At 38.6% G+C, this 132,459-nt stretch overlaps 1 protein-coding gene across 8 annotated transcripts; it reads left to right on the top strand.

Moving 5' to 3' along the window:
- The first annotated feature begins 13,523 nt into the window (after positions 1–13,523).
- On the top strand, positions 13,524–97,395 carry CSNK1G3 (casein kinase 1 gamma 3). 8 transcript variants are annotated; one of them, XM_019286899.2, is made up of 17 exons: positions 13,699–14,143; positions 17,550–17,646; positions 28,987–29,044; positions 31,243–31,655; positions 35,503–35,543; positions 52,537–52,606; positions 66,263–66,411; positions 67,681–67,915; positions 76,363–76,448; positions 76,579–76,663; positions 78,610–78,758; positions 79,746–79,841; positions 80,489–80,584; positions 90,217–90,323; positions 90,703–90,726; positions 95,459–95,550; positions 96,852–97,395. In XM_019286899.2, exons 4-16 carry the CDS (start codon positions 31,478–31,480, stop codon positions 95,514–95,516), a joined length of 1,374 nt encoding a protein of 457 aa, XP_019142444.1. In that variant the 5' UTR covers positions 13,699–14,143; positions 17,550–17,646; positions 28,987–29,044; positions 31,243–31,477; the 3' UTR covers positions 95,517–95,550; positions 96,852–97,395. The 8 variants fall into 8 exon arrangements, with proteins under 8 accessions (XP_039422974.1, XP_039422975.1, XP_039422977.1 ...); XM_039567040.1 differs by lacking the exons at positions 13,699–14,143; positions 17,550–17,646 and adding an exon at positions 13,524–13,692; XM_010401291.3 differs by lacking the exon at positions 17,550–17,646.
- Positions 97,396–132,459: the final 35,064 nt, after the last annotated feature.

Raw genomic sequence — 132,459 nt, 5'->3', positions numbered from 1 at the left:
GCCTAGTCTAAACCAACAGAATGTTTCTGTAGGCATAATAAAATTTATTCAAAGTTTGCAATCTCTGCCTGTGTATACAGAGATGCTGACTCAATTACGTTTTGTGTGAGGTCTCCTTTTTTCTCCTTTGTTAAAAAGCATATAACCATTACTGGAAATACATGAGATATGGAAGCGTAAAGTGTGGCCATTGTCATTATTACTTATAATAAAATGGCCATGAATATTACCTATTTAGATTTTCACAGTGTTGAATGCATCTAGTGTGGCAGGAGAATGCACAGATTCAGAGTATGTAAGACCATTGTAAATCAATCATAGTTGGTTGGGTTTTTTTTCCTTAGTACTAATTACTAGATGCTTCAAAGAAGGATCAGCATTCCTTTGTACAAAATATTGACATATATTAAAGGAAAACAGTGTTTCTTGCTCTCTTCTTCACTACTAATATATACTAAGATATGTCAATTATCAACTATCTGTCAGGCATAGCACTCTTCCAAATCCTCACTTGACTACAAGCCTAGGATAAGTGTTGGAGACTAATTACTGCAAATGACAGTGTTTAATTTTATTATAGAATATTGCATTACTGAATATTCTGCATGTTAAATACTTTTTCCCAGTCCAATTAACTGATTCTTGAAAACCTAAGAACTTTGTCTTGCTAGTGCAGTCTAATACTTTTAAAGTATTCTAGCCTGGATCCTTCCCTTCTGCTCTTGCTTTCATAGCAGAATCAGAGAAACATTTTAAAGTCTTAAATTCTGTGTTTAAAGTGGGCAATGCCCAAAGACTAAACAAGATATAATTTATTTTTTTAATATTTTACTTTTCTTCCATACCTCTTTACTGGTAGTGAGGATTTTAGTTTTGCCTTCAATCTAAATTCTATAAGGTTATAAAAGCGGTGTGTAAAAATCAATAGTACTCACAGTCCTGGATAAGCAAAATTTAGCAGTGCCTGTATTTTTTCTTTTGCAACCTGTAAATAACCTTGAAAAAATTAGAATGAGGCAATTTGGATCATAGTGAAATGCAATCAGAACAACTAGATTGCAAAGGACACTGGTCTCAAGACATACATTTTTAGTAATAGACAGAATTGTACGCAGATGATTTCCATATCATTCCACCTCCAGGGAGAATACATACACTGCATTAATTTGCAAGTTAATACATTCTGCTGTATGCTAATACGTCAAGCCCCAAAAATCTTTCCACGGGAAATCAATAAGGCCTCTAAAAAAAGTTCCAAGAATTTAATATATTTATTTAAAATTCTAGACTCTTTCATTAGTTGCTGATTCAGAAATTATTTCTAGTATGTTCTGGTGCTTGTCTTTTCCTTGGATAAGATTTTAATAGCAAAATGGTAAGTGAATGATATAGCAGTGTAAATTAAAATAACATCTAAAAGTATGTTCTAAAGGAATTGAAAACTTTACTCGTATTGCTAAAATTAATGATCATTACACCACAGAAGCACATCCCTTTCCAGGTATTCTCTCACTTTTTTTTTAACTGCAGTTTTACATTCAGAGCAACTTACTGAAAAGACAGGAATGGTACTAGAAATATTTTTTTAAAAAGCAGAAATTTTGAAGATTTGTTGTTTTTCCTACTTTATTCATCCAAAAAATGCAATGAAAACTTTCTTACTGGTGCTGTATATTGCCAAGAAGAACATGCAGCATTACAGAGTATTAGCACCAGGTACTTTTAAAGTGCTTTATCTGTTTTAATACAGAAAAATAACCTGTACATTAAGGATGGATCTCTTGAATAGAATAATTTACCTTTTAATTGCATGTAACCAGGGCTCCAATTAGGAATTTTTGGGGCTGAAGTCACACAATGCCTACTTGCACTGATGGGTGGTGGATTCCACCCTAGGCATTAGGCAAGATCACATGAATGCCCCAGAATCAAGGGCTGAAATGTGTTAGTGAGAAGAATGTTTTAATGACAAGAGACACTGACAAATGTTGACGACTTATACTAAAACAGAAAAAGCAGTAATCTAAAAGTATTTCATTTTACTGGATATCTACATATTCAAATCTGGTTTATTTGCATTCAGTTTTCACTGTATTGTATTCCGGGGATAACTGACATATTTTTGTGATTTCTTAACATTAAGTAATTCCTGCTTCGATTTTATATTATTAAGGGATTTTTAACATCATAAAAATTATAATCTTCACCCTGCCATGCCTGAAAAATGTAAGCAGTCCTGGTGAAGTCAACAGAATAATTCATGTGGAAGAAAAGCTATTCATATGTTTGGGAGCGTTCAGGTCTTAAATTTTTTGCATGACTTCTTCTCAATAGTGAGAACGCGTATAACTTTACAATTGGCTCACAGTAATTCTACATGGTGGAGAAAAGTATGTCCTCTCCAGATCAAAAACTGTTATAGTGGGAAAGGAAATTATACCTGGTGACTATTCCATATTTTTGTTCCATGACAAAACAAACTAATTGCATATGTTACTGGAGAAAAAGAATTTTAGATGAATAAAAATAATTAATTTTCAAGTGAAAGGTGGATTAAATTATCAACGCGAATGCTTGATAGCATTCCAACCTTCCACATTTTTTCTATTGACTTTAAAAAGACTTCAGATTAGGACATGAATTACTTAATTTCTTTCAGATCAAGCTACATCAGTATTAAGTCACCCAGTTCTATCTTCCTCTTTTTTTGGCACAGAAGTTCACCTGCAGGTATTGATTATATACTTTAGGTAAACTCATATTTCTATAATTCTCTGATATAGTTGGCAAATAACATAATATTATAAATATTATCCCCATTAAAGAAGATGGGGATTTTTCCCCCCTCGGTTTCCAGTAGTATAGAATTTATAGACTGACATAGTACTAAAAGCAAGGGTGAGTTTTGGGCTATTTGCCCAATTATATGGCCATTGGAAATCTTTTGGGAAAAGATTAGACTAGCATTGGCTTGAATTAATGTAGGTGTAATCGTGAGACAGGGTGTTGGAAATTGTGATCTTTAAGGGCCTCTTAGAACATTATTTTTTAATTTAGCTGTGTCTAATTTTTACATACGTACAATACATGCACTGACAATTTAAAATTGGTGATTTTAAGATTAAATTAATTTATGATTTCAAGAAATTACATGAGTATAGGTCACAAAATTCACGAACAAATTTATTAGAAGTGAAAAAGCAATGTTAGACTGCTTTATCCAGCTGCAAAGCAGGAAAAAGTGCTGGTATATTTTCCCAAGAAGGCTATGAAGTTGAGGAGAGGGGGGAATGATTCCTTTGAATAGTAGCACTGTTCAGATGGAGGATAAAAGAATCTTTTGGCTGAATGTTAAAAATACACTTGGTATGCAATGTTAATTAATTTTGGCAACACTGTGTATGGACACAAAAAGTAGTTCCCCTTGCTGTAATTGCTTAGCTGTTTTAGGTTTTTTTATTTGGTTGGTTGGTTGGGGTTTTATGTTCTTTTTTTGCTTGTGTTTGTTTTGTGACAATGATCTAAATAACTAAGAAAGTAGTTCAAAATTTTTACAGTGGGCTGAGAATGGATAGCATGTTAATGGCATAACAGGAATAAGAGAAGACTTCATAGTTTCTTCAAATTCTCAAGGTTCTACTTTTTTAGCCTTGCCAGAGAAAAAAACAAACCACTAACAACTAGTGAAATAATTGAGAATTTACTCTACACAAATATAAATAGTGTAGAATATATGGAACTTTATAGAATTTGAAGAATAATAACAGCAGAGTTAAAGCTATTAGGGTAAGTGTAAAATATATATTTATCTTTATACCGTGTAGCCTATATCACAAGCAGTGCTACAGCTTCTTGTTTAGATTTTGTTAATCTGAGCGATGCCTTGGTAACTTAGACCCTTAAACTTTTTCTTTTTCCTTCTTGCGTTTCGGACTGTGACGGGAAGTAAAATGCATACATTGCACACTGCCTGAGCTTTTATTAACTACACTAAGAACAAATAAGACACACTTCTCTCACAACAAAAGTATTTTGGTCCAGACACCTTAAAGGATTTCCTTCCTCCACTCTCTCTGTCTTCCCAGCAGAAAATAACTTCCTATATTTTCTTTGTCTTAACACTTATCTTCATTATTCCTCAAATTCAACAACTTCAAAAACATTAGAGAGCCATATCCTGCTAGATAGCTTCTATTGTCCATGAAGTGGACATTCACACTCTTTTGAACCTTTAGATATGCAGTGAAAGTGGGATTGGATGCCGTTATGCAGCGTGGGGTTTGTCTGAAACTACACTGAGGGATTTTTTGTCCCACACAGGAAAACAAAGATATGAACTTAAGGCCTATTTAAATGGGAAAAAAATATAACTTAGCTGCAGTGTTTTGAAAAAGAGCAAACTGCTTACTCTTTGAAAAGAGTATTTTTTTTTGAGTCAGATGCTGAGAGATAAATCTTCAGTGGTACAATTGCTTTCTGTACTATACTTATATAGTGTGATGGAATTTCCATTTATTCTTAAGATAAATGTCTTGTCATTTGCCTTTTCATCTTCTAGTGTCACTTTTTTTCAAAACAAAAGGTAACTACAAACCCAAGCTTGATCTGTATTTTAAATGTATCTTAGAAATGTGTACCAGTCTGATTTTTTAGATGATCTAATGATAAAAATTCCTGCATCTTATACGGCCAAATTTTGCCAGCTGAAATGCCAGGTGAACTTCCAGACAAATAAATGTGAAATGATGGACCTGTGGCAAAAGAACCCTAGTTTCACACATAAAAAGGCAGGCTGATCATAACTATGCAGAAGATGGACCTTATTTTATGTGCAAAACTTCAACTTAATGCTCTATATAGGCCAAAACAAAAGAAAATTGGAAATTAAAAATTGTTTGAAAAGTAATACAGAAAGAACCAACGAGGATCATCCTGATCCCCGTATCTCGGAAGAGATGTATTGGAATTGTAGAAGATTCAGAGGAGGGTAACAAGGATGAACAATGCATGTTACAGTTTCTTTACGCTTCTTTACAAGGAACAAAAGAATAAGGTGGGATTTTTCAGTCTGGAAAAAAATCCCCAAAAAACCAAAGAACCCCTCTTCCCCCCCAAATCAGTTTAGTAAGGGTTATGTCAGGGGTTGCAAAACCACTGGTGGCATAAATTAAGCAGGACTTCTAACAAGAGTAAAGGACAAGAAGAGCCAGGTTCAAAACAAGCAAAATTCTTCACAGCAGCTACATTTTCTGTGAATCTCCCCACTACAGGATGTTGTCAGTGCATAGACACGACATGACTTCAAATGGAGCCTTGAGTACATTGCAAAAGAGATCTATTGAGGGTTACCAAACAGCAAAAGCAAAGAAACTTGCTGCGGTGGCCCAGCCCACTTCTGGGCTGTGGCAGTCAAATGTGAATCAGGCCAAGGCCATCCCATGGGTAGATTTCCCGCCCAAGACAGTGAGTCAGAGGGCGGGTTAATAGGCGGCACAGAAGTTTAAGGTGCATCCCCCTGGATAGCACTGTGACTTAAACCACCTCCCCCTGTTCTAGAAAGTTCTTCCACATTTGGTTCGTTATTGGCTCCCTGTTGTAACTCCCGCCCCTCTGTTACACCCATTGGTTGCCATTGAATTGTTTCCTCCCCTTTACTAGTGCCCTATTGGTTCCTCCCCTTTTCTCCGCCCTGATCCACCCCCCTATAAAATCCCCTGCACAGTCCCTCTCCTTGTCTTTTTGGTCGCTGGACACCCCACTGCATAAACTTTTTGGAAACCATAACAAAAGGCCCTCTCTGCTTCTTTGCCTCTGGGTGACGCAGGCCCAGACCAACAGCCTCCTGCTGTGCCTCCTCCGACAAGGAGCCAGCACATGCGCCCAGCAAGCGCAAATTCCCACTGAGGACGTACTAAGGACGTCTGTGGTAAAGATGCTGCATCCCCTCTGACTGAGGGCACACCCAGGACAGCAGTGTCAGGAACTCCCTGACCTGAAAGCAATTAGTGACTTGGAAAATATGTGGGGGCAGTTTTATATGTGACTGCTATGTTCTTACTAATCCCTGGGCAGTGATGGTTCAGGTCCTTTGGACAAATAACAAAAATCCTGTGGAATGCTGTTTGCATTTGTTCTCATATAAAGGCCAAGGGCTGATTTCAAAACATGCTTCAGGCCGGATCAGGTGGAAACTGCTCAGTGTATCTTTAAATCAGACTGGTATTATCTTAAAGAGTTTCTTCAGATGGGGCTTCTATGAATACAAAGCAGTTATAAGGTGCCTTATCAATGTAATTTTCCTAGGGGAAAGCTTTGGGAAATTTTCTAAAAGTCAACTTTTTTTTCCAGATGGAAATGGGAAGCATTTGATGACACCTCTGGGCAGTAATACATCTGTGTCTTCAAAAGGAAGAAAAATGGAGGAAAAATTAAGAAATACATAAACTAGTTAATTCAGGGATCCACTAGCTGCTTCAAGACAGCATATTCCATTGTCTCAATTGCTCATACAAGATTATAAATCAGGATATATTTTACCTTTTTAACCTTTAGAGACAGAGTATAACTAAGGATAAAATATGATTCTTAGAACTAGAAATTTGCTTGCATGATTTTTGAATTGACAAAAAAAAATTCAGAAGTTTAACTAATTGAAGTAATAAATCCATTACTGGGACACCAGTACACCCCTCCCCCCCCCCCCCCCCGCCAACAAACAAACAAAATCAACCCCCCAAACAAGCAACTTTCCGAAACTCAGAAGAAAACAAAACAAACCCCAAACATGTCTAATAACATATAGCAACTATTTGTAAAAATAAAAAAGCTCATATTGTATTTATCTTATCTTTCTACCTTGCCTCACACAATCCTTTTCTTTTTCAGTACAGCAAACAGCTGCCAGAATTTGTAGATTACAAATGCAAGGATTTTCACAAAGAGCGATTCATAGAAATGTCCTTGATCTTGTAATAGTAATCATCCTCTGAGCTTAGAATTTATATACCATACAATAATATACTATTATTCTTCATGAATAAAGAAGGTGAGTTTTGTGGAAATGCCCATGTTTTCAGCACATCATTGGCAAGTATCCAGAGAAAATTATATAATAGCAGCAACATAGAGAGACCTTAAAAACAGGTTTTTATTGAATTAATGAAAAGGTAGTGATGTTACGGAAGCCAAGCTATTTCATCCCTTATGTTCCATCTGATTTTATAAGTGGTTTCTATTTCTGGATTGGGCAGGTGATCTTATTTTGTCCTCCAAATCCATGTGAATCCAATTTTCAGAAATTTAATACTCATATCTTAAAAAGATACGTAGCACTTCTTTAGGGTCAAAATTAGTGGAAGAAACTCATATGAAATCAATAGCATAGATAGAAACCTAAATAAAGACACGAGAATCTCCTTTTGAGTGTGTTTTAACAACAAAGTTATTTTTTAGGTTCAGTTCTTCCTTAATTTTCTATCTGTAAAATACAGTCCATTTTTCAGAGAAATGTAAGATACAGCGCAATATTTATATCTGGAAAACCAAGCAGAAGCAATACAAATCTGAACATGCATTTTACTACTGTAAAACTAGTTACTTCCAACAGGAAAGCATGATTTGAATAATGATGGATATGAGTTACTTCTCTTTAACATTTTAATGTTAAATGCATTCCCATTAATTTCATAAGAGCCAGTACAGTACATAATAAGATACAAATCTTCAGAGCATTCTCTAGCTTCTACTATACAAAAGCCACTTGGGCTCGGTAGCACAGCCATAATTTTGCCATGTAGCTCTGTATCTGATCAATTACTCTATTTCAGGAAATATTTTTAGTGTCAATGAGCAGAATGCTATTGATTGGGTAGACAATTAGAAAGCCAAACCCTAATGTGACTAATGTACTATTCATTTTCTGAAGTAGTATTCAAACAGTTAATAAACTAGAGAACAGATTTGAGGGCAGAATCTTGGGTGTAATCAAGGGTAAAAATCTAGATTCAAAGGAGTATTTGTTGCTCCTCTTCAAGGGAAAGGATTGGGGAGAACTATGAATATTAAAGCCAAATAATGAACTGTTTAGCAGCTGGCATAAAAATAAAGTACAGTTTCCAGTGTAGTTTGTGATATATTAGCAAATGCAGCATTTTAAAAACCTTGAACCTTACTACCTACTCTTATGAAAGGAAATGTTGCAGAATAGCTTGAAACACTTAGTTTATTTGTACTTCCTTACTGTTACAGTAAGAGAGGGAAATAATCACAAAGATCCAGTGCCTGAAAAAGATTGAAAAAATTTACATCACAGCAGTATTCTTCTGGGTTTTGGTTTAGGTTTTTTTCATTATTTTTCCAGAATTATGGAGACACTACTAAAATATACTGAAAACAGAAAATGGGATAAACAGAATATAAGGAATCTTATACCGATGAAAAAGAAAAGTTACTCTTAAAAATACTCTATATTAATAAAAACCCCCTCAATTAAAAAAAAACCCAACCTATATCAGCTTTAAATTAAAATACTTAAAATTGGAACCATAGAATGAAAACCACGAAGTAGCTTTATAATGAAATCAATACATTTCTTTCTAAATATTCTGAGAGAAGTGTCTAGTTTTATTTTCAACATTTACTGGGAAGCTCAGCTTTGAAAGTGCTTATGGGACAGAAAACCTTTTCAAATGCCTCTTTAATTTTTTGCCAAAAACTTTCAATCTCCATGTTTTCTTGTCCCTGAATTTTGAGCTTTGATGATCACTCCTACTTAAATGAAAAAATATGTGTGTTCTGTTCAACCTCTTGGATAAATGACAAAGTGATTACAATAGGTTAAGCAGGTCTATGATTAAATGCTTAAAACAAACAAAATCCTCTCTGTACATGAAGCAGCCTTAGATCAACAATCAGATCACTGATCAGTATCTCAAACTCCAGAATTCTAGCATTTTGCCAAAGTGCATGATCTTCTGTACCTTATCATGTGGTTCTTACGTATGTGGCCTTTTCAGTCCTTTCACTTGACCTGACTCACGTATTTTTCATTATACAATTTAATGGGCTAATTTACCAGTTGTATGGAAACAGATTTAGATGCAGTTGAGGCATATCACCAATGAAGGTCTACATGTTCTCATGTCCTCTTTTTGCTTGGTTTTTTTTCCACTTTTTTTTTTCTTTTTTTTTGGTGCAATTCTGATTTCCAGCAGCTTTTAAAAGCTCATTTTTGTCCATTACTATGGAGGGAATCAACCTGATCCCAGAACTTTTTCACATCTCTCCCTCATGTAGGATTACTATTCCCCGGTTATGGGGAGTTCTTCCAAAGAAAAATGGTGGCTAACAAATGGCTGAGCAGTTAGCTCAGCCAAGAATTTCAGGATTGTGAAGAGAAAGTAGTATAACATTTGTACGTGAGTCAGATGACATAAACAGCTGAAGTGAGTAACTGTTTTTTATTTCTATTTATTCTATCTATTTTTTATGATTGTATGATGTATGAGATTGATGCATTACAGGAATTCTTTAACTGGTCACGTCACCACCCTTAGCAATGACAGCACTACACCATGACCTGCACAAGCCTCACGTGTCTCTCTTACGGTATTAACAAATCTAGGTTCCTTGCTGGGCTATGTTCATAAAAGGACTATAAAATGCTCCTTGTGGTCCTCTAATTTTGGAACCTAAAAGTAGACTACAATTCCAATCAGCAATGCATACTGCTCAGTCCAGCCAGGTAAGGCTTTCTCCTTCACATCAGCATGCTGCCAAACTGCATGAACTTTAGAACAAATGAAGGGTACCCAGGGTTGTTTGTTTTCTCTGTTTGTAGGCACACATTTGCAGCAGCCAGGAACAGATTCCCTCCACTGCCTCTCCACATAGGGCTAAAAGCTGGTGAAGTGCTGGCTTGTGACTATATACTGTACTGTGTCACAGTAATTTTTTTATCACTCGCTGGTAACTTTTAGACCAGAATAAAGAACTTAAACAAAAGGGTAATTTAACAGAATTTGGTTGATCCATTAAAAAAAAAAAAAAATTACTGCAGCAGCTTATATTACTGCCTGTTTAGCTCTATATTTAGGTGTTGAGATCTTCCTAGGCACATGGATTAAGTTACAGGATCCTGAGTGGAAGAAATTTGAAGGGACTGTGTTTGAGATACCAGAGTGAGAGCAATCATTCTAAATGAGCTTGACTGGCTCAAATCCTATGCCAGTGAGAAAAATACCAATATTTAGAAATCAGTATGAATTTAAAACAAAGGATGGAAGGAGGAATCACATTCATTTCTTCCACATGTGTGAAATGAACAGAGATCTTAAGAAGCTGGAAGAGCTTTTAAGATGTGAAGGGAAAGCGGAACTATAATACTTAAAAGCCAGATGTTACCCCTGTGGGTTTCTAGTGCGAGAATTTAATTTATTAGTATCTAGTATTTAATTACTATTTTTGGCATGGCAAGGGGGAATAAGTTCATTAGAAAAATACAGCATAAATAAAATGGTGTAGGCTACTGGAAGCAGCTGGTGAAATAGTGCCAAATGGTATTAAAATGCAAGCTGAAATATTAGGGGGAACAAAGTATCATGTCACCTTTATAATAATGTACTTTATAAAAAGATAAAAAGTTTTGGAAAGTTAAGAGGTGTGGTACCTGGCAATTTCTGTTACTTTGCTGTGTGTGCAGGGACTGTCAAAGGATTCCTTTCCATGAGGGAAATAACGCTCAGACTAGGATTAAACACTGGAAGTACTTTTTCCTTCACTTAGAACAGCATCCATATATATACATAGCAAATTATATCACCTTTTGGGATGTTCATATGGTGGTTTTGGCTGGGATAGAGTAAATTTTCTTCACAGTAGCTAGTATGGGGCTGTGTTTCACATTTGTGCTAGAAACACCATGTGTGGTAACACATGTTTATTTTAGTAAATGCTGAGCAGTGTTTACAAGGAGCCAAAGCCTTCTCTGTCTGTTGCTCGTGGCTGCTTGGTTCCCTGCCTGCCTCTCACCATAAGTAGGCTGTGGGTGCACAAGGACCTGGGATGGGACACAGCTGGGACAACTGACCACAGACATATTCCTTATCACGTGGCGTCATGCTCGGCATATAAAGCTGGCAGAAGAAGTAAGAAGGGGGGAGGGACGTCTGGAATGATAGTGTTTGTCTTGCCCAGTCACCACTATGTGTGATGGGGCCCTACTCTCCTGGAGATGGCTGAACACCTGCCTGCATGTGGGAAACAGCAAATTAATTCCTTGCTTTGCTTTGCTTGTGGCTTTTTCTTTCCCTATTAAACTGTCTTTATCTCAACCCACAATTTTTCTGGCATTTACTTTTCCAGTTCTCTACCTTATCTTACTGGTAGGGGAGTGAGTGAGTGAGTGCTGCGTGGAGCTTGGTGGCTGGCTGGGATTAAACCACAAGAACACTATAAACTTGAAGCCACGGCACTCTTTTTCTGTTTTATGTACTTGATGTATGGCATGGCATGTCTCTGATGCTCTTAAAAATTAAGATTACATGTAGCAATCATCCACTTTCTTCACCACTGCAGCCCAGCTGTAATTCTAACTACCCAAAATCGATGCACTTTTCTTTAAATTCTGAGATGTGGAAGATATCTTTCCCTTTTGCCTTATGTTCATCAGCCAAATCTTAGAATTACAGATAATCAAGTAATTTGTTAAGTTGAACTAATGGCCAGTCATAACTGGAAAAATATCCTACAGCTTTTACACACAACCCCCCCCCAAACCTGCACTTACTGTTATGTTTATGAGGCCGTATTTAGAAAAGGTTGGGAAAACCAGTATTGGTACTTGTGAAATATGTGTCCATTTCTGATTAAAGTTGATGAACTTGGCATCACAGTAGTACAAGACTGTTTTTTGTCTCTGCTTAGTTGCTGGGGAGAGTGGAATGCTTGTGTCTGTCAGGATCCTGCAACAGTAATTGGAACTAAGTATGTGCTCACTCCTCTTTGATAAAGGCATCTTTTACAGAGGGGAAACTTTCAAAGCAGAACACCAGCTCTCTGTACTGTCACGTATGATGCTAGAGAGGTCGAGGTGAATTGCTGGCAGAGAGAAGTTCTGAAGGTGATTCTGTGCTCCTCAGGGTAAGCGAGGAGTTAACACATTTCTGAGAATGAAAGACAGTGACGTTCCTGAGGCCTGCCCTATATACCAGCACACTGCAAAATACTTAGCATGAATACAGGGCAATAATCAATGGGCCTAAACTGCAAGATCACAGTTAAATGTTACCAAGATCCTTCTTAATAAGACTAACAGCACAGATTGCCTATGGAGAATTTTTTGGCAAAAGTAGTTCAATGTCTACTAAGACAAGGAAGTGAAGCTTGAGCAAATGATTTCTGAAAGTTTCTTGAGGGTATATTGCTTCTAATTCTTTTTTCTACAAGGAGTTCTAGAATGTTCTCGAATGTGCCAACTTTAGCTAAAAAATTATTTGAACAACCAATACTCCCAAGAGCTGTCAGAACCTCCAACACTTACCCTTTGCATCCTCTCTCCTCCATATTTATGATTGTAAACCAAGTTGTTAACAAACTTTTAAAGTTATTTTTATGCTTTCAAATACAAAAAATACTTAAAGCCTTACACCCTCTGTGGCCTAAATGCTACTCAAATTTCAAAGTTTTTAAAATGCTAGTCTCCTGACTGGAGAACTAAAAAAGGGCCTAAAGATCTTTTCCTTTGCACGACTGTTGGCACAAAGTCGGTGGTGTTATATAGCGTTTATATATATTTTTAAATAATTACGTGGCAGCTGTTGCAGACATCAAGCGAGAGCGGGGTTCTGTCTTCCCCGTTTCCTGTACGGATACACAGGACAGGGAATGCAGGATGCCCGAGTGTGGCGAGCAGGGTAACCTCACCCACGTGTGGCGACAGTGCGAAACAAGCGGTGTGGCCGCCGCCGAGCGCGGGGAGCACAAGACGGGCACAGCATTTCTGTGAAACTGCCAGGCGCGGTTCGCCCGGCGACGAAGGATGCTGGTACTTGGGGACTCTTACCCAGCAGAGGATGGAAAAGAGCTGCGGTTCCAGGCGCCCCGCAGCTGCCGTCTGGCACTGACTCAGCCACCTCTGGGCACAGGGCAACCCCTGGAAGCCAGACTTTCACTGAACAGGTGCCTTTGTCCCTACTAAGGAGACGCTTGAGGCGAGGGAAGTGCGCAGTTGGGCCGCTGCCTCCTCTGAGCGGGATCTCGGGCTTCTGACGGGAGAGCCGACACTCCGCCTCCTTACACCGGACCCCTGCCGGCACTGGTGCCCGGCCCCGCCCCGCCCCGCCCCTCGCGGCCCCGCCCCGCCCCGCGGCGCTCTCATTGGCTGCCGGCTCTGCCCACCATCAAGCCCCGCCCCTCCCCCGCCCTGGCGTTCGCTTCCCGCCCCCAGAGTGGCCGGCGCGGCCTGTCAATCACCCGCGCGAGGGGCGCGCGGCGCGTCCCGCCTGCCAGGGCGCCTATGCCGCGGTGGGAAGGGGCGGGCGCTCGGGGCTGCCGCCGCTTCACCTCCGCTTTGGAGCACCGCCCCGGCCGGCCCCCCTTCGGAGCCCCGCGCCAGGGGCGGGGCGGGACGGAAAGCAGTGCCCGGAGGTGAAGGGCCGAACGCCGAGAGTGCGCTCCGCTCCCCTCGGCTCCCTGGTAGGTCGCTGTCCCCGGCCGCCTTTCGGAGCGGCGTCGGTCGCGGCGGCCGCAGCACCTCCGTGGGCCGAGGCCTTGGACTGGCTCCTTCCCCTTTCCCTGGCGGCCGGGGGGCGGGCGGGGGCTGCGGAGCCCCCTGTGAGCGCGGCAGCGGCCGGGGCAGAGTGAGCCGGCGCCCGTGCGGGGCCTTGCCCCAGGCGGGTGCGGGGAGCCGGGCAGAGCGCACCCCGCGGCCGCCGACAGTGCCGCCGGGGCTCGGCCGGCGCTGGAAGGGCCCGTCACCTCCCTGTGGCTGCGCTCCCGGGTGTCAGAAGCCGTCGTTGTGAGACCTCCGAGTGCCCTCTCCTGCAGGAGTTGGTCGCGGCGGTGGGGTTCACTGGCTGGCGGCCGGTGTCGGTGGTGCTGGCGGCGGTTGGTCCGACCGAGCACTGAGCTGGGTTTGTAGGAACAAGTAAGTTTGTTTTCCTGTTCTGTAGACTCAGGTTGCTGGAGGGCGATTCTGCTGGGTTAGCAGATTAGCAGGTTAGAGGGAAAATGAGCTGCCAGTGCTCTTCTATTCTTACCTTTTATTTTGCTTTATGGGAAGTTATTTATAGGCACTCTGAATGTAGTGGTTTTAAGTTTGATTAATTAAAATCTCTAGAAGTGATATTTCAGTGGTCCGCCATGGAACTTGGACAGAGCTTATTTTCAGGCATTCCTGTTCATTTTGCTGGTACGTCCTTAATGAACGTTGAATATAAAAGAAATTGGAATATAATCGAAGATTTTTTTTTTCTTGCTGAATTTTGTAGTTAAGATCAGTTGTATTGACATACATAGTTAGAAATAGATACTGTGCATGTCCTTAAGCATGATTATAAGTGAAGCACACTGTTAAGCATATTAAGCCTTACTGCTTGGGTTATGACTGCTTGTAAGGATAAACAACTTATCTGCTCTTTAGACTCTCATACCTCTTCTGAACACAATTATCTAGTGAATGCGTTTTATCCTGAGCTGCATTGGGATGTTAAAATCCAAGATGGGAGTAATGCAATTTTGCTTTAAAGGGTAAAGATGAGATAGAAGTTTCTGTGCTAGCTATATTTTAGCAGATGTCTTCTCTCGACCTCAATATCCCTTAGTCAGTTTCTTTTTAACTGAGACGTTTCAACAGTTAAACAGTATTTGCAGTGGAAAAAAGTGGTATTTTGTTGTGCTGGCCTGAAATGGAGAAATTATCTGGCAAACGGCTGACTATTTACATCAGCTGAGAATAACTTTCAGCTAATGAAATTAATCTTTTTCTCTTGCCACTTTGCATCAAATAGATTGGCTTATAAAATATAAGTGAATTTCAGAATCTAGAGTACCAGTTCTCATTCATCACATTTTCTGTAGAGCTTTTTTCTTCTGTGTGATCAAGATAAATATATTTAAGATTAATTAAGAGAATCAACCTGTTACAGTCCATATCTTAACACTTCTGAAGTTTTTCTTCCCCTAAAGTAACAGAACCTACAAAAGAGTTTTTCCTTGTCCAGCCTACTTATGTATGATTAAAAAGACTGAATTTACTTCCTGTTGTAATTTTTCAGTTTTTGGTAGTCTCATAATTAAATTAATTGCATTATTAAAGCTCATGCAGTGTATCAAATCTTAGCATCCCCACTGTATCTGCAGTTTGTCCTATGAAAATAAAGTTGTTCTTGTTTCACTAGTTACTGTGCTAAATGGTTCTGTGATTAGAAGTATCAAAGTTACATGTATTTCTGACTTGTCTATTCTTGTCTTGAAAATTTGTTTGAAAAAGACTAGGAAGTCTTATGATGTTTAAGAATTACTTAGTTTAGTTATGCCCTTGAGACAACAATAGATGGAACATGAGGAATAGGGAAGTGACAGTGGTTACTTTTCCCCAATATCTTCTGATTACAAAAATGAACTTTCTAAGGAACAGGTACTGATCAGCTGTATTAACTGTCTTTATCTAACTTTTCTCCTACTGAACATTTTTTTCAGTCTGCTGTAAACAAAACATATAGCTACATCTTGTTCCTCAGGCTTTTCTTTTCACTTTCAAGTGATTTTTTTAGGATGGCATACATAAAAGTGTAATTAAAAGAACACACAAACCACAGGAATAACAAAGTTTTAAGGGAGTTTGACATACTGTTTCTTTACAGTTAAAGCTCAATGATTCAACTGCAAATTAATGTCAAGAGTCCTCAGTCAACCCTTCATACCTCACCTGAGGTTGTATGAGCAAAATACCTGACAGTGCTTAGGGGAAGAGTGGAACAATCCTTTTCAGCTGTGTCTGTGTTCAGATGATCTTAAACTGACTGTGATACTGGGGAATAATTCAATAATGTAAACGGAATGGTATGTTTCCAACTAATGTATGCGGGGCCTTTAACACTTTCAAAAATGTTTTGAGACTTCTATACAATTGATTTCCCATATCTATTAAAAGGTAAAAAAATAACTTTGAAGTACTTGTTTTATACTTTCTGATAGTCCTTAATTTTTTTTATGCTATGTAGGCATTTTAATGCTTCCTCAGTGTGGCTGCAGAAACAATGCAGTGAGATCAAGCCTGATGCTGCTGAGCTTGTTTCTAAGTTTAATTCTGAGTAGCCTCCTAGACATTGTCACTGGAGTTCTAGAACTTTGTAAGCTATAGTTGAAACAGTTGGATGAACAAAAATAGGTGTGTTTAAGCTAAATAGTTGCTTAAATAAAAGCAGACTAGTAAGAAAGTAGTTAAAAGCTAGGGTGATGATCACAGATGAAGACAGTGACTGGACCATCCGTCCCTCCTTGTGATCTTAGGTAAGCCACTTACAATTTAATGTCTCTTTGGTACAGGGAGGATGTAGAAGAGGAGACATCACACACCAGTCCATGCTGTGGAATTGGTTTGGATTATGGTTACTTAGGGAGCTTTCTGAAAGCAGTACTTTCAAAAGAAGTTCTGAAACTCATAGTAGTAAAATATGCATTAGTTTATTTTGGTCAGATTTAGCTCACCTTTTATATTTTGTTCTAGTGTTTTATAGATGATATATTCATTGCCTTAAGTGAAAAGGATTCTTTCTAGGAAAAGGGGCAGAAAATATTTTTATATTAAATATACATATACATTAAATATATAAATATTTGTATTAAATATAAAAATAAGTATATACTATTAAATACACAACAATTTTCGAATATTACAGATGTGTTTCCCAGCATATTGTTCTAAGGTGTTTATTTAACTCTGTGTTCCTTATCTCTTACAGAGAATATTTTTAAGAACTATACTCCCCTCTCTTTTTCATTCCTTTATCGGGTGTTTTTGAGTTTGTGTAGGAAAGCTTTTTAGTATAAGATACATTAAAATCCCCATTTGGCTGTTCAAAGAAGGGTATTTAGTACAAAATAAGTACATCCTGGAGGTGTGAAAAGCTAAAACAGTTTTCTTGCCATTTGTGTGTCTGGTATCCTGCCTTGTGCAGTGGAGTTAGGAATGGGAGGAGACATACTGATCAATCAGAACTGTCTTTGCCAAAATGTTTACTCAGATAACTGTAGGTCACAGAAGCCCATGATACACACCCAAGTAAGATTTGCATATTCAAGTAAGTTTATTACTTAATCTGACTTTGTCTGTAACATCATTAATAAAATTACAACCATTTTTTCCTATACTTTAGGGTCTTCTCTCTAAGCTTACTAGCCACCTTAGCTTTTAACATGCCAAGACTTTGTAGTAGCAGTTTTACTTCACTGAAATCTCTTAATAATTTAATGTCATTTCCCTAGAAATAATTTCTTTTCCCTGCAGACTCCATCAACCATGTGTTTAAATTATGTTATTTTTGATTAAGACAGGATGCGAACTGCAACAGTGGAGGATGATGTCCTTTTCAGTAGGCCAAAAATACAAATGTTTTATGACAAGCAGAGGCTGGACTTCAGTTTGAAGTATGTGGTTTGTCGCACCTTCTTGTATTCTCTGCAATTATTCACTGAGTAATTTGTGAGTTGCCATGCTCTTTATTCAGTAAACCGTGTGCAATAACAGAATGTAGATGTAACAGTTTCCTGCAGAAGCAGAGTTGAAGGTGGTGTTTGGGTGGCAGTTTGCGTATGGAGGTCACTGGGGTGTGATGTTCTTGAAGGGATGCACTTGATGGGCTGTGAAACACCAGTCATTGCGACTGTGCTGCCAGCTGTTGGAAAGGCCCTTCTCTCTACTACCAGGCATTCCCCTGCTCCGTTCCTGTATGTGCAGTTTTGTAGCTCCACTCATGCTCTCTGTCTTGCCTCTTGTATCCTCCACTGAGTGGATTCAGCTTATTGAGTGTGTGAGCTTTCTGCTACTCTGAGGGAGTAATGTCTCCACTGAGGCATGGAGTGCTGATGCTAGTGAGCAGCAGGAGCAGCAGGTAGTGTGTCCCATGCAGTAGAAGAGCCATTGTACTAACCCATCATAGTTATCTAATTGCATTTTTCAGAACAAAATTTCAGACTTGGGTTCTATTGTGCCCATCAAACTGTTCTTTTTGGTCCAGTTTGTCTTCCAGCTCGAGGTGCTGATTACCTAGTGAATGTTGCATCTGTTATGTTTTGAGAGCTGCATTGGCTGTATTTTTGTAGAAAATGCTTTAAAAGCATGGGCTTCTTGGCAGATTCCCTTTGTGAGGCTGGAAGGTGTGATTTCATCCAGGGTAGGACACATGTCTGCAGCCTAAAAGAAAGTACTATTTAAAAATTGCATTATTATATGTAGAAGAATAATGTGAGTATCTTTCTGTATTTAAGGCACTAAGCATGTTCCCTTTTAGGTCTTTATATTTGAACTTAAATGAAGTAGCTAACATGGCTGTTAGCACGTTTCAACAGCTTTTTGATGTAATGGTATAAAGAAATCTTTAAAGGCATTCAGTGTTGCTTTAGAGGAGTTCTGCTAGCTTAAAATGAAGAACATATTTAATGTCATATACTCTTGATATTTTTCATGTCAGTTTAAATATATAATGTCCATAAAAATACAGCTATCTTAAATCCTAAGTAATTGTGCAGTAATCTTGGGAAGATGAAGTAATGCTGTAGAGGCTGAAGTCAGGGACATGATTGCTTTAAGGGTTATGGGAGACATGTTTCACTTCTAACCTCAACCACTAGTGTTTTCTTAGTTGCACCTTGCAAATACTTTCTTCTGAAAACAGAGAAGTTCAGTATAAAATGTTTTTTACTGTCTGTGGAAAATCACCTCAGTTGGCACTCATTCATTTCTTGCAATGTTCCAGGAGCAGGTTGCTCAGTGTGTCAGGTTATTAAAGTTTCTGTGTAACATTTGCTGATGGTAGGCTGAGGAATCTCTAAATTTGGAGAAATAAGGATGAAACTTGAATTTATGGTTAACAGTAAAGAGGGAAGGCAGAATTTTTCTGACAGACAAGAGGAAGACAGAATAACTAAATTTGCTCTTAAGCTTTTGTCAGATTGAGATATAAATGTCTTTATGGAAATGCTCTTCTTTGCTTTTCATTTTTCCAACAGTATTCAGTATTGTTTGTTTTTGTGTAAAACACTGGGAGACTTTTAAGATTGTACTTTGAATTTTCTTCTGAAAAAAGTCTGTTTTTTAAGGAAATTAGGTATTTCTGATGTGTAGCTCTCTCAACTGCTGCCTATTGAAATTTGGAATTTCTAGGGCAGTTTTCACCAAGCTTAGATTGTTATGCCTGTGAAGATAAGTTCCTATAAGCTTCATAAAAACCAATTTAGATAGTACATATTTATTAACCATTACCATGGTGAAGGGGGGATGTTACCTGTTTTTTGTGATAGTAGCTTGAGAGCTGTTCAGCTTGCAACTTGTGATACCAGGCAAGCAACAGAACATCTCTCTTCACTGAGCGAGAAGGGAACATTTTAGTGTGGGAAGGAACAAGGGGTTTTGTGAAGAAAGAGAGCTGAAGATGTATCAGAGGGTGGCTTGGGAATATTGTGTAAATGTGGAAGATACCCAGCAAGCTGAAATTACTGCACTGGGGCTGTTATGGTGTTGAACACTAATATGTAGACAGCTAAGCTTACCTAGTGTTGATGCTTGAGGAATGTTTCTATCTTAATCTTCCTGAGTAGTACATCAAGAGTTTACTACACAGTGCCCACATCAAGATACTGACATTTTCTCATTTTAGTGCTTGAGAATTTTGTTTTGATTTAAAATCAGTGTAGTTAAGTAATTACCATCAGACCGTGGCAAAACTGGTGTCAATAGCGTCAGGTTATTTTGTTCTCAGAACTTTTAATTTACATCAGATGATTTTATATTCAATGTTGTTTGATTTTGTGTAAAACACTGGGAGGCTTGTTTTTTTCCTCTTGAGTTCCACAGGAAGGCATTGGTTTAAGTATGTTTTGTATTACCTCACTAATGATGAATCCAAGATCTTAACTGTGGCTAGTGTTTTTCCTTAAATTTGTGTCACTAGGCATTGTATGCATTCAATATGAAGGTGTCAAGCATGATTCCATTTGGTGTGGTGTCTGAGACTTTTTCCGTACATTTTTTTCTGTATTAAAATTATGACACAAGAAAAAGGCTTTATAGCCTTTTGAAGACTGTAGAGCTATAGTTTCAATTTAAAATAAAGACATTTTAGGTATACATTGCAGTGAAAGCCATGCAAGTGAGAGGAGAGTTGCAAGTGTATTTCATAGTGAAATACTTGGAACTGCTGTGAAAGGTACCTATCCAGTTTATGGAGACAATAGGACAGCAGAATAATCTGATTGCCGCGTAGTTTGTTATTATTAAAAAGCCTTGACAGATTCATAGCTGCAAAACTTAGTCTGGAGACATTTCCTATACTGTGAGTTATCCCTTTCCTGACATGTGGAGTTACTAAATTTGAATTTGGCTCCTATCTAAGTTCTTGAAGCAGAATTTGATCATGTAATTAAAGTTAAGTGACAGAGTGAATTGTGTCAGAAAACTAAAAATACCTTTAATTTTGAAAACTGATCTTCACAATCACCATGGAATACTAGAGCACGTTATGTATTTTAGCCAATACAAAATTTAACCTGGAGACAGAATTAGTGTTTTTAGGACTCTCAGAAATGTTTTGGGGTTTTTTTTCCCATGTAGCACTGGTGTGTGCTTTACCATGGTGCTTAATTTTGTCTTCAGATGTAGTTACGGTGGTAGATGAAATGCAATACTCTTTGCTTTGTTTTCTAACTTTTAGATGTGTTAACTTCACAGTTTCTCTGGCCTAGCCTTAGGCTAATCTGAACCTTTCTGTTGTGCTGCTATAACAGTTGTGTGCCGTGGTACAATTATTCATGTAGAAAATTGAAGCCTCCATTATGTAGTATTAGCTAGCTCAGCGTTAGCTTTCTGTCAGCTGTGGACAATATAACCCATTTAAGTCTGTATGGTTGTGGTGGTGGAAAAGTGAAAAAACAAATGACTGAAATATTGCTTAACCATCAGTTTTGTTCTTTCTGTGCTCTTTAGTAAATCAGCTTTAATACTGTCATGATTAGACTTCTAAAAGTTATTCCTGTTGTTATGACTCTCCTTTCTGACAACTTTTACTCTGAAATGGTGATTATATGAAAGTGCAAGAAGGATGCATGCACAGAAGCTTTGATCAAGTAAATGCATGCACTTGCATGGAATCATAAAGTGAAGTTGGTAGGGTTTTGTGGTGAAAGCCTATGATGAAGTCCAATTTATAGGTTAGGGCCAAACTTGCTGTCCAGGTCAGTGAGAAAATAAAAATGTTTATGCAGTGACCATCTCTGCTAATGTTTGTTTAGAATTAACAGAGATGAAGAGATTGCTTGGAGATCTTAATTGCTACATAGTTAGTCCAGTCTGGTATTTGTGGAAAAATTGTATTGAGTTAGGATGACCTCGAGTACTATACCTGTCTTCTGATGTGACAGCATTTTGACCAGAGCTGGCAGTGGGGTGGTGTAGAAGGATGCATTATTGTTCATTAGGTAGCAGATTTTCAACTGACAAAATTAAATGTACAGAAGAGATACTGTAGTTTGGATATTGGCAGCCCTCAGATTTGTTCATGTGACTTTAAACCTTGGTACGAAAAAAATTACGCTAGCTTAACTAGAATAGACTTCTTAAACAAGCTTCAGTAAAGATGAGGTAGGTTTTTGGTTAGTTTTTGCACAGGGGAGTGGTTGATTAAATGTGTTAATAAAGCTGTTTCCCTGTTAGATTTTGTGCATTAAAGGAGGATTATATCTGGCCATATGTGGCTTGCCGATGAACTTTCCCTAGGGAAATGCCTATGTACGTGCAAACTGAAATGCTTATTCTAGAATCTCAAATGAATTATTTTTGTTGAAAATAGTGTGTGGCAATTGATACGGTAAGAGAAAAAGGTGATTTTTTATTTTTCTTCAATATATTTACAGCTGGAGATGGAAACAAGACTTTTTAGAAGGCTTGGTTATGTAAATTTTCGTTCATAAGAAGGACATTTGGATTTACTTTGACATTTTCAATTAGGCTGCCTCTTTGAGTGCATCTCATTCATATGTGTTTGTAGACTGAGAGTAGGTGTATGTAGACTTACGTTCAGTTACCTATACCTTTGTTTTATGAGGAAGATCATACATATCTGTAAGAGTAAGCAAATATATATTTAGAAAAAATAATAATTTTTAGGACTGCTGATAGTCTAATTTGTACACCAAAATTAATAAATTCTGTTCTTGGTTTGCAAAACTTGAGTCTAGAATAGGTTAGCGTTACAGAAGGCATATGTGGAAAAAGAATGTTGTGAGAACAGTACTGTTGTCTGAGTTTCAGAAAGTGAAAATAAGAATATGTGAAAAACTGAGACTTTTAAGTAAAAAAGAAGTGGTAATTTAGAAGGTACTTGAGATACAAACATCATATTGTTGGAAGTTCTGGTAATGGAAACAATCTATGTGTACTTGTGATCTTAGTTGTGTTGGAGTGCTAAAGAGCATGAATCAAAATAAAAGTGTTTTGGGGCCATGCACACTGAGAAATAAACTGGACAGTTGAGCTCCTGCATGATCTGTTATGAGGAGATTTCATTTGCCTTTGAAATTAGGTTATTATATTTGCCTTCTTAAATAAACACCTGTGTCTTCTGAAGTGTGAAAAATTTGATGTGATCAAGAAGTAGCAGTTGCTTTGTGTGTTTTCCCTCTTTGCTGCTGAAACTCTAGGAAGGATTTCCAACGTTGCAGTATATTATGTACTTTTTCTCTGTGGAAGAAATGTAGTAAATGTGGGATTTGTAGTTCAGTATTTTGAAAGGCAAACTGGCAGGGAAAGGATCTGGCAGTGGTTTTTCACGGCTTGAATGGGGATGCTGCCAAAGACCTTATTTAGGTGCGTTGTCATTTCTTGTATATCCCCTATGTTTCTTACCTTATTATTGTGGAGAGATTAGTCCTCCCATGTGAAGCTGAGAAAGACTATCCTTATTTTTCGATTAGTTCACATCTGCTACAAAATATTGGTGGTCTTTTTAGGAAAAAAGATGCTACTTCAGAGGATTTACATGTTCTTTTTACAGTGCTTCCAAGGTAATTGAAGTCAGAATAAGTACCTAAGGAATGGGAGAATAAAGTAGTCTTTGAGGAATTAACTAACATCTGAAAATATAAAGAGCACATAAGGCCAAGCTGTATTTTGTTTTTATGTTAAAAGTTTTTTAAAATGTTATAAGATCAGGCTACATTAGTCTTGGAATTCCCCAGGTATATGAAGTACATTATATTGTTGAGAACACAATGAGTTACTGATGAGTAAGTTTTCATTATGTTCAAGTCACATTTAGAGAACACCATCTAAGACTTGTAAAGTGATTCAGTAATGAGCAGTTTTGATACAGGTTATTGATAACTGGAGAGAGAAATTTTGACAGGAGAAATTTGTTTGGAAATGTTCTTTGCTTTTGAAAGCTGATACCGTGAGTATGTACCATCTTTGAAAGTTTTACGTACCGAATATTTCAGCACACCCATTTTGTCTTCAGTTTTGACTAAGGTGTCAGTGATTTTGTGTATTTTTTTCTGCTTCTGAAAAATGATGAAGTAATAATTTGGTTGCATTTAATTGCGTTATGCAATGAATCATTTAACAACTTTTTATTTTAGAGTTTGCCTAGGAAAATATTATACAAAAAATAAAGCTGTAGACATATTTATTTGTAATATAAATGATTGGAATAGCAACTCAACCTATTTGGGTCACATCAAAGCCATGTGAAAGCCTGAATTTCTCTCATTGGACTAAAGTGAAAATATTTAAATCCACTCTTTAGTCATGAAATATTTATTTTTCATTTTAAATGAACAATGGATCTGACTAAACCATATATAATTTTAGAGGTATTTTCAAATTCAAATTCTATCTGAAAACTTTTTCACAGTTAGAAACTGCTGTCCTAAACTTACAAGGGGTCTTCAATTATGAGCCTATTTGCTGTGGATTTGAAATTCCGTAGATTTCTTCTGTTGTATGGAGACACGTATATAAAGATGAATGAAAATTATGCAGTAATAACTAATCTAGAAAGAACAGTTTAAACTTTCTGTGAGGCATACAAAAATAGCAGACATAGTTGATTAGATATTTAAATTTTGTATTGATGACCTCACAATGAAGCTCTTGCTTGGTATCAGATTTGTAGAATGAATTTCAGATTTTCTACTCTTAAGTATTTCTAAAGGAGTTTTGTTGCGTGGAGTCTTGTATTATTCTCTCTGTAGTCCAAATGTATTTATAACATTCAGATGATTGTTGGAAAGTGAACATGACTGTTCCCCCATCTCAGTTAAGGGCTTTGTAGTAGGTGGAGTGTTCCATAAAAACTACATGTGATGTCAGAGAAAGTTTCTTGGAAGTCTTTAGTGGAGGCACTAGAAACTTCTTCTGCACTCTTCTAGAAGATGTGAGGAGAAGCCGTGTTGCGGAATTACTGTCATTGCCAAAAATCATGAGCCCTTGGGAGTAGAAGTATGTGAGCAGATACTTGAGAGGCGAGAAATGCAGAGGTATGAAAATGCCAGGAGGCTGAGTGAATTTTAAGTTCCTTGTGCTTAAACCAGGACTGTTTTTTACTGTCTTTCATAAAATAATAAAATATCCTGTGTTGGAAGGGACCCACAAGAATCATCAAAGTCTACCTCCTGGCCCTGCACAGGACACCCCAAGAGTCACACCATGTGCCCGAGATCATTGCCCAAACACTTCTTGAACTCTGTCAGGCTGGTGCTGTGACCACTTCCCTGGGGAGCCTGTTCAGTGCCCAACCACCCTCTGGGTGAAGAACCTTTTCCTGATACCTGACCTAAACCTTCCCTGACACAACTTCAGGCCATTCCCTCAGGTCCTGTCACTGGTCACCATAGGTCTGTACCTGCCCCTCCTCTTCCCCTCACAAGGAAGTTGTAACTGCAGTGAGGTCTCCCCTCAGTCTCCTCCTCTCCAGGCTGAACAGACCAAGTGACCTCAGCCACTCCTCACACGGCTTCTCCTCAAGGCCCTTCACCATCCTCGTGCCCTCCTTTGGGCACTCTTAACAGCTCAATGGCTTTTTTACATTGTGCTGGTTGTGGTGGTTAACTGTCCTTAAGGAGTTTTTCAGTATTTCCCAGAATAATCTTCTCTATAATTTTACCAGTAACTGAAGTTAGAGTGACAGGCCTGTAGTTTCTGGGGTCATCCTTCTTGCAGTCCCTGAAAATTGGGGCATTAGCAACTTCAAATCAAGTGGGACTTCAGCAGATTCCCGAGACCTTTCAAAAATCATGGAGAAGGGTCTTGTGATAATATCAGTGATCTCTTTGAGTATTCTTGGATGAAACCCATCAGGCCCCATAGATTCTTAGGGATCCAGTTGAAACAGCAGGTCCCACAGAAGTTCGGGATTGACTGGGAGTTTGTCATTCTCACAGCCATAGTTCTCCATCTAGGAGTATTGAGACCCTCTTGACCGGTCATCAGTGTTGAAGACAGAGGCAAAGATAGCGTTATACTTCACTCTGCCTTGTCTCTGTCTGTGAGATTTGTGAGATGACCATCCTCATTCTGTAATGGGCTGATTTTATTTCTGATTGCCTTTTGCCATTAATGTATTTGAAAAAAACTCGTTATTGTTCCCCACAGTTCTGTCCAGCTTCAGTTGGGCTTTGGCCACGTGGATTTTCTCCCTGAGGTGGTAAGCAGCATCTCTGTAGTTCTTCCATTCCACCAGACTGGGTTATGGGAGACATGTTTCACTTCTAACCTCAACCACTAGTGTTTTCTTAGTTGCACCTTGCAAATACTTTCTTCTGAAAACAGAGAAGTTCAGTATAAAATGTTTTTTACTGTCTGTGGAAAATCACCTCAGTTGGCACTCATTCATTTCTTGCAATGTTCCAGGAGCAGGTTGCTCAGTGTGTCAGGTTATTAAAGTTGCTGTGCATACACCTCACTTTTTTGCCTTATTTGCAAGAGAAAATCCCTGTTCAGTCAAGATGGCCTTCTGCCTCCTCCGCTTGACTTCTGACATTTTGGAACTGCCTGTTCCTGTGCCCTTAGGAGGTGGTGCTTAAAAAATGACCAGACCTGATGGACCCTCAAAAAGCATTTCTCAGGGCACCTTACTCATTCCATAAACAGCTTGAAGTCAGCTCTTCTCATGCCCAGGGCTGGAATTTTGCTGGCACTTTTCCTTCTGACAACGGAGATTTTAAACTTGATTGCTTCGTGGTCATTGTGGCCAAGGCAGCTTCATTCATGAGATCCTCCCTGTTAGTAAGCAACAAATCAAGGAGGGCACTTTTTCTAGCTGGCTCTCTCAGTAGCTGTATCATGAGGCTATCCAGGTTTAGGACTCTTCTGGACCTGTTTTTGCCAGCTGTGTGATGCTCCCAGTTAACATCCGACAAATTGATGTTCCTATAAGGACAAAGGCAGTTGTTTTGAAGGTGTCCCTTAGTTCCTCAAAGAATAATTCACTGACATCATTGTCCTGGCTTGGTGGCCCATAGCAGACTTCTGCGATGACACCTGCATTATTTGTGTGTCTCTTAATCCTTACCAGACACTGTCACCCTGCCATTGCCAACTTCAGGCTCTGTACATTCCAGCCCTTCCACCTCTCCTGCCCTGCCTGTCCCTCCTGAAGAGCCTGTGACTGTCCAACATGGCACTCCAGTCACAGGGCTCATCCTGCCTGGTTTCATTTATTCCAGTGATGTTCCTTGTGCTGTGTGTGTTGGTGTGGAAACATTTCGGGTGTGATCTGTTGTAGCTGACATCTCATGGACCAGGTTAAGGATCTCACTAGCACTCAGTTCCTCGAGTTTTGGCATACCATCCTGTCGCTGTGACCCGCAGGGATGGTGAGAAGCACGACAGAGGAGTCCAGGGTAAATGGGATGGAGTCCTTTAATTAATTACAGACTCATTTATATAGCATTGTTCGCAAAAGTGGTATAACATTATTGGGTGCTTGACCATACACCTCCCAGAGTGATTGGCTGAATGCTACGATGCCTATTTTAAAGTATTTTCTTCAGTGAACTGAAACAGTATCCACTGCATTCTCACAACACCCTGCCCCTGCAAATAGTTTACAAAATAGGAAACAGTCTCTCAGCTTAGTTTGCGTGAGAATGGAGACTTTCACAGAAGACTGTAAAAGGTGGAAAATTTCTCTGCTAACTTCTTTAGCATTCATACTATCCCATTGCTTATCACTGTCAAACCTGTTTATGTCCTTTTCCTTCTTCCAATCTAGTTTAACGCTCTATCAGTTTTTTATTTTCCTCTGTGGCTCTTTTGCTACTGTGTGCTTTTCTTAAAAATAGAGAAAAATGTTAGTATACTGATACTAGCTGTGATAGAGACTCTTGTAATTGCAATGTGAAGGGTAATGTTTATGTTACCTAAGGGAGCAGTTATGGTTGCATGTTTCATTTAAGTTTGTCATTCCTGGGCAGTGGAATGGTCTGTTTAGCAACTTTAATGTTCTCTTAATTAGTTTATTTAGGAGTAAATGTGGAACATAAAAAAGGAATGAAGTAGCTAGTAAGTTTTTATTTTAAAGGTGACTTGCACACTTGAATGTGAACATTGTCATGACAACACTTCGGAACATGTCAGCTTGTGTATAATTACAGTGGTACTCCTGCTGCTGCTGCAGGATCAGGCATTTGAGAAACACATGAATGAAGAAGGTACTTAAATGAGCTTTTCTTTTATTCTGCATTATATAGTATCCTAGAGAGTTGTTGCTGCTACAGAATAGGGTTCTTATGTGGCATATAGTGTTTGGTAGTGTTAACTGGAGCATTTTCAAACTGAGATTAGAGAGATGTGTAGATTTATAGCTCTAATCTAGGGATACTTCTGCAGGTGTTAGTTTGTGAGACTTGTCAGTCAGTTGAAAGTCTGTTGTCACTTAGTTGTCTTCACTTTGTCTCTCCTTACTTTTCAGCTGGTCTCTCTAGAGTGCTTGGAAAAGTCTATCAGTTTACACAAAAAAAAAGGAACCTCTGGTAGCTATTGTTAGTTCTGCATCTCAGTTACTCTGAAGTTACTTGCTTTTTTCCAATCTTGTTTTATATTTTATCTTCAGTCTATATGGATTGTAGATTTAGTTTATAATTGAGATCTAATTACTTTTCCTTCAATGTAATACCATTTTGACCTTTTTTTTGATAGCTTCTTTTGCCTTCTCTTTCTCTTCGTACTTGAACATAGTCATTTCAGTCCTGTGATGTTGCTTTGTTAAGTTGGCTTTGATGGTGTGTTTGCCACTATCCTGATGTTTAGTCATATACTTCTTTAGCTAAGAGCAATTATTTAAATCCTAACAACATTTGCTGATGCTGTGCTGAAGTTTATGGTTTAAGTGTGCTCATTTTTGTAGGCAGAGATGAAAAAATGAAAATTAAACAAAATCAAGCTGCAAAATGGGGACAAGGATGGTATGTTTTTCAGAGTGCCTGTAACTATCACAAAGCAAGAAAAGAATTTTTGAAATAATTTAGAATGCTTACACTGTATGTATTCCTTTTTCACTTCAGATGATGCACACTTTTGAATGATGTCTGACTTCTGAGCCTTAAAAATTATGTTGAGTCTTTGAGAAAAATCTGCTGAATCTTCCTTAACAGTCTAAGAAAACTAAGGCAATTCCAAAAACTGTACTTTCATTCTATATCAGAAATTTTTACATGCTAAGTAATTGCAAATACTACATATATGTGTCTCTTTGCCTTTTGGTGCTTTTCCTCTAGAATGTGAGCATTATGGTGAAGAAAAGATATTGCCATCAACAGTATAACACTGCCATAGGTAAGTGCAATACAAATAAAAGTAACCATGAAAACTTTTTGTATTTTTTAAGGTAAATACATCATAAAATGTTGTACAGGAACTTCAGTATGAAGAAAGTCATAAGTGCTGTCCTTATTTTGACTTAGTTGCAGATTATTTTATTAGGAAAATGTTGTAAGAGAAGTTTGCATCCTGGAGAAACTGTGACAGGAATGCTTGCATGTCTTCTTTTTAATACATAGTGTTGGAAAAATGTGTAGGACTTGTGCTGCTTGTTTAGCAGGTATCTTCTAAAAGGTACTAATGCCAGTTTATATAAGAAAGCTTACCCATAATGTAACTGGAGTATCTGTTGTTTCAGCAGGAGGAAAGGGAAGGACAGAAGTTACTCTGTAATAGACTTGTCCATATAAGGACACATTTCTGGAAATCAAAATTTATGTTGTTTGTAATGTATTTGGTACACTAAAAATTCTAGGATTGTTTATTGTTAGTTCTCACTGAAGAAGCCAGTAAGATATGGAACATAAGTCTTCTTTTCTTTGGTACCTAAAATATTTAGTTGCATTCTGTTGCATCAGATGTGCTGACCTTCTTTCTAAGAACTGAATGGTGACCTTGAAGTTCTACTTCAATACACTTAATGTCTAGCTTTCTTAATGTCTACACTTCTTCCCTAGCTTTTGTAGTGATGGGTGAGGGAAAATTACCTATTATTTCTCATTGAGTCTGTTCCTTTGAGATCTGTGGTTTAGGAAGTGACTTTAGGGTATCTGGTGGTGGTGCTTAAAAACCTACAAGATTATGTTGTAATGTGCCTATCTTTTTCTCTTAAATGCTTCTGTCTGTACCATAAAAGACCACAGCGTTCATTATTTACTGCTGAAGTCCTTTTCCCTGGCATTAAGCAAGTCATCTTGGATTGGAATCTGCATTTGTGTTTTTTGATTGCTCTCAGAACAAGCCTTTCATTCCCCCTTTCACAGTATTGTGGTCATGTTTCTTTGCCAAACAAATCCATTCAGGTAATAGGTTAGTTAGCTGTTGATTAATGATTTTTAAATGTCATCTAGTTATAACCATGCTATAACTATGTATGATTTAGCAGATGCAATTATTCAGATGACTGTTCATATTACTTGGTGTATTTTCACTACTATCTCTTTGATTTTTGAAATTTTGCAGTAACCTATGATGTAAGTAATTATTTTACTTTGTGAGAAATTGGTTTATGAAATGAAAGTGTCTTCAGCTCAAAGTGTTAAAAATAAGTTCCTGGTGACTACCTTTAAAATAGGCTGTAGTGCATGAATTACATTTTTCCAAAGGATGTTTTCCATTACTGCAGTGTATTCCCAACATTGAAGCAAATGTAGCAAAATAATTTTGGACAGGTATTTAACTCATCATGGAATTTTGCCTGTGTAGAACCTTCTGAATTATGAGGTTTTATGCCATTGTCATCAAATAGAAAACAGTATCCAGTGTTCTTATAACTGAGATTTAAAACCAAAAGCTTTCTTATGGTTCTTTATTGCAGTAGTAAGATAACATTGTTTTTGCTGAAATCCATGTAGGAATTAGTGTCTAGGCAATGATGCTAAACAAGGGAGAAGGGGAGCAGGGGAACAGATTTATGACATAAGTATAGTAGGGAAGAGTAAATAAATACAGGGTTTTTTTAGATTCTAGGAGTTACTGAAAGAACTCAAGTGTCCTTGCCATGAGTTTATAATTTGTGCATCTCAGAAATTACAATTCAGAAAATACAATATATTTCTGTAACTTCAATAACTGTGCAGCTTGAGCATTTACTTTAAAACAACAGATAATATTTGAGAGAAAATAAATAAAATGCTTTCTTTTGCAGAGCTGGCATAAAGTGGAATGAATGGGTCCAAGGGTCAATTTTAAATGTGTTTATTCAGGAAGAAGTTTTATAGGGCTTTTTTGTTGCTTTTTTAAAACTATTCCTTGAAATGTTGAAATTCTGGCACCCTTCAGTCACACCAGTATCTCTTGTCATTACATACTAGAAATAGAGACAATTAACCTTAAAGTAGTGCTTTTCATAGCAAAAGATACACTTAGTTATAGCTTAATTGTGTAAAGCAAAATACACTTAGTTATAGCTTAATTGTGTGACTAGTTGAAGAGAAAGGTAATTTTGTGCAAGAATCTTAGTGTCTCAAATAACTTTGTTTTTCTTTTAACAGAGTTTGTCTAAAGACTAGGAAATATTGCTGGTGTGCATTCTGGAAGTACATTTCATTACAGATACCTCCAAGGCTTTGCAAACAGGATGAACATGCTGCTGTTGACTGCTTACTGACAGTAACCAGCTGGGCACTTCACTCATGATGTTTTCATTCTCACATTGTCCAATTGGAATTTGCTTATACTGATTTTTAAAGAGAGGAATACGTCAAAGTGGAGTACCGTAAACTTGACATGGAAAATAAAAAGAAAGACAAAGACAAACCAGATGAAAGAATGGCACGGCCTAGTGGGAGATCAGGCCATAATCCACGTGGAACTAGTTCTTCAAATTCTGGAGTGTTAATGGTTGGCCCTAACTTCAGAGTTGGTAAAAAAATTGGGTGCGGTAATTTTGGAGAACTACGGTTAGGTAAGATCCTTGTTTCTTTATTTCAGTTTACATTATTCAAGGCCATTTTTATGCAGTCTAGGCATAAAAATTTCTGTATGAATACCATGCAGCTGTTTAAACTGCTTTGAAGTTTCAGATACGCAAGGCATATTTAACCCATCTTTTCTGGCTTTACCCCAGCCAGTGCAAGCTTGATGACATGAAGAATCTGCACAGCAGGATACTTTCTGGGACTAAAGTGTTTTCTAACTGTGCAGTGCTCTCCTAAATTCACTGAGTTTTCTCTTCCAAGATGCTGGAAGTTACATCATGGTTATTGTAAATGTCTCTTCTGACTTCCTGAGCCAGTTTATTGAGGTATATTTAGGGCTAAATGTATCCGAGGCACATCCCTGTCCTGTAGGTCTGATGGATCTCTTGGAGATACTTGGAGTACCAGGTACTACAGCATTTTTAATAGCAGCGAGCACAGAAATTCCTTGGTTTCTTTTCTAATGTAGTGAGGCTAAACATTGAGTTGCTGTTAAACACGGCAGTGAGAATCAATCTGTAGAGAAAATCTGAGATAATTCGGTTTCTAGTTCTGTGGTAAACAGATGGGTGAAAATCAGATGGTGGAGAAGGCACAGACTGAGAAGGACCTATTGAGTTTTGAAGAATTTGGGCAGTAAAGCTGTCCAAATGAAATGTTAGCATTTAGTAAAATAGACACTGATGGGTGTGTGGTTTTGGAAGACTCTGTTTAGTTTTGTATTTCCAGGATGGACAGCATGATTAGCCAGGGTTTTCAAGGTGTGCAAATTCTGTATGTGTTAACAAATGCAACTTGACACTTAATGGCAAGGATTTATTCTAGTATTGTTAGAAGGTTTCAGTTCAAGTGCCTCATGCGTTAAATAGATGTGGGTTTCAAAGTTAGGTATTTGAGAAGAGGGTGGGCTGTATAGGTGTTCTTTCTTTTGATCTTTGCCTATAGTAGAACTAATGCTCATTGGCCTTCAGGCAATATTTGTGATAGAGTGCTTGCATAAAATATAACATGTTTTTAATATAGTGCATTGTGGGGGCTGTCAGGATGTAAACAAGCTTAGCAAATTAATACTGGAAGGGGATTAAAGACAATATTGCTGCAGCTCTGACTTAGGACACTGAATTTTGCAGTCTCAGTAATAGGTACTCTTGTTATTATTATTGATAGTATTTAAACAAAATTGATACATTTTGACTGTTACAGTGTTGCATATGTGCCTTTCCACAAATCAAGCTGAAAAATAGGTCTTCCTCACTTCAAAACTTATGCATACTGCCTTCAAATTGTAACTTCTGTTTCAATCCTCTCAATGAACTAAGTCAAACTAACAAGATTAATTTTCCATAAAGGCAACTGCAAACTAATAAATTTAATTTTTTTGTCTGTTATTTGGTCACAATGTACAGAGCTCATTAAAAATTAATATCTGATTAATTCATTTACTTGCAGCTGGTACAGAGTGAAACAATTATTTTAAATACAGTATTAAATAGTTAAGACTTACAGTTTGATAGTACTGAAATAAAATAGAACAAGTAGGTAAAAGAAATAGGAGGAAGATTACAAGGCAGTGTACTGTCCTGCAACAGTTACCAGGACAAGTGTGGCTTTCTCATTTTAATATCCTTGGGTTTTGCATATATACTAGATATTTCAAATCCCTATTTATTGTTGTTTGTGAGGTAAGATGTTTTAAATGTAAGTTACTGAAAGCAATAGTTAATACTGCTATTATAGATTCTGATTTAAATTTTTTATCCCTTGCTTTGCTACAGTAGCAAGTACTTAGAGTGCATCCTTTCTACAAAGATGTACAGAAGCACTTTGTTTTATGTGTTTCTGCAAATGGGAGTATATTTTGAGCATGTGTCCTAAGTTTAAACCTGAGGGACTTAAAGGAAGATTAAAGACTTGTAGAGTGGTGAAGTTGCGTTCAGAAGATAAAAATCCAGTTATGTATTGGGAGCTGTTGTAGTTCTTCCACCTGAGAAGAAAGTGGTCAGAATTCAGTAGTGGCTTATGGATCAAATGGGAAATTGGCTATGTGTAGCAAATTACTATCTGTGATGTTCAGCCATTAGCTTGCAAAGGACTAAATTGGTTTGGATCTTGAGCTGTTAATTTTAAGGCTCTTTGTTATAGTTAAGTTAAACTGATTTAGTTAAGATAAACTGATGAGGTAGTAAGAGAGAACTTGTTTCTGTTGCAAGTGATGCATTACTCAAGACCTGTTGTGTGTTTATAGACAGATCAACAGTGGCGTCATTTATACTTGTCTGCTGTATTTTAAAGAGACAATTGTCTTGACTGACCACCTGGAAAGTTAGTGTCCCTTCTGATACTACTTCAGAATAAACATGTCATTACAGCTTTTGGAACTCAATATCCAGCTACTTAACTGTAGCTGGATTTGATACTTACTCAGAGTAGGTGATTTTTATATCTGAGAGATGGAATGAGCAGGGCTCCTGCAAGAATTTCTATTAAGTGTTTTATAGATTGTAATACCATACAAAGACAAAGAAACAACTTCAAACAAAGTACACTTTTTATCAGAAATGTAACTGATATGATCATCAGAGAAGAAATACTTATGATGCCTGGATTTCCACTCTAGTCCCTAGATAGGTCTTGGAATACGCATCCTTTTGTGGGTCATATTATGGCATGCTGCTGGTGTTGATTATGTGTTTGTTGTTGTGAAGGCATCAGGTAATTCGTTTTTGTTTGGGTTTTTTTTGTGAAGTTGATCCACTAAGGGATGCATGTTTTTAATGCATCTTGTTTCAGCTTTACAACAATACTCTATTTTTTAAAAGGATGATTAGAGCTTAAATCAGTCTTTGACTATTGGTGTACCTCAGTTGGTCACAGCATGGTGCTAGTAACAGGAAGGTCATGTGTTCAATCCCTGTATGGGCCATTCACTTAAGAGTTGGACTTGATGGTCCTTGTGGGTCCCTTCCAAATCAAATATTCTATGATGCTGTGTAACTGTCTTCACAGGGAACTCTTTAGACTTGGTCCATGTCTTTACCCCGTTGGATTTCTTTAACAAAACTGAGCTAAATATGGGAAATTGAGACCTGAGTAATACTACAGAGAAAAAAGTAGGATTATCATTAAAAATAATATACACTAAATGCATTTGAAGATTGTAAAGAAACAAAACATGTTGGAATTGATAGCTTAATTTTTCCTTTATCTGCTATTTTTTAATTTTACACTATTTTTTAATTTTAATTTTATAAAACTTGTTTAACATTTTAGTCATTGCATACAGTTTAAAGTGATACTGAAAAGTTCTTATCCAGTTACAGAATCTCTTTTAAAGCAGCAGATGTGTTTTCCAGGTGGTGTAAGCCTGTCAGGAATGTCATTGTCCTGTCCTAACTTCTAGCTTAGTAAATTACATAATTGAGGGAAAAAAAATACTCCTAGTTAATTCTAGTTTTAATTAGTAGCTGATGTTTCAAAATTATATGGTAATTTTAGAATAAGTTTAAAATAGTTCTCAGCAATAATGATGAAAATGTAGGATATCCCATTCCAGTTACAGTGATTTGCCAATGTTCAAGCTTTTTTAGTACATAAAAGTTTCACAAACTTGGTGAAATAGCTGAAACTCTGTGAAATTTCCACCTCTTACACTATTCAAGGAAAAATTCTTTTTAAAGTAAGGTATTAGACTAATAAACACACGTTTCTTGTCACTGCCAGAACAACTAGCACCTTAGGTGAAAAATGTTTTGAAGACTTTCATGATGTTTAAGTGGCATTTTATTTGAACAGAAAAGCCAGTGTCTCACATTCTTGTTTTTCTTCTTTTTCAAGGAAAAAATTTGTACACAAATGACTATGTGGCAATTAAGCTGGTAAGTTAATATTTTTTTAAAGGATTTGGGATGAATAATTAATTAGATTTTTTTTCCTTTCAGATGTTGTTGGTTTGATTTATTGCATTGAAACCTTTAATAGTCTTGTATGATTTCATCGAACTAGATAAAAGCAATTAGTGATAGATGTAATTGTATAGTTTGGCCATATTGAGTAAAACCAGTTTTTAATTGTTGTCACTGTTTTCAAGGCTAAATGTATGTTTGCAAAGTCAGCAGTGATTTAATGCTGCTTTAAGGATGTGCTCTGTGGCAGTCATCTTAGTAGATTCCTTTGTTGTCCAACAAGTAGAGGTACAACAAATTTACTGTGAATCTTAATATCAGGTGACTACAGAGAAATTCCAGAAATTCTTCAGACTGCATGTATTTTAATGTCCACACTCCTGCCCCTAAGTGTTTTTCATCTCTAACTGTTGGTATTTGCACATCACTTTGGTAGACATGTTTTATTTGCAATGTTGTGTAATACATGTACTTCACTTGTGAACATGATACTTTTGGATATTGTGTTAGTTATGTTAATGTTATTGTTTGGCTTTTTCATAATCTTTCATCAGAACTACTTTGGTAACACCATAATTTGCTTCTGGTTATTTTTAACCTCTTGGTAAATGACTGTTTTTATAACTGAAGTCTTTCATGATGAAATCCACTTGATTACTTTTTATCATTGAAGGGCTTGTAGGACTACAATTAATTTTTGTTGCTGCAGTAGCACAGAACTTTTTACACAGTGTAGTAGGGTTCCATAAAGTGAAGGGTAAGCTGTGGGAACAGAAATGCATGGCTTTATATAAGAAATCTAAAAAGCATTGCAAACATATAATAAACTCCTGAAAAATATGGGTATCACTGCCCTTGCTTTGTAAAATATTTACTTTGGGAGTAGTAAAAGTTTTTAGAACATGCAAATTATGGCTTGAGAGAGCAACATTGGATATAGTTTTGAGGGTTATTGTGTGTTAAATCAGATTTAATCATTTTGTTTTAACCTATCTTGAACTTATTCTGTATGTCGGTGAAAGTTGAAAATAGTCTGAGAATTCTTCTAGTTAAAGGCTGTCTACTACAAAGCACATTTAGAACTACTTTGCAAGATAGTGAGGTTTTTTTAAGCACTAATTACTTGATCATGTAGAGCAAGAGAACTTTATCTGATCGCTTTTGGTAAAAGCGTTTTTATTACATATGCAACTTAGTAAGCTTGGCTACCATTTCAACCGATTTCAGCTGTCACAGATGATACTGTTCGTTGGCAGCATTTACTTTTTTGGTTTCCAAATATCTCAGTCTTAGAGCTGCTTGTTTCCAGCTGAGTAAAAAGCTTGAAGTAACTTTATTGAGTAACTTAGTTTGAAGTCACCTAGAGAACCAATATAGTTAAGTCTATCTGTAATTTACTACTAGCACTGAAAGAGCTCTGAATATGTGATGAACTTCCCATTTGTCCTCTTACATTAGTGGTGTGAAAAGCTGTAATGTCTTTGCAATGAAAAGCAGACGAAGAAATCATAGTGAAAATCAACACTGGAGCTTGCATCATCATAGTAAGATAAAAATACACTTACCTGCAGGTAGAACTAGTGGATTCTATTAATATGGTTCTCCCTTTTTTATTTCAGTATGTGTTTCAGATACATACTTATTTCCAGATTGGAAAGGATTTGAGTCACAAGGTTCAGCCTGCTAAAAGCAGCTGCATCAAACTGTAGGATTTATTTGGATTGTTGCATTTTTTTCTGTTTTTTTCCTTTGAGACAGTACCAGGACTTTATTCTAACAGTATAGATACAATGGCATATCATCCTTTTCCTTTTTAAATGTAAGCAGTTGTTTTCTCTGCCACTTTTACTTCTGTGCTTTCAGAGCAGTGCATTAGGCCTATGCTTAGCCTTCGTTTTGTTATTGTAAGTTAAATACTCTTAACTTCCTCCCTGTTTTGTACCTGTTACAGTTCAAGTTTAGCCTTCATGAATGGGGTTACTTGAATTATGTTTATGTTATAGTTTGAGCAGTTACCTTTGGCAGGTCTGGTTGTTGTAATCTCTCCTGCAGTATCCTAAAATTGTATTTGCATTCCTTATGGTAGCATTGCATTGTTGACCTTCTGTTGTCTTGCGAGCAGCAAGACATTTCCTATGCCAGATGTTTTGTGTATCAATGATAACCATATACTCTAGTGCAGGAGGACTTTGTGGGTTTCTCTCAAGTGCAATGAATGGCTGTGTTTATACAGCAGTGTTCAAGAGTGCTTCTGATGGTAAAAGTAAGTGTTTTTTAAAAGTGCTCTTTTGACTCAAAGTTTTTAATTGTGTTGAATTAGTATTTCTTTTGTGGACAAAATTATACAAGCACGTTCCTGTTACGATGCTTAGGGCAGCTTCAGGACTTGTGTAACAAAATAGCTTAAAAAATTTTTCTGCATGAGGTCTGAGGGTCATACAGTGTATGCATTTTAAAGTATAATATTTGTATGTAAATGCGTATTTATTTTGGTAGAACGGCTACAGTTCCAGAATCTTCCTCTTAATCTTAGTTCATTATGGCCTGTTCTGTTTGGGGACATACTCCAGTTTGAGACATCAGAATAGGCTTTTATAAGTAGAATGAAACTCTTTAAGAACTGGGCTTTACCGGTTCTGTGCTGTATAGTGGTGTTTGTACATTTCTGCTGGTCTTTTAGTATACAAACTGATTACTTGTGATCAAGTCATTCTTTAGCAATAGCTGTTTGGTGTGTAAAAACTCTACTGCTCACTTGTTCTAACTGTTAGATTTACTAATTTTATTATATGTCCCTGTACTTGACTTAAACCTCCTATTCACTATTCAGCTTTTCCCTCTCCTTCATTGTTCTTCTCTTTCCCTTTGACGTATTTCTCCACTGCTCAAACTTACCTCTTCAGCAGACACTTAAACACTACCGAAAGACTAGCTAAAGGAATTTCTGCTTGAGCATGTTATGACCCATAAGTAAGAGGCCATGATGTTCATTATAAATTCTCATCAAGATTCAACAAAGACACTGGACACACTTCAGGGAGCTCTTGTGCTTTTTTGTGTGATTGCCTTGTGTCCAGCAAACAGCCCACTATTTAAACTTAAAAGGTGTTGGCTAACAAGCCCTTATGTTTGAAGACTTCTCAAGTGCTGACTAACAAGCCTGTAATTTTTACACTTTAATATTAAAGTCTCAGCACACTACTCAAAGGTGCTGACTCACAAACCACAACACTTCCACAACTCTCCCACAACAAACTTCAGTATGGAGTGTGGAATAGAAAATGATAGCCATGCTTTGCCCAGACAGAGTGAGGAAGAAGAGAAATAAAAGCAGAAAAGAAAGAACAAAGAATATCACCAGTCCTTAGATCCTGCCTTGTGTCACTGTGTGACTGGTCCAGAGCTGGAATTGTGACACAGTGAAAGAGAAAGAGAGGAAAAAGAGAGCAAGGAAGCCCAATTGGCTTCCTTTTGTAGTTAACCTGGTGCAACCTCTTACATGAATGAGATTTTTTGTGATGTTTTGTTCTTGGATGCACAGCCAGCCCTTGGAGCTCTTCTCCAATGAGTTGAGTCCAGGGTGGGGAACTGAGCATGAGTCTCCAGGTGGAGCAGGGAGTCGGCTCAGCAGAGTGCTGCCCCACCTCAGTGAGACCCTCTCTTCTAATCACAGCTTTCCTGCCAGAACAGTCAAAATGTTTGAGACAGAACATGCTTATGCCAGGTCCTCCACAAGGCCCAGTGGTTCAAACATTCCTTACTGTTGGTTGGGCATATGGCTCATCTTTGGCTGTGGTGATCTCTATGTATTGGACAGAGGGCTAGAAGAGGGAGGAAGGAGAAGACAGTAAGCAGCTAATCATAGCTGCAAATAAGGTCCATGCTCATCATTAAAACCAGAAATCCCACCAATATTACAATCCTGATTTATGTCAAACTTTCCCCACCCCTTGATTTCAAAACAGAAGAAATCTGGGGTTTAAGGCTTGATTCATTGAACCAGTCCTTTGGTTGGAGTGGTTGGAATAGTTCAGTCATCTGGTCAGCAGCTTCCTTCCTCTTTGCTCAGGCCTCTTCAGTTGAAGTTGTAGCATTGTGGATGGTGACAGAGCACTCCCTTTTGGTGAGGCTGAGCATCCCATGTAGCTCTTGTTCAGTAATGGGTGTGCTAAGGGCGCATCCATCTCTGAGGGGTTGTCAAATTGAACACTGATAGGATATAGGGAAGGAATTCAAACACTGCATTTCAATCCAGTATGTGTTCTGCTGTTAGATAGGAATAAGATTTTTCATCTGAACTCCTCCAGGCCAACCCCAAAGGGGCTGTATATTTTGTCATTCTTCAATTCAGTAAGATTTAGGATAATTATTTGTGGCTCTCTGGCAGGCTAATTCCTGCCATTGGGTACCACACTGAAAAATATATGGGGCTTTGGTCCCGTTACAATTGTAACAAGTACACAATTTTTTTTCATAATTCTGACACCAAGTATGAACCTTGTTTCAGGGGAAGTCTTCAGGTCAAGTGCTACAAGTAATACACATCACAGCAGACAAACTTACAAGCAACACAAGGAATCTTAATTCCTTCCAGTGTGAAGCAGGGCATGGCAAGGCAAAGCCCTTGGCTCTGAGGCCTCCATATTCTTACACATTTTTGTATTAGCTCCCAAGCTACATTGGAGTCTTACTACAATAGTTCATGTTTAACAGGCTGAAGGGAGAAGGATACATTGCTGAAATATCTTGGGTCAGTAGTGCTAGGTACTAATTATAAAACACCAGCAATATGCAGTTAAAATGCTTGACGTTAACATTAGTCACTGCTTTTGTCATAGTTCCTGTAGGAGAAGGAAAAATGCCTAGTCCTAAACCAGTGGTTGAAAAGAAGGTAGTATCCATTGGCATGAACACAGTGCTCTTTATCATGGGCATTGGTAGCTATCCACAAATAGCTGCTGAAAGGCATCTTAGGTCACTGCTCCAGTAGTGAAAAAAAATCTGCTAAAACTGGTTGTCCTGGGTGATGCTTAAGTTTAATTGGATCTTTATCTATCCTTTTGTGAAAGATATCATTGATTCCTTTTCCCATGGCCCACTCCTATACCACCAGAGCAGTAAGGTGGTTGCCATTGTCTCACTGGGTGGAACTGGGTAAATAACTGAACCACTGCTTTGAATCTGTATACTTTTGCCTGTGCCTGGACTAACAACTTCTACTTGGATTAGTCCAGGCACAACCTCCATATTTGAGTTGGGAATATGTACAGCATCTCCCTTCTCATTTAACTTACCCTGCAATAACTTTGATATTTTGGTTGCCTTATACGGCACTATTTTGTAGCAGTTTGCTGACCCTGTCCATCATCTCTGGTTTCAGTTTTAACTAGGGGTCCAGATTCCAGATTCTACATCCTGCAATTCCTTATGAAAGATTCTCTCTTAAGCATCCCAAAGCTGCGCCTGAAGCCTCCTAATATGACCATGCTGGACAGCAAATAGCCCTTCTGCCTTCAGCCTCTTTTCCTGATCACTCTCAGCAGCAAGTAACATCTTCTCCTGAGGCCTCCTCTCCCTCTCCAGGCAACAGGCAGCCACTGGATGAGGGTCCAGGACTCACAGGATCATTTACCGTATGAAGACCTCAGGTTCCCAGTATGCCTTGGCCTCCTCTTCTGCAGCTTCCTTCTGCTCTACAGCAGCTGCTGCCTACACTTCCATCTTTCCTATAGCCACTTCTCTGGCTTCAGCCTCTTTCACAGCTGCTCAAGGACATGGTTACACTTGGTGGGTAATGCAGAAAGACGGGGAAACCTTAAGATTAGGTCTCGTTGTGGTACACAATGGGTCCTTGAGCAAAGACAATCCCACAGATTAATCCAAACAGTCTTTCCTAAAACGCCTCTCATGTGTGCCACAGGGACTCTTGTCTCTAACCACTGTGTGCAAGGATTCAGACTGGGCGGGACCAGCTCGATTGATGGACCCTTGGGTATTGACCATCCAGGTGGCCTTTGCTAAGTTCACTTCCCAGTTTTTGAAGGTCCCCCCACCAAGTGCCTTCAGGCTGGTTTTAAGTAGTCCATTGCAGCGTTCAACTTTCCTGGCAGCTGGTGCATGATAAGGAATATGATATATCCATTCAATACCGTGTTCTCTGGCCCAGGTGTTCATGAGGCTGTTCTTAAAATGAGTCCCATTGTCCAACTCGATTCTCATGGGGGTGCCATGTCTCCACAGGACTTGCTTTTCCAGGCCCAGGATGGTGTTCCGGGCTGTAGCATGAGGCACAGGGTAGGTCTCCAGCCATCCAGTGGTTGCTTCCACCATGGTCAACACGTAGTGCTTGCCTTGGCGGGTTTGGGGAAGGGTGATGTAGTCAACTTGCCAGTCTTCCCCATACCTGTACTTTGATCATCGTCCACCGTACCACAGAGGCTTCACCCGCTTGGCCTGTTTGATTGCAGCACAGGTCTCACAACTGTGGATGACCTGTGAGATGCTGTCCATAGTAAGGTCCAGCCCTCGGTCACGGGCCCATCGGAATGTTGCATCTCTCCCCTGATGACCAGAGGCATCATGGGCCCAACGAGCTAGGAATAATTCTCCCTTGTGCTGCCAGTCCAGATCCACCTGTGATACTTTCACCTTGGCAGCTCGGTCCACCTGCTCGTTGTTGCAATGTTCTTCATTAGCCCGACTCTTGGGTACGTGCGCATCCACGTGTCGAACCTTCACGGTCAGCTTCTCTACTCGGGCGGCAATGTCCTGCCAAATCTCAGCGGCCCAGATGGGTTTCCCTCTGCGCTGCCAGTTGGCCTTTCTCCAGCGAGCCAGCCATCCCCACAGAGCATTAGCTACCATCCACGAGTTGGTGTAGAGATAGAGTCTTGGCCACTTCTCTCATTCTGCAATATCCAAAGCCAGCTGGACGGCTTTAAGCTCTGCAACCTGACTTGATCCACCTTGTCCCTCGGTAGCTTGTGCAACTCATTGTGTGGGACTCCATACTGCAGCTTTCCACTTCTGGTTAGCACCTACAATTCAGCAGGAAACGTCAGCGAAGAGGGCATAACGTCTTTCAGTCTCCGGTAGCTCATTATATGGTGGGGCTTCCTCAGCACAAGTCACTTGCTCTTCCTCTTCTTCAGAAGATAATCCGAAAGTCTCACCTTCAGGCCACTTTGTTATAATTTCCAGAATCCCAGGGTGATTCAGGTTTCCAGTTTGGGCGCACTGAGTGATTGAGGGTGATCCACTTGCTCTGTGTGGTGTCGGTGGCGTGATGCATGGAAGGAACCTTTCCCTTGAACATCCAACCCAGCATTGGTAATCGGGGTACCAGGAGGAGTTGCGCCTCTGTGCTAGTTACTTCTGAGGCAGTTTGGATTCCTTCATAGGCGGCCAAGATTTCCTTCTCTGTGGGAGTGTAGTTGGCTTCAGACCCTCTGTAGCTTCGGCTCCAGAATCCCAGTGGTCGGCCACGAGTCTCACCAGGCACCTTCTGCCACAGGCTCCAGGACAGACCATTGTTCCCGGCTGCAGAGTAGAGCACATTCTTCACCTCTGGTCCTGTCCTGACTGGGCCCAGGGCTACGGCGTGAGCAATTTCCTGTTTGATCTGGGCGAAGGCTTGCTGCTGTTCAGGGCCCCAGTGGAAATCGTTCTTCTTGCGGGTAACCAGGTAGAGAGGGCTCACGATCTGGCTGTACTCAGGAATATGCATCCTCCAGAAACCTATGGCGCCTAGGAAAGCTTGTGTTTCCTTCTTGTTGGTCGGCGGAGACATTGCTGTGATCTTATTGATGACCTCAGTGGGAATCTGATGCCGTCCATCTTGCCATTTTACCCCCAGGAACTGGATCTCTTGGGCAGGTCCCTTGACTTGCTCTTCTTGATGGCAAAGCCAGCTTCCAGGAGAATCTGGATTATCTTCTCTCCTTTCTCAAATACTTCCTTTGCTGTGTTGCCCCACACAATGATGTCGTCTATGTATTGCAGATATTCTGGAACTCGCCCCTTTCCAGTGCTGTCTGGAGCAGTCCATGGCAAACGGTGGGACTGTGTTTCCACCCATGGGGCAGCTGATTCCAGGTGTATTGCATGCCCCTCCAGGTGAAGGCAAACTGGGGCCTGCATTCTGCTGCCAAAGGAATGGAGGGGAGGGCATTGGCAGTATCGATGGTGGCGTGCCACTTTGCTGCCTTGGACTCCACCTCATACTGAAGCTCCAGCATGTCTGGCATGGCAGCACTCAGTGGTGGTGAGACCTCATTCAGGCCACAGTAATCCACCGTCGGTGTCTGTTCTCTGCTGGACTTACGCACTGGCCGTATAGGGCTGTTGAAAGGTGAATGGGCCTTGCTGACCACCCCTTGGCTCTCCAGTTTGCGAATCATCTCATGGATGGGAACCACAGAGTCTCTGTCGGTGCGGTATTGCCGGCGGTGCACTGTTGCTGTGGCGATTGGCACCTGTTGTTCTGCAACTCTCAGCAGTCCCACGGCAGAGGGGTCATCTGAGAGACCAGGCAAGGTGCTCAGTTGTCTGATGTCTTTGGTCTCTAGAGCAACTATCCCAAAAACCTAACGATGTCCTTTTGGGTCTTTGAAATATCCATTTCTGAGATAGTCTATGCCGAGGATGCATGGGGCCTCTGGGCCAGTAACAATGGGGTGTTTCTGCCACTCGTTCCCAGTTAAACTCACTTCAGCTTCCAGTACAGTCAGCTGCTGGGATCCTTCTGTCACCCCAGAAATAGAAATGGGTTCTGCTCCCACATACCTTGATGGCATCAGAGTACATTGAGCACCGGTGTCAACCAAAGCCGTGTATCTTTGTGGGTCAGATGTGCCAGGCCATCGGACCCACACAGTCCAAAAGACCCTATTCTCCCTTTCCTCTACCTGGCTAGAGGCAGGGCCCCTCTATTCCTGGTCATGGTACATGTTGCTCCCTTCCGGTGAATATGTTCCTGAGGTCCCTTCAAGAGAATCAGTGATACTATCATTCCTATACCATCTGGAGTTCTGTGCACAAGAGACCAGAGCAGCATTGACTCTAGATGAGCTTCTTGTGGTAGTGGTCCCTCTTTTTAGTTCATGTACAGGGGCTACTAAGGAGGAGGTGGGTTTTTCATCCCATTTATTCATGTCTTCTCCATGTTGCTGAAGAAAAAACAGAGATTAACTTGTGGAGTGTGTCCTTTCTCCCTAGTTGCGGGATGCCTGCTCCTAATGGCAGAGACTCTTGTTGGTTCTGGGGAGATGTGGTAAATCTCTTCCTTAAGTTCCTTTTTCAGTTTCTGATGGCCTTCTTCAATCAAGCCCCGGACTTGCTCAGCCAGCCTTGTTTCCACGGATGAGACATGGGTGCGAAACGGGGCTGTGACGGTGTCCTCATAAATCCTCAGTTTGTTCACCAAGATGCCCACCCTGTCCTCGCCTTCCCTCCATTGCAGCGTTGCCAGGTAACGGGAGTATATCTCTGGTCCAAGGCGTGCGAACCTCAGCCACATCTGTGACGTGCACTGGACACCATCTGGGCTCTTAGGAAATCTCTCATCTTCTGAGAAAATGATCTCCAGCACAGCCAATTCCCTCAGGCACCGGATACCTCGTTCCATTGTGCTCCATTTTCCTTGGTGCACCTGGAGGTCTTCTTGACAAAGGTACCTGTCCCTTACACTTGTCAGCAGTTGCCGCCAGAGGCTGAGGGTTTCTTGGGTTCTCCCGATCCCCTGGTCAATGACCACATCCTGGGACAGAGATCCCAGTTGCCTGGCCTCACTTCCATCCAGAATGGTGTCATTGGCTGCAGCATCCCAGATGCGGAGCAGCCAGGTCAGGATAGACTCGTTTGTCTGGCGGGTGAATTCCCTCCGCAGGTCACGCAGCTCACCCAGGGATAGCGACCGAGTGATGATCTCTGGCTCTGCCTCTTCTGCTGGGTGCGAAGGTCCTGCTGCATCCTCGTCAGTCACAATGCGGACTGATTTGCTTTTTGATTTCTTCTTCTGAACCGGGGCAACTGCAATCGGTTTAGGCTGTTCTGGTTCAGTGACAGTTTGTGTGGAGAAGCTGACAGTGCCTTTGTTTTTTTTTTTTCCTCTGTGTCAGTCTGTGTAGGCACGGACACTGTTGTCTTGCATTTGGTTTCTTTTTCCTCTGTGTCGGTCTGGATAGACATGATGTTTGTTGTTCTGCTCTTTTTTCCCCCTCTTATCCTGAGGATGCTGTGCCGTAGCTCTGACTCTAAGCATGGTGTACATGGTGCAGACTGTACAGAGAAGACAAAGCAGAGCTAACAGCAAGTTTATGCTGTCTTTGACATCCAGAGGGAGCTCAATATTTTCAAAATCTGCTGTGTCAGGCCTGAAAGACTGGAAAAAAACATTCTTTACTCCTTCCCCCAGGGGCTGGGTGCAATTGTTGAGGCCCCAGATGTAGCAGCCTAGACTCAGGACAAGCAAGCCAAGTTGAGTATGTATTCCGAATTATGTTCATTGCCTCAGAGGTTATCATGCAGTATAGGCATAATAGACCAATAAAGCAAATTTTATACCATACTGTCTTGGGGTGACTTTATGATGTGTATCCCCTATCTCTGCTCTATGCCCAGAAATTAATTTTGTGCCTTTTTGTGCCTTTAAACTGAGCCTGAGAGGGGGAAGAGAAAAAACTGAGCAAAACTTTTCAAAGCAGTTTGTTTTAAGGACACAGAGATAGAGACGGCTCTCTGTGTTCTGCAGTGGCGGGAGCGGGAGGAAGCAGCTTGCTTGCTTTTCAGCCAGCTTTCGGCTTCTTTTTCTCTGGAGAAAGACGGAGAGTTGCACTTTGTTTTTTTCCTGGGACTTTGGATTTTCCTCTTCTTCTTTTTTGGACTGTTTCAACATCAGAGTACATTGGGAGGACCTTCCACCGAGGCCTTGGCCCTGGAGGTGGACCCATGACCCAGCTCCAGGGAAGGGGAAAGAGACCTGTGGAAGGACTCTAAAATTATCCCAGGTTTTCTCTCAGCAGAGCGAGAGGCTTTGTCATTTAGCATTATTATCCTTTTCATGTGTGTTTGTTAAATAAATAGTTTTTATCTCTTTCACTTTCCTTCAAGGAAAATTTCTTTTTTCCTGAACCTGGTGGGGGAGGGCTGGTTGTAACCTCCCGTCTATCAGAGGATATTTTCCTCTAAATTTGTACAAACTGGCGCACATACCCTGATCTACATGGGAGCATTGCAATTGTCAGGTAGTTCCCCCTGTGCAGAAAAAATATAGAGAGCTAGGTACAAGACCCATGAGCATCATAATGAGTAGGTGGCTTCTACAATACAAAATTGTAATTCTGATTTTTCTTCAGTACCCTGCTGCATGTTGGGCGCCAAAACGTGTACTAGTTTGAAAACAAACCAGTGGGAGGCACCAAGTCAGAATAACAATTTAACAGGGAAATTAAAGAAAAAATAAAGGCAGAAAACACTGGTTTAAACTGACAAGAGTCAGGATACAACCTGACACCCTGTTAGTCAGGGTGGCAGTAGCAGTCTGATAAGATGGTGGCTGCAGTCCTCCTGAAGTGTTGGATGTGGTTCTGTCGAAGCGGTGGTCCTGTAGAGGGGTCTGCTCTTCCTCAGAGGGTCCAGTGGTGGCTGTGTAGCTCCTGTCCTCTGGGAATCCAGTGGCAAGGGTGGCTGTGGTGCTCAGAATCTCAGATTATATCCAGGATGGAATGCTTGGTTCCTCCTTCTGGGTGGAGCATCTCCCAATGGGATGATGAGTCATGCGGCCAGGCATTGATGGGCTCATTAACAGAAGATAGTCCAGAGGGAGGAGGCAAGGAAACACTGCCCCTCCTGGTTTCAACAGCTCATCAGGATGGTAGTAGAATACACTGCAACCCAGGACAGGTCTTTCTGTATTCAACAAAGATTCCAATTTTACTCTCATTTTTCTCTCTATCTAAACAATTTCATAAGTGGTCAGCCAAATCTTGTGGGTGTTTTTATAAGGACTCAACCAAGACTTTAAAATGTTTTTGCAAAGAGTCAACCAAATTTTGTAATAAATTGTCTCTCTCTTTTTGCTTTCTACACATTTTGGTAAAAAAGAGTCTTGTCTCATGCTCTGTGTATGAAAATTTTTGTAAAGAGTCAACCTGGTTTTATAGAAATGTCTCTCTCTTTTTGCTCTCTATCTAGACATTTTAGTAAGGAGTCTTGAATCTTTTTATCCTTTCGTGTTTCCATTGGTATGGCACACAGTACTCCACATATGTAGATGAGTATAGGGCAAGTATTGCCCATAATGGGAAAGGGGTCCGTGCTTGACATTTACTGGGCTGTCACGTCCTGCTTCTCCCTGTTCCGGATCCATCCTGTCCCCCAGTCAGAGATGGAGATATTCAAGCCCATCCCAGCCGTAAATAGCTCAAGAGCTGTTCAGTCCCTCTCAGCCTCATAGGAGTCCTGTCTGTGACACCAATTTATTGTTACAAGCCATTGGTAGGAGTGTGATGTTTGTTGTATATTCTTACTGCGCTAAATGAAGACACCAGACCACACGGTGGGGAGCTCTTGTGCTTTATTGTACAGTTGTCATAACTTTGGCAACCCCCCACTATTAGACTCAAAAGGTATTGGCTAACAAGCCCTTGGATTCTTACAATACACTTCTCAAAAGTAGTGGCTAACAAGCCCTTCATTTTGTACAGTACAGGGAAAAATACAACAGCTGTGCTTTGCTCAGGCAAAGCAAGGGATGAGAGAAATTTAGGTGGAAAAGAGAAAGAAAACAGAAGTTCACTGATCTGTAGATTCCTGCAGTTGGTCCTGGTGCATGGATGGTCCAGAGCAGGGACAGCAAAACAAAGAGAAAGATATGGAAAAAGAGAGTGAGGGGGCCTAGTGTGCTTCCTTTTATAGTTAACCTGGTGCAGCCTCTTACGTAAACAAGACTTCTCATGCTGTTGTGTTTGCATATGCACAGGCAGCTCTTTGAGCTCTCCTGGGAAGTCAGTTGCGAGGGGACTAAGGAGCAGGAAGCTGGCCCAGAACAGCACTACTCCATCACCATGGTACCCTCTGTTTCGTTCAACTTTTCCTGTCCTAACAGTCAGAATATTTGAGACAAAACATGCTTATGCTTAGTCCTCCACAGAACTTCTTCTGGAAATATGTCAATGTTTCTTTCTTTGGGTGAAAGATAAGAAGTTACAAAATAGTCATCACTGCCTTTTAAACTGTAATCTTTAATTCACTGATTCATTAGTCCACTAAAGATTTGAATGTCTAAAATTGTAAGTGAGGGGTGTATGTTGGAAAGAAAGTTGTACTTCATTTCAAGGTTGTAATGTTTTTTCTCTCAGTTTTTGTTTTTAAGGGGTGACTGTGGTCTAGAATGACACCTTTTCAGAATCCCTCTAGGAAATGTAGTAAATCCAAATCTAGTGCAAGTCTGTTTAATGGACTGGTCTTTTCCTGTAACAAGAGCCTACCTCTTGACAAATTTTTTTTCCTGAAAATAGCTTGTTTGCCATTGCTTATAAATGTGCGAAGCAGAGACAGAACGTAAATTGAGCTGAATTCTCGCTGAATTACTAAAACCATGAAAAGTAGGTAATAGCTGAATGTTTATATTGTGCTTTGGGTTATCAGACTAGAAATTTCAACCTTACAGTTCAAGCAAACTGCTTTTTCAAAGCCCCTTAAAAGAGAAGTGACTTGAAAATTGTACAGTATTTTATTCCGTGTATTTGGGACAAAAATAATTGTGAAAAGAATTCATAATGAACTTGAAACAGATTTCACATTTCAGGTGTCTTTTTCACTTTGTTTGAATGTATAAGCATGCTACAGAATTAAAAAAGGAGGGTAAGAACCTCTCTGATAAACTAAGGAGCAGTTGTTTCTGTCGCTCAGGTAACTGGGGCTCCGTAAACTTCAGTAAACTGCACGTAATTCTTTGATGGCATCAAGACCGCATATTCCTCATTTAGAGAGAAATGGTCTTTTGCAGGGAAAAGAATTTGTCGATGTTTGAATACTGAAGCTTTGAAATAATTAGATGTGAATGTAAAAGCAGGGTAGGGACGGTCATTTGCAGAACTTTGCAGATCCTGGAACAATTCTTTCAGGATACTTCAGTGAAGGCGTGGGCTTATTTAAGTAAAGAAAATACACTAGTTTCTTTTGGTTAGAGAAGTTGGATTCAAGGGACTCTGGGGTTAACATGATGTTTGAACAGTTATGTGTTCTCAGCCTTATTTTTAGATGCTGAAATGTACTGAAACACTAATGAGACTAAAGAACTATGATTTGCCTTTTATTTTTTTTATTACTGAATATTCTTTTTAGACTTGTAGATGCCCTAGTGCATTTTTCACTCTTATGGTGAAAGATTACATTTAGCATTCTTTTGTCTTGATTTATCTTTTCCTGTCTTTTCTCATTTATGTGTAGATACTACATAGTGCAGAGTGGGATGTGCAGAAATAATTGTATGTGGAGAGGTTATTGTGCTTGCCCTCTTACAAGTTTTGTTGAACAAGATGGTGTGTTCCCTTTGCATGTTTGGAATTACAGGAAGGATATCTAAGCCTTCTTACAAAAAGAAGTCAGTCAGTAAAGGAGCTACAAGTACATATTGCCATATTTTTTTCACTTTTACTGGAGGGAATAAAAGTATTTAATTGTCTCTCTGCTGAACAAGGTTTAGCTTCAATCTTGGGCTGTGTGTAGTAGTTCAGTAGATGTGTGTGACTGTTTGAGAACATTGCCTTCTGGAGATTTATCAGAACTGCCTTCTGCTGATGGCCAGCATAAGCAGCGTTCATGAAAAGGAGGATGTATGTGTTAAAAACTGGATACGATTTCTTTTCCCTAGAAATTTTTTTTTATTTAATCCATTCCTGTAAATTTAATATATACAAGATGTTTTTCATCCTTTTTATGGGACCATGTTACAACACTGAGGGGTTGTTAATGTACAGTCAGTTGAGACAAAACTGTATAATTGAAAAAAATTAAACTTCCTGTAAGCCAGTGTTATTATAATCAGCAGACATGCAGAGTTTTGTGGACTGAAATATTTTCTTCTTAGCTGGCAGAATCATAAGTTTTAATTAGGCATTATGTAGAGTGTGGTGTATTCTGCAACTAACAGACTTGTATTCTACGAGTAAACTAGTTGCTAAATTTATGTAGTTTTCTAAAAGGTTAAACTGTTTCAATAAATGCTTCATAGTGGGTTTCCTCATACCTCTGAAAGCTGAGTAGGAAAGGTTGATAGTTGCACTGATTTGCTTTTGACTTAAGATGGTTTTTTACGGAGTATCTCTCTTCAATACTTGACCATAAACTTAATGTGTCTTTCTTGTAAAATGTAACTAGGCCTTTGGTGGGCCAGTTAGTCTTGCTTAGTAATTAATTTTTGAATAATAAACACTTCCTTGTTTTATAAAATTCTTGCTCTCTTCTTTGCAAAGAATACCAATGTTATGCTGGTTGCTCTGAAGTGTAAAAAACATACAGTAAATTCTATTTGTTTTTTGCAGAAACTGTTACATTGGTCCTTCTTTACTTTTAGGCATCTGCCTTCGGCATCCTGGCAAGATCAAATGCATGAGTGTACACTAACAGGGACTTTGGCAGCAGTTGGAAACACCTAAGTCATGGAGGGAGATGGGTTGAGGAAGAAGACTAAATTTCTCATGCTTGCACACTGGCTCATAGTTTTTATGCACTGGACGTGGCACTGAGAAACAACACAGGTTTATAAACTCGTAGCTTCTGAAGATGATGGAGTAAGGAAAAAGATGAGCACTTCGCCCAACCTTTTCCCAAAAATTGATATTCAGCAGTATCAGTTATTGCTGATAACTCTGTTAGCAGTTACTTACTACGTGCTGCAGTTCTAGTAGTAACCAAATTAGTTTCCAATTTATCACTGATGCATTGGAAGATCACAGAATCAATTAGGCTGGAATAGACCTCAGCATTGAGTACAACCTCTGACTGAACACCACCATGTCAACATCCCGCTCAGTGCCATGGCCAGTCTTTTCTCAAACACCTCCAGGGATGGTGACTCTACCACCTCCCTGGGCAGTCAATTCCAATGTCTAAGCACCCTTTTCTGTGAAGAAGTTCTTCCTGATGTCCAACCTAAACCTCCTCTGGTGGAGCTTAATCTTAAAATCATGTTACATACCAGAAGAAACAAGGCACAAGGCATATATTCTAAAAGATGCCGTCATTTAAAGAATCGTGTGGTAAAGTACCTTTTCTTTGCGAAGGGAGGTACTCAAGAAGTTCAGGTTTCCATTTGGGCTGCATGTGTGTTCCTCTGCTTAATCTCATGTCACTTCATTTTGTTTTATGAGACCCTGACACACTGGTGTGTTGAACACAGAAATACGATTTAATTAATGTGCGTAAACTACAAACTTACTCTGGGGCTTTTTTTTTGCTTGTTTTGGATTTATAATTTGGAATGGTGGTACTTAATTTCTGCTAAGCTGTTACTATTTGGTGGAAGGATTTGGTATTTTTTGTTACGATCCTAGGATAAGACTTTATTCTTACAAAGATATGCCCATCATGTATTAGGTGTTTGGAGGTTCTTTTCAATCTGTTAAGCTGTATATTAATGCCACTTTCTGAGAAATGTAGGACATATCATCCATGTGCTTTACAGAAACATACTATTTTTTAGCTGTTCCATTGTGTGTCTGTTATTTGGTTCGCATGTTGAACCCTGGTCCAGTGGAGCAATACAAGATGAAAATGTCCTTATATGCACTAGTCTCACCTGAGGGAGGTTTAGTTTTCTCTGTTTCGTAATTGCCAGTCACTTTGGAAGAAACATTCAGACTTTCTGTGTTGCTTGGAAGCAGTAGGGCTAGTTTGGCTGGTAGTAGGTTAGCATATTAGTTTTTAGGCTTTGTTTTAAATGTTGTTTTTGTTTTTAAATCAGGAGCCAATGAAGTCGAGAGCACCACAGCTACATTTGGAATACAGATTCTACAAGCAGCTAGGATCTGGAGGTAAAAAAGCAGTGTAATGCATTTTACTGTGATGTAATATAGGGTCAATTTTTGGCTGAAGTTTTCTGGTTTAGAGGTATAAATCTATTTAATAAAGTGTTCCTAGCTACTTAAAGCAGAAAAAAACCCCATGAGTTAGAGGATTAATGTATACATTCCGTATTCTAACATTTTTTTCTCTACTCTTTAAAGTGTATCTATGAAGTCCTGACTATTTAATAGATCTTACCTATCACAGCATTTGTCTACATACAGGTGCACCTTAAACTAAGTAAATCTTAGACTATTCCCAGTACAAGTCTTTGACAAAATTCTGCAGATCTCCACACTGCTAATCTACTAATCACATATTTTAATTAAAATTGATGTGGTATTTAAATAGCTTCAGATTCAGTTTTACTTTACTTCATTTTAATGATACAGTATATATTGCTGCTTGCTAGTTTTAAACCTCTTAAATACCTGTAGAAAAAGTTTAAATGCAGTTTAATATTTGAATTTCTCATTTCACTCCCCTTGTTGCTTTTATACCCAGAAGTACTCTTATGATGGTCACCTAAATGATGCAATTGTCACCTTTTGATTTTATAGGTGAGCGATACCTTAAATTTTTCACATATTTTTTGTGCCTTTCACAAAACTGCATTTAATCAGTCAGGAAGATGTGAAGTTTCTTACACTAGTAAAGTGAGTACAGATATTCTCTGAATCAGCTATAACCTAGGAAAAAGAAATCTTTTGACGTCTCTTCCTTGAAACTATTCCTAGAGTAGGTAATGTAATTAACTATTTTTACCTTTTTTTTTACTAATGTAGAAGCTTGTTATGAGTGGACCACTAACAGTGGTTTTCTACGTGTGTTTGGGGGTTTATTAGCAAAGGCAGCCTGGAATTTGTAACAGTGATTTTAGTTGTGCTTAAACCAGAATAAAATCCAACTTAGTATGAAAAATTGTCTCTGAAAGGGAATACACAATGAACACGCCCATACCACTTTGATTTTGTTACTTTGAATGTGTGTGTTTAATACTTTTAAATTACTCGTTTCACCTTTTTACTTAAAATTCAGGATCATATGCTCATTGCTGCACTGACGGGATAGTGTTTCTCAGGTAGCTTTCAAAATTTCTTGCTCCTCTTTAAAGACTACATCTGGTGAAACATAGTTTCTAATATGCTCAATTAATACAGAAATTTTTTTGCTGCTGTACTAAGAATGCTTTGCAACCAGGAATTTTTAGAGATTATTCTTTGTAAAACACAGCATTGTCAGTTTCTCTTCCTAGATGGAAAATAAAGTTGTAGATAGGTAGTCAAAATCTTGAGTCTTATATGCTTGCTATTTGGAGAAAGTCATCAGACTATGATGTATGGGTGGTTTTTTGTAATAAGTTTTAAATTACCAGCATACCTTACACTAGCATTGTGAAATAGCTGATGAGTACAAAGCTGAGATCTTAAGGGCTTAACTAATGGGGCATGACTACCCACAGGTTAGGTACAGTCTATCTGTGAATATAAAGGTGTAACTATCTAAAATTGTGAAAGAGCTGTGTAGTAGAGGTAAGAATAAAGCGGTAATTTCTAGTTCAGACTGTAGAAATCAGGCAGTGCTCCTCAGAGGTAGCAACCCTTTATTAGGAGTATTTCTTGGAAAAATGTCTTGGTGAATGTAACTATGTTTACCTTTTTATTTACTGAATAAGACTGGGAACTGTGTTTAGTGTAAGAACATAGTGAAGTCAAAGTTATTCTGCTTTACTTCAGATATCATTTGGTCTTTTTAACCCTATTTGCTGGTTGCAACAACTTCTCTCTCTTTCTCTGATGCATTATTGAAGTACTGAAACCTGTCTGATTCTCTGCATGAAGACGAGGTGACCTTTAGGGTGAAAACATGAAGATAGAGCTGGTGGCTTACTAAGCATCATCAATATTTATGAAGAACTTGGTTATAGACCTCCTTTGTTTTTGCAATAACCTTCTTTAATTCAAAAGTGAAAGCCTCTTCCAGCACAGAACCTTCAAAGCTCCTTTTTGAGCCTTTCTCAGGCACCCCACTTGAGATACTTTAATGGATCTTATGGCAAAGGCTTATTATGAAGAAAGTAATTTTCTTGTTCCTATCTACATAGAAGTTAAAAAAAAGCTGATTCCTTCTCTTTTGGCGGCAGTCTCTTTTTCCATCTTTGCTGGAGTTGGGCCATCAAGCCGAGGAAGTTACGCAGCCTATGATTTTCAGAAAAAAAGTTGCAGTATTACGTAGTTTCTGTTCTCATGTAGTCTGTGGCAGTTGGTTTGAGCTTACTGATTTTTTGTGACGTGTATTTACTGTCAAGCATAGATTTAAGTAATTTTATCTCATGAACAGTTGAAAACATAGTGTTGGAAAGTTGATCCTCCAAGCGATATATTCAGGAAACAAGTATGTAAAACTCCTATGTAAAACAGGAGATATTAAAAAATCTCATGCCAAGTCTGTCCATACAGACAGTATTGCGTTATGGGCAGTGGTTGTACTTTGGTCAGAGAGAGAGTAGATTGAAGAAAGTGGTTTTCAGTGTGCAAGTTGCAGGGGAGTCTGTCATATCAGGTATAAAAATAGCTGCCATTGCTTGAAGAAATTTGAAATATAGTGATTGTGAACAGATAGAAGGTTTCTCTGATACACAATTACACACAATGCTAGCAGTTAAAATTGTGTGAAGCTTTCTGTCTTTTAAGCTTCTAAAAATACACATTTGCAGGCTTTCTTATGATGAAGTAGTCTTTTACTTAGCTAGTTTTGTTTATTCACACAAACTTGTAATTTGGCTGATAGCTTTACAACTGTGTTGATTGTGTGTTTTGCATTTGGTTGTACTAAATTGTGCTTCCCCTTGGTCTCCTCATGTTTACATGCATACTTGTGTATTAATAGCAGGTGACTACTTCACTATGGTTTCAGAAATAATTGGTGAAAAGAGAATTGTACTCCCAGTACTCATTCCCAGTTTTGTAAGCAGAGCCATTATTTTCTATAAAAACCCTATAATTTTCACAATTAAGAACTCCGAAGTCCACAGTTTATGCTAAAAATTGCCTTATGCTTAGTGTGAAATAACCTGAAGCTTAAGGGATAAAATTCCTGTAGCCTCCATGAAATCCCATTTGACTTGGAGGTGGCAGGAGGAGGAAGGAGAGGCGTTAACATGTGAACGAATACTTCTAGAAGAAAATTAGGTTATTTTCTGGTAATATCTTCCTGAAAGCAAGTAAAGATGTTTTTGGGATTAGAGATTATTTTACCTTCAAACTGTTTTTAATAGAGCATCTTTCTGCTTCCTCTGATCTTCTGGGCATCCTAGATGAAAGGAGCAGCATTTTGAAATTTTATGTTTTCTTGGTATTTCCTTTTCTCCAGCCAGTATTTGTCTACTAAGTCTATTTATTTATTTTTATAGTATCCCTTTTTTTTCTTTTCTAATGACCTTGTAGCTTTGGTTTATACATATATATACATATATATATATATATATACACATGTATATATATATATATGTATTATCAATCTGTGCTATTTTGTGTCTTGAATCCCTTCTTGAGGGAGGAAAAAAATCAGATCTTTTATAGTTCTCCTCACTGAGGCATGAAATATGATAGATGCGCAGTTTTGATGCACAGCACTTTGGAACTAAGAGTATTAATTCCTTGTATTTAATAAAAAGTGGTTTTGACTTGCATGAGTAAGAATTAACATTTCAAAACTATATTCCTTTGGAGAGGATCTGCTCATAAGGAAGGCGTAACTGTAACTTTGCTCTTAAATATGCTCTTTGAAATGCCTGTGAATGTGCAGTAACATGTAGATGTTTGTCAGGAAAAAAATGTGAAGAATCTTTCTTAAAGAGGAAATAGTTTCTGTGCTTTTGGGTTTTCTGAAATATTTTTAATGTTTTAGGGGAATGGACCTCAAACTTATTAAAAGTAGCTTTTAAAATTAGTTTAAAGATGTGGCTTATTTTAGTTTCATCATTATTTAGCTTTCATTTAGGTTTTATATATGAATAGAGATTTTTATGAAAATTGCGTTTTCTTTTCTGCGATAATTTTGTCATTCAGTAACTACGAGGGTGTTTTCCTTGGGAAGTTTGAGATCATTAGTCAATATGCAGAAATTTCTAGTCAACTGAATGAGCAACATATGGATGGAATTTAGAATATCTTTGCTTCTAATAAATCTTGTTCATTGTGTATTTTCTTAATATGCAATTATAAGTTATAAGAAAAACTTAATATACTATTACAGATGCAGTACTCCAAATAGAACTATGGCTGAATTCTTACCTGAAATTGCACTGAGGCTTTTGGAATTAATAGAAAACAGTTTTGTATTTTCTGTTGATTTTTGAATTCATCTTTTATGCTATCAGCCTTTCTTTGCATGAATAGAAGATGGGCTGTAGGTGTATTTCATGCACTATGCTGTAATTTAACTGACAGATAGGTATTTACAGTATGGTTCAGTTTCCCTTGGCAGAAAGGAGTCAGTAAATAAAAGAAGTTATGTGTTGTTATGTGTTGAAGAGTGTAAAAACTACTCAGCTTTAATTGTCTTGATTTTTCTAACCTCTCTTAATAAATGGGTCATTATCATAATGACTGGGAGGCTTTGCAAGTGAATGGGATCTCTTTTGTTCTTAATTACCTGACAAGTGAAGCAAAAGAATGGCAAGCAGCTTCTGCTGCTTAAAATGACTTAGCAGAGCTCCTGTTTGTAATGCTGCTGTTAGAACACACTTACTGTAGTTCTTGTTTATAGCAGCGAAGGGTATTTATAATTAGATTTTATTTTTTTCATTTAATGTCATTTTTGAGATCACAGATCTCAAAACAGGTCCCAGATCTGTTCAGCTCTGGATTATCCCAGTGGTGAAACTGCTGTATTAATGTTACAGACAAGGCAGATGCTCAATACTGTAAATCAGATTTTATTTTTCTTAACTTTTGTACATCTGTTCTTTGAGTTGAAATCTAGTGAACACTTCCACTTGAAAAACTGGAAGCCAAACAGTTTCCTTACAGGGTGATTATTGGCCTGTCAGTGTATAGGATCTATTTGTGTACAGTGGAAAAAGGTGTTGTATTTAAGAAGGTAATGGCCAGTGTGAAATGAGTGCTAAGTATTGCATTTTGTACATGAATTGTCGTGATTTGGTACCAACATTCATGTGATGTACTCTGTATTGCTACCTAAAAATGCTCTTTTCAGTTCTGAGATCATGTGAGCCTGCCTTTGACACAACGGAATCATAGTACTTGTGCAGCTATAAAATGTAACTGTTGGATTAGTGATTCAAGAAGATTTCAGTGTGGGCATAATGTGATTTTGGAAGATACAGAAATATTACCAGATGACTTGTGTACATGTTGGCTAGTTAATGTTGTTAGTGTAAAACTGGGCTGTAGGTAATCCTGAGAAGCTGCAGCCAGGGAGGTGTGAAGCATTTGTGTGTGGTAGGCAGCTGCTGTTGTAGAGCAGTGGAGTCTGCTCACTGTTTTCTAGTCAAGCTCAGTAGAATATTTATTTTAGCATTTAAAGCATGTCAGGATTTGCCAGATTGATAGTTACATTTTGGTTTGGGAATGTAGCAAAGTGAGTTTGAAATACTCTGAGTTTCTGATTTTGAGGGGGGCAGAGTACCTTAAGGCAAGAACACTTTTTGTTATGAGGTACCTTATACACAGTTTCATGTGGAATAGTAGGTTAGACATTGCTGTTTATAGTTTTCTTTTTTGTGTTGGAAATGTGTTGGGCCCAAGGCTAAGAATGTGGTTCAGTAGTTCAGTATTCGTGTTTTTTCCTCTAGATAAAGACAAAAATACTTAAGAAGGTGAGAAAATGCGATTCTTCATCTAATTTCAGTTCGGGCCAGCTTTAGCCAGTGTGTGTGAGATCTGAGTGTTCAGTGACAGCTATTAATTTTTCTTGTACAGCTCTATTCAGGATATGGAATCTGTGAAGCAGATTTTGCCAGTGAAAGACAAGCTATCTTTTGTATTTAAGATAATTACAGGTGACTTTTTTTTAGTCTGTCATTGAACCACTGGGAGAAGCTAACGGGCTCTCAGATTTCTAGTAAGACCATTTCTAGTTCATCCCCTGCGCTGTAGCCACCTTGCCTTCCACTTCAACCTCGGAGGAAACGCAGCCCAGCATGATTTCATCGTGGTGTATCCAGAATCTGTGTCCAAGACAAAATTTTCAGTACAATAATTTCTTAATTTCTCTCTCAGTTGGTGGACTGTAATTTACTTTAATAGATTGATATTGTATCATGAGTAAGTATCTCAATAGCAAGTCTTCTGACGGTAGTGCTAGAAACAAAGCCCTACAGCTAGATTAATGTGTCAGGTGTTTATTTTTGTTCATGGATCTTCTAGAAGCAATTTAAAATAATCTAATTCGGTATTTTTCAAGATATTCTGGGCTTGGTGTCTTGCTGCTATTATAGGATAAATATTATGAAAGTTATGAAGGTTTGTAGCAAGTTTGAAAAGATTTTTATGAGAATACTCAAATGCGACATATGTGCAAATATATTAATTGAATGTTCCTGGTATTTAGTTAAAGCAGCAATAATGTACTGGAACTTCAGATTTTAGAATATTATTTAATTTCTAAAAGAAGGGTGTTATGTTTCTAATGCTCAGGAACACTGGAAATTGAAGACAAAATGTCTAGCTATGAACTATAGAGTTAGCAAGTAAGTCAGTTCAGGGTAGTCTTAATTTACATATCTAAATAACATTTTATCAGTTCTTACAGATATATCTGAGTTGTCTCACTTCATATCCTTTCTATACATCTTGCTAGCCATCATTCAGTATACATGCAAAGTGACTTTTTTTAGTACCTTCACGTGAATATTGCTTTGAGCTATACTTCTAGGTAGGTAGATGAGAATTTGCTCTTAAACTGAAAGCTGTTTCTTTATTTTTTTTTTCTAGTAATGCTGTCCTGCTTTATTACTTCTGTTTTAATTTGACTGGGATTATTATATTGGGGAATAAGCATATAAGCAGTTAGTTGAAGTGGTTTGTAATCTATATTAAGTAAGAAAAACAAACATGCAGGTCATCTTAGAAAATAATTTTCTCTGCTTGATTTAAGAATGTAGTGTTAGAGCACTTAAACTGAATCAAATATCGAATCTCTTGACTGAGGAGCAGTCTGTTCCTAGGCACTGGTAATCTGTGTACTGATGACTGCTCTGGTTTCGTTGTGAGTTTGGGGAAGACTGACTCAGTTTTGAGTTTTTGCTGCTGATACGCTTCCTTTAATAGGAAGGTTGAGCTGCTTAATTATTAATGTGAATATGCTAATATTTATGTTTATATGGATAAACAATGATGATAATATCTAATTTATTTTTTAAGGGTAGTCCAACAATAACTATAAAAAATGTTGCTGGTAGTTTTTCTTGTTTTATGCCAATCGTTTTCTAGCACTTGGCTTAATGTAAAGCAATTTTTTCCCTTAGAATAAGTGTGAGAGATCTGGTAAGAATGGCAGCTGCATAATAGAGTCACATGATAATGTTTCTGAGAAACAGCTGTTACTGCCTGTCGCGATAGAGGGGAAACCCAGACGCTCAATATGAGTGATCAACAGGAATCTGTTTATTGATTGTACCAGAGATTCTTATATACTATTAATAATGGACTCATGCATATTCATAAAGGCGCATTCTAAGTGGTTCACGTTGTCTAAGCTGATCTCTAACCCCTCCTTTAGTTCCCCTTCTGTGGTCAGCAGCTCTTCTTTTTCTCTGGCCTTCTAACCACAGATGTCTATTGTTTTGCTGCCAAAACCTATCCTTGCTAACTCTGCAGATAAACCCATAGCTCAGCAATAAGACTCAATGGTGGTTCAGTTATTGAGCAAGATACATGTGATATTCTGTAACTTCAGTTGTTACACAGGATGTGTGGTGCAGTGTTCTGTGAGACCTTGCTCAGCTAACTGCAAGGGTCTATGTGCCCGTTCTCATGTAGCCAGCTTCTCAGATCAGTAAGCTGCAAAGAATCTGTATGTCCCTTCTCACGTAACCAATCCTTCACAATTCCCCTGTTTTTATTAGTTTGAGCGAGCAAAACTCCCTGAGTTAACTGTTCTACATGTTTGGCTAAGCAAGAAAACATAATGCGTGCTCCAAGCAATAGCAAAAGTATAATGCCGACCCATCTGAGACCTTCCTTTATGAGGCTTACGGCCCAAACTCTGAGTCCCCCAAAAGTTCTCTGGAACCATCCATCGAAAGGACTGTCTTGAACTGTGAGCTTTTTGGTATGTTCAGTGAGCCATTGGAGCTGAGAGTGTATGGATTGACTGGGATCTGATAAGTTAAAGCAGCACATTCCTTCTACATCTTTGCATCCATGACCTTGTGCTAACAGTAAAAAATCAATGGCTGCACGATTTTGCAATAAAGCGTGGCGCAAGCTATCCACGTCTGCAACAAGCTCACCTATCAGGTGTGAGGTGACATTTGCTTGCTTGCCTGTCCAGCATGCTAACCTTCTAAGCTGAGTGAGGGCGTGTGCTGATGCAGCTCCTGGGACTAGAAGAGAAGCAAAAAAGACAGCACGAGTTTTCCATAGTTGCACATCGTCTCTGCAATTAGGATCCAACGGAAGAATGCTCCGTCGTGATCGCTTGTGTGTAATATTTAGTAGTTGCTGAATGCTAGGGGCAAACATTGTTAGTTTCCCAAAATAGCACGGTCCTCCCACTGGTTTAGAAGGCACTCCTGGCCATGCTCTGTCTCCACAAATGAGGAAAGTTCCTGAGGGCAGAGCCCTAGGTTCTTGTGGAGGATTATCAACTGGCCATACTGAGCCATTGCAGTACACTGTGATGTTAAAGTACCATGAGGTGGTAGGGCTCAGCCATGTGCTGTCTTTGTTTGGCCTTTGGGGGCTGACACTGCTGTCAAAGTGACTGCCTTTAAACATAAGACAATAGGGACTGGGCTGAGAGCCTAAAAGATCTAGCTCTTGTGGCTCAAACATAGATGTATTAAGGCCTAAGGCAATCGCTTGTGCTTGGGCAGCTAGAGGGTTTTTCTTTATTTTAAGGGCATTGCAGATGTTAAAAGTGGAGAGGTGAGCATCAAGATAATTATCAGTGAGGGTGGAATGGCTTGCATTACAAAAGGTTGAGAGTGCAGTTTCTGGCTCTGAATAGCTAAGGGTATATTTTTTGAGGCTACTAGTTTCTGCTAACGGAACCCCAATAAGGCAGGTACGGAAGGGACCAGAAGGTGTTGCTAAAGATATGCAAAAAGAATCTTGGCCTGTTTGGTTAGCCCAGGTAATCCACATGTTCTTTCGGTGGTCTATATAGCTAACGTGGTGTGGATCGGTAGCGTGCACGGTTATCAGCAATGCTACAAGCATTAAAGCGCTGACACATGCGTTCCCACTTAAAAGCACGCACCAATCCTTCACAACTGCCCATAAGAAGCCTGGTTGTATGCAAAAATTTATATTGATTTTCTATTGTGACATAACACAGATTTCAGAGATTAATTGTGGGCGTTGTGAAGCACACAATAGATGGCTCTAATTGTGAAAGGAGGCTTGATAATACAGTTCACTGAACAAAGTGAATGTTTCATAAATGGATATTTAATAAAGATTACAATAAAATGCATCTCTAATTCTGTTTTAGTAATGTAAATAACTAGTTCCTAGTTATCTATGTCTTCCTAGTTAAGGAAGATTTTTCCTTTGAAATAGATCTAACTATTATATTACTATTCTTCTTTTTGCAAACATATTCTTATATTTCTAAGTAAGAAATGCAGTCTGAGTGTTGCAGCGATATAGTGTCTCATTCCATGTTCAGAGTTTTGTAGTTCGTGGCTGATCATGGTTTCAGTAGCATTAAGGTGCTATGTTTCCGGAGATTGTATGACCTTCTGTGTATGCTGCTTTTGCTCAAGTCAGTATACACTACCCTGGGTTTTATAATCACTTCTTTGAGAGGATTCAAACCAGATTCCATAGACTAAGTAGGGAATACTTGTGTTTGTGGCAGTTTTTTGATTTGTATCCTTGACAACAGAGTACCAGTATGAATGTGCCGTGAAAGACAGCTGCAAGTCTTCCAACTAGTTTAAGGTATTTGGCTTGTGTCCAATGAATTGTCACATAGGAGAATAAAAACTGGTAATAAAAGGCAGTGCGGTATGGGAAGGTGAATGCAGAACACCTTGATCTGCAAGAGCAGTCTTGTGTGTTTTGCTGGCATTTATGTGTCTGATTTAACAGACTCTAAGCAACAGGATATAATGCAGATCACATCAGTCTGTTTCTTGACTGGTTTAGAGAAAGCTCTAAAAGGAAATGGATATTACAGAAAGCTGAAAACCGCTGGAAATCTATTTACTACCTTAATATCTTTACAAATATCTTTACAGATTGTATTGTATAGAGGTGTTTTGCCAAGATACAGCTCAAAATCACGTCAGTAATAGATGAGGTTAAATACAAGTAGTATTGCCATTGAACTATGGGTTACATATTCCTTTGGCAGTCAATCTTTGTTGCCTCTTTATCAATTTTTTTTCCTGAATGGTGACACACACACAATAATTGAAGCTGCAATGTATTATTTGTGTCAGAGCAAGTAGATGGAATTTTTTCTTTAAGATACAAAAGTGTGTTTGTGCTAGTCATGTATATTGCTCTAGACAACTGAGTGAACAACATGCAGTCTCAAATTTAAATCAGGTTTAGTGATGAAAAAGACAGTGACCAAGATGGATAACGGTCCAAAAGCAGAAATAATGTCTACATTATTTTCTTTACTTTAAAGAGGTTTGGCAGATACAGTTTAATCTACTAGTCATATTTTCTTTATTCTAATGTTTTTATCCTTTCATCATTTTAGAAGAAATCAGATCTGTCAGCTTTAAAAACTTCCTTTAAAAACATCATGTACATAAACATGGTGGACTAAAGCATTTGAGTGAAAATTAAACAACATAATCCATAAATCCACGTAACTGCTTTAGCATTCCTCCCCTCCCCCCACGGTGGATAGTCAAGTACTTTTGGGGTGTTTCGACTTGATTTTGGGGACCAGAAGTGTACAGCAGTAATTTTAGGTGGCTAATGAAAGTTAACTTTTCTAGAAGAAGAAACTGGAGTCCAAGTGATGTTGAAATAGTTAATTTCCAAGTCAAGACTTTTTTGATTTTTGTCAAGAGTAAAATAGGACTCAAATCATGCTGGTTTAAAATAGATTTACAATTTTATGGCAGGGCAGTCACATAAGTATTGTGGATTGCTTTAGTCAATGGAGCGCATTCAAATGAAAGTGTTTTACTTGTCAGCAAGTGTAAGGTATCTAGGGATAAACAAATATGACTCATATCTGGAAAAGAAGATGCTATATTCAGTTTTAAACCTAGAAAGGAAAGATGTTTAAATGTTAAAGTAACTTAGTGGGAATAAGTGAATCTGTTTTTTGGCCACAAGTAAATTTCTACTTTGGTGGAAGAGTAGGAAGTTACATCTAACTTTTAGTGACATCAAAAAAGAAGATTTAGAAGATCTGTCAAGGTACTAGAAAGGATTGAATGGTAATCCAATTAATTATTGGTCAAGAAACCTAAGAACAATGACTTCTTTAAATTCACAGCAAGAAGACTGGGATGCATTTTACAGGCTCCGAGGACTTCCTTCTTATATTCTTCCATGGTTTGAACCGGAATAATTGAAAATGGAAATAAAATACATCCTCTTAATTGGTAATAAGTAGGGGAATATCTTGTCAACAAAATAGGGCATTCTTAATTTTCTAAAACTTAGAGTTTTTTCATTTTTAACTTAACCAATATTTCTTAAACATATATAAAAGAGCTTACATTTATCTCTCTATATTGGGAGAAAAAGCCTCATATACATTTTTATTAGTAGCATGTTACTTTTTGACTTCTGGAGATGTAGAGACGTGAAGAAAGAATATAAGTACAGCTTGATATTCGCCTACTGCTTTTAAGTGAAAGCACTAAGAGGGCTTTGATTAAGAACCAAAGCCCCTAAGTTCTAGTACTTTGAACTGTTAATATCAAATTATTTGTCTACTTGGGTAATTTTAGATAGGATGCTCCATATGCAGTGCAGAAGTTACAACATGTTAAACAATTTTGGTATGTTTTGGAATTCTCATCTAATCAGAAGATTGAGTGTTTTAAGTGTCTATCTGATAACTCAGGATGATATTTTTAAATTGAAGAACACTATCTTGTACCATATTCTGATACAGAATGTGGTATGTTCTATGCTTCTTCATTAGTAGCAATAAGCTACTCCTGCAAAATCTTCTGAAGTGCATATGATTATGCATTTTAAGTATCTTAGTATAGAGATAGGTGTGATGATACATATTTAAAAATAAATTTAAGCTCAAGTCATGTGAAAAATGAACAGTTAAACTGGATTTTTAGGGGATCTTCTTTCTTGTAGGAAAAGAGATTAGTGAAAAACCTCTTAAAAACAGTGCATTCATTTGATGTTAGTTTTGCTGAAAAAATATTTTTAAAATTCTTTTTTTAACCAGAGCTGTAGTGAATACAATTACAAATTTGAGCCCTCAGTGTAAGTGTCACTGTAGTAAGGTATCAAAAATTGAGGGCTTTATGTACCTCAGAAAAAACAGAGTTAGGGTTACGTTCGTCCTACAGAGAATGATGGTGAAATCCATTGTTTCATTGAGGTCTGAAGACAGGTTTGGTACTTCTGTGTATTGTAACAGTGGACACTGTAGGAAAAGCTCACATGAAAAGAAGAATACATTTTCAGAGTATTGAATATTTGGAATAAATGAAACAGAGGATACCTACTGAAGAACAAAAAACCCAAAATCTGGAATAATTTGCTTCCTTAAGTGAACAAAATTTATTCTGCTGAATGAAGAAGACGTCCTCTGCATGTGAAAAAGTACAAAATGAGTAGAAGCAATTATACCAAGTTATTTTTAATTAAATAGACACACAATGCATATTGTACAAAAAGGTGGAAGTAACATTGGATCATAAGGCTTTAACTGTTTATTTCAAACTTCTGGATTGCCTGTGTTCCTAAGGCAGGTGTTCATATAAAACTATAAAGCCCAGACTTAATATATCGTTAAACTCTCGGGTTCATTAATCTCTTTTTTTGATTTTTTAAAATGATTTCTCTGGATAGTAAGGTGGTTTTATGTTAAAGGTAGGAATAGTCTTAATTTAAAAAGTTTAGTTTAAGTGTATTTTTTTTTGTAAAAGAGCTTATTTAAGCCTTTCTTCATAGCATTTTAAAACCCTGTCTCAATTTATGGTTACAAGACTTAATAGAGAGGTTCTAATTTTAATTTTTTTATAAAAATCTTCATACCTTTCACAAGTCAAATATGTAATAGTACCATTTCATTAAATATTTTGTGACTATCTTCAGTGTTCCTGTGGTATCTTTTACCTGTAGTTTTTATCAGGTTTTTTTTTGCTTTTATGTGAAAAATGTATTTTTAACTTAAGATCAACTTGAAATTGGGTAGGAATTTTATTGGTGTGTTCATTAATCTTATTTAACCCCTTATCATTACTTTGTATTTTCATTTTACAGATGGAATACCTCAGGTTTATTATTTTGGCCCATGTGGCAAATATAATGCTATGGTGCTAGAACTACTTGGACCTAGTCTGGAAGATTTATTTGACTTGTGTGGTAGGACATTTTCTCTTAAAACCGTTCTTATGATAGCCATACAGTTGGTAAGTAGAATAGATGTTAATTTGAGTGTTCACTAGAATAACTAAATCAGTCTTCAATGGCTTAAATGCTTATTTCACTTAGGTTTGCGCTTCTTATGTTTTAAATTGGTGTTGGTATTTAAACTACTTGTGATACAGTTTTAACAGGAATACTCTTATATTACTTTCATTTACTTTGTTCCAGTTTTTATATTACTTTCATTCACTTCATTTCAGTTTTTCAAGTCATTTCTTGAATGTAATTACTTGTGTCTTCTGAGTTCTTGTCACAACCTGAAATGTGAATTTTAGTTTGGCATACTCTTTCAAAAAAGAAAACCTTTAAGAAATAAAAATAATTTAGCCCACACAAGTAGTTGTATTATGGGACTCCTAAATAGCATAAATATTTTTTTCCTGGGCATTCCTATAAGCAAGAAAGCAAACAGAAAAACGAAAAATTCCCCAAATCCTTCCAGAAGTTATAGCACAAAATTATTCACTGAAGTATTATTCTCTTTTTTGAAGATTTCTTTATTTGGTTCTGACCTAAGGGTGGGTTGAAGTGGAAAGAAGAACAGTTAAGGCTATGCATGTTTACCAGATTTCCACTTCCCTAAATAGTGATATTTTTACCTGTGAAAGTTAAAAATAGCTGTTTAAAACATGGCTGTAAATTGTGTAACAGGCCTCCAACTACTGACATACAGACACATTGAACTTATTTACAGCCAAAATGACCAAGTTCTTCTTCTAAAATGCTCAAGACCTCACAGATCCAAAGATCAGCTTTATTATTAATACTTCCTGTTCCTTTCTGAATATGGAAATTTTGATAGAAATTAGGTACTGTCCAGGTACAATGGACAGTATGTGCATAGTGATGAACTTTCAGTGCCTCTCTTATTTATACCTTTAATATGTAATTGATGTACATCAAACTTGGCTGCTTACTGCCTGGCATAATTTCTGGTTTTACTTTTAATGTACACAAAATATGCTTGTGGCAGTTGTTCTTCTATTATGTACAAGATTCATGACTAATGTCCAATGTGAAGGTTTCCAATACACGAACTGGTATATCTGCTTTGGGAAAGTGTACAATTTTCATTGACTTTTAACTGGGAGATACTTTGTTAAGAACAATATCCCTTCGGTCTTAGGATACTAGGAGGGGTGATCTTCTAAATGTAAAGCCAGTGTAAGATATTTAGCTTCTAACACGTTTTAATGTGGCAACCTGAAACTTAAACTAAACTTTCTTGTCTTCTTTTTTTTCTTTTATTGAAGATTTCTCGTATGGAATATGTGCATTCAAAGAACTTGATATACAGAGATGTAAAACCTGAGAACTTCTTAATAGGACGACCTGGAAACAAAACCCAGCAAATTATTCACATTATAGACTTTGGTTTGGCAAAGGAGTACATAGATCCAGAAACAAAGAAGCACATACCATATCGAGAACACAAGAGCCTTACAGGAACAGCTAGATACATGAGTATAAATACACATTTAGGAAAAGGTATGTGTGCTTTTTAGGTACAGAAACAGCTGTGATTTATCATAAACCATCTTGTTCTCAAGTTATTATTTTTCTTAGTCTGTAGTAATTAAGAACTGCAAATTTTGTGTATTGTGCAAAATATAGTTGGCCTTTGTGGAAATATTGTTTATGGGAATAATATTTTTTGAAAAAAGTCTCTAATCATCATGATCATGTCTTAGGAATTGTCCTCTTTGTTAGATATTCTTAAGAGAAAGATGAGGTATATCTTTTTGTGTCATAATACTTTCACATTATAAGTATAGCATGGCAGAGTGAGGTGTCCAGGAAATAGATGTGCTTATTAAATACAGTAAAGCTGATAGGTTGCAACAAATGGGTTTTCAATGCTTCCTTGCTAGTTTTCTGATCTCTTTGAAATGCACATAAAATAATAAAGTAGCTGAGATATGATATTGATTTCTTGATTATTTTTTTAGTGCTTACACTGTTAATAAGGGTTTGTCAGATTAGTTATGGCTTATGCCAGCAAGCTAAAGAAATGACAGGAGGTTTATAAATATGAAAGTTGTTATTATTGAATGAATAGATTCGCCTTGAAAAAGGTATAAGCACTCATCTTTGTTTATGCCAGCTGTAGAGAGGTTTCCTAGTGAAAACAGTTAGTTTGAATTCGTGTAAGCCAGTTGCTTATCACTGCATGGTAAACACTAATTAGGGTACTCTTTGAATTGGTCATAAAAACATTGCACAATACTTACAGTTTAACTGTAAGTATGGGAAATGAGAAACCATTCACACTTCACAGGCAGGAATAAGGTGCTTTATCAATAAAGCAGAACCACAGAATTGCTTAGGCTGGCAAATACCCTTAAGGTCATTGAGTCCAACCGTTAACCCAGCACTGCCAAATCCACCACTAAACCATGTCCCTAAGCACCACATCTACAAGTCTTTTGACATACCTCCGGAAATTGTGACTCAATCACTTCCCTGGGCAGCCTGTTCCAATACTTGAGAACCCTTTTGGTGAAGAAAATGTTCTCAATATCCAATCTAAACTTTCCTGTGGCATGACGTGAGGTTTTTTCCTGTTGTCGTATTCCTTGTTCCGTGGAAGAAGAGGCCAACGCCCACCTGGCTACACCCTCCTTTCAGGCAGTTGTAAGAGAGATAAGGTCTCCCCTGAGCCTCATTTTCTCCAGGCTAAACACCCTCAGCTCCCTCAGCTGCTCCTCGTAGGATCTGTGCTCCAGACCCTTCACCACTTTGTTGCTCTTTAGTGGGCATAATCCAGCACCTCACTGAAGTCATGTTGACTGTCATCAGTCACCTCCTTATTTTCCATGTCCCTCAATATAGTTACCAGGAGGATCTACACCATGACCTTGGGCACTGACGTGAGACTGACTGGCCTGTAGTTCCTCATGTCTTCCTTTTCTTCCTTTTGTAATAATGGGGGTTATCTTTGTCCTTTTTTAGTCTGTGGAAGCTTTACTGGACTGTGATGACTTCTCAGATGTAATAGAGAACCTGAGGTTCCTAAAGACTCATAGATGCATCTCAGCAGATTCCACAGATTTGTGCAGCTACAGTTTCCTTAGATGGGCTCCAGCCTGATCTACAGCAGGCAGTTCATTCTGCCAATCCCTGCCCTTGCCTTTTGTGACATGGGTGATGTGACTGGAATACTTGCCAGAGAGACTGAGGCCAAAAATAATTTTTTGCCTCAGCTTTCTCCATATCCCAGGTCTCGTTTTTCCTTCTGGAGAGGTCCCACATTTTTCCTAGTTTTCCTTTCGTCACCGATATACTTACAGAAGCTTTTTTTGTTGCCCTTGACATCCCAGGCCACATTTAATCCTATCAGGGCTTTAGCTTTCTTAAGCTGATCTCTGGCTGCTCAGACTATTTCTCTGCATACCTCCCAGACTACCTGTCCTTGCTTCCCCTCTCTGTATGCTTTTCTTTAACCAACTTTCTTAGGGCCCTGCTTTCCTGCAGAACTTCATCTCATGGTACTCTGCCAAGCAGATCCCTGAAGAGGCCAAGTTGCCTCTGCTGAAGTTCAGGTTACTGAGCTTGCTTTGCTCCTTTCTCACTACCCTTAGGATCTCAAAACTCCAGCATTTCATGGTCACTGCAGCCAAGGCTGCCCTTAAGCTTCACATTCCCCACCAGCCTCTCCTTGTTGGTGAGCACAAGGTCCAGCATGGCACCTCTTCTTTTTAGCTTCTCTGTCACTTGGAGAAGGAAGTTATCATCATTGATGACTTACTGGATTGCTGATGCCCTGCTGTCTTGTCTCCAAGAGATACCAGCATGATTGAAGTCCCTCATGAGGACCAGGGCTTGTGAACAGGAGGCGGTTCCTGTATATCTTAGACGACTGTTGCGAACGAGTGTTTGAAATTGCTTAAAAAATCATCAGCAAAGGTATCAGTAAAAATCTGATTTCGTACTAAGCAACAGCAGGACAAGTTCTTTGGCAAGATTCACTCTGCTAATTACTGGACAGTTAAGGCACACCAATGAAAAAGGGAAAAAACCCCAAAAAACAACAAAATCCAATAAATCAAAACAGAAATGAACTGAGATACGGGGGCGAGGGTGTGTGTGTGTGCTCATGTGTGTGTATGTTTTGGTGCGTGTGACAAAAGGATGGCAAGGGCAAGGATAAAAAGTAATACAGCCTAAAAGATTAACAGCACTCAAAAGTATTCAACCTTAATTTAAACCTTAACTTATACCTTAAACATAACAATTTAACACAGGAATAACACTTAACAGCATTTAACCTAACTTTCTACTTAACCTTACTTACAGGCCTAACTTACTTTGATATCCAAGGTACTTAAACATCTAAGAGAGCAGTATTTCTCACAGAATTTGCTTTAGCATATGTGTGTGTGTACATTCATGCACAGAGTCAGTGCAAGGTACCTGTGAAAAATTCCCCTCAAAGGCAGTGAAATACACACTCTGGTTGCTTTTCCATCTCCTCATTTTGTGAAGAGTTGAGCCTTGAGGAGTGGGGGTATTGGCCCAGGATTCATTGTTGTTCAGTAATCCTCTGAGTACAGCAAATGTGGGAGTTTGTGGGCTCTGAGAGGCTCCGCTCAGAGGGAGGTTGCTGGACACAGCTTCTGCAGTCCAGAAGAACTCACACGTTCTTGTTTTGGACCACTGTTTATACGGTCGCAAAAGAGTGGGCTTTAGTCATAACAATGTTTCATCCTGACCACAGTGTGGGTTGGCACTCTTTCTTGTAAAGTGTGACAAAGGGATGTTATGCTATGCAAGGAAGAAAATTAGTTTCCAAGGCTGTTCATAAAGAAAATAGGAGCTTGTTAGACAGCAGAAGTTCCTGGGAGCAGAGTGTTTCTGCTAAACTCAAGAGAAGCTGAGCACAGGTCCTGTTTGTCAAAGCCAAGACCTAATGAGCATTTCTCAGGTCACAGGCCTGGAAGGGGTGGGGGAGGGATGCACCACCACAAGGACTCAGCTGCTCAGTCTTCCTGGCTGGGGGGCCTGTGGCTGCCTAACCCTCCCCTCCCATTAATCCTTCTCCACTAGCTCTCGGTCAGCTCCTCTTCCACCCCCAGACAGAACTCCATGCACTCAGCTGGCTATTGCCATCGAGGGTGATATCACCTCCTGGTCTCCCTTACCTTTCCTTCCTAAACAGCCTGAATCCTTCTATTCCAGCAGTTTTTTTATGTTCTGTGATATTCCTCTAAAAATGTAGTACATTTTTAAATTCATGCAGTGAGACGTATAAAACACTGAAGGTCCTCAAGCTCTGTGTTTACAGAGACAGTGGCATATAGGATACAGGTTGCACTGAAAATAGTGATAATAAGACAGTTTTTTAGGGTGGTATTTTTAGTCTGTAGATAATTTCCTGAGCTGCTTAAACGGTCTGATAGCTGACCCTTGTAAAAAATAAGTGTTTTCAGTAAACAGGGTGACTGTCAGGTTTGCGTTCTTTTATAAGTTACTTTTGAGTATGTCTCTATTGAACTGTAGCTTTATCTGTTACTGCATATGAGTGAGGAAGGATTTTGTCCTTGAATCAAAAGTACGCTTAAGGATCCATAGTATTTAAAACTATCGTAACAAATGCATAGCTACTAGAAAGACTTTAAATGCATAATCAAAACTTGCACAAAATCACCAAAGCCCACTCTTTTAAGGTACATACAGAAAATATACAGTTACTGAACGTGCTGTAGCCAGTAATCTTTTGTTTCAGAAGAGACATTTGATTGGATTTCTGGTAGTTTTGTGCCAAACTGGGAATTTGTATATGGAATAGAAGGTATTTTGTCTCTGTGAAGAATAACATGGCTTTATTCAGAGAGCTGTTTGAAGGAAATACAAATACTCTGCAGCCCTTACTAGAATGTAGCTGATGCTCTACCTTCCCATGAGATAATTTCTCTCAGGGATAAAATTTCTCTGTTTCTTTTCCAGTTCACTTCATTTTCAGGAAGGGAAAGTGAGGTTCCAGAGAGTGTAGATTCTGACTGGGAGGTTAATGAAGACAAAAATCTGCATCTGTAAAAGTCCTTCAATTTTCTGTGTTTGCTGGATATGTAAATTGGTAATTATTTTGGGATTTCCCTAAATTCAGAAAAACAGTGTCTTAAAGTGTTGTCAAAGTTATTGACTACAGAAAGTATAGTCACATGGAGTCATAACTTACTCTAATCTAGCAATCTGTAATGGTCTCTGGGGAACAACCCGTATCCTTGATTGTATTGGTCTTTTCATGGTAGCGCTTAATTATTGAAGAGACAGAGGTTAGTTATCATACAATGAATACTTGAAACTCTTCTGGGAATGAATCAGGTCTGCTCTTAATGCCAATAGAAAAGCCAAATAAAGCCAATTTCTTTAAACTGTGCTTATCCTCAAACAGAATTAGGAGAACCCCATTCTTACCTTTAATACGTGTACTCTTTTGTCAGACCTTCATATCTTCTAGATTGAAAATCACTTTTGTAGGGGCTAGACTCCTTTGTAATATAAACCATCAGCAAGAAAAATAAACATTTGATCCTAAAATTTTATGAGCCAGTGGTTCAGGATGAAGTCCTTTCCCAGACCTAGGTTCCCTTCTAGGAAGTTTGGTGTTTTCCTTATACTCACTGAATTATCACTGGACCTCAGGGCAGAATTTTAGCTGTTTTAGATAAATCCCTTTTCCTGTGTAAGTTAACCTTATAAATCCACAGTAATATGAAACAGTGCTTCTAATAAAAAAATAAATGAGTCTTTGCACCCTTAGTTAAATGTATAAATGAAAATAAAGTTTTTTTTTATTTTCAGTCTCTATTATTCTTAAGACAACAGTATGGTGTAGAATGTGTGCTTATGATAAAATTGGCATGCAACTTCATTGTTATGAACCAGAATCATTAACTTCAGGATTCATGGTTTTATTTGGGAAGAAAGGTTTTCTTCTCTCATAATATTGAATGAAATCCAGTCATTTTTAGTAAGAGTACAGACTCTGGGATTCAAATTATTTTTGCTAAATTTTAAGAACTCAGAGTTGAAGCTAGGTAGTCACTTCCCATCTCTGTATCTAACCATGTCACCTTCTCAGTAACTAATACTGTGTCTTCTGATCCAAACAGATGTTTCTACTGCTAAAGCTTTCCTAAACTTTCTTTAGGGAGTTGGATGCTTACTAAAGACTGAATGTCTGTTGTTTAAACTGTGTTACGGTTACTTAAGTGTTTATGCTAAAAAAAGATAATTTCTGGGGATAGCCTGCTGAATGAAGCTCTAGTTTTTATTTAAATCAGCCTATTTGAATTAAGATAATTGTAGTTTATGAGTTAAATAACAAATATTAATTTTTTACCAATTTAGCTAGCTTCAGGTGATCTCTTTGAGAGAGAGGAAACCATGTGCCCTAAAACTTTGTTGTGTATTTGTTATCTTATGATTGTATTACCTTTTAGGCAACATATCCTCTCAATCTCTTTAAAATGTGATGCAATAGGATCTATATACATCAGCAGCTCTTCCTCCAGCTGATGCTTGAAATCCTTTTGTCTTCCAGCTAGTCCACTGCTAGTTTTTTCCAGTTTTTGGATGTCCTTCTTTGAATAATAGCAGGATAGTCTTTGGATTTCCTGTTTTTCAGGCTCATCTTGAAGATTTCCATAGGAAAGGATATTTGACTACTGTTTCTTAATTACTCCAAAGTGATCAGTGAAGAACTTGCATGGATTCTAAATAACAGTCCCTGTCCCCCAAATTAAAACAAACACAAAATCCTTTCCTGTAGCATATTTTTGAGGGCATTGTGAATTTAAATGTTCTATCCTAGTTCCCAAAGAAATTTCTGTTGTCCTACAGAAATATTGCCAACAGTCCACATCTCATTAAAAAACAAAACAAAACAACAAAAAAAAAAACCCAAAAAAACCCCCAACAAAATACCACCACGAAACACCTTAATTTGAAATAATAAAGATTAAAAGTGTCATAGATAGGACTCTCTGTAAAAGAGCAATTGCCTCAATAAGATGCTATTACTTTGGTTGGTTTTTTTAAAGAGAAAAGGTTAATTTTTCATTGGCATAACTCATAGAAATTAATTGAAAGAGAGGAATTACTGTCCCTTAGCAAAGACCAAGTGGAACATTCCAGTACATTTTTAAGGGCCATACCTTAGTGTTGCCCAGGGGTGGACCATCTGTTGCACACTTTCAACATCCTCATATGCTTTGCCACCATCTTAGCACTGATCCGCGTTACATGAAACGCACTGCATTGCATGAGGTGTCTGTCAGGAGCACTGTCCCTGAAGTAGTGATTTTCTGCATGTTCATTCTACCTCATAAAGAGCAGAGGATTTCTGCCAGCAACTGGACCTAACGTTTCTTTCACGCTCTGAAACCTGTCAGGTGTAGAACTTTGCAGCTTACTCCTGCTTTCTTCTTAACCTATGAGATTGTATCAGGATAGCATGTGGTCAGCAAGTGGGATGTTGCAGAGTCAGCAGAGAAATTCAGATAGGACCAAATTGTCTGGAGTTCCCTCACTGAGACAAGTGGCAGCAGTGGACAACAAGAGTGCAAAAGTGAACACGAGTGTTGGCAAGGGAATCGGAAACATGGAAATGAGTGAAGGAGAAATCACTGAAAGAGCCTCATGTGGCTGGCAGATGTGTGATGAAGTGAGGGCCTAGATGTAGCCTACATCTTACCACCATCCTTTTTTTGGGATTTGCTTACTCATTTGATAATATGTGTTTATTTAGTGTTCAAATGAGAAGATAGGGCTAGGAAACAGCATAGTAAGTACATTGTTCTATTTATACGAAAACTAAAAATTGTTCTTCAGATTCAATATATTTATGGCAATATTATCTGTTGATCAGATCAGGGCCAGGTTGGCTTTGTTGACTTCTCTGTGTTCAAAAAATCAAACAAACATCTTTTTCTTTTACCTTCCTGCTCCATTTCTCTTGTTATCAAAGCATAGTAATTTTGTTTTGTGAAATACCGAGTAGAAACAATGTTACTATTTTGTTTTTCTTTCTTGTGTCAGGGACAAAGTCAAATGTAGAATTAAATACTGCCTCTTACTACAATACGTACTACAATGTGTAACATTTCTTTCAACAGCAATACAGAATGAAGTTAGGTGGAAATAAAAAGATCTGTTTTCTGCTAGTAATTTAGAGACTCACTATTCTTTATAACCTTTAGTTTTCCCAAGAATGATGGATTTAATTTAAAACCTATGTGAAATATACTTTGAAAACTTTGAATACACTGTGTTTTACTTGTTACTTTTCTTTTTCTTTAACCTTATGTGAGCTTTTTGAAGGACTGCCCCTGCTTTACTGCAGATGAAAAATTGTAGCTTTGCCAGGCATTGTGTTCTGTGAAAGCTCATATGTCAGCTAGACTTGATAGCAGGCTGAAGGTACATGCTGCTTTCTGTTCAAATAATAGTACTTCTGAGCCTTCTTCAATCTACCTTTGGCTCAGAAATTCCATAATGGGTCCCTGAAGAAAACACCATCTTCTCCATGATTTTTTAGAGGAAAAATTAATTCTGTTGAAGCTTTCTTAAATTGTTTCAAGTTCACAAATAATAGGTAAAAAAAAAGTCAGAATTAAAATGCAATTTTAAGGGTCAAATGTGTTTTAGAATAAGAACCATTTCTTACAGTAAGAACGATTTCTTACAGTAAGATCATTTGCTTAAAGTGCTGTTGAGATGAGTATACCTGCAGTTTGCACCTGCTTTTTTTCTGGGTTTAGCTGTGTTCTTAAGGCAGTCCATAGTACACAAGAACACCCCCACATGCACAGTTTGGTTTCAAGTACTTTATACCTAACAATTATTATTATATAATTTGGAGGCTAGTTTTTAAAATATAATGTAAAATTACACAGATTGAAATTTCTAATAGTATTTGCATTTTGTTTCAGAACAAAGCAGAAGAGATGATTTGGAAGCTTTGGGTCATATGTTTATGTATTTTCTCAGAGGAAGTCTTCCATGGCAAGGTTTAAAGGTAGTGGGTTTTGATGTCTTCCTCTGTCCTATTTTCAGATCATCAGCTTTTATTGATGTGTTTGGGGTTTTTTTGAATGTGTGTCTGCAAGCTGTATAACTTCAAAAGCTTGTTTGTTCTTCTGTCGTAGGCTGATACATTAAAAGAACGTTACCAGAAAATTGGAGACACTAAACGAGCAACTCCTATAGAAGTATTGTGTGAAAACTTCCCAGGTAATGTCTGCTGTTAGTAAAATGTTATGTATTAATTTATAAAATGAAACTGGCATAGGTAATTGCTTAATATCTGGGTTTAAAATTAGAGTATGCATAGTAGATTCCAGAATATCAGATGGGTCAGGTTGGAAGGGACCACAGTGGGTCGTGTGGTCCAGTCTCCCTGCTCAAGCAGGGCCATCCCAGAGCACGCTGCACAGGGTTTTGCCAGGTGATCTTGAATATTTACAGTGAAGGAGAATCCACAAGCTCTGGGCAAACTGTTCCAGTGCTCAGTCACCTGCACAGTAAAGAAATTCTTCCTCATGTTCGGGTGGAGCTTCCTGTGCATCAGTTTCTGCCCATTGTCTCTCCTTCTATTGCTGGGCACCACTGAGCAGAGCCTGGTCCATCCTCTTGACAACCACCCCTTAGATATTCATAGGTATTAATCAGGTCCCATTTCAGTTGCCTTTTTTCAAGCCTGAACAGGCCTAGCTCCCTCAGCCTTTCCTCACATGAGAGATGCTCCAGTCCCTTGCTCAACTTAATAGCCCTTCGCTGGAGCCACTCCAGGAGCTCCATGTCTCTCTTTTACTGAGGAACTCAGAACTGGACACAGCCACTGAGTAGAGGAACAGGATCACCTCCTTCAACCTGCTCTTTGCAATGCACCCCAGGATGCCGTTGGCCTTCTTGGCCACCAGGGCACACTGCTGGCTCATGGAGAGCTCGTTGTCCACCAGCACCCCCAGTTCCTCCACTGAGCTGCTTTCCAGCAGGTCATTCCCAGCCTGTGCTGGTGCCTGGGCTTGCTCCTCCCCAGGTGCAGGACCCTGCATTTGCCTTTGCTGAATTTCAGAAGGTTCCTCCCTGCCCATCTCTCCAGCCTGTCAAGGTCCTTCTGAAGGGCTGCACAGTACCCTGGGGTATTGGCCAGTCATCCCAGATTTATGTTGCCAGTGACACTGCTGAGGAGGCCTCTGCCCCTTCATCCAAGTCATTGATGGATAAGTTAAACAAGACTGGGCTCAAATAGAAGAATTATCCTTTGAAGCAGCAGTAGGCTAATGCTGTCGTTCTTCAAATATAGATTCTTCTAAAGGAAACATTAAAAAAATACTGTATGTATGGTTACAGTGATCAACTAGTCTGCGCTTGTATCTTCACACTGAGAATTTTGCAAGCCTTTTCAGCTCAAATCTGATATCATACCCCTATTAAAAACAAGGTGCATTAGAAACAGCTTAAAATAATTTTTAAAATAACTTCCAAGTTTCAGGTGTCACTTCTAGTTCTCTGTAAGTACAGGCAGAATCAATGAGGCGTTGGAAAACTGGACAGAAGCAAATACGATGTTTTCTAAAAGTAGTAATAAAGTGCTTGGAACAGGGGACGTGTATGACATGGATGTGATTTTGCCGCAATATAAGTAAACATCTTGAAAAGTAGTCAAAATACCATTGATAGGCAAAGTGGATATGCTGAGAGTAGCTCATGACAAATGAAAGGAAATCCGTCCGCAGTAGGCCTTGTGGACAGGAGGCTGATGCTTTATGTTGTATACCCCTTTTTTACCTCTCCTTAGTCTTGTCTCTGTAAAATTCATTGGAATGAAGAAAGTAGAGGCATTTCTCTCCACGCTTTCTTGCACACTGTGCGTTAGAATTGGAATGTTGAATAGAAGATCTCAACAGGTAACGCGAAGGAAAAATTAGTGAGGTGTCACTTGCTTGGATATGTTTGGAATATGGCAATATATCTCAGAATATGGTAGCATGTCAAAGAACATTATTACTGTTAAGTAACTTTTTTTTTCTGTTCACCACTTTTTCATGGTGAACAACTGTTCAGATTTTATGGTGAGATGTACAAGTTGCTTTAAAATGAAATAAGGTGGTGGGGTTTTTTTGAGTTCCTTTAAAACAGATGTTGGCAAATATGTATACTTCTTATTTATCTAGAGGAAATGGCTACTTACCTACGTTATGTAAGAAGGCTAGATTTTTTTGAAAAGCCAGACTATGACTACTTGAGAAAGCTCTTCACAGACTTACTTGATCGAAAAGGCTATTTGTTTGATTATGAATACGACTGGATTGGCAAACAGTTGGTGAGTACAGTTCAGCTGTTAGTAATAGAATGGGTTTTTCTGTGATCAGTTTTGAGTTTCATAAGATGTGTGCATCTCTACGCTGCTATTAGAGTTGTGAACAGCTGCTATTAAAAGTCCATCTGCAGATGCATGTTCTAACATTATCTTTCAGCTTGAGTGTTTCATATTCAGTCTCTTTCCAAATGTACCCTTAATGTCAAAGTGCATCTCTGCTCAATCCAAAATGAGGTCGTAGAAATTCAGATTGGTTTTTGAGTTGAAGGAGCATAATATTTTGCAGGTGATTGTCATGGTTGCAGGTTTTTTTTTCCCCAGTATTTTTAAAATGCAGACCTATAACTTCTCTGCATATGAGGTATACTCCAGATACTTATAAGTTCATTATGAAGAAATATTTCATATTGCATCATTCATTGCATATTTCATCACAGAGCATCTAAGGTTTCAGAAACACTCTGTTTATATACTTTAAGAAAGGGTAGAGGATGGGGTTTTCTTCAGCTTCTCAAAATTTTCACTTCTTTTTAACACATAGGGAAGGGAGGGCTAATATGTATTATTTTGACCAGTTTCCGATTATACAGTTCATTCTGCAGTTCTCTAGGTGACTCTGAAAGAATTATAGTATTTATTGCAAAATATTTTTTCAGTGTTTTGCATTAAAAATTACTTTAGGACTTTCATCAGATTTCATCAGAATGTCTTAACTGCTAACTGCAAAAGTAACAGTCTAAAGTCTTCCAGAAAATTAATGTGTGATCATACTTAGGACTGCTACTTCATTAAATTCTGTAAGTCTTGGTTTGCTTTTTTTAAAATTGGTATTAGTAAATATCTAGTGAAGCTTCTGCTTTAATCTGATAATTTTGTGTTACTTGAAACTGTCAGATTTAAAGATTATTTTCTATTACAGACCTGTAGCTTTTGGTGAGACTTAGAAATTTATTTTTTTTACCAGTTGGTACATATTATTTATATTTGTAGCCTACTCCAGTGGGTTCAATACATTCAGACCCTGCAATGTCTTCAAACAGAGAAGCGTATCAGCACAGAGACAGATTGCAGCAATCCAAAAATCAGGTAAGATACTCATGTAAGATTATCAGCATTACTATGTCTTTTGTCAAATGATTTGTGCTATGTTTTTATTAGAATTTGCGAATAAAATTGACTCTAGGTTTTCTTTGTTTTTACATTGATTTAAGTAGATCTTCGTTAAAGTCTACAGACATAGAAATACATAAATATCTCCTAAAAGCTTGCTTGTTTGAAGCTCTGAGGCAGTGTAGTGAATCAGTAGTGTATTTTCTCCCTACTCACACTTCTTTATTTGCTGTCTCTCCTCCATGCACTGTATCCTCTCTTTCAGTTCTAACATGTATGTATGACATTTTCACTTCTGTTTTTTTTAAATGAGGCTAATGACTAAGGTGGTAACAGTGTTAGGAATTCAGAGCTGTGTCTATTTACCTAAGCAAAATTGCAGGGTTGTCTTAGTGTGCTTTTTCTTACTAGGAATTTTGAGGTTTAGCTGCTTCACCTCTCTGTGAAAATGTATATGAAGGCATGTGTAAGTATGTTGATAATGTGGAAGTGCAATCTGTATAGGGATTGAGTGTGTAGTGCTTCTGTGCTTTTTAAAAATAATTTATAATAATGCACAAATTGTTTATTTTAAATTTTTTTTTCTTCTTTTGCATAAATCCTAATACATTCAAAAATGATAGTCTACAGACCATAGGGCAGCTTGGGACTCACAGCAATCCAATCCACATCATTTGAGGGCTCACCTGGCATCTGACAGACATGGTGGCTCTGTACAGGTATTTTCTGCTTCTTTGCATGACTTAAATCAGTTGTTTTGCGTTGCATAATACTATTTTCCTGTAATGTATCATAATTCATATTTTCATATTAAGATTTCTTACCAAGAAATTTCTGCTGTTATTTATTACTTCACAGTTCAATTGTCAAACTGAAATTAAAAAAGGTGCTGAAACTATGGAACTTTTTGTTTATAGAATTTTTCTTGCATGTTTCTTAGTGAAAGTCTTAAAACAGTTGAACTGTCTTTTTAGAGAATATATGCTTACCTTAGTGCAAGCAGCTGAAGTTTAGACTTTTAATGTGTTAGTTGTATCAGCAACTGAAAAACACTGTTCACTGAATTCAGTTTTGCTCAAGTAATATTTTTTGTTCCTTAAGTAAACTTCAAATTAAGATGCTATTTAGTGATATTTGCTTAAACTGTACTCCTTTTATTCAAACAATAATTGACTAGAAGAATGTTCCCAGGGCAGTACCTCACACATACCAGTGAAAAAATGAGAAGAAACCAACAGCTTTTCCTTTATTATTATTATTTATTATTCGTTTATTTCATATTCAAAGAAGATTTTTTTTCTGGTTGGTTTTAAATTTTTTAGATTAATTTTTGAAATTTTTGATGTCTTGCTCTTTGAATATATTTAGGGTGAAATAGTTGGGGTAATACGTAATGAATTAATACTGAAAGATTCAAAATGCAGCTGTGAAGTCTATGTAGATTTTGAGATTTGAGTCCCAAATGAAAATGATTTAGATTTAGGAAATCTTACCTGGATGGGAGGTGTTGTGTGGAAATTGTCTACTGCATTTTTGATTATGACAATCTAAGTTGCGTGTGTTTCTTCTGAAGTTTTTGTTTTGGAAAAAAATTGTCAAGACCTGAAGAAAGAATAAAAAGTTCAGGGTACAGAAAACAGTGCTGCAGTCCTGTCAGTGTGATAACATTCTCAAAATTTTGTTGCTTTAGAAACAGCTGTCATGTGTCATGTAATAAAATCTAGTAGATGATAATTATTACTGTGTATCAAGAAAAGTTTAAATGTTTTGTGCTTCCCATTCAGAAGTGTTTAAAAAACTTCACCTGTGTATCTAACTTGAATTACAATTGTTCCCTCAATAACATAAGTTTTAAAGGTAATTATTTATCTTTTGGGAACAGCATAGTCATGAGGAATCAAAAATGGATTTGAAGTATCTTCCAGAATTTCTTTTCCCATTTTTTTTAGGTTCGAAAAATACCCACTGAATTTGTTAAATTACGGTTAGTAGAACTTTTGAAGTGTCATCATATGTCTCTGTTGGCAATCATGGCGCTTACGAAATGTTTTATTCTTTGTCAGGTAAAATGCAACCATTATAAGAAATTTTCTTCCTTTGTAAAATATGCTAAATACCCTTTGGGGATGGGGAGAACATTTTCTAGGAAATAACACAAGTAACACTAGTATTCCTTACTGTTAATATAGTGTTGTTTCTATTCTTTTTCCTCAAAGGATACAGGCAGTCTATCTGAGTTCAGATCATTTAGATCAGTTGAGGCTAAGCAATTGCCACGTGAATAAAGCACTGTGCGAAACTGCAGCCATGGTCTGTGTCTTTGAAGATCAGGTGTTGTGCAGCAGGGTTGCTTTTTGTTGTGGAGTGGTCATGCTTCCTTGTTAAGGGCACTTACAAAATCACATAATATCTTCAGTTATGCTGTGACATAGCTTCTGGCTGTTGCCAAATACCCCTTTGTTGCAGGCATACTTACTGAATCATGCTATTTGTTAAGTTGCTTCATTAGCTAGCTGCTTCAGTTGGATTCTTAATTGCTTTCAAGGAGACAAATTCCAGAAGTTCCACAGAAAATTATTCAAAGGAAAAGTTAAGTCTGAAGTGTGAAGTTAAAGTGTATTTATTTTTTTCTGTGATGTTAGTGAGCCATTGCTCATCTTAGATATCAGTTTTATCAATTTTTCTGCAAGATATGAAAATCTGTCAGATTATTTTGAAGTGACAGTGGAATGTTTTTAGGTCAGTGCTATTAGTCATCTGTAATACTACTGCTGCCGTCATCTCTGAGGTTCTTTTTTAGGAGATTGTTAAAATGTGCTAGTGATTCTTTTCTGTGACATACTAACATCAAGTGGACTTAATGTTGGTGTATATATTTGTTAGCATACATTTGTATGCTCCTAGTGATAAGTTTAAGTGGGAACTGTTGAGGTTCAAACAAGTTTGTTCATTAATAGATACTGTTCTGGTTTTTGCATTAATTTAATTTATCCCAGACCCTAGGCCTGTGTTCAGAAGATCCTAATGTGCTTAGACATGTCTAATTATGCTTTGTAGCATCAGTTAAAGTTCAAATACTATTAGGAAATTGAGTTGTAAAGGGAAGACATCCCTTTTTCCATTTACCTCAGTCCATCTTTCTAGTTTGTGTAGACTTATTAATGATCAACTGATACCTCCCAGCAATTCATTCAACAACTTCTTTTGTGCCTTTGTTTTTGTAAGTTTGCCTCAGTTCGCAAAATGTCAGTTGTACAACACCGAATTATTTCTTTATCTGCATGAGCTACAATCTGCTTGTGCACTCATAAAGACTGTATTAGTCTGTTCCATTACTTTTTTTTACTCACTGATCTTCCTCTTACCTTTTCTCTTTCTGTTTTCCCATTGGGAAATTCTTTAAAAGGAGGTTAGATTGAAAGATTGGGTTAAAGAGTTCCCAGTAAAGTACTTAGAAACTGCTTGAAAGGTTTTTATATTTGATGTCAGTAGTTTTGAATTGCAAGATTCCTCTCCTTCAAGAAGTGAAGATACTAAAGCATTAGATGAAACAAATAAATTTTCCTAAGCTTTTGTGAACTAAAAAGGTATTGTGATGACTTTTATTCTTTTGTCTTAACGGAAAACTTTTTGAAGGTAAAATAAATGATTGTGTAATATCACTACCGAATGCTTTTTTTTTTTTTTTGAGTGGAGAATTCAGTTATTGAGATTCTTAATGGAATGAAGGGTTTTTTTCTATGTCTGTTTAAAATTTTTGCAATTCCTTGTTGTGATTATAGTAATGAAAATCAGCAAAATTTGTTTTTTATGGCACACTTTCTAACTGGTTTTTTGAACATAGCAAGTAAAAGGTTAGTTTACATACTAATCTAAAAGTAAAGAGGCTGAAGATTTACTGTTGCCATTTAGGGAACTGGCATTTAGGCTTAACTTTGTCTGTTATAAATGGCCCTTACCAAGCTTCCTGAGGATCATGTGTTGAAGAAATCAATCTGTTCCACAATTAATGTGTCATTAATGGCTAGTGAGTGGAATTTTTGGTTCTTTACCTCATGGCATAGAGGGTAGCAAGAAACAACCAATGCTTCTTGATATAGATGCTCTTCATATTAAACTTTTAAAGAACTGATTAAATTTGAAGTAACTAAATTTCAATGAGGATAAGTTTATAAAAATGGTTAAAGTAGTTTTCAGTTTAGTGGTTATTGAAACTAGGTGAACAGCTTAAGTTAATCTTCAATATTGAAATACTTCTAATTTGAAACTTTTAAAATGTTTGTTTTCTGAAACCTAATTCTTTGTCTATTCAGGGAAAAATGTTCATCTGCATTTTGTTAACAGAACTTTTAGGTGCAAAACCATAACTTAAATATCCTAATTTTTTCACTGTAGTGGTATTCAAGTCCTCTAAGAGATGAATTGTGCCTCGCATTTTTCATCAGGCCATTGATTTCATCAAGGGAAATCCATTCCAACTTGAGTCACAAGCAGAGAAATTAAATTAAAAATTTTTCTTAGAGCAAACTTGGGGTCATGTATCAGTGCTTCTCTCTCCTAAAGTTTTAACTTTTTATGTGGACCTACTGTGATGAATTTTCATTGTGCCTGATTTGTGGCACATTCTGGCTACACAATTTGGTGTACCACTCCTTCAGTGCATACGATGTCCTCTGGATGACTTATTCTTGCTCAATTCTGTTGTATTCCCGTGTCTTCCTGCCTGTGTTGGGCAGATTTTTGAGCTGATTGGCATGTAGTTGGAGAGAAAAGTGTAATGATTGGCCTAACTGATTAAAGGCTTTAGGTCAGATTGCAGAGTACTGATGTAACATGGAATTAAATTCATACAGCTGTAGCCTTACTGACAGTGGAATTGAAGCACTCCTGCCTATCTCTTGTACTCCTTTGTATGGGCCTTTGTTAGTTTCTTTTTTCTTCATCTTAGTGATGAGCTCCCAGAGCTGCTTTTGGCAGTAATAGATTTGAGTGAAACTCAGGACATTTGTGATTCTGGAGAAGCATGACTGATGCTGTTTTTTGGATTTATACTACATACCGTTTGGTTCACTTATGCTTTCAGTGGTCATAGTTCTTTCCAGAAAGAAGAACTTCATATTCCTCCCATCTAAACTAAGTCATGCAACAGACAATTACACTTGATAGTTTTTGTTTGTGTATTTGGTGAATGTGTTTGGGTGTGTATGTGTGTGGGAAAGATTATGGTCTCTTTCTCCCTGATATCTGTCAAAGAGACAGAGATTGTCTGTCATTGACCAGAGCAAGGCAGGACGGGCTTTTGCTATCTGGTGAGAAGTTTTCGACAAAGTGTTTTGAATTCTTTTAAAGTAAACAGTCAAAATAATAAGCCAACTTAGGACAAAAGCTGTCTTGAAAAGAGATTTGTCCAGTTAATGGAAACCACTGTCAAGAAAAACTAGTAAGTTTGAAGTCAGTTTGAAGAATAAGCTGCAATAGGCTTTGTTTTTTTTTTTTTTACCAGATAGTAGTGCATTGACCCCAGCAGAGGATGATTTTGCCTACTTTAATGTTGGGGTCCCTCCCCTGCCATGGAGCCCTGGGAGAGGGGCCCTGAGGGCACAGACACGGGGTTTCCCTGCCCCTGCTCAGCCTCGTTCCCATTGGTTGGTTTGTGTTCCCTGCGCGGGCAGAAGGACCCTTGGTCCCGTGACTGGAACAGTTCCTGGGCAGAGCTCCGGCCATGCGGCTGGAGAAATAAACATCTCTGAAACATCTAGCAAGGATCTGTCTGTCCATATATATTTCCTTTCCACGGGACTCCTGGTTTGATAGATGCATGTTGCAGTATCCGCACTGCAACATAATGGTGGGAATTGTGAGCAGAATGGTCCCCGATCCCTAAGCGACTGATTTGTGTGAGTAAACCCTGGAAACTTTGGATTCCTCTTCTTGGTTTTGCTTTGCTATTCCATATCTAAACTATGGAGGAACTGTGGGAAGACTCTTGGCTCTCAGAGCCGCATATGGACATTTATCTTAAACTTAAAATGATTCTTGAACAACGATTTGTGAATTTAGCTTGATTCAAGCTCAAAAAGAACTGAAACACTTCCTGGCATGGTTGTTTAAGAACTTTTTCTATGTTTCTTGGGATTTAATTCGTACCAAGGGCTTTTGGAAAACCGTTTGGACACAGTTAATACTGGAGTCAAAATATATGCCGATGGAAGAATATTTTCATGAATATTATTTAGTTACCGAGACTGTTGAGCAATGTCAGCTGTGTCCTGGCGAAGGGAAGCCTGGCGCAGGGACCGTGCGACCCAGGCCACGTGCACCGAGCGCTCTGCGAGCAGCAGCGAGGCAGTTCCCGCGTGCGGGCGGAGCCACGCGAGCCGCAGTGTCGGTGGCGGAGCGAGGCGCGGCGGGAGCGGCGGGACCCGGCGGTGCCCACACGGCCCCATGCAGCGCGTGGTGGAGCGAGCCCCGTGAATGCCCGACCGAGAGGGGCGGCGCGCGGGCGGCGGCTGGCGGCGATGGCGGTGGAGCGGAGCCGCGCCCAGCCGAGACGCGGCGCTGGAGCAGGGCACGGGGGAGTCGTCGCTCGGGGGCCCGGCCGAGACGTGGGTGCAGCGCCCGGCATCGGCAGCGAAGCTGCGACCAGAGGAGGCGACGCACGGAGAACTGAGCGGCGCGGCCCGGCCCGGCCCGCGCAGCCCCGAACGCGACCCCGGGAAGAGCGCGCAGGCACCAGCAGCCCCGACAATTCCAACACGGGAGCGACCGAAGGAGAGAGCAAAGACGCAGCGAGACAGAAAACAGCAGCCACTCAGAAAAAGGAAAAGATCATAGTAACTAAGACCTTAGGGATAGTAAAATGGTATAATGTTAAGCAAAATTATGGTTTTATAACAAGGTGTGACAACCAGCAAGACATATTCGTGCATAGAACTGCTATTAAAAAGAATAACCCTGAAAAATGCATCCCAAGCTTGGGAGATGGAGAAGTCGTGGAATTCAAAATTATACGAGGTAGAAAAGGGTTACAAGCATCGCAGGTCACTGGGCCTGATGGTGTTCCTGTAAAAGGCAGTATATATGCAAAAAATCGTAGTCATGTTAGACAGTATCTCCATTTTAAACCCCCCCTACAGTCTCCCTTTCCTAATCCCACCTTTCCCTTTTACCCTATGTCCTATTACCCCCAGTGTATTCCTAATCCGTTTTTTTATCCATGGTTTCCCTCACAAAACCATGCTTTTGCCAATTGTTTCCCCAAAAATCCCTTTCCAATGCCGAGTGGGGGATGAAAAGGGGAAGGGAAGAAATTAAACCCTCTCCTGCCTCAGTTTCCCCACAAAGCATGCTCAGAGTTCTGTGTCCCTTCTGTCAGCCCTAAGATGTTCCACAGAATCTGATTGGACATTTAAAGACTCAGGAGGGTGGCTTGTTTTGTCTTGAAACTGTTCTTGTTATGTTTATCCAGTTGTTTTCATTCTCCTTTTATTAAAATAAAACGGGTGAGGTGTTGGGGTCCCTCCCCCGCCGTGTAGCCCTGGGAGAGGGGCCCTGAGGGCACAGACACGGGGTTTCCCTGCCCCTGCTCAGCCTCGTTCCCATGGGTTGGTTTGTGTTCCCTGTGCGGGCAGAAGGACCCTTGGTCCCGTGACTGGAACAGTTCCTGGGCAGAGCTCCGGCCATGCGGCTGGAGAAATAAACATCTCTGAAACACCTATCAAGAATCTGTCTGTCCATATATATTTCCTTTCCACGGGACTCCTGGTTTGGTATATGCATGTTGCAGGATCCCCACTGCAACACTTTAAAGATTGTCAGTTTAGATTAGTACAACGCATACATAATACTTAAAATATTATTAATATAGGAAGAAGTTCTAGATACCTACTTTAATATTTTTCAATTCAAATGAAGATATGTGCGTAGTTGAGTTGGATCTCTTTTTATGAATGTGTTGTCCGAGAAGATAGATGTGAATCATTGCACAGGCACTCCTGGGAAGGAAGTGTGAGGGAGAATGTCATGTGAAAGCTCTACAGATGCTACAGTTGGGCAGTGTGTTTGATATTTGTGTAAAAGTCGTACATTTTTTCATTTGCTTTTAGGAAAAGAGAAGAAAATAGGAGTTCTTGCAAATGCCTCTGCAAACTGTGACCTGTTCTTTACAACAGTTAGGAATGCTAAGTTGTATTGTATTTGTTTCCCATCCAGAAAGGGTCTTGTTTTTTCTTGATGTACCCTACTTTTATTTGAGTAAACTGAAGACAAAGGCCTCTGTTTCTCGTCAACCACTGTTACATAATCTTGAGCACGGATCTTTTAGAAAAGTTTTTAGAAAAGTTCTTTTTAAGTCTAGATTATGGAGCAGAAATCTGCATTATTAGGGCTGCAGGCAAGGTTAACTACAGTGTTAATTGTGTGATATTGCTGCACATGGATTAGTATGGGCTGTAGTTGTGGTTAGTTATATAACTATGCACAGGAAGTTGCATGTGAGCGTTACCCCGCCAGTGGTCCCTTCCAGCCATAACCATTCTGTGCTTCCTTTGGAACCAAACTCATTTGGTGGGCAAGTTGAGCAAATTTTTTTTACCCTTACATTTTTATGACTGCTCCTATCTTAGTTAGAAAATACTTCTGATGCACTTTTCCACTCTGGGTATTTCACAAGAAGCAATGAAATGATCTTCACAGTAAGATACCTGGTGAGGTGGTTGGACAGTGATGACAATTCAGAATATTCTGTGACTCTGTAAAACCCGATAAATACTAACTCAGGATGTTTGGTTCAGGATGCATTCCCCACTGTCTTAAGGTTTGTTAAAGTACAATTCCTACCTATTTCTGTCACTGAATCTGAAGTGCTTCTGTCGTGCCCAATGATACGAAACTAAGCTTAAGATACCCTGTTGACACTCCATTGACTTACTTATCATTGCAGAAATAAAGTCCAATCTCCCATAATTCCTTCGCTTATATTGACTGAAATTTAAGTAGCTAGATTCCTGCAATCTCAGACATTTTTTTATTTTGTTACAAGCTTCTAGGGTTATTTTTGCAGTGGCTCCTATTTTAGTGAAATCAGAAAAAGGAGAAAACTTGTCCTGATGTCAGCATATGGCATGGAAAACGCCTGGAGTGCAGCAAACTTCTGAAGCTCTGTATTTAGTTATGATGGGAACCACAAAACAAGCCTCCATAGACTAGACTCTTAGCTCTGGTTATAAATAGATGAGACATAACTGCTATATTAAGAGGAGAGCTTGGAAGAGTGAGGGAAATAATATTATGGTGATGACTTTCCTTCCCTGTCCTTTCATCTACCTTAATCTCTGACCGTCAGGCAACAGCTGGTAATAATCTTGAATTATGGACTGCTCTTGGTCTCTATAGCTGATTAATTTTTTACAGATGTTTTCTGCAAACTCTTGTGTTATTTGTCCAGAATGATATTTTTATGCTTGGTGCCTTGCCAAGCAGTTGCTGCTACTTAGTAGCTAGTAGACCTCTCCACGTGGTCAGTCAAGTCTTTAATGGGTCAATTAGCACTGTCAGCAGCTCTGATCAGATAGATACTTGTGTACAACTGGTTAACCATCTTCCTTTTCATATTCTATGGGGTGGATAACAGAGAGGCCTCTGGAATGGCTCCATTTGTCATGCAGGAAAGCTGACAGGAGCTGAGAGAGAATATTGGGTTCCCCTTGGTTTAAAGTCAAAACAAATATTCCCAGAGAACCACAGCATTCACGGTGACTTGAACAATTTACATAGGAGTTTGAGAGTAAACTAATAGGAATGAAGATTAATCTGATTTTTATTAATTTTTTTGGCAGTAGGTGTTTTTGTGTTCTAAAAATTGGACACCATCTATACTCTTAGGTCTAGAAGATGGTCTTAGTTTTCACCTTTTCTGGTGAGTGCTCTTTGAGATACAACTGAATCAGGCCTTCATATTCACTCTGAATGTAAAGACCTAAGCTAAGGAGCATAAATACACTGAAGGTGTAGAGATAGACTGAATTGGTATCAGAAAAGTGCTTAGTGCCTTCCCTTAAGGCTCTGAAGAGATGTGGGGGAGATAAATAAATCTGATCCACAGAGTTGCTTTGCTTCTTCCACTCACCTTGAGTCTGTCATGTAGATGACAGTTCCATTAATAGATATGAAAGGAAAATTACAAGAGCACAGAGATGCCAGAATAAAATCTGGAAAAGGTACTGTTACTGGAATAAAAATAACTATGGAAATAACAAAAATTACTGGGTTTTTTAAGAGGTATTGTAACCTCAGGAATTAACAAATGTATGTCTGGCACTGGCATAATTTCAGGTTTTTCTTGTGATTTCAGGTAGTAAGCTCAACAAATGGAGAACTGAACACAGATGACCCAACCGCAGGCCGTTCAAATGCACCCATCACAGCTCCTGCAGAAGTAGAAGTAATGGATGAAACAAAGTATGTCCTTCTTTTTATATCCTTTGGATCTTGTGTGCTCGGCTGCTTCAATATTTTTCTCATATAGGTTTTCAGAAAATATTATCTGAATTGAATAGCCATTGGTGAGGGGAAAAACTATAGTGCTATACTTAATTTTGCCTTTAAGTTTTTAAATAGTAGAATTCCTATAGCTTGTGCTTTTTTCGGCTAAGTCTTCAATGACATATCTTGCTATGCTGGCTAGAGAAGTGCATGCATTTTTGATATTCCAACTAATTTTGAAATACTTATTTTAAAATAGTGTTCTGACTACCAAAAGCCATGTGTGAAAGATGTAAAATTTTTCCTTTATGTGGTATTCTGATTCTCTTTTTTCCCTTACTCTCTTTCTGTATAGCTGCCAGAAAGTGTTGAACATGTGGTGAGTTATACAGCACAGGCAGGCAGAAATAGCCCCAGGAGCTTTGTTCTTGTTATTGGGTTTAAAACTAATTTCAGAGAACTTAAAAATAAAATGTCTGTTTAGAAACGACAAAATACATTTCAATTCTGTGAAACAATTAACTGTTTTTAGAAAAAGCCACCTTCAGGAGCTATTCTGCCTGCTTCATATCCTGCTTGCTTTTAAGTTCTGTAGTCTGCGATGTACTTTATGTCAACCTTTTTAATGGGTACTAGAATATTTTTTCTTACTTTCTATTCTGTTTGAAAGGGGAAAGCATTCTTTTCAGATATTGTAGCATTCAGCTAGTGTATTAACATCTAGAAAATAACTCACATGAATAAGTGCAAATGTTTGCACTTTGCCAGTTATCTCTGCAAACAAAGTATTTACCAGCATATTGTTGTGTGACAACCTTTTAACTAATCACTAAAACATAACTTCAGGGTTCCTTAATGTTACAGTGTAATGAAAGGGAAAAATACTAAGGTCTGTTAACATGGGATGGACAACTAATGTTTATATATTTGAGTAGTAAACTCAGACTTGCAAAATCGTACAGAAAAGTATTCTTGATAGCTAAAGGCAGTATGAATTCCAACATGTTTTATTTTATGATAGTGCTTGAAATAGGATTTTACAAGGATATGGACCTAGTTTACTGTAATATAGAGGCACACAAGTATGAAGGATACATTAGTAGCAGAACAATTCAGTAGCAGCAAGTTTTCTATGACCCATTTTCCTAACTTTTACGAAAAGGGAAGCTTTTCAAAGTGCAATTTTTTTCTTGACGCAATTGTTTTACAGATTCTTATTTTGGTAGTTAAGCTTCATTTGCATGTGTAATTAATAATTTTGAATGGAGGTGTCTGTAGGGCCATGTTTTTGCACTGGTTTTCTGTGAGCACTGAGAAGAACTAAATTCTTTGCTGCCATCTTTGTAGAGTACTGTAGTATTTTACTGTCAAGAATACATTTTCTTTTATAAATACATTATTTTCTTATTAAAATACAAATTTTCTTATATGTATATGTTTGAAACAAAAAAAATCCCAAAGCACAAGGATGTTGATAGGCTGCCCATATGTAAATTCCCTGTCCCCTCTCTTCAGATAAGCACATTGATAACTTCCCTTATGCTCATGTGCACACAGAAAAAGATCAAATTTTTTCCACTTCGGGCAGTGCTTAGCACAATTAAACCCATTTTTAGTTACCTACTTTACTTAGTTACCTGCAGAAAGTTAAGAGACTTCTCAGGAGCCAAGATGCTCAGCTGCTTTAGAAATATAGAAGTTCACTCCTTCTGATGTGAGTACATAATGGACAAATATGCTATCCTTGACCTTTCTGGCCTACTCTTAACTGGTTTTGTTACAGACAAAATAACTAGTCTCAGTGTCCTACTCTTTAGTTTAATTTTCTTTTTTTTTTGAGTATGAAACACTCAAATTAGTGTTTCAGCACTGTCTGTTTAAACTGCAGTTTCCTCAATCACTGGAGGCTTTTCTAGGGGTAGAAGTTGTTTGGCCGTAATTAACATGCATTCATTCCCAGTCACCCACACCTCCTCTCCAGCTTTCCTGTCAAACATCAATGCATAGGTACACATACTTTTTCAGAAACAACACTTTAGGAGATTTAGATAATTTTACATTTTAATATGATAATTACAAGCTTAGTATCAAAAGTTGTGAGACATTTCAAATTTCGTTCATAGGTTTTATGCTGCAGAATAGTGTAAGGGAATGGGATTTCTAGTATCCTTCATGTCTGTGACAGGGGTATTTTTGGTTTTAAGGAGATACTGTTTTCTCAAAAGACTCTCACTTTGTACCTCTTTCGTAATCTTTTCTCCACCTGAAAGTATGAACAAAGCTAACCTTGCTCATATCTTCTGTGTGTAACATTTCCTCATACTCTGGGGAGACAAATGTGAATCTTTTTTAGAAATGCTTCATTCTTTGTTCTAGAGGTCTTCTTATGTTTAGAAACTTAGCATGACTATATCTTTATTTAAAAGATTCAAAAAAGGGTGTCCCTCATATGGGATTGCCCCCATTATGTGTGATTTTAACTATGAACACAAATGTAATTTAGCTGAATATTAGAGCTTCTGCTACCATTTCACTGAAATGCTGTAGATCAGAAAGGATAAGTTTAGGTTTTTTTTCTTCAGTAAGAATTTTATTGTTTTGGGACATTTAACCAACATTTAACCAAACATTTCATTGTTCAATAAATATTTATGTACTCATGTGCAGTATTTATTCTAAATCTTATGCCATGTCATTTTCATGGTGGCTGTGCAGTTAGTGTGACTTAGCAGTGGGTGTTGTGTTTTGGGCATTTTGGTGGGTTTGTTTTGTGAGTGTTGGGGGCGGAGGGGGTTGTTGGTTTGGTTGTTTTTGTTGGTTTGGGTTTTTAGAAAAGTAGCTACCTGCCCTATTTCAGTTGTTACTTACTGAAGTTGTAAAGCAAGGAGAAAACTAACCTGATCACTGTGCTGCCCCGACACTTGGGGTTCTACAGATCTCTCCATGATCTTCTACAGATGGTCTTCCATTTATCAGTGAGCAATTAACCTGTCTTTACTGTAGTTTGCTAGCCATCAGAACAGTTGCTTCTATGAAGCATGTGTGATCTGGGTAACCAAAAGGCTCTTCTGTGGGATGGCAAAGAAGGGCAAGTAGGAAATGATTATATGATCTGTCCTTTTTGCATCTTCCATCTTTTTTGCCACTTCAAACACTTGTTATTAATCCTGCACTAAAGTGCCTGCCACATGCTCAATGGCAAATATAAAAGCACAGCTATCTAAATACAAATGACAAATTAAGTTGCTTTAGCATGTTGGCCCAAGGGACTGCTCAAATGGTAGAAGGAAGGGTATTAAATAGGAAAAAAAAGTATGATAATGTTTCAAGGACAAGAAATGTTTGAAACTGTAATGCTGAGATTGCTACCTTAGATAATATCTCAAAGGTCACTTTGGATTGTACAGGAAAAGTGCAGTGGTTTTTTATTTTTATAGATTGCTATTATACTGCCTGCTCTAGAAATGTTACATAAACTACAGATAAAGGTTAGCAGTCATTAAATGCTTTATTAAAAAGAAAATCCTTTCCTAGAAGTAGAAATTTTTAAAGCATATCTCTTCTGTATTTTTGCATGCATATTGAATATTATAATAAGTTTGTGGTTTAATAGTCCTTAATAATGCACCTATCTATAACTTTAAATGTGGCTCTAAGCAGTGTAATATCTGTATTATGTATAAGTGACAACAACACCCTCTAGTGACGATATTCTTAAGAACAAGTCTACATTTCTGTTACGAATTATACTAGTTGAGAGATTCTGCACTATGGATCTCTCATTCAGGGTTTCTTTCATAAAATTTATAGTCAGGCAATACAGTCTGATCTGTCTTAATCCCATGTAAAGGTGCATATATTTTAAAACTACATTTATTTGGCCTTTGAAGCCAAGTTGAAGTCTAGCACTTCTAGATTTAAACATACACAGTGTTTCAGTGTACTTTAGTCCAAATTTCCAAGACAGTCCTGTGGTTTACAATTCATTAGGAATTTGCATTCCTTTAGTGCTTTTTAGGTATGTTATCTATTAATAAAATGCTTATTTTCCCACATCAAACAAAAATTTTCAGCATTTAGTGATTTTTCCTTGAATTGAAATACAGCTAAATAGTTTTTATAATTAAAAGAAACCAAACAAAACAACTGTTAATAGAAATTATACTCATAGTAGTATTATGCAAACTCCAGAAGACCAGAGGATTAAAAAAGTAGTGCTTTATGTTGGTTAAAAATAGAACTCTTGAATTCACCATTGCATAGTGCCTTTTTCTCTGATTGACAGTGAAATAGCAAACTAAATAGGCTATGCAGAAGGAATAAAGGACAGTATGATATTTGCAGCAAGGATGAGTTAAAATTTTCTGATAAGGAAAGCAAGAAAACCTAAAGTGTCCTTGAATTGCGGTGGATCCAAGTAGTCCTAAGCATTTAAGAAGTCTGATCTACTTGGGTTGTGCTCCATTTAAAATTTATTTAAAGAGTAAAGAGTTAAAATTCTAGATAGCTGTTCTAGAATATAAATTAACTGTCTGCTGTACTTCCATCTTTCTACAGTTACTTATGTAACCAGGGTTCTGTATATGCTAATATGATGAATCAAGACAAAACTTTTCTGTGGGCTTTACCTGAGGCCTGCTAATCTCAAACAAGTGTACGAGTGATTTACCATCGCAGTTGAGGGTAGGATTTCCTCATCTACAGGATTATAGGATAATTCATATTGAAAGGGAGGAGCACTGTAAAATCCTTTGCTTTGATATGTGGCATATATGTACATAAAATACTTGGGGTGAAAGAAGAATAAAACTAAATTCGAGTTCATACAACTGCAAGGAAAGTCAAAGCTTAAGTGATAATGGATGTTAGTGATTATAGGCAAATGCTAAAAAAAAAAAGGGTTAGTAGTTACGGGGGAATTTCAGTTACAGTCAGTGGCTACTACCCTTTGAAACCAATTATGTCTCTTCTTTAAAAAGTACTTTTAATTTAGTGAATACAGTATGATACTTCTGCTAGCTGTAAAAATACTTACCTATGTAGTTTCCCCTACTGAATTTTAATTCTGGGCTTCCTCTTCATCAATAACCAATGTTTTTTTCTACTGAAAGTTATGTAACTCTCAGAGCAGTTCTGGTCTGCCTCTGCCCACTGCTACTTTTTCAGTGACTGAGCGACAGAGTGCCTTGGATATTTTGAGAAGGTAACTTCTGTCTCCCCTTACTTTGGATGTTGTTCTCACCCCCTGTAGAACCTTATTTTTAGCCCCTTATTCTCCCTGAGTTTTAAATTCTTTCCCCATTTCCCGTATTCCAAACTAAATTATCTGGATTCCTTCTGAATTTTAGTGATATAAAATGCTTGGTGAACTTAAGGATTTACTGATCAAGGCTATTGATCCAGTACATTTATATTTTCATTACTGTTGTACTTCATAGTTTAAGACTCTTCAGTGTACAGCGCTGCAAGTGAGAATTCAGTAACCAAACCACAGAACTCCATGGGGCAAGCTCTGTTAAAGTAGACAGCTTGCATGTTCAATTTTGATCACACACACTGTGAACACTTTACTGTGAAGCTTTATTTTTAAAGGTGGTGTTCAGGATCTGGCAGTTGCTTAAAATAAACCCAACAGTACAATTTAAATGAATTAAATTTTTTTGGTGTTACTTGTTGCTTTCCTGTTTAGTTTATTTTCCAAAGTACTTTCTGCAGGACTTCTGCAGTCCTCCTCTATATTATCTATATCTATCTCCATACAACTCTTTTTCATTTTGTAGTGTGCTTTCATGTACTTTCAGATTATCTCTTATTTGCTAAGTTAAATTCACAGTATTTGCCAGTTTCAGTTTCATTCATGTAGTATGCAGTAAGGCAGAAGAGAGAATATCAGTGTTCTTTATATTTAAGCTGTGATTTTTCACTGTAGTAGTATTATCACAGCACTGAATCAGAACATTAATTATATTGTTCATGAACATTTTCTTCTAAAATATCTTGTGGAATAACTTTGCAGAAAGTTTTCCCAAGTTCTGGTTGACAAAGGAATCTCAAATTGTTTTCTTGTCTTAGCAACAATAGTGTCTTAAGTGCACAGTTTAGGTGACACAATCATAAGCACAAGTTTCTATTTGGCATATTGCCAGTTAATATGAACGAGTACTCAGGTAATGGAATATTCTTTATTCTTAAAATTGCTTTTGTAAGTTGGCCTGTATTACCTGTGCTTTTTGATACTCTTAACGATACTCTGAACTTAATAGCTACTTGTATTGTAAGCTTTTTTAGTTTGATACCTTTTTCCAAAAAAAGGTGAAATGTGTCAAAAATATCTCTACTTCAGTTTCTTTATCTAATAAATCAATTGCCTACAATAGAGCTTAAATGTGTTCCTTGTGGTGCTGGCTATACCTGAGCTACATACTTCAAAGGAGAGGCATACAGTAAACAGTTTAGTTTTGTAGTTTCTTTCTATGTCATATGTAATTCATGTCACATTTGCAGGTGCTGCTGCTTATTCAAGCGGAGGAAAAGGAAAACCATTCAGCGCAACAAATGACTAGAACCAAACAGAACATGGGAAAATGCTTATTTGTTCAACTGTTGTCTTGTGATCTTAAAAAAACCCAACAACAAAACCCAAAGCAAAAACCTCCGTAATAAACACGATTTTCCAAGGACTCCCTCAGAAACAATATCATGCCTCTGTGCTTTGATATGGTTCTTCTGCATCCATCTTTTGTTTTTTTAATTCATCTGTTCTGAAAGCTTTAAGGTATTGTCAAATAGTAGTGCTTCTTTGACCATCAACATACGGACCAATGAAATGATAGAAATGAACAGTATCTTGAGCAAAACTGAACTTGAGAAGTATTTCTTCTTTCCTGGGAAGTAGTAACAGTGTCTTAGATGAAGACGGATGTCATAAATCAGTTACTTGGATTTGTAGCAGTGTATCTAAAGCGATCTTCTTCAAAAATGCTGAAGAAAAATACAGGTACACAACCATATTGCAAAATAATAAAATCTTAAGATTTATTTTATGACACTTGCGTTGTTTTTCTTCTTTTGCCTCAGTATTACTGGTTAGTCAAATTGTTACTATACTCAAATTGTCCCTGTCTAGCGATACGGTGGAGGCTGGTTTAACTGTTGACGGTTGTCAAAACGCTGGTGCTACTAATGAATGGAAAGTGTTTCCAGTATCCTCTTGGTTTGAAAACCTGCTTTTATTTTGCCTACAATGAAAATTGCAGTACAGTAGAAATTATAAGAGTGTGCAAAGAATACAAATGTGTGTATAATTTGACTTCTCGTAATGATAACAAGATTGAATTACTTTCAGAAGAGTTCTACAGAGCAAATACTGAATCTGGTTAAAGTGGAATAAGTATTAAAGCCTGTATGTTCACTAAGGTAATTGATGATTGACAGCATCTTTAACTTGAAAATATGGACATGCCATGTAAAGTTAGAGGTCTATTAGTTAATTATTTTGCTCTTTAGTTTAGAAAACAAATGCAGTGGAAGTGCATTAGACTTCTCCCTTCACTGCATACTAGCCCAGAGCATCCAAAATTTCCTTAATTTTTTTTCCTGGAATTTTCTTGTCTTGCAGTGTACTATTATCATAGGATGGCAAGGATGTGTCAGGTGCTTCTATACAGTACAATGAAGTGCTTGCAATATGAACAAACCAACAGTTCTATAGGCAAGACAGCCCATTTCATATTTTCTTCTTCAGAAAATACATGCTTCTTTTAAAGCCATAATTGTGGTTTTGTCATGTTTAACTGCCAGGTATTGAAGAAGGGCTGTGGAAGATGGAAGTGACTAGACAGATTTATTGACCAAAACACAGATTATCTCTGGTTTTTTATAATTCTTCTAGAGCTAAGTAGCAGTTTTTTTCTATCCACAGATGTCTTTTGGCATACTTATTTTTTAATCTGTTTTGTGGTTGCATTTAAAATGTATGTGAAAGCAAAGGTACATCTTTGAATTAATCATTGCATTTACAAGGATTTTAATTGTATTTTGTAATTTATTTTTCATTAAGAGCCAAAAGTGTATTTTATTGTTTGGATTATGTGCTCATATGTATACTTTGATTTTTGTCATTATTACTGTTCACAATCTTAAGTTTTTGTTTTAGAAATCCTGAACTTGGCCTACAAAAACATGCTGTATAACAGGTCGTAAGTTTCCACTCCACCAGGGCGTGTTACTGATTATTTCAAACTCATGAAGTTACTTCTTTGTTTTTGTTTGAGCTGAGAAGTAGGTCACTTGTCTATTCTGTTATGAAAACACATCCTTCTTTGTAGTACTTTACCAGATTTGTTGCTTGTACATGTGGTATATGTATTTCTCACAGACCTGATGAGTTTCATTCTTGGAGGTTTTTGATCTCTACAGTGTTTGTATGATCTGAACTCCATAACAAGACGGTGTGAATATTATGGACTTAAAATGGTTGAATATATAAAAGCTGTTTATTTGCTGAAATGACTAGTAGCTAGGCACTTGCTTTTCAGCAGTTTTTTCAAGTGCTTGATTTTAATGTGGAAGAAGGTTTTCTTCTAGTAAAGCAGTCAGCACTAATGTAGGTATGCCAATATGATTTGCATTTATATACTTTTTCTTCCTGTCTAAAGTAATGAAGTAAACAATGGCTGGATGTCTAAAACTGAAATACATCCCTGTTTAAATGTAAGAAAAAAAATAAAGATAGTTTTTTAAAATTTGTTGTTTTCCCCCCTTTCCTACAGTCTTAGATTAAATGTTTTAGGATGTGATGAAAAATTTAGTCATTTTGGATGGCAAGGAATTTGAAGACATTATTCTCATAATGCTATCTTGACTTACAGTTGTGTTTGCTTAGTTAAGAGGTGTTACTGTTACACGTTTTAATAGACCTGATAACAGCAACGGAGAGAGGAGACCTCAATGCACACATTTGAAATCTACTAGTGGATTAAAGTCTATGCTGTCTGTGCCACCTAGAATAAGACCTGAAGAGGTCTAGGAAATGGATAAAAAGAACATGTTTTGGATTAGAAGAGACTCTGAAATAACATCTAGTCCAAACACAAAACACCACTACCCCCCTCCTGGCATGAGTGTGGAAATCTTTCCCTAGATCAGGTTGCTCAAAGCCCCCATCCAGCCTTTGAATGTTGCCAAGGATGGGGCATCCACAACTTCTTCAGGCAACTTGCTCCAGTTGCCTGTCTCACCACTCCCATAGAAAAAAGGTCTTCCTTACATCCAGTTTAAAGCTACCCTCTTTCAGTTTAATCTGTATTTTCTTCTTCTGTCACAGGTTTTGGTAAAAAGTCTCCGTGTTTTACTCTGCAAGTATTGAAAGCCCACAATAAGGTATTGTCAGAGTCATCTTTTCTCTAGGCTGAGCTACCCCAATACTCAGTCTTTCCTCATAGGAGGGGTATTCTCATCCTCTCATCATTTTTGTTGCCTTCTCTGGACCTTCTCTAACAGGTTGCAAGTGTTTGTCATGCTGGGGACCCCAGAGCTGGACACAGCATTGCAGTGGGATCTCACCAGCGCAGAGCAGAGGGGCAGAATCTTCTCCCTCACCCTGCTGCCCCTGCTGCTTTGGATGCAGCCCAGGACACGTTCGGCTTTCTGGGCTGAGTGGACATCGCTGGGTCATGTCTAATTTTTCATTCACGAGTTTCTCCCAAGTCCTTCTCCTCTGGCCTCAGACCCTTTATCCACCAGTCTGTACTTAGACTGGGGATTGCCCTGGGCCAGGTGCAGGATGCTGAACTTGTCTTTGCTGTCATTCAGAAAGTTTGCATGGGCACACTCCAAAAGCTTATCAAGGTCCTGAAGTACATAGAAGGTAGCTTTTGATAAAGGTGCATTCCTAGGTCTGTTGTTTGCAACTAAAGAGGGTCTTATGGGTGAAGTGAAGACTGGTAGCTGTCTTGGTCACAGTTGATTATGAAATTGTTATGTTTAAGATATTTGGCACTCTGAAAAAAATGTCAGCAGAGATACTATCCAGGATTATGGAAGAGCAGACTTTTGGCTTTCAGGGGTTTTTGGGTCCAGGTACCCCACTGAACTTGTTTATGTATAAATAAGGACTGCTGGGTGATGTGATGGTTGTAGTCTGTCTTGGGCACAGAGATTACAAAATGATAGAGGTTTTGGTTCTCAGAGAAGTGAGGGAGCGGATTAGCAGAACTGCCACCTTGTACTTCTGGCAGACAGACTGTGGCCTTTTAGCTTTATATTGGAGCAGACGTCATATAGTATGGAATATTCCTTTGGTCAGTTTGGGTCAGTTGTCCTGTTCATGTCCCCTCCCCACGTTTGCCCAGCCCCAGCCTGCTGGTTGTGGGAGTGCAGAATGTTGGGGAGACATTGCTGATGCTGGGCCAGGGCTGCTCAGAGGTAGCCAAAGCACCAGTGTGTTATCAGCACCTTACCAGTCACCGATGCACAGCAAAGGTGAGAGCTGCAGTGGGGAAAAGAACCCATCCCAGCTAGAGCCAATACAAGTAAACATGATACCCATCTACAAAGAAGGCTGGAAGGAAGATCCAGAAAACCAACAGGCCTGTCACCTGGCCTCAGTGTTGGGGAAGGTCATGGAGCAAATCATCTTGATTGTCATCACATGGCATTCACATGCAGGACGATCAGGGGATTGGGCCCAGCCAACACAGGTTTATAAAAGGCAAGTCCTGTTAAGCTCACATGGTCTTCTTTGACAAGGTGACATACTTAGTGGATGAGGGAAGGACTGGATGTTGTTTGCCTGGGCTTTAGTGAAGCCGTTGACACCATTTCCCAAAGAATTCTGCTGGAGGAAATGGCTGCTCATGGATTGGACTGGTGCTCTTCTCACTGAGTAAAAAACTGGCTGTGTGGCTAGGCCCAGAGAGTGGAGATGAGTGGGGTTACATCCAGCTGGCAGCTGGTCTTATCCATGATCTGGACGAGGGCGTTGAGTGTGTAGCCTCAGTAAGTTTACAGATGACACTACATTGGTCAGGAATGTCGATCTGCAGGAGGGTAGGAAGGTCCTGCAGAGAGATCTAGACAGGCTGGATCAATGGCCTGAGATTCATTTAATAATGAACCTCCAGGCTGAGTGCTGAGTCCTGCCTTTACAGTAACCCTGGGCAGAGCTACAGGCTTGGGGAAGAGAGGCTGGAAAGGTGCTCAACAGAAAAGGACCTGAGGGTGCTGGTTGACAGCGGCTGAACATGAGCCAGCTGTGCCCAGAAGAAGGCATCCTGGCCTATATCAAAAATGGTGTGGTCAGTAGGAGGAGGGATAGTCCCAGCAGGATAGTCACCCTATAGAGGACACTGGTGAGGCCATACCTCAAGTCCTGTGTCCAGTTCTGGGCCCCTAAATTCAGGAAGGACTTTTTTTTTCTGAAAACTATGAGGAGACTGTGTCCTACTGATGGAAATTATCTCTGCCTGCTGAAAGTTCAAGGCTGAGGCTAAAATCCAAGCAGCAACGCTACCATATTTGGGTTGTATTGCAAAGTTTCAGTAGCAGGAGGGCAGTGGGGGTGGTTTCTGTGAGAAGCTGCCAGAAGCTTCCCCCATGTCCAGCAGAGCCAGTGCCAGCCAGCTCTGGGACAGATCCACTGCTGACCGAGGCTGGGCCGATCAGTGACAGCGGTAGTGCTTCTGGGACAACAAATTGAAGAGGGGGAAGAAGATTTGTACAGGAGCAATTGCAGCCAGGGAAGAACGGAGTGAGAATATGTGTTAGAAACAGCTCTTCAGACACTAATGTCAGAGGAGAAGGAGAGGGAGAAGCTGCTCCAGGTGCCGGGGCTGGGATTCCCCTGCAACCCCTGGTGTAGACCATGATGAGGCATGATGTTCCCCTGCAGTCCATGGAGGTCCATGGTGGAGCAGAGATCCAGCTGCAGCCTGGGGAAGACCCCACACTGGAGTTGGTGAGTGCCCAAAGGAGGCTTTGACCCTGTGGGAAGGCCACACTGGAGCAGGACCTGTGGCCCCATGATGAGAGGAGCCCACACTGTAGCAGGTTTGCTGGCAGGATTTGTGTCCCTGTGAAGGACCCACAGTGGAGCAGTTCATGATGAACTGCAGCCTGAGGAAGGGCTCATATTGGGGAAGTTAATGGAGGACTGTCACCCTTGGAAGGGATTCCTGCAATGGATCGGGGAAAGCATGTGATCAGTCCTCCCCCTTTGGAGGAAGAGTGGCAGAGACCACTGTGCGATGAACTGACCATAGCCCCTGTTCCCCATCCCTCTGCACTGCAGGGTGGAGGAGGGAGAGAATTCAGCAGTGAAGCTGAGCCTCGGGAAGATGGGAAGGATGGGGGTTTAAAGTACATTGTGTACGACTTGTGCAGACACAAAACTCATATTGCAGCTGAATTAGTTTTTGAATAGTGTTTAATTTTTTTTTTAAACAGATTTCCTGCTACGGGTGCTAAAATACTGTAATTTCAGTTGTGTGCGATGCTGCCACTTAGAGCAAACATTTGAAAGTTCTTATACGTGCTTTGGAACTGAAATCATTATTTTCAAGTAAAATATGCTTTACTGAGAAATACCACAAGAAATTGAGTAACTGCTTCAGAAAACGCTCCATTTTGTAGCTAAAATTTGTAGCTTAAAAAAAAAAAAAGGCAAGCAAACAACATGCACACAAAAACCCCCAACCCAGCTACTGATCTTAAGTATGTTAAACTGTTGTAAATGTAGACATTCTAGGAATGTTCAATTGGTGTTTCATGTAACTAGTTTACCAAAACTGTAGATTTTTTATTTAAGAACAATCTTATAAATACATTTTGATGTACAAATTGTTGATGTTATTGTTTTAAATTATATTTTCTATACAATAGAGCATTGGAAACATACTTACAGAGCACAAATGGTATCTGCATATTTCAAAATACAGAAAGGAAAAGCAACCAATGTTTTTAACTAGAAAAATGCACTCAAATTTTCAGAAGCTGTCTTTCCATGGCAACAATATCTATTGTTCTAAGCTTCCAATAACTTTGGAAGTGTAATGTACAAATGTGTAATGCAGAAATTAGCAGAGTACCTATGGTTGGTGTGTACTGATGACAGCTGTAGGAACTGAGGCACTAGTGTGCAGATAAAACGGAATTAAAAATCCATCACATCTTTCATTGTGGAATTAGAGCTGTGCAGTTATTCTTAAATATGATCACGAAGCTCAACAGCCTATAGATCTCTGGAATCCTTTCTTTGCATAATCCAAAAATGTAAGATTTTGCTAATGGGTAAGAATACATGAACGAAACTCAGGCACAGACAGGCCTGAGCCTCAGTGGTTTGTTTGGTTTTAATTGTATTGCTCAGGAAGTTTTGAGTCTGCATGTTTGTTAATTTTCCCTCTATCTGTGCCATATAGTAAACTATTTTGCTGACCTAAAAGGGAGAAAATGGAGTTAGGTAAAAAAAGCAATTTGCTGAAACACTCCACTATAGATGATTATAAGGAATTTTAAAGGTGTGCTACAACTGAAAAATGTGAAACATTACATTTCCTTTCATGTGAAGCTTGGTATGACCTTCATTGTTGAAAATAGTAGGAAGTACTTCTGCAATGAGTATACTACACTTTCAGTAGTTGTCAAGCGGAAAGCTTAGCATGAATAAATACAGATATAAATTCTCAGGTCACATTTCAGTGAGAGTTCATGTTAAGTAGTAATATAAATGTAAGATCTTACAATGAAATGAAATTCGTAATATAAAGATCAAACCTGCTTATGAGAGTCTTTTAAGGAATCTGTTGTACTGAAAAGATTAAAATTTTGTTTTAATATACAGTAGCATAGTACAACAAAACTAGGACATTTCTGCTGGATAAATGTGATATGAATTAGGATCTGATTCAGCAGAAAAACTGCATCTGCTTCTATGTGGATGATCTTACCATGCAAGAAAAAACTACCTTTTCTAAAATATGAAATGCTGCTCTTAGATCAAAACAAACAAACAAACGAAAAAAGCATAGTTAAATAGTCAGTTGTCACAATTTTTAACTTTAGCATACTCATGCACTGAATTTAGCTGTTGAAGTGTTTTAGTGATTTAAATTCAAACATTCCCTTTTAGCAGAAGTTAAATGTTATCGTATGGACATCGCTGACAGTGTGCCTGTTTGTACCTTTCCTTCAGCAATCACAGTAATGTAGGAGCATTGTGGCCGTGAGACATCACAGCCTGGGAGCGAAGGTGCAGAGCTAAAGGTGCAAAACCAGTTTGCGCAGAAACTCAGCAGATCACTTCTAGTCTGTGTGTCGTGGAGATACAAGGTTGTCTGGATCAACAACTGTGAATCTTTTAATGAAATGTACTTAAACTAAGATGGCTTATCAGAAACCACAAGTACAGCACAGACAAGTGATTGCAAGGGCATTTCTAGTGAAATTTTGTGCTTTTTTCAAATGTTGTGTTTCCAAATGTGCATAATTCATAGTAAGAGTGAAAACAGGTCACACTGCAAGAACAGCCACGTTGCAGCAGACTGAATGTGTATTGAGCAGAGTAGTCTGTCGCTATCAGTGTTCACCATCAGATACCTAAGAAAGAGTGTGAAAAAAGGAAAGATTATACTAGTACTTCTCCCAGTAATCAAACTCTCTCAGCATACATAGTTCAGGAATATTGACAGTCACAAGCAGTATTTATCAGTTTACTAACCTCACTGAATTTTATTTTTTCTTTAAGTTGCCTGATTGCTTTGTGAATTGGCATGTACCTCTTTTAGACACTAGGTGAATGGAAAGTCTTGCTATTGATCTTTCTACATGAGTTCAACATATAGAAATGTTTGGATAAGCTCTCAAACAGAGCTTATCCAAAACTCAGTTTTGGTTTTTTGGAGTTGTTTATTTTGTTTGGACTTTTTATATGTTAGGTGTTTTTTTTTCTGGTGGTGGTGTTTTTGGTTTTGGCTGGGATTTTTTTTTTTTGTCAATTTGTTTTGGTTGGTTTGGTTTTTTTTTTAACTTCTGAAAATGTGCACTAGCACATGTAGGAATGAATGATACGGAAATAAATGTAGGAAATAACTGATAATTCTGTGCAATAATTGTAGAACTTTAGAGGCTGATAATCAGAAATGCAAGTTCATAAAATGCTACCCCTTAACTGGGATAGTTTTGTTGGCTGTGAAACATCTCTCTCTGCTTGTCAGGGTGATGATATTACTAGGATTTTTTGAAACTTACCTTAGACTGTCACAATGTCAACTTTAGCTGGTCACAGTCCAAGGGGCTGATTTCACATGTCTCCCTCTATTGTTGTGGCATGGCAGTGGTAAGGAAATGCAGAAACAGCTTCAACATTAGTTGAATTAGCAGGTTTTGACTGTAGTCTTGATCACCCTGGCACATTAACTTGTCCTGATATATAATTCTGAATACTTTTTAATGTTTGTTTTATGTTCTAGGCTTTGTGGGTTTTTGTTGTTGTTGGTTTGGTTTTGTGGTTTATGTGTGTATTTTGTTGGTTGTTGTTGGTAGTTTTAATTGCTGTTCAGAATGCATTGCAATATTTCATGGTGTCAAGGAAAATAATCTGAAATGGACAATTACTATCCTTGTCCTACTTGGAATGCTTGTTTTGACATCTGGCATATTTTATCTGCACATAGTTTCTAATTTTTCATTTCTGCTTACACTGTGGAAACCAGATAGATTTGTCTCAAATTGTCATGTTTGGGAACTTTCAATAATCAGTGAAGGTCTCAATTTCTGAGCAGCCAATAAATGAGAACATGTAGTCTGTTCAGTTGCTTTCTAATTATATGCATCTCTGTTTAAAAGTCCTTAAGGCAAAAATTAAAAATGTCACTGTGACACCAGTTGTGATCGCTGAACACATTAGAGAAGAAATACTAATGCTGCAACATATGCACCACATTTGCAGGGAGTTTGATTTTCTTTGTAATGTTCATTCACTGTTTAGCCACAGGCTTTCTAAATAGAACCTTTATTCTGGACCATTTTTCCCCCAACGTGTATTCTTGATTTAAGTCTTGAGAAAGCTTTTAAAATCTGTTTTTTATCATCTAACAAGTATGCCCTGTATTTCCTTTTAAACAGCAATGTAAATTTGCACTGTAGCTAGAGAAAATGCTATTAACTACCCTTATGCATATGTGTTTGTAGTTAATTCTCACTTTATTTTGTTCACTTTGTGATGCTATTTTCCCTTAGGCTTCCACTTCTATTTCTGTACTCATTTTAGCCTGTGTATTCATTGATGCAAAGGCTTGTCTTGTCTTTACTTGCAGTAAAGTACCATGCTGCAGCATTAATATTTCAGAGGAAATACTGTGTTCTGACACTATATGTACAAAATCTAAGTAATAGCAGAATATAAGGTTTTTGCCTACTGCCTTAATATCGTAACTTACAAGTTTATGAACTGTTTACTACAACATTAGACACATGAAAGCAAAATACTGCAATCATAATAGCTGGCTTTACTTAACCCAGTCTGCTAACAAACTGGCTACTTCAAGTTTCTGGTTGTAAAACTCTAGAGAGCACCTAGTAATAATGTAGCTTCATAAATGTTGTATTCGCTGCTTGCTTATTATATGTTTGCCGTTGACTATGTATGATCCTTCTGTGGATAATGCTTGTAACAGTCTGGCTGGTGATGGGTAAAATCCGCAGGTGCATGCAAAATACTTTATTTAGACCATCCTGTCTTGAAAGGGGGAAGATACACTTCACTGCAAGCTGTCCACACAGAAATGATGCTGTGCTCACTTAGATAATCTATTTCGCAGAAAGCTGAGTAAATAAAACAACTCTTTCCTCCAATAACTTCTCTGGTAGAAAACCAGATGCTATCTGTCACATATATCCATATTTTCTCATTAGGCAAATGCTCTAAGAATGTTTTTTTTTAACATTCTTCAATCCAAAAATGTTTATTTAAGTTTCTCTGAGGAAAACCGTATCACATGTTTCAGACATGTTCAGGGTTGTTTGTTTTGAAGTAAACTGGGCTTCTATATTTCTTTGACACCTGGAACTCGTGGAGTTTATATAAGACCTTAAATTATGTGCCTGATAAAAGTATAGTGCTTACCTTTTTCTTTGTTTGATTGTGTGTGTGAGGAAGTTTATTTTAAAAAGTAACAAGAGACTTTTTGCTGGGCAGGAGGGTGGAATGTACTTGTAGATGTTTTAAGTGACTCAGAATATAAGATGGACATAGGCTGTGGTCCAAGACACACTAAAGGAATCAATAACCTTTTCTGGTCTTTCTTTTCCTTGAGGCGAGGCTTGTCTGGTTTAAATTGTCGTGGGGTGTCTGCTGCTCTATTACCCCTCTGGCTGCAGTAGATAGGTCGAGTTTCGGGAGCCCAGCAGACCAGAGGGAGCTTGGGCGGCACTACCTTCAGACTGGAAGAGCTGCTCGGACGTTTGGACCCGCAGGACAAAGGTGGAGCTGAGCAAAGGAATCCTTTATCCCTGTCATCCCCCGCTGATGTGCCACTGGATGGCAGCATTGGCTACGCGTTGGCACCGGCGGCACGGCACCGAGCGGGGCTGGGCTCCGGTTCAGCCTCGTTAAACATCAGCCGGGTAAAAGATTGATAGCAATGCAAATGTATTTATAACCACTAGAGATAGTCACCTTCCACCCCAATTAGCCTTTGAATTGATTTAGTGAGAAAAACATCTATTATGGAATAAAAGTCTTAGTGATTAGTGTTGCATTATTTTGCTACATTTGAAATAGCTGTAGGTAAGAGGGTCTTACAGGCATCAATAAGCTTTAATATTATAAAGTGCTTTTAGGCTACATCAGAAGCAAATTACAAGTCGGTGGCTTGTTTTCCGAGTAAAATATAACTACAGGTACAGTGGGTGTGCTGGGACTCTGGCATTTACAAAATCTAGCTTATAGAATTTTTTTTTCATTCTTTTATTTTTAAAATGGATTATTTCACTGATCACAAAACTGTGCATCTTTCTGCAAGCAAAAAAAATTGATTATGTTTTGAAGTGGTCTGATTTTTTTTTTTTTTTTTTCTATTTTTCCTTCTTCCCAAATGCAGTTTGCTGAAAAAAAAACCTGGAGTGAGAGGAGTGGTGATGATTCTCTCTCTGGAGTGTGAATCCTGGTGGTACATCAGGTACATCCTGACATCTGACTAGTACTGCTAGGAAAGAACACAGGAAAGAAGAGAGTTCTCTGCTTGAGTTTAAATTAATACAAGGGGCTGGTGTGGTTTAATGCTTCTAATATAAAGACCTAATTTATGTCAAATTGAGTTTCAATTACATGTTTGAAATGTTATTTCTTTGAGAGGCAAAATTTCCCTGATATTTGATAATACTGTACTGTTTTTGCTGCTTTTCAATGATGATGTAAATCAGCTTCCTTGCTAAGGAGTATAATGTGAACAAACAGCCTTTGAAAACAGAACTGGAGCTGTAGCTGGATGCTTCCCGATTCAGATTCGGCACCCTCCCCCTGCTCCCCCTTCCCCCACTGTAAAATCTGTGCAATCTTTGCTTTCTATTTATGTATTCATTTGTATTTATATAAAGGCTGAAGCTTAATGAAGTCTGTGCAGTCACAGCAGGATAAACTACCGTGAGATCAGATGTGGCCCTATGCTGTGTCTGAGAGCAAGACCTTTGAGTGTTGTTATTCTCTTCATTGTTCCTCAAGCCATCTTTATTTAATATATAGCTTATATGGTTAACACCATAGTTTCAAAATATACTGTTAGCATTTTTACTTTTTGGGAAAAATTATAAGTTGCTGTGGTTTTATGACAATAGAAAAATACTCAATCCAGCATGCTGGTTTTGAGGGCTCAAACCACAAAGACCACCTTCCTTCCACTCCCCACAGCAGCTATTGTGACTGTTTCAAAGCCTAGTCTGAAATTTACCTGAATTCTTAATGAATGCTTGCATCCAGATGGCAGAATATTTTTATTGATACTAAACAAAAGCACCTTTCTTGGTATAAAGTTTTAAATACATTTTATATGTTTGTATTTATGGTTTGCTTTCCAACATTTAAACAAAGAGTATGGGGACAAAGAAAAATGATAAAATAGGAGAGAAATGTTAGCAATGTTTTCCAAGAATATCTTTGAATGCACAACAGGACAGGAGGGTTTCAAATCTAAAATGCCTTATAAAAATTGGAAAAAAGTAAAGTGAATAATTCTACTTTTAGTGTCTTTTGTAACCCTGCTTTGGCTATCTACAATGTACTGCAGCATTGATACTAGATAATACAATGATATCCCACTTAGTCATGGTGAAGCATGCTTGACAATCAATCAAAAATCAGCTGGAAGTAAAATCTCCTGAAGGCAGCCTAGATCTGACGGGATTTGTCCTTATTTGTGTGTACGTAAGTGCGAGATATGCAAGCTTTTCACATAAATGGCATGCATGAAGACTACACTGGGATTTAAAACATATATTGTGTATCTCCAATTCTAAAGAAATAAGCAGTCTGATAAAAATAGGATCCAGGGAGCTAATATTGGCATTGATTTTTAATTTACACAAAAGTTATTGCAAATATATATCAGTGTCAATTAAAGCAGTTTCATTGCTTACAACATATAGGAAATCAGATTCCATAATTGCATTTGCCATGTGGATGGTAGCACTGCTTCCAAGGTTCAAAGGTCACTGACAATTATCATAAGATTTAAAATTAAATTACACTAAATATTGTTTATTTTAATTGCTTGAAAATTTGACAGGAGAGTATGAATGTTAAATATAAAGAATATATTCTGGCAGCAAACCTCAGTTGTCTTTTTTCTCTAAGGTTTTCATTTTCAGATGTTTAGTTTTGTATTTGGTTCATAGAAAATAGTTTATGTTGCACCTAGGTAACCAGATAGAGTTTATTTACCATAAAGACAAGACTTTCTGCAATGTTTGTGGTAGCCTGGGAACACAACAGTGTAGATAAGATTAATAAAAAGGCAAATGTAATAACCTAGAACTGGTTAAACATTTCAGTGGACAGCAACAAAAAATGTCAGTTCGGTCATAACTGCAGGATAGTATTTGTATTTGTTAGATTTTATGGTGTGATTTTCCCAACAGAAGTTTTTAGCTCAATTTCTTCTCTAATTGTATTATATTTTTAGTGATCAAAATATGTGTGTATATGAGTTCAAAATTTAGTGGATGCTTTTCCAAATATTAAAATGTGGAAGGCCTTTTTGCAAGGATACAATTTTAAAGCAGGTGCTCTGATAGCAGAAAGTAGGCTAGAAAAAGTGACACTACTTCAATTTTCTCCATAGATACAATTGGAACATTTATAGAATGGTATCTGCAGTAATTAATGACATGAAACCAGGAGTATGACACTGAGGAACGTACCCTGACCAGGCTTTGCCTTGTGCCCTGATTGGCAGTCTCAGATGTGCTAAGATCTGCACAGCCAGCTGAATATGGGATTTATCCCTTTATATAGCTGTGGAAAAGAAGTGGAATAGACTTGGGCCTATTGTTGGAAGGCATTGCTAATGCTTCTTTAAATGAGGGCAAGCTGTCAGCTGTTCTCAGAGATGTGATGGTTCAGCCACTCATGGTCTGTGAAAATGTTGCTTGATTCTAATGCCCTCTTTGATTGTTGTCTCATGTCTGAGATTGGAAGGTGTTACCGTCTATGGTATTTCCCATGTGTTGCTTAAAGTTACTTATGTCCAGTAAGAAACAGGGATATGGCTGGAATCTACTTAGCTTAAAATTAGGCTAAATAAAAAGCCAGTTTTCAGAAGATGGAAATCTACAGGAGTTCACTTGAGTGAAGTTTTCAGACTGTACATAAGACTGTACAAAAGTATATCGTATGCCCAGACTTTTGAGAGAGGCAGAAATGTCACGGAAATTAAAACCTTAGATTTCTTTGAATGCTTTTTCATTCATAACAGGTGAGAATGTTATGACAGATGTGCAATATTTTACATATGCAAGATGTAAGAGCACTTTGGTTTAAACTTAAAAATGCACAGGAATTTTTCCATGTTACGAAACATAAGAAAACAAGCCTTGAACTGAAGAACAAGGCAACACAACATTGTCTGAGTCAGTGTACTACATATTTCTAGGGTTATGCATAAGGAAAGTATTAGTGGATTCTGTAAGAAAAAATCTACACATTACAAACAAGATTAATATTCAAGAGGCCATGCGAAGAGCACTTCTGACATTAAGAGAACACAGGTCAAAAAATAACATGCTTTTAGTCCAATGAGAAACCAAACTATTTCTCAATTTTTGGTTAAAGATAAAATGTGCATTATTTAGGGAATAAGGTGTTTTTCCACTTCCTATATAGTAAAGAAGGCTTATTATTTGTAGAAAGTATTCAAGGATCAGCGGTAAATGAATTTGAAGCAAGGGTGAAGCAAACTTTCAAGAAACACCATGAAATTGCAAGCTGGTGATGACACTACATGTGAAGATCAGGACTGTAGTTCAAAAACGGCAAAGATTTTTTGCTGAAGCTATATTGATTTTATATGATTATTCTAGAATTACAGAATCAGCATTGTAAACTTCTGTGTATACTGATTTCTGGAAAGCAAATTAGTTGCCAATGCACATAATGAGACAGTATGAATGACTTGAATTGCTAAAGCTTGTTACATTTAAAGTTGTGTCAAATGTGTGTGCACCCCATTGCTGTGTGAAAAAACAGTTTCAAAATGCACTAACACTTTACAAATTGCAGGGTAATCACTTTATAAAAGCAAATATCGTGGAATAATTTCTTATTTCTTTTCTGCTTGACAGAAGATGTAGGAAAAAACACATGTTGAGTCTCCAGCCTGAGGGAGACTACAATTTTGCAAATGATCAAACCTTAGAAGAAGAATGGACTTGAGAAGAACAACGCAGAGGTTCTTTAAAGACTTAAAAACCCAATGATTGAATCGGAGACTGTTTGGTTTTTTTTTTCTTTTTTAAATTATGATTATTGTATACTCTTTTAGCTGGGAAAGAAGTAAAGTTATTTTTTGGTTTAGATGGTAGTACTTAATCAGCATCCTCTGTCCTGTATCTCTTGAGAAACACACAATTCTCAGTTGTCCTCTCTCCCCTCTTTCCTTTAGTATCTAATACTTTTTTTTTTAGTATGGTAAATGCTTTTACTTATCAGCTCTTTTGAGAATTTTCTGTAATGACCAGAGGCAGTAGCCAGTCTGAAACTAGAAGAAAGTCATAAAGCCACACAAACACCTAATTTTTCTCATCTGAAACCATTGAAACATACCTCTAAATAAGAAAGTGAATGTTTCTACTGTGCCAACAGTCCTAGGAAATTTGATGGAATTTGCTATTACAGTCAGTATTTATAAAGCCAAAAATATATTTTTGTATATTTGTATTTTTTATAGCAAAAGTAGCATATGTCGTCTTGATTTTCCTCTGAGGAATGTTTTTTAGAACAAAGGAAAAACAAAACTGGATTTAACAATAGGCTTAAAAGAGTTTAAATTTCTAGAAATAGTTTTACTGTATGCTCTGAAACAGCATGGGAGAGTAACACTGAGGATTTAAGACCTCCGGTTTTAGCCATACCTATTTTTGAGAACTGGAAAAAGTTAGTCTGCTTCTACTACACAATTAAAGGAAACAAATTCAATCCCTGTAATATTTATGCATTTTATTTTAAGTAAGGAAGGTACATATTCTTTAGATACTTGCTTTTGTAGGTTTATTGTTTTAGCATTGAGGCTGAAGAAAACATTTGTTTTATAAGAAGTTTTCTAAACTGTGAGAAGTAAAGAATAGTAAGGAAAAAAACTGAAGTAGAAATGAGATGGCGCTTTTTTTTCACAGGTTTTTTTTTTTTTTTTGTGCAGACAGGGTAGCACTATAATGCATTCCAAAGGTCTTTTGACTCCTTGTCAGCTCCTGATCTTAAACTTTTTCAGTTGATATGACTCTTCACTGCACAAGTTCAAAATTCCTGATACATAACTTGCTATGTTTCAAAGATCTCTTAGAAATAGCTACTGAAACAAAGGGGAAAAAACTTTGTGAGTTTCAATTTGGGTTAGGTTAAGAACGGTAACTGTCTGATGTACTCCAGTGTTGACAGCGTTTTGAAACTGGTTTGTAATTGACAGGAATTCACGTGACGTGAGCCACTATCAGAACTGTCACATTGTGGGCATTCTCAGAAGACACAATGTGTAAGATCAATGTAGAGGTTAAAAAAGGTTAAAATGAATGGTGGGAATTCAGAGGATAAATTCCACTAGATCAGGCTTTGAGCAACCTGGTCTAGTGGGAGGTGTCCCTGCCTGTGGAAGGGGGGGTTCAAACTAGATGTTCTTTAAGGTCTCTTCCAACCCAGACCAGTCTATGAATCTATGAAATAGGATTGAACAGGAAGATGATGATGCACCTCAGTGTTGGTTATTTTGAGAATAATGTCTCCCAAAGGCAGGAGGCTCTGCAAGCAATTGCTATATCAGAACCATTTCTAATTATTTTTGCATGTTATGGATAAGAAAAGGACTTCTGCAGTAACAAGTATTCCAGGAGTACTTTATCCAATTGTAGAAATTTCATGGACTTTGGTCAAGCAGGGATAGCTGATCCTCATTTGTGCATGTTCTGGCTTTCAGGCCTTGTGTTTGAATTTTTCATATACTTTTAGGTCATGTATAGTCTGAAATGTATTAGACCTTGTTATAAAATAGTTATCAGGAGAGGCATCTGTTCACCTCTACGGACATAAGAGACGACCTTGGGAGTTACAGCTGCTTTGCATTGCCCAAGGCCACAGATAAACATCGTGGAATATAAGCAGGACACAATGTGGCAATTGTATGACGTTGTATGATGTGCAGATAAACATTACGCAGTACTTTTCCAAGTATTATCTGCTTTTGTAAGCTATGCCATCCCCATTTTATAGATAGGAAACCAAAGCTGTGAGAGATTAAATCTCAGTAATTCTCTGATGTAGACCACACTTTGAGTATACTCTGCTTGAAGCTAAAGCTTCAGCCAGGAGTTCTGCCTCCACCTAGGTCACAGGATAATTTGTGCTTTAGTGGCAATAAAAAAATAGTGGCATGTTATAAATTCACTGTAAAAAATGCTTATTTGAATAAAGCACTGTAGCTTATCTTTCTTTTCTTTCTTTCTTTCTCTTTCTCTCTTTCTCTCTTTCTTTCTCTCTTTCTCTCTTTCTCTCTTTCTCTCTTTCTCTCTTTCTCTCTTTCTCTCTTTCTCTCTTTCTCTCTCTCTTTCTCTCTTTCTCTCTTTCTCTCTTTCTCTCTCTCTTTCTCTCTCTCTTTCTTTCTCTCTCTCTCTTTCTCTCTCTCTTTCTTGCCATTCTACTTTGGATCCCTGGTTAATTAATTAATGTGATTGTCACTCTCATTATTCCTGTTTAAAAGCTAGTTAGCCATTACCTTCTTAACACTTTAAATCAGGTGTTGTTAACAATGAGTTAATATTTTTTGTTTAGTTTAGTTTAGTTTTGTTTTTAACTGGCTCTTCCAATTTGTGGAAATTTGTTTCCATGGTAACTTTCAGACTTCAAGGCTTGTGGGAAGAAGACTGGTAAGTGTATGATTTAGATTATACTTGCTGAGTTTTATTATGTTTTAAAAGTGTTTAAGTTGGAGCAATTTAGAATAGTGAGATTTGGAAAGTCTGACTGAAATATTTTGCTAATGTCTTTGTTATTCTGAGGTAGAAATAATTCCAGTGCAAATTTGTCTCAGACTAGATTTGGTGGGGTTTTTTGAAAGTTTCAGGATTTTTAATGAAGAGAGCTTATTAAGCAATTGTTGTACTTGTAGACTGAAATGTTTTTTGCATGCTGCTATTTCAGAAAAATCACCCTTTATTTTGCAAAACCTGAACTTCTTATGAATAAATAAACTTGAGGCTTAATTAAATACCTTGTATTTATTGTTTTTAGTTCTTGATATAAGGTGTTTATTTCTTTATTAATAATTCAGTTGTCCAAATTACCAACCCCCAAATACTCTTATACCATTTCCCCTCAAGGTTAAAATAGTCTAAAGGAAGCTCTTGAAATCTTAAAATAGGGCTGCAGGCCTACAGTGATTTCAGTATTATCAAATACAAATGTGAACCTGTTTTTGATGGAGCTTAAACCATGTTTTTTTATATAATGCGTGTATGGTTACTATCTTAAACTTGATTTTCTTCTCTTGTAGGCATTTTTAATGCAAAACCCACCTCGTGGTCATCAAGATCATGTATGTATGCACAGCTGGTCTTCAAGGCAGGATTCAGTTCATCTTCATTCAGGAAACATCTTACATATCTAATGTTTTAATTTAAAAGAAAAGGATGAGCAATTTTGAAAGATGATAGGGATTTAGGGTCCTAAAAGTTAAGGAACCCATGACGTATGTCGACCTGTAGTTATTTTTATTATTCTTAATGTAAGAGAAATTCTCTGACCAAACAGCTTGATCAGACCCAAGCACAGCATCTGAACAGTTGTAGTAGAAGAAATGTTTGTTTTTCTTTGGCTTGCTTTTCCTTGGTTAGGCTAATTTTTAATGGTTTTCTTTAGCTGCCATAAGAAAAAGCTTGTACTTAAATGCATCTGTTTGTGGTATGGAAAACATTTATTTATGAAACCAAAAGCCTTGTGAAGAGTAAGAAAACATAACACATTAAGCTTTTGGAAGAGAAATCATTCTGCTGAAGAGGATTTGGCATTGCCTGGAGTTAGAGTCATTCAGTTTTACTTCTAATTTTGTTTGGATCCTTTCCATAGAATACCTTTGCTTTCCCAGGTTTTTGTGGTTGTGAATATGCATTTGAATCTACAGAAAGGACACCAAATCAGTTCACTTGCTACTGAAACCTACAAGATTAGGAAAACTACTTAGATAGTAAATTCACCTAATTGTATACTTTGGTGGGTTGATCTTGGCTGGATGAAAAGTGCCCACCAAAGCTGCTCTATCTCTCTGCTCCTCAGCTGAACAGGGGAGGGAAAATTCAGCCAAAGGTTTACAGGCTGAGGTAAGAACAGGGAGAGGTCACTCACCCATTGCTGTCGTGGGCAAAAGACACTGGACCTGAGGAAATTAATTTATTGCCCAACGACTCAGAGTGGAACAATGAGGAATAAAGCCAAAACTCAGAACAACTTCCCCCCACCCCTCCCTTGATCCCCAGGTCAGCTTCATTCATGTTTTCCTTGCATTCTCCACCCCAGCATTTTGGGGGGCAGGGGGGTGGGCTGTGTCAGTTCATCACTCGTTGTCTCTGCCACTCCTTCTGCCCCAGGGGAAGGACTCCTCACACTCTTCCCCTGCTCTGGTGTGGATCCCTTCCAGGAGGTGCAGTTCTTCAGGAACAAGCTGCTCCAGCATGGAATCCATGTGGGGCCACAAGTCCTGTCAGCAAACCTGCTCCCACATGGGCTCCTCTCTGTGGGTCACAAGTCCTACAGAAACCTGCTCCAGTGTGGGTTTCCCACAGGGTCACAGCCTTCTTTCAGGCATCCACCTGCTCTGGAGTGGGGTCCTTCCTGTGCTGCAGGTGGATCTCTGCTTTCCCATGGACCTCCATGTGCCATGGGGCACAGCTGCCTCACCATGGTCTGCACCATGGGCTGCAGGGGAATATTTGCTCCGGTACTTGAGCACCTCCTCCCTCTTTATGGCACTTCATGGTATGTTTTAGTGGGCATGGGAATATGATGTCAAAAGTTGGACTTGATGATCTTGGAGGTATTTTCAACCTTAATGATTCTATAATTCTATGATTCACTGACCTTGGTATTCACAGGGCTGTTGCTCTCTCACTCTTCTCTGGCTGCAATTGCTTCTGCACAATAAATTCTTCCCCGTTCTTAAATCTGTTATCCCAGAGGTGCTGCCACTGTCACTGATAGGCTTGGCTTGGAGATGGCTGGCATTGGCTCCATCAGACACAGGTACAGCTTCCAGCTGCTTCTCACAGCATCATGGAATCACAGAATCAACTAGGTTGGAAAAGACAATGGAGATCATCATGTCCAACCTATGACCTAACACCCTGTAGTGGTTTGGTCTAAAATACTCATTACTGTTTATCTTCTGTGAGATAAGAATTAGGAGAAATGCAAAGCAGGCACCAAACTTGAAAGAATATAAAGAAGTTTATTAACAGACCTAAAAGAAGGGAAAAAAAAAATTATACCACCTTCAGAACTCTCCTCCTCCCCCCACCTTCCTCCCTTCTCCCCACTGACAATGTAAAAAAGACAAACCCTTAAGATGTTCAGTCTGTTTACCACTTCCATAATAACCTTGTTCAGTCCATTTAGAAAGAGAAGTCTCTTCTTGCTCATGCTATGAAAACATTATCACAACGAGACAGCCTCCCACTTCCAAATATTGTTCAGTCCATTTAGGAAGAGGAGTCTCTCTGCTCGCATGTGAGACCCTTCCTCCGACTTGCAGCTTTTCCCGCAACTGCTTTCGAGGGTCCACTCTTGAAGTTTTTTGGGGTACAATTTTAAGGTTGAGCCATTCAGAAACAAAAAACAGAGGCCCTTCTCCTTCCCTGGGCGCAAAGGGTCTTCATCATCTTCATCGTTAGGACTATCTTTGGGAGCATCTCTAGGAACTGAGGTTTTCTCCTTTCCCATTTGGAGCAAAAGTCCTCATCTGGTCCATCTCTCCCTGTCCAAACTTCTCATGAAATTACAGCTGCATCAGCATCTGCCTATCTCGGCGCAGGTGCTTTTGCTTATGAGTTGAACACTCCACCCTGTTGGGGTCCCTCCCCCGCCGTGTAGCCCTGGGAGAGGGGCCCTGAGGGCACAGACACGGGGTTTCCCTGCCCCTGCTCAGCCTCGTTCCCATTGGTTGGTTTGTGTTCCCTGCGCGGGCAGAAGGACCCTTGGTCCCGTGACTGGAACAGTTCCTGGGCAGAGCTCCGGCCATGCGGCTGGAGAAATAAACATCTCTGAAACATCTAGCAAGAATCTGTCTGTCCATATATATTTCCTTTCCACGGGACTCCTGGTTTGGTATATGCATGTTGCAGTATCCCCACTGCAACATAATGGTGGAGAATTGTGAGCAGAACGATCCCCGATCCCTAAGCGACTGATTTGTGTGAGTAAACCCTGGAAACTTTGGATTCCTCTTCTTGGTTTTGCTTTGCTATTCCGTATCTAAACTATGGAGGAACCGTGGGAAGACTCTTGGCTCTCAGAGCCGTATATGGACATTTATCTTAAACTTAAAATGATTCTTGAACAACGATTTGTGAATTTTAGCTTGATTCAAGCTCAAAAAGAACTGAAACACTTCCTGGCATGGTTGTTTAAGAACTTTTTCTATGTTTCTTGGGATTTAATTCGTACCAAGGGCTTTTGGAAAACCGTTTGGACACAGTTAATACTGGAGTCAAAATATATGCCGATGGAAGAATATTTTCATGAATATTATTTAGTTACCGAGACTGTTGAGCAATGTCAGCTGTGTCCTGGCGAAGGGAAGCCTGGCGCAGGGACCGTGCGGCCCAAGCCACGTGCACCGAGCGCTCTGCGAGCAGCAGCGAGGCAGTTCCCGCGTGCGGGCGGAGCCACGCGAGCCGCAGTGTCGGTGGCGGAGCGAGGCGCGGCGGGAGCGGCGGGACCCGGCGGTGCCCGCACGGCCCAGCCCAGCGCGTGGTGGAGCGAGCCCCGGGAACGCCCGGCCGAGAGGGGCGGCACGCGGGCGGCGGCTGGCGGCGATGGCGGTGGAGCAGAGCCGCGCCCAGCCGAGACGCGCGCTGGAGCAGGGCGCGGGGGGGTCATCGCTCGGGGGTCCGGCCGAGATGTGGGTACAGCGCCCGGCATCGGCAGCGAAGCTGCGACCAGAGGAGGCGACGCACGGAGAACTGAGCGGCACGGCCCGGCCCGGCCCGCGCAGCCCCGAACGCGACCCCGGGAAGAGCGCGCAGGCACCAGCAGCCCCGACAATTCCAACACGGGAGCGACCGAAGGAGAGAGCAAAGACGCAGCGAGACAGAAAACAGCAGCCACTCGGAAAAAGGAAAAGATCATAGTACCTAAGATCTTAGGGATAGTAAAATGGTATAATGTTAAGCAAAATTATGGTTTTATAACGAGGTGTGACAACCAGCAAGACATATTCGTGCATAGAACTGCTATTAAAAAGAATAACCCTGAAAAATGCATCCCAAGCTTGGGAGATGGAGAGGTGGTGGAATTCAAAATTGTGCTAGGGAGAAAAGGGTTACAAGCATCGCAGGTCACTGGGCCTGATGGTGTTCCTGTAAAAGGCAGTATATATGCAAAAATCGTAGTCATGTTAGACAATATCTCCATTGTAAGCCCCCCCTACAGTCTCCCTTTCCTAATCCCACCTTTCCCTTTTACCCTATGTCCTATTACCCCCAGTGTATTCCCAATCCGTTTTTTTCATCCATGGTTTCCCTCACAAAACCATGCTTTTGCCAATTGTTTCCCCAAAAATCCCTTTCCAATGCCGAGTGGGGGATGAAAAGGGGGAGGGAAGAAGTTAAACCCTCTCCTGCCTCAGTTTCCCCACAAAGCATGCTCAGAGTTCTGTGTCCCTTCTGTCAGCCCTAAGATGTTCCACAGAATCTGATTGGACATTTAAAGACTCAGGAGGGTGGCTTGTTTTGTTTTGAAACTGTTCTTGTTATGTTTATCCAGTTGTTTTCATTCTCCTTTTATTAAAATAAAACGGGTGAGGTGTTGGGGTCCCTCCCCTGCCGTGTAGCCCTGGGAGAGGGGCCCTGAGGGCACAGACACGGGGTTTCCCTGCCCCTGCTCAGCCTCGTTCCCATTGGTTGGTTTGTGTTCCCTGCGCGGGCAGAAGGACCCTTGGTCCCGTGACTGGAACAGTTCCTGGGCAGAGCTCCGGCCATGCGGCTGGAGAAATAAACATCTCTGAAACAGCTAGCAAGGATCTGTCTGTCCATATATATTTCCTTTCCACGGGACTCCTGGTTTGGTATATGCACGTTGCAGTATCCCCACTGCAACACCACCCCCCATATCTTCATGAAATTACAACAGGATACTCTGATATATCATAGCTTCACAACAGAATTTCAGCTTTAAGCATCTCCTCTCTCTCTTCCCTCAGGTTTTCCTCTCTTCACAGCAATAAAAGGGTTAATCTCACCTCGGCCTTGCAGCTTTGCAGCTGGAATGTTGAATTTTTCTCATCGCAGTGGAGAGGGGGTGAGAGCCGAGCCGCTCCGGCTGCCCACGGCAAGGCAGTGGGGGGGGTTCCATGGCTGGAACAGGTCCATCGGCTTCAGGATGGCCGTGGCCCGGCCCGGCCTGGCCCAAGCAGGGCCTGGCTGGGCCCGCTGGCCCCCACACGGGGCCGCAGCCACCTGTGCCAGCGCCGGAAACGAGAGAGAGCTGTGGGTGTTTGTTTATTCTTAAGTGTGGATCACAGAGGCGATCACAACTTTAAGTGGCTTAGAGAATTGTCCATATTCAAACTGGCCGCTGATAGGTTCTATCAGGTCCCAGAGGAAACTGTAAGCACCCCTTAGCAAGGACATCCCTTCCAGGACTATGCTTGCTAACCTATGACACACCCCCTTATCAACAAAACCATGGCACTGAGTGCCACATCCAGTCTTCTTTTAAACAGTTCCAGGGACAGTGACTCCACCACTTCCCTGGGCAGCCCATTCCCATGCCCAACCACTCTTTCTGTAAAGAATTTTTTTCTGATGTCTAGCCTAAACTTTCCCTGGCGCTGGTTGCCTGGGAGAACGATAGGATGATAGGAAGACATGAGCTATGGAAGTGAAACTTGATATGCTGTACTTTGGAATGAAATGTAATAAATTTTTAATTGGTTGGGGGTTTTTTTGGTACACATCAGAAACATTAATGACATTCTTTCAAGTTCTGTTAAAATTTTTTAGACTTGAGAAACCCTAACTATTGTAAATATGTGATGTGCTGTTCTCTTTGCTCTTAGAGTAGGGAAATAAAGATAATTCACCATTATACTGTAGACTGTGTGTCAACATTAGTAGGTCTCTGAACCAGGAAAAAACCAGGTCTCTCCTGATCCAGTGGTATTTCTTCTCTACTCCTTTCTTTTTTTCCCCTCACCTTAGTACAACATTAACTTTTAGGGCACTGGTTTTCTTTTTACTGTTTGAATAGATGGAAAAAGCAGCTAAAATAAATGAATAACTTATTACTGTAACAATAAATTAACAGTCAGACTTGGTTCCTTTGTGTCATTTTCTTACCATAGAAGCAAAATACACATTCAGTTAAGAGAAAGGAGGCTGTGACAGAGACGGTTAGTTATAGAGGTTTCCAACTTAGTTTCACATCAGTGAGTAGTGTTATTTTGTGGTTACGAACAATACTGGTGGATAATGATTTTTCAGGTGGATAGTCATATATTAATTTACTGAACACTTAAGGGAAAGTCAGAAGTAAAAGTCAGTTCTGAAGGGTTGGGTTTTTGTTGTTGGTGGTGTTTTAACGGTTGTGGGGTTTCTTGTGCTGATGTTCTATTTTTATTGATAGATTGAATTTCTGGGAGAAAGGAGGCTTCAATATAAGTAGTAGATTCTTTCAAATTGAAAAATATGAGATGTGGTAAGAGCTTCTCTGGACCCAACTGTGAATAATCAGTAGCAGGAGCTCTGCCTGTCTGTAAGACCCAGATTTGCTTCCCTGTAAGAGTCTATTGGTCCTTAGGGCCTGAAAGAAGAAAATGTTGACAGCAGTGCTTAAATCAGTGTGGTGTTTTTTACTGCAGGCATTTTTTTTCACTTTGCAGAGGCATAATGTTCATGCTGTTGTATAGATTTTTTTGTTCCTGTCATACATTAGATTTTCCAGGTGAATAGGACTTCAGGCACTCAATTGACACATTTGTCCAAGAAATTATGTAAGCAAGTTGGAATCTTCTTCGAACAATTGCAAAATAAATTCACTTTCTCAGTAAAAGCTTGCTACCAGTAAACACTTCCATGCTATTGTTGCACAAACAGTAATGGATCACGCTGTCCAAGTTTATGTCATGTTGGTGGCAGATGGCACATAATAAACAACCCGCTGTTTTGATTTCTTTCATGCTTTGATTGTTTGTCCAAATGAGCAATAAGTGTAGCTAATGTTTAGGCTCCAAAATATCTTTGACTGTGAGTGGAGAATGCTTCACTTGCTCTGCTGAAGCAGATATTCTGTATTCTTGTTTTCCTGTCAGAGTTCACAAAACAATGATACCCTTGGAATAGCTGCAATATTTGGTTCTCTGACCACTTCACAGTATATTAGGTGTGTGCTAATAAAGTATTCAGTGTCTCCTGTCAAGGACAGAAAGAAGGATTAAGTCAAGGAGACTTATTTTGCCTAGTCTGCTATTTCACTCTTTTCTCCTTCTTCTTGCTTGCAATCAAGAAAAAAGTTAAAATTACCTTTTATTCTTGTTCTTCCTGAAATAATAACCAAATCTATATTTTAAAATGTCTTTGGATTATCCTGACCCATTCTCTTTCTTCTGCTTTATTCCAAAATCACCGAACAGGGAAATTTAATTGTACTATTATTTGGTTTCCAGATAAAAAATTACCTTGTAAAAGCCAATTCCAGTTGGTGCTGATGTGTTTGCTTTTTGAAATATCGAACATATGAATGTTTGATTGCTGAGGATCAGATTGGATGTAATTTCCTTGGCTTCTTTGATCTTTAAAAACAGCAGGAGTCTACCTTTTTGACTGGCACTTGAATGTAGGTTAAAAAAGGAAAAAGAAAAGTAGCATGTGTGAATATCAGGGCAAATTATATCATTATATCCTGAATGACATGGCTTGGTATTACAAAGCTAAGCACAACTCTCTCTGTTCTCAATAAATAGAATTATTTAATTCAAATATGTGTATGAAAATTGCCGTCTCCACAATTAAAGTCATGACCATTTAACTATTATAATTGGAATTGATTGTCCAAGTCTTTGTAATTCGGTTCCATGGTAACAGTTTGGATATTAGTGTGCTACAATAAAATTGCCATGGCTACACTGACTGAAGCCTTGATCTTAAAATGAACTTCACACGAAAACAGGGGCTTACACTTGTCTAACCACTGGTATTTTCACACCCCGTTGAAATCAGCGTGCAGAACACTTGGGCATGAGCAGGAAAGACTGCTCTGAAATACTTAAATTTTAATCTCTCTGCTCTAGGGTCAGATTAAGACTTTTTTGGAATAATTTTGTAAAAAGTTAAGAAGTTTAGTAATGGCTAGATTGAGCATTTAGCTGGTGTTTGTGTTTGTAAGGAATGACTGCTAGCGAAACAGGGCAAACCTTTTTTCCTAATATGAATGAGAAAGATTTCTGAAATCGATAGACTCCCATAGACTTTAGGTGGCCATTGATGGGGCCTCCACTATAGCAAAAGATGCACCTCAAGTGCTTTCCTGAGCTGCCGTCACAGGATGTATAGTCCTTCTCAGATATCTTTGCACTTTCTGAGGTTCAGCCCTGTTTTATCTGACTAGGAAGGTGAGAGATCAGTTAAAGATGAATGGGTAGACAAAGCAAGATAATTAGAATTTAAGAGAGTCTTTCAAAGTGGCACTTGGGAGAGTTCCTTACGGAGACAGTTACTGTCTGAAATGTTGACTTACCACTTCTTAACCATCATAGGAGACCTTGTATTTGCTGGTGTCTGCATTTGATATAGCAAGTTGTATGGGGTAACCACTGAAGATGGAACAGGATAAAAATTTAAGCAATCATTTTATATATATATATATGATTAGCAATCACAGGTTAATTAGGTCAAGTTACCTTTGCCTAGATTAGTGCCGGCAAAATGACCGCAGAGTGTGAGGTACAAGAGAAAAAGCTGAAGCTTTACATTGGCAAGGATTGAATGAAACAGCTTCAGTGTGAAGTTAACAAAAAGATTAATTTTTTGGGTCTTACTTGGTTTAAAACATGACAGGCTTGTGTCTGACTACCTTATATAGATATTGGACATCTTTTAGGGCAGAAGGGAGGGATCCAGCTTTTAAGAGAGTGGTGTTCAAAAAGCCTGACTGAGCAGCCTGAGAATGAAGGGGTTTGGTTCCTTCAAAAGGAAAGCTCCTGCTTGTAAGAGCTTTGGCTGGAGGAGAAGGACTGGTAGAAAGTCTCTGGTGAGTGTGGGTGTGTGTGTATATTCCATATTTGTGATTGTGACCTTGTGATGCACAATATAAGTGAGCTAATCAAAATCCTGAAAACTTTGTAGCTGCACCAATAGTGTTTCATCAGTACTGTTGAAGCAGTTAATCCTTTGTCTCAGGGTGAATACAGTTACTGAAAACTGAGCTACCCTCTCTCCCTACCAGTATTCTCTGCCTTGTAGGTACACTAGTCAGGCATATGAGTACACTTTTGCATGGTATTCACTGACATGAAAGATTGCATGTCCATGATAACGAGAAAAAGATCTTAGCATGAGAATAATGGTTGAGAACGTAAACTATTGAGCTGAAGAAATGTTTTCCCATCCCATCATGAAATGACATTGTTTTCTATTGAGAGACAATCCTAAGAGGTTATACATATGTTTCAGAAAATTTATTTGCTTCCAGTTTCCTGACCATTTAATTCTAATGCAAGCATCTTCCAAGTTTTATTTGACTGAACTAATATCCTTTTAATTTAAGCGCTGCAATTTATGAGCTTGTTAACCAGGTTTACTTTTCTGAAAATTTCCGATTTGACTCAAATCAGAGTCACCATTTGAAGTAATGGCATTACATATGAAATGACATTTTTAGATGTCCCCAATGCATTGGAAGCTTTATTGTCAAGTGACTTGTTAGCAGAATGTCTTGTTAGCTGGTGTAGAGTTACTTGTAATACTTTTAGACTTCCTGTCAATTTATAGCTTATACCATTAATAACATGTAGAAGAAAAGAATGCAAAAAAATTTGAAGTTATTTCAGAAGTACTTGGTGAAGTGATGACAAGATGATAACAATTTTCACTGTTTCCCAGCTGAAGAAAAGTTTCTTTAAAACCCTGTTTTTTCACATTACCTAGAAAACTTTATTGTCTTTGTGGCATCAATATTAATCTTTCTGTGCATCAACACAACAAAGTACTTGCCAGGAATAACAGCAGGTCAGGACATTGACTGTAAATAAAAGGGAATATTTAAATTCTTGCAAGTAAAAACCCCTAACACTTTACAACACAGAGTGAGATTGTGTATGGTATTAGAATCTCACTGACGTTATTTTGAAGTCAAACTTAAGTGATTTTCTCTGTTCAAGTATTAGGGTGCTGTTTATTCAAAAAGGCTGAAATCTTTCTTGAGTACAGGCTTATGTTGTGCAAGTACATCAAATCAGACATCAAACTATGCTTTTTCCTTTGCTGGGGTGGCATCATGCAAATCTTTATTCTTAGATCACAGGAAAGGGAAGAGGTAGTCTTCTGCACCTAAAAACTTCTCATGGGGTATGGTACCCATCACCATTCTTTGCTAACTGAACAGACCTCACACAACCTTTCCTGACTAAAGTCCTTTTCCCAGTTCAAGGGGTGAGAGCACAGATAAGGAGAAGGAAGTTTTTTTGAAAGACAGTTGGCTAGGTGTCCCATAAATAGTGATCCTTCAGCTTTCATGTTGAGAACTGAGATTAATATCTCCCCATCTGGTTAACTTTAACTTTGGAAGATTGTGTTTGGGCCTAATTATTTTCTCTATCTCCTCCAAAATCAAATTAAGTTTATGCAGCCAGATATACTTTGTTAACTCAAGTATTTTTTACTTTTTTTTGGTCGGGTTGATCAAAAGTAATAGAAAGAATTCAATGAAAAGCTGGCCTAGACCTTTTGAAGCCCAGAACTTCTTATCCTTCTATCGCAAGTTATAAGCATTTTGCAGAGACGAGGGAGGATTCCTTTTGAAGCAAGAGGAAACAATTTGTCAAGATGATTTCCAGAAGTCCTCTTAGTTTAGCACAACAGTTTGACAACAGCAAGGTCAGATACAGTAACAGTGCCTTGCCAAGTGGCTCTGCATCTACTATGGTTGAAAATAAATGACAAATTATGGAAATTAGTAATGCAAAACGTGATGTCTACAGTGTGTAAATATATTTCTTCTCAAGATAGGATAGGATGTGAATATAGAATGCAAAACTAGCTCAAGATGAATAGAAACATGCAAATATTTACTTTAGAAACAACAGGAAAGTTTAGTAAGGGATGGAAAATCAAGCTTTGCTTGGTATCTTACTGTATAGTAAATTTGTAAATATCCCATTCACATTTGTGAATGTAAACACTTTCAGTGCTGGATCTTTTTACAGTGATTTTCTTTTTAAATTTCAGTCCTTTATTTTGTCAGTATTTTAAACATAAGAAAGTCTGATTCAAATCTTGTCAGTAATTTTTTTCAAGTAACAGGTTTGACAACTCAGTTTTCCTGTTACTGATTTACTTTAAGAACTTTCAGATTACCAAAGTGTATTTGATATTCCTGTGTTTGTTTTGACCCATATTTTAGTTGTCAAAATGCAAGCAGATTCACAGTCTTAGTTACATTTCAACACAGTAATTGCTAAATCATTTAGGAGGGGAGAAAATAAAAAGTCCCATAAGCAGTTGTTATTATGCATGTGTATTTTTAATATCTGATTTTCAGCATAGCCTTAGATTACAATGCAGGTTAAATTTCCCTTGCTGATTTATAAGTATAATGTAAACTCTAGGCTCAGCTAATGATATTGCAATATAAAACTGTTCTGTTGCAGAGTAAAGACCTTGCTTAGCACTGCAAAGCTCTGGGTTCATTTCAATGTGATCATTCAGGCGCTATGGAGGGATTATGCTTTTATTGTATTTTGTTTCATGAATACATGAATGAATAATAAGTTCAACAAACAAGAGTTCCCTACTGGCTATCTCAAAGAAATCATTTTGCAACATGTTATGAATTTCAATCAATCATCCTCGACAGTCCTTGTCCTGCTGAGGTCTGTGCATTAACAAAGTCAGCATTTTGGAACCATTGTAAATAGCTTGAGATTTGATCAGAATGTCCAAGATCAGGAAGTTGAAAAGGAATGCTAGAGAGGAGGCATCCTTTGTATATTACATATTTTTTTATACCTACCTTTCCACACTTTACAAGCATGGATTGTGTTGTAGTTGCATGTCCAGGACATGTGCTTGTTTTGTGTGACTTCGCTTTCAATGAGCTATTTCCCTTAAGAAAGAACTAAGAAAGTAATGATAAACCACGAATACTTATAAATGCATACACACCCACAAAAGCTCGTGACTCAGGAAAAGCAGGATGGAAATGCACAAGAATGTGGACTGTGTTTAAAACATTACTCTTTTATTCCATCTCTGTGGAATTTTATCTGTTTTTAAGGGAAGGGTAAAATACTAATTCATTTAAATAGTGATAGGAAGAATAAACACATTGATAAGAAAGTCAGAACTTTGCAATATTTGTGTGTAGGATGGCATCAATATCAAATTATCATAGCTGATTTGTTTACATCTTTTACAATAACTAGTGAAAATAAGTAACATAGTACATGGTAACACAGTACACTGTGTGCCTTATTCCTGGGGCTAGGTGTCCTGCGGATGCATCAATTAAGAATTAAAGAACCCCTGAAATGTTCGTAAGATTTCTGAAGGGAGAGATGGGGGAAAACCAAAAATCATTCTGATGGAATCCACAGTTTAGTATGATGAGTTTAATTATGTGCCTTGTCCCACCTTCATCCCATCTCTTTTTCTGAGAGGGACAAAGTTTTTCTCTGTATTCAATGCAAAACCTGATGTCTACAGTGTGTAAATATATTTCTTCTCAAGATAGGATAGGATGTGAATATAGAATGCAAAACTAGCTCAAGAGGGACAAAGGTTTTCTCTGTATTCAATCTCTATACGTCCTCCTGCCTTTCCTTTCTCAGGTTATTACTGAAGTATTTTTCTTGGTGTTTGTTGTTACTGTAATAAGAACAAAACCTACTTATGTACCATAATTTTGCTTAAAATATATATTTACAAACTTTTGTAGCTATTCTTAAAAAAACCCCATGCCATGTAAGTACCAGGCTGTAACTCTGCAGGTTGAAAATGATGGCCCTTTACACTTGCCAAAGATAAATATTTATATTTATTTTATAAATAAATATTATATTTATTATAACAAGTAGTTATTTGACAGCCTGCTGCTGTTTACAGGATCTTTGTTCTCTTCAGCTGGTAAGTATTGCTCTTGTGCCTTCTCTTTTTTTCACTAAGAAGTGAGTGCAGAGCACAGATCTGCTCTTTCAACATTTTTATAGAATCATAGAATCGTTTATCTTGGGAAAGACCTCCAAGATCATTGAGCCAAATGGTTAACCCAGCACTGTCAAGTCCAAAGCTAAACTATGTTCCTAAGTGCCATATTTACATATCTTTTAAATGACTCCAGGGAGCTTGTTACATGGCTTGAGAGCCCTTTCAGCATAGAAATTTTTCCAAATATCCAATCTAAACCTACCCATGAGAAACTTGAGGCTGTTTCCTCTTGTCCCGTTACCTGTTACTTGGGAAATGTGTCTGACCTCACTACAACCTCCTTTCAGGCAGTTGTAGAGAGCAGAAGCTTCACCATCTCTGTTGCCCTGTTGCCCTCTGGATTCACTTCAGGACCTGAACTTCTTTCTTGTCATGAGAGGCCCAGAACTGAACACAGGACTTGAGGTGCAGCCTCACCAGTGCCCAATATAGAGGGACCATCACTGCCCTTGTCCTGCTGGCCAGGTTATTGCTGAGACAGGCCAGGATGCCATTGGCCTTCCTAGCCAACTGGGCACAGCTGGCTCATGTTCAGCCAGTACTGACCAGCATCCCCAGATCACTTTCCACCAGGCAGCATTCAAGCCACTCTGATCACTGCCTGGGGTTGTTGTGACCCAAGTGCAGGATCTGGTATTTTACCTTATTGAGCCTCATCTACTTGCCCTCAGCCCATCGATCCAGCCTGTCAAGATCCCTCTGAAGAGTCTTCCTGCCTTCCATCAGATCAACATTCCCACCCAACTGTCACCTGCAAACTGACAGAGGGGGCATGCCATCCCCTCACCCAGATCATGGATAAAGATATTAAACAAGACTGGCCCCAATAGTGAGCAACACAACTATTGACCAGCTGCCAACTCACCTTCATTCTGTGGGCACAGCCACGCAGACAGGTTTTACCTAGTGGACGGTGCACCTGTCCAAGCCATGAGCAGCCAGTTTCTGCAGGGGAGTGTTGTGGGAAATGAAGTCAAAGGAATCACCAAAGTCCAAGTACACCCATCCACAGCCTTTCTGTCATCCACTAAATGAGTCACCTTGGCATAGAGGGGGATGAAGTTGGTCAATTATGACCCTCTTTTCATAAACCCATGCTGGCTTATCCTGATTCTCTGGTAGTCCCGTATGTGCTGCATAATGGCACTCAAGGTGTCTGCTCCAGCACCTTCCCCAGCACTGAGGTCAGGCTGACAGGCCAGATCTTCTGTTCTGACCCTTCTTGTAGATGGAGGTCATGTTTGCTAACCTTCAGTTGACTGGACCTTCCCCTCTCAAAGTGTCTTGGCAAGCACTTCCTCCAGCTACCTCAGTACCCCTCAAGTGGGAGAGGCCACTTAAACCGGATGGTGAAAATGTTGACTATATTTATAGGCTGTATAACACTTGTGTATGAATGCCAAGAATGGAACTTCACTTGAAGACTGTCTTGCCTTCATAAATACTACTCTAAGCTCCACTGCCTATACTTTTGTTTATATCTAAGTAGTAAACTGTGAGGATGGCTTTAAGATCTTCTTCTAAAGTTTTGGTTGTTAGGTGTAAATGCTGCTAGCTTTTTGAGTTCCTTTGTCTCATCTTAGGCACTTTGGAAAATGTGGAGTTTTGCATGAAAATGATCTGACAGCTAAAGCATGTAAATCCAATGTTTTGGATGTACATGTTTGGACCTGCCCTGAAGTATTTGCTAAGTGGTCACTTACGGCTGATACAGTCATATTATCTGAATAATGAATAGTGTGTTTGTCCTTCTGATATTGCTTCTTTTTTTTCTTGCTTATGTTACAGAGTTGAGGTTTTGGTAGCTACTTGGCTGAGAGGATTATGGAATAGTGAAACAAATATCATCTACTGATATGTTCACTAATTTTGTCTTGTCAAAATTGTCAAATCCTCTTCAAAGTGATTGTCACCACCTCTTTGATTTGGCACTCTGTTCCACATACAGCCACTGTCATGTAAATGGTGTCAGATGATGCTTTTTTTTTCCCTCTGCCATTTAACTCCAAAAGGACTACTTTGGCTTAATTAGTGATCTAGTCAATTTTATAAGTTAGCCTCATTTCTTGTTCTCATTAAGTTTGTCACCTGTGTCATTTCCCCTTAATTATAAGAAAAAACCTTATATTCTTTAATAATCTTGGGATATGTTTACAATCTTGTTGCTATCCTTTTTTGCAATATATTGACCAAAATAGGTAACTTATATCCATTGCAGTCTTGTTAATGCCAGAACATATTAATCATACTTGGATTTTCTTCAAAGGATGTCCTTCCCTTTGGTAATTTTTTATTCTTGTTTACTGATAAACTTTCCGCTGTTCAAGAATAATGCAGAAAGACCATTTCTTCCCATTAGGGGACAAAGAGGATATATTCTAGTAGGTAATAAACTTGGGTGTTACGAAAACTGCATGCATGCCCACTGGGTGCACTGTGATTAACCTCATTAGAAACATCTTTATCTCACTTTAACATTGCTTGTAGGACTTCATAGTACTGGAGGAAGAGCTACCAGAATTATGGGGTACATTTGCTGATTGAATTTATTTTTCTTCTCCTGTGCAGATGATTTACAAGGAATCACATCTTAACACTTGTCACTCCTTTTTAAAGCACTAGCTAGACACATAAGTCCATGAAGAGCTGGACCCTTCTCTCTATGAAAATGCCATTTGCCCCAGAACATTTCAGAGAGTTTTCTCACATACTTTGAGACTTGAACATCTTCTTGACACATGGATTAATACTGCCTATGCTTTTTTTCTGTCAAATAGAATGGAATCATAGAATGGTTGGGGTTGAAAGGAATGTAAGGATCATCTTGCAAGAAACTCCCTGCCATGGACTGAGACACCTTCCACTAGAGCAGGTTGCTCAAAGCCCCATCCAGCCTGACTTTGAACACACCAGGGATGGGGCAGCCACAATTTCTCTGAGAACATGTTTCCCATCAACCTCATGGTCAAGAATTTATTATCTAATCTAAACCTATTCTGGGAGTAGGTTTAAAAATAATTTATACCAATAATGGTTTAAAATCATTCTTTCTTGTCTTGTCACTATATGCCCTTGCAAAAAATCTCTCCCCACCTTTCCTGTAAGTTCCCTTCAGATATTGGAAGGCCACAATTTGGTCACCCTGAAGCCTTTTCTTCTCTAGGCTGAACAATCTCTATTCACTCAGTCTTTCCTCATAGCAGAAGTGCTCCATCCCTCTGATCATCTTCCTGGTCATCCTCTGGACTCACTCAAACAGGTCAATGTCCTTCCTGTGCTGGGACCCCAGAGCTGGATGCAGTGTTCCAGGTGGGGTCTCACCAGAGCAGAGCAGAGGGGCAGAATCCCCTCCCTCACCCTTCTGCCCTCACTGCTTTGGATGCAGCCCAGGACATGTTTGGCTTTCTTGGCTGTGAGTGCACATGGCTGGGTCATGTCCAGCCTCTCATCCCCCAGCACTCCCCAGTCCTTCTCAACAGGACAGCAACTTGCACATGGTCTTGTTAAACCATGTGAAGTTCCCATGGACCCACTTATTTTCCAGGTGCCTCTGGATGATATCCTTTCCTTCAGGAGTGTCAACTGCACCACTCAGCTGGTTGTCATCTGCAGATTTGCTGAGGATGCATTTGATCCCTTCATCTGTGTCATTAATGAAGATGTTAAATAACACTGGTCCCAGTACAGACCCATGAGGGACACCACTTTTCACTGACATCCACTGGGACTC

The sequence above is a fragment of the Corvus cornix genome, chromosome Z (assembly GCF_000738735.6).
Source record: "Corvus cornix cornix isolate S_Up_H32 chromosome Z, ASM73873v5, whole genome shotgun sequence".
NCBI lineage: Eukaryota > Metazoa > Chordata > Aves > Passeriformes > Corvidae > Corvus > Corvus cornix.
This window is presented reverse-complemented; position numbering and strand designations above follow the sequence as displayed.

Coding starts and splice junctions, on each gene's coding strand:
- CSNK1G3 (XM_039567041.1), top strand. CDS start 31,478: ATGGAAAATAAAAAGAAAGACAAAGACAAACCAGATGAAAGAATGGCA. Junction 52,607..66,262: donor CAAGCAGCTAGGATCTGGAG/GTAAAAAAGCAG, acceptor TTCATTTTACAG/ATGGAATACCTCAGGTTTAT. Junction 76,449..76,578: donor TTCCATGGCAAGGTTTAAAG/GTAGTGGGTTTT, acceptor CTTCTGTCGTAG/GCTGATACATTAAAAGAACG.